Here is a 121896-nt window from a genome sequence, read left to right as displayed (position 1 = left end):
GCTGGGTTGAAAGAGGCAGATGTGCAAACAGGAAGTCAGTGTAATTTCAGTGTAAATCATGCATATTTATATTTATATTTAAATATATTCAATATTTAAACATATGCATTATGCACCCTAAAGACATTGTCAATACAGTTTAGATATTCACTCATTTAACACAAATGAAAGTATGTATTGCATAGTCATAAATTTATTTATAAATAAAAAAAAATCTTTCTGGATAAAGACATCGTTAAATTGTTTCAGAAGTAAGAGTTTTTACTGTAGTGAAAATGTTTAGCCTATTTCCCTTCTGTTCATCTGTTCCATCAGAACTTGGGCTCTCGCAAGGCCTCATCATTGCGGCAGGTGTAATGGCTGCCTCTCATGCTACTTTTTTATTGCAGTCTTATTAATAGCAGTAATGAGCTAAAGATGTTGAAATGAATATATATATATATATATATATATATATATATATATATATATATATATATATATATATATAGAAATAGATTTTCATTGGGAGTGACAAGGATGGACAGGATCAGAAATAAGTTTATTAGCAGACGATGCATGTAGGACGTTTTGAAGACAACGTGAGGGAGGACAGATTGAAATGGTTTGGACATGTGCAGAGGAGTTACATGGGGTATCTCAGTAGAAGAATGCTGAGGGTGAAGCCACCAGGAAGGAGAAAAAGAAGACCAAGGAGGAGGGTCATGGATGTGGTGAGGGAAGACATGCAGGTAGTTGATTGGAATAAAGCAGATATCTTTGTTTAGATATTGGTATGAAAACATATTTCACATTTCGTTATATTTATTGGAATATTGACATATAACAGAAGAGGCACTGCCTCACCTGCCTCTCATGTGATACAATGTAGGTCAAAGTGGAAGGTGATGTGGCTCACAGGTATTTTCAGTATAATAACAATTACATGTCAGCAGTGGCTCATTACACTGACATTACAGCTGCTTGTAGCTATATAGAAATAACATTTTATTTCTCTTTATCAGGGGAATTCCGATGTCAGAAATCGGACATGTTGCTCAATCTTCGACGTGAAATACACACAACAGACTAGCGCTCTTAGAAAGAGAAATACACACGCGCGCGCGCACACACCCAGGCAGACGTCATAAGTCCGGTTTTTCTGAGAGATTCCACAGCGCATGCTTGCTGTTGTGGACGTGGCAGTGACGTCACATGCCGGAAGGCGTCAGCACGGAAACGGCGAAACCCTACTGAAAGTGTCGGCGAATCCGGCGAGTGTGAAAACCTACAGATTCCCGAATTAACAGAAACTAAACGTATCCGGCTCGTTTGAGGTTTGTCATTGATGGCGTTTATAATAAGATTATCCGAATTCTTTTTACATTACCTTCCGTTTCGGTCGCACTTTCTGTCGATTATTTTCCACTAGCAACCAGAGCTAACCAGCTGACAAGCTAACGTAGCTACGTCGCTAGAAAGCTAGCGTTATTTCACTTTCTCTAGCGGCTTGGCTTAAACCGGACCGCACTCCATAAATATGTGCACTCCATAGGGTATGAGTTAACCCCCTTTTATACCTTATGTAGTACACTCTGTGGGCAGTGAGGAGTCATTTGGACTACACCCAAGGATATTTAACCGATTCCTCGCTACGAAATATTTTTGGTTCTTTTCTTTTTACGACGGATGTTTTTATTGGTAGTTTATCAAATATATATATATATATATATATATATATATATATATATATATATATATATATATATAAAATGTCCACGTGTCCAAATTCGAGTTATTATCGACATTTTTGTGTGGCGTACACCGTGTTAGATATCTTAATTCTCCATTTGTTTGCCCGAAGGTTCGAGGCGGTTCTGTATTTCACTGTTGATTTCCTAACGCCATTTGAGCATCACGTGAGACACTCGGCTTTTTGCGATCACATTGACACTGTCACTGTCAAACTGATTGATTGAGTGCGAAGTTCATATCCAAATATTCCCTCGATAAATATGTTTTGCTAAGAAATCTGTTCATCACATACTCATTAACCATGACCTCTTTTCCTTCCTCCGACAGATGAGGCACTGGATCATTCAGGAGCGTTCACCTCCAACAAGCGTCCAGTGACCCCATTGCCTGTTCAGTGCTCTCAAATCCATCGCCATAAACCACCGTGTTTAATTAGGACTTTTCCCTCTACTCCTTATTGTGATTTCCAGCATCATGACTTGCAGAGATCGCACTCTGGAGTTCCAGTCTGCCTGCAAATCTCTGCAGGGGAGACAGTTACAGGTAGGACAATAAACCCACACTCCGGTCTCAAACTCTTTGACATCTTTTACCCAAACTTAAGACTCCTTTGTGAAAAGACGTCTATATAACAAAGGTGTCAACATTTTAATTGAATTCTGCTTTTTACTGGTACTTTGTTAGAAATTCATCACCATTTCATCACAGAAATGCTGTACGACATAATGCTTTTGTTATAATGCCCTATTTAGGCTATTTGGTCATTAAACAACTCTGGATCAACTGGATTAATATTAATATTATTGTGAATTAGTGGTCACATTTAAGTTTTCTGTCCATTTATCTTTTGTATTTTTTTTTTTTAACTGTTGCTTGGTCGGTATTTGAGAACCATTAGTCATCATTTCTATTTATCCAATATAGTATGTATTTTCCCCGCTTATTTAGACATAATGTTGGCATCTGGATTAAGAGGCAAGTAGGATAGTACTTTGGTATTCATGTCATGTTAAATATGAATATGATAATTTGTCATGCTCTGGAGTCTGTTCCGCTATTGTTTTTGTTACAGGAGTTTCTTTTTTAAACTTCTGAACCTGTTTTAAAGCCGTGCCTTGTTCCTCAGTTGGAGCTTTTGTTTCTTGGTATTGAAGGACATGGAATGTTTTGTTGCATTTCAAGTTTTGAGGATACATTTTAGAGTTTATTCCTTGAATTTATCTGAGCAGAAACTCTGTGGTCTATTATTTTTGTTGCCAATCCAAATCTTACCTAATTTTATCCTTTTCTTCAGTTTAAGAGATGTATAATATGTTTAATCATTTATTACATCCTCATTCATTTTATTGTTTCTCTTCATTTAACAGAATGGTACATTGGCAAAACCGAACCACAATGCTCTTAAACAGCGGAGTGACTTCACACTCATGGCAAAGTAAGATTTGTAGTTATATTGTATAAATTGTATTCTGTTTAGTTTTATAAAAGCACATAGCATTTTCTCTACATTACATTCATTTCATTTTTGTGCCTCCAGGAGGATTGGAAAAGACTTGAGTAACACTTTTGCTAAACTGGAAAAGCTCACAATCTGTAAGTACCTGACTGACTGAAATAAGTTTATTGTGTTGTTACAAGGTTTTACAAATATTTGTAACACTCCCCTCATTTTCTTAGTGGCCAAAAGGAAATCTTTGTTTGACGACAAGGCTGTGGAGATCGAAGAGTTGACCTACATCATAAAACAGGTTAGTGGCTATTCATAATGCTTTATAGACAGGTGTATAAACATGTTGACATTGCAACATCTGCTACAGTGTATGAGTTAAAATGAAATAATGTGACTTGAGGCAAACAGTAAAACATTACAGTTCTTTCAATCTTTTATACAAGTAAGCAGATATAAAGTCTAGAGTTAGAAGTATAGAATTTAAATTTGAAGTCTGTTGTTGTTAACTCTCAATAGGAAGTCTAAAAAAGCTAGAAAATCAAAACAAACCCCACAAGGAAATAGGTAACAGCATTAGGTGGGGGGGTCAAATTATTTCATTTCAGCTTTGACAAGTGCACATAATTACATTTATAGTGCGTTAACATGGTAACAGAAAGCTGGTGTCTGTAAAAGGTTATCAGCCTTAAGCTGCATCAAAACCAACTCATTTTAATATGTAAAGCTGTTTGCAAGATCACAAGTCTTCGTTGTTTTAAAATGATAAATTTGTGTCTAATGGATTTTGGGGTGTGTATGTCTCTGTTTCAGGACCTCAACAGTTTAAATAAACAGATAGCACAGCTGCAGGACCTGGTTCGCTCCCGAAGTGGACAAAATAGACGCCACATTCAGACACATTCCAACACAATTGTTGTCTCTCTCCAGGTTAAAAGCCTTTACATCTCTAAGAAATATTGAAGAGATTATCATCTCTCTTATCTTCCATTTAGTGACTAGATGGAGTATGCAGCTGTAACATAAAAAAAACCAGGAGCTCTGATGTAAACTGTCTCGTGTTTCTGATGTTTTGCAGTCAAAGTTGGCATCGATGTCAAACGATTTCAAGTCTGTGTTGGAAGTGAGAACAGAGGTAAGGATTATGTATTCATTTATTATACAGTTGTATCTTACATGCATGGCATGCAGCATTTTTCATGGGGAGAATGGTATTGGTAATTTTTTGTACTTGTGCTTCTCTCTGCGTAGAATCTGAAACAGCAGCGCAGCAGAAGAGAACAGTTCTCCCAGGCGCCGGTGTCCTCCTCACCTCTTCTTGCCAACAACTTCAGTAAGTGACAAAGCAGCAGTCTTTAATAATCAGAAAGAAACTGACACTATCATACATACAGTATCTCACAAAAGTAAGTACATCCCTCAGATTTCAGCAACCATTTTAGTATATATTCTCAAAGGACAATACTATAGAAATGAACCTTGGCTATATTTTAGTCAATGTGCAGCTTGTAAAGCAGTAATTGTCCTCTGAAAATACCTCAACATGCATCCATTATTGTCAAAATAGCTGCCAACAAATGTGAGTACAAGTGAACATGTCAAAACTGTCTAAAATGTAAATTTTTTTGTGTGAGCACCATCGTTATCTAGCATCCCTTAATCCTCCTGGACATAAAATTCCCCAGAGCAGCACAGGTTGCTGCTGGGATCCTCTTCTACTCCTCTATAATGACATCACAGACCTGCTGTATATTAGACACTTTGCACTTCTCCACCTTCCACTTGAGGATGCCCCACAGCTGCTCAATAGAGTTTAGGTCTGGAGACATACTTGGCCACTCCATCACTATCACCTGCAGCTTCCTCAGCAAGGCACTTGTCATCTTGTGTGTTTGGGGTCGTATATTATACTATGCGGCCCAGTTTCTGAAGGGAGGGCATCATGTTTTGCTTCAGTATGTCACAATACATGTTGAAATCCATGTTTTCCTCAATTAACCGCAGCTTCCCAGTACCAGCAGCACTCATGCAGCCCCAGACCTTGATGTTACCACCACCATGTTTGACTGTAGGCAAGACACATTTTTCTTGGTACTCCTCACGTGACATGCTGGACACCATCTAAACCTTTTTTTTTTCTTTTTTTCTTTTTTTATATTCTTAAAAGACCACAGGACATGGTTCCTGTAATTCATGCTCTTGGACAGGTTGTCTTCAGCTAAATATTTGCAGGCTTTCTTCTGAGCCCGCTTCAATAGAAGGCTTCCTTCTAGGATGACGGCCATGCAAACCGAATTGTTGCAGTCTGTGGCTTGTGATCTGTGCACTGACAAGTGAACCTTTCGCTTCTGCAACCTCTAAAGTAATGCTAGCAGCATGAGGAGTACACTTCTTAGATTGACCTTTGCAGGGTCTGTTCTGAGTGAAACCCGTCTTGGAAAACGTTTGTATGACCCTGACCACTGCAATGTAACTCGCTTTCAGGGTGTTACTGGTCTTCCTATAAAGCCTAGGACATCACTGTGTAGAGCAACAATTCTAATTTTCAAATCCTCAGAGTTTTCTTTGCCATGAGGTTTCATGTTGAACATCCAGTGGTCAGTGTGAGAGAATTGTACTTAAAATACCAAGTTGTAACTGCTCTAATACAAGATAAACAAATTTGTATGGTCCTGTCAAGCAGACAGAAACGTGAGCATGATGAATAGATCATGTGGCTTTGCATGGTTACATGACACACAGCTGTTATCACTTAGGGTGTACTCATTTTTGTTGCCAGCTATTTTGACAATAATGGCTGTATTTTGTTATTTACAGAGGAGAGTAAATCTGTACTGCTATACAAGCTGCACATTGACTACTAAAACATATCCGAGTTCCATTTTTAAAGTATTGTCCATTGAGAAGATGTACTTAAATGGTTTCTGAAATGTGAAGGGTGTACCCACTTTTGTGAGATCCTGTATATGCATGTTAATTCAGAAAGACTTTTCTTTCCAGGTAGCTCGGTATTGATGCAGGATGAATCTAGAAGCCTTGGCAGCGATGTGGTCATTGACATGGATTCAAGAGCCAATCCTCTCCAACTGCAGCTTATTGATGAACAGGTGGGACTCAGTGTCAAGTGTTTTACTTCTAAAATGCTGTTTATTGCTGGCCTGAAAAATTTATTATTTTAGATGATTAAAATATTTTGTCCTTAATGTCACATGTAGGACTCATACATCCAAAGTCGAGCAGACACCATGCAGAACATTGAGAGCACAATTGTGGAGCTGGGCTCCATCTTCCAACAGCTGGCGCATATGGTGAAAGAGCAGGAGGAGACTGTACAGAGGTGAGGAGGCAAATTTTTGCAAAGTATTTGAGTTTAGATTTGTTATTGTATTGGTTAAGTAAAAGCTCTAGTGTTTTTGTGCATTCAGTTACATTTTACTACCAGAAAGTTTCCGGGCTAGAAAGTGTTGCTAATGGACAAGAAAATATTTCAGTATGTGATTATTTTCCTCTTCTTGATGGTGCACATTGCTTGTGCTTTTGGCATGTTTTTGGCCAACATTTTGGCTATGGGCTGTTTTTTTTTTTTTGTTTTTTTTCCCCTTTATTTGCATGTATTATCTGCAACTAACTGGCCTTTTCTATTATGATAAACCGTGAGGTGATATCTTGTGTTAGCAGGAGAGTTATATCATGGGTTAGTGTTACTAGTGTTGCTTTACCCTACAGTTTGATAGCTTTTGTATATACTTCCATTCATCTGCCTGTTTCTGGTTCAGTTTAATTCATATACCCAATATAACCCAGCTAGTTTTTCCAGCCAGACTCTTGTGAGATGCAGCAGGCTTTGGGATCATGGTTAAGTTCGAGCATTAAGTTTAATCCTGGTTTGATTTTTAATTGTGGAGCTATGAATAGAAAACTTATAGCCAAGATATGCAATCTGATTTACAGGTGACAGTGCTGCTTGGTTCACCTCTGAAGAAAAAAGTTGTTAAGTAGCATTATGGGATGATGATCATCAGTTGAAATAATCAATAGAAAACTTAAATGATCCTGTGATGCTTAAGCACCCCATTCAAAAATTACAAATTTTGTAATTGAGATTGAATAATGTTTTACATTTCAACAGCTACAAAAACTTGTCATCGGTTGTTGTGTGTGTGTGTAATGTATGAGGTGAGCGGAGAGAGCATGTTTAGTTTTAAGAGTAGTTTAACTGGATTTTTATTTGTTTTCTGTATTTGAACACTGTTCAAGTTTAACGTTCCTTGTCATTCTGTAGGATTGATTCCAACGTGGAGGACACTCAGCTGAACGTGGAAATGGCCCACACTGAGATCCTCAAATACTTTCAGTCTGTCTCCTCCAACCGCTGGCTCATGATTAAGATATTCCTTGTACTGGTGGTCTTCTTCATCATATTTGTGGTCTTCCTTGCCTGAGAGGAAAGCACCTTTAGAAATGATGAGATTGAGACGTGGACGGCATGAAGCAGCCATGGACTCTTATTGGGCGATGTGCAAAAACAAATAAAGTAGACTGGACTACATTAACTTTGCCACAAGAGCGGACAAGTTGTACCACTTACGTGTTGTATGCATTTACTGGGAATGGCAAATGTTAGTTAAATTATAGAAACTTGCGTGGTTAGTCTTGCTCGCTGCATAGATGATGATGAAGGCAGTTTTAAACATCCTGCCCTATTCAGGGAGTGGTGACTGAATTCATTCTCAACTTTTTTCTTTGTTACCTTAAGACATATACATTATCACAATTGAGCCTTCACTTAACATACTTATTTTAAGGAGAAGGCTAATTTTCTGAATGGTTTGATTCTGCAAACTGGTTGTTAGATTTTCTTTTCTGACAGTGTTATCAGCAATCAGTGATAACATGTATGAGGTATAAGACTCGCTTTTACGATAAATTAATATGATCACTTGTACAGGTCTCCCTATGATAAACATTTGAACATACATGTGCTTCATTGTATCTCCTGTTTGTATAAAGGAGAATTAGTCCTTTGATAAAAAAAACTAATAATGGCCTTGTAATGGCTTTTTACTGTAAATTGTTGAGAGTTCCTTATTTTCTTAATTTTTATTTTCCAAAGCATATAGCAAACTAGGTACTTGTGTCTCATGATTTTACACTAGTATAGTGTAAATGAAGACTGCTTTAGTGCGCTGTTATTAATTTGTGATTTAATCATAAAGTGAGCCAAAACAAAAGCATGACTTTTAAAACAGTAATGTGAAGTTAAACTATGGTGGATACAGAGTTTGCAAGAAAAAAAAGTTTTTATTAAGAGGAACAAACTCTGCGGTACACTTTTAAAAACTAATGGGCAAATGGATATTAAAATTCAGTACATGCAAAGTCTCAATACTCAAGTTCTCATTCAGTGCTTTCATTAGAATTCAAACTACATGCCCCAATGTATATTATTTAATGAGCACTTTTTTAAATCATATTTGTTTCCTCACTTTTTTCAGCTTAATGACTTGCCTCAAGTACAAACCAAACATAACTGATTTCTGGAAAAGGAAATGTATATTAAAAACAAATCTTCAAAACTGGATTATTTTTCTTTGTTTGTAGAGAATGTGTAGTTTAACATTAGAAACTTGCTGTGCATTCTGAAGACAACGTAAGTCAGAAAAAAACAGATTTCTGTGATGTAGCCTGAAGCTGGTTATTTTACGCCATTTGTTTATTTTTACAGGTTACATTAGCATAAATCTGTGATTTGTTTTTGCAGCACTTGCTACTTTCAGAGTTGCTGGTATAAAAAAATTAATCGACAGCATCCGACCAATCAGTTTTGAGAATTCTAAAGTACACTGATATAAGCAGTTTTATTCATGTGAAACTTTGAAAATGATGTATAGTACTTATAAACATATATTGAAAACATTTAAAAAGAAGTCACTAGACTGAGTGTTCAAACTTTGTATCTTTGGTAGACGTAGATGCATGAATAACATTATTTTACTTGGTTTGCACCATGGTGCTACTCTCTTGGATCTCCATCTCTCCCTCTTTTCTTCACACGACCCTGTTCCCTATACCCTTGCTCCACACTTTGCAGCTCTAAGCAGACCCCTCTGTAGGGATAATTTCTGGCATGCTGTGGCTCCTCCCTCTTCTTGATCGTGGGACCACTGCTGTTGCCTGCTCTGCAGCTTCTTCCTCTTCCTCTGACCATGAGCTTTCCTCCTGCAGGTTGCCGCGAGAACCGCTAAAACTGCCCATTCCACGGCTAAGTGCGCGGAACTTGGATCTGAAGGTGACAAATGAAAGACTCTTACTGCGTCGCTTTTCCCAACGGGCTGTACGCATCTGTAGATCTTCATCGGCCTGCTCCTCATCCAGAGAGGACCTCAGCACCGAACGAAAGAGCTGAGGGACTTCATGCACTTCTGGTTCAATTTCAGAGACAAGATTACGAAACCTGAGGATTGTACAACAGGAATAAGACTACAACACTAAACAATACAACCAAAACTAGTTGTAGTGCAGAAGACCCCAGAGCATATTTACATATTTTTTTATATAATTTAATTATAATTACATACATAACCATACATTTAACATATGAACTGTAAACAATTGAATACAATCAAACAAGATCGCATTATGATATTCAACGTCTAATCTGACTGAGATGCAAGCAATGCATAACCTACATTTCTGAGTATCTTATAAAGATAGACAGTCCAAACTGTGGACTACTAAACCCTCCTGGACTGGACAGCTTTCCTGGCTGTTTACACAACAACAGTGCTGCAGTACAGTTTTCTAATTCTGTTCTCTATTAGTGTCACTTTTCTATTTACAACCTACCAAATGATGTAAGGTTAATGATTCTCCTTACCTGACAATGACTGGTCCACACTGTGAAGGTGGGATCCGTCCACAGAGCTCCTGCAAGTCAAGCACGTCTCTAGGTGTAAGCTCATAGGGTACATGGGGTTGAGGCCCGGCCAGCCAGCTGTAATCTGGTGAGGATGAAGAGCTGCGCCGGCGACGCACCTCTGTGGCCCTCTCCAAACAGATACGTTCAGTACGCTTCACCATAGCACCCAGCTCCATCATCAGGGTGTTAGTGACCAGTTCTTCTGGAGTGCGCTGGCCAGGCACCTTTGGCTCCAGTGAGAACATAGCAGACCAGGGGAACATCTGAAAGAGAAGGAGAGAGAGGAAGAGCCTTTCCTTTCGTTCCAGTCATAAATACTAGTTATTGCATGTTAGTCCTTACTTTTCTGATGGTTGTTTTTCTACTCCACAATAGTAGATTGACTCCTGTCAGGGGCACATACACATTGTCAGGTAACATAAAAAAAGTGTTGCAGATTATGTAAATATTTATCCAAGTTTTATTGCACACCCATACGTTCCTGCAGCAACCCAGTCTCCCTAGTATATATGATAATCACTTTGCATAAGAGATTAATCCCGTAGAAATAGTGACTGACGTGTCTTACCAACCCGATAAGCCAATCTGGGTGTATGTGTGTACGTGTGTACGTGTTTGTATGATTGCAGATATAATAAACATAAAACCCTGATTAATAGGAGCATTTAAAATGTGTGAAATGTATTGTTCACATTGTATCATTATCACAATGGTGCCAAATTGTCTCATCTTGTATACATCTGTGGTGTGAAGTAAAATTTGAAATATTGTTTCATAAAAAACATTTTTGTTAAATAATTAAACAAATTTAGAGCCAAAGGGCCAGTGTGAATATTTTTATATGAAATAAAATAGTAACTGAAACATTTGTTACTTATGGAATACTCGGCACAATATTACATAAACTGAGCATACTTCTCTGTGCCCTGTTGTCTTTGCCTGGTATTCAGTTATATCTGACAGACTATGAAAGTACTATGAATACTACAAGGGTTTCCACTCAGCTCAGCATTAACACGGCTTTATTTTTAGTTTGTATTAACTAGGATTATGTGCCACACGTGTCAGGAAGCACATGTTTCTATTGCCAATATCAATTAAAGCCTAGTATGTAGCGCCTTTTTTTTTTCAAAATTCTAATACAGCCACATTTAGCTATCAAAGCTATGTAGCATATTTGGGTATATTTCTTTGTATAACAAAACTTCTTACAATATAGGATACACCATTTATTTTTATTTTAGTTCATGTCTAGTAAGAAAGGGAATGTCTTTATTTATCTGTAATTTACAAAAAGTACAAGTGCAAAGTATGTAAAAATTGTTCAAGTGCTTAAAAAAACTTAGAGGGTTAACTTATCATGTATGCTGAGGTGCTTTTCTGCTCATGGTTGATAGGAGTGATTATTTGAAATACAATAATCTTCTATTCTAATAATATAATCTAATCCTCTAATCTATGATTGTCAATTAGATGACTGCATGATAAATGTGAATATAAAAATGTTACTAACAAAGTGAAGTTATGTGATGTAGATATCAAGTTGTATTTTTACTGTCCTTTAAGCATTCCTCAATGTTTCTACTACTGCTAAATAAATGATTGTTTGGTTGACTTTCAACAAAAAATTTTGATTTGAGCTTCTAAAATAATTCCTAGCACTATGTGAATACAGTGGTCTTTCGGAACTTCTAAGTTCTAACGTTCTAAGAGTTCTGAAAATCCGTGAATTTTTGATGCAGACAATTATTGACACCCTTCACAAGAAGAAGCGGGCTGTATCCAAGCATGTTAACAGTAGGTTAAGTCGAAGGAAAAAGTGTGGAAGAAAAAGAGGCTTGTCAAGCAAAATCAATTCAATTCACTGAGGCTGGGGTCAAGGCATTACCCACACACAGACATGTCAAGGAATTTGGCTATAGTTGTTGTATACCTCTTGTTAAGCCACTCCTGATCCACAGACAATGTCAGAGGTGTCTTACATGGGCTAAAGAGAAGAAGAACTAGACTGTTGCCCAGTGGTCCAAAGTCCTCTTTTCAGATGAGAGAAAGTTTTGTATTTCATTTGGAAATCAATGTCCTAGAGTCTGGAGGAAGGGTGGGGAGCTCATAGACCAAGTTGCTTGAAGTCCAGTGTTAAATTTCCACAGTCTATGATCATTTGGGGTGCAAAGTCATCTGCTGGTGTTTGTTCACTGTGTTTTTTGAAAACCAAAGTCACTGCACCCATTTACCAAGAAAATTTTCCAGCAGGGTTTGGCACGTGCCCACACTGCCAAAAGCACCAAAAGTTGGTTAAATGACCATGGTGTTGGTGTGCTTGACTGGCCAGCAAACTCACCAGACCTGAACCCCAAAGAGAATCTATGGGGTATTGCCAAGAGAAAAATAAGAAACAAGAGACCAAAAAATGCAGATAAGCTGAAGGCCACTGTCAAAGAAACCTGGGCTTTCATACCACCTCAGCAGTGCCACAGACTGATCACCTCCATGCTACGCTAAATCGGGGCAGTAATTAAAGCAAAAGGAGCCCCTACCAAGTACATACTTTCCAGAAGGCTAACAATTCACTAAAATTTTTTTATTGGTCTTATGAAGTATTCTAATTTGTTTAAATATTGAATTGGTGGGTTTTTGTTAAATGTGAGCCAAAATCATCACAATTAATAAAGCCAAAAACCTAAACTACTTCAGTCTGTGTGCACTGATTTTATTTATTAAACAAGTTTCACAATTTGAGTTGAATTACTGAAATGAAAGAACTTTTTTACAATATTCTAATTTATTAAGCTGCACCTCTATCTATCTATCTATCTATCTATCTATCTATCTATCTATCTATCTATCTATCTATCTATCTATCTATCGATCGATCGATCGTTCGTTCGTTCGTTCATCTACCACTCAAATAATATCTAGTCAGCAATACAGTGTCTTTTTCTGAACTAAAAGGAAAGCCAACAAACCAAGTATATAGAAACAGGTGGACTATAGTTCTACAGTTCTCATAATAATTTTTCTCAGGAAAATACACACTCACACAATCCCATATGAGGTTTAGTTTACATCCTAACCATGACTCGGCTTCTCACAAACACAGTTGTACAAACCTTTAGTCTGCCAAAAGATGTTTAGAAACAAAAGCTAACTGTGTTCTTTTTTCCTAATTTGATCAAGTTTTTGATTGTAAGTCATCAATTTTGTTTGTCATCTACAATGCTCCTGAACCTTTATATCATCATAAAAACTGAGAAAAATGCTTACACACTCTGTCATCAAAATTTAGTTTTGATGATGAAAAATGGGTTAACCTAAAAGCTTACTGAGACAGAGATTCGGGTGGATGATGGATTTAGGGCAATGTTTTCAACTAAACCAGCTAGAGATCTAAAATGCAAGTCCACTGGAGTTATCAGAATTCAAAATGCCATTCAAATCTGGTTGAAATTCATAGAAAAAGGAAGTAATATTTAGCCCTTATTTTAGCTAGCAATTTTGGGACTACTGCCTAGTCTATATCTAGCAGACAATTTAAAGCTTTGACCAGGTGTGAAAGACCATTTCCTTCCCTCAGACTAGTTACATTCTGCCTCCTTGTGGTCAAAACCTAAGCTGCACACACAAACCCCCCCTCCACCCCACACCCCCCTTTCTGCTACGTCACGCACTCCACCTCGTGTGAAATTGACGGAGCGCGGCTCGAGCCCCGGATGAGCGCGCGTATTGTTCGGGTACAGTTCGTTTCTCTCTGTCGGTCTTGCGCCGGTTCTGACTCAAACCCAACACATACAGTCATATTCACTGTTCAGTACGAAGTCAGACGATGATTATGGGGACTGACAAGTCTTAGAGGCGGTAAGTGATGTCCAAATAATTTGGGCTAGCTTTGCTAACCAGCCAGTTCTTTCAAAAATCGAATGTAACGTCTATTCGGGCTTTGACTAGTTTACATCGGTCAGTTGGCAAGCCTTTAGCACCAGGTGCAGCTCCCAGGCGGATGTATTCAGACACTTTTTGTCTTGTTATTTGACACAATTGTTATAATATTTGTTATATTAAATCAGCTGGGACATGCTGCTGTTTTGTCGTTTGCTTTCTTCGTTAGCTGAAGTGTTTAGTTCACTGACGCGGGGAATAGAAATCACGTAAATACAGCTGCGTTTCTTTATAAAAAAAAACAAAAAAAACCAAAAAAAACCTCATGATTTCTTGATACACATGTTCCCGATGTTGCGACGCCAGTTTCAGGATGGTCCCTTGTGCTATTTGGGGGCATTGTGTTGATCTGAGCCATGTGTTCATCCTGGCTTTGTTTTGCTAATCACGACGATCAAATGTTGACCAGTGAGTCTGTTCATCTCTGTGTCTCAAATCAAGATGAATTTATGCACCAGATTTTCCACATTCCTACTTGTGTAACAACTTTCGGAAGCTGAATGGGAAATAATCTTCTTCCGACACCGGATTCAGATCAAATAAAACCATTTGGTGCCTTATTTTTCTAGTGATCTTTGTGCTGTTTATAGGCAGTTACACAAGGTGTGTCATGTTTGTGTCTCGGCAGCAGGATTCCCTTGAGTAGGTTTCCATGAGGACTTGAGCAAAAATACAAACACACTGAGACATGCAGCTCAACCAGCTTAAATTAATAAGACTGAGATCTAGTCAGTCACTCTCCAGGCCTGCTAGTGTAATTTGTAGCAAGTAGGGACAGAATTATTTCCCTGAGGCAGCATACAGGTTTTTCACTGCACTCCTGCTTGATTTATAGGCTTGGAGCTTTTCTTTGACGTGTCCTACACACTCACTTTCTTTCTGATCTTTTTTCCTTTTCAATTAAAGACCTGCGAATGACAGCCTGCATCTGAGTTGATCTCAGAAAGCAATTGCAGTCCTGCTGCATTTGCGTGTGCACATTGTAATGAGCTGGGCTGCAGAAGACTGGACCTCGGGGCTTCCCGGGCCGGTCTTAAAGAAAGTTCAGGAGCTTCAAGGACAAAATGAGAAGCTGATCCGGGAGAGACAGCAGAGACAGCTCCAGCTGGACAACTCGGATGCAGCGCTACACAAACAGAAGCAAAAGGTCTGTTTCCATGATTCAGGGCTATTGATATAAAGCATTTTTGCAATCATTTTTTCACTTTTTGGACTAACGATCAACATGCTGAAATGATTTTTCATCAAGTTCTAAAATGGTTTAATTGCCCTTCTACCATAGCGGTTTTAAGTTTGTATTTCTTAATGATCATCATGTTATTCTTTTTATGTTTAAAATAATGTTGTGGATCATCTGCAAGACCTATTATCACATTCTCCTATCACGTATGTTCTAGCAGGTATACTCCCATACAGCTGTTTTTCTTGAAATTATTTGCATGAAAAAATAAAAGCTGGCCAAGGTCAAACGAAAGCCTTATCCTGCAGTCTTGCTCTTGTTACAAAACTTTACTGAGCATTACAACACACTGATGTCTAAGAGTTGTTTAAAAAAATCGTAAGATTTCCGTTAGAAGAAACATTGTATTGTTTATGGCACATTTTGTAAGCTGTTTACTTTTTCTTTTTTTTAAGGTTAGTTGAAGCTTGCTGCTTTGAATTTCAAAAACCGAACAAATGCCGCCTCTCCCTTTAGTGTTTCCAGTAAGGTCACGCTCCACAAACACTTGCATGCACACTGTCTAGGTTGAATGCTGGTATTTTTGGAGGAAAGCTCTCAAATGGGATGGACAAACATGACTGACAGGCATGTACAGATGTCACCTTGTCCTGCTTGGTTTGGGTATCGGTGTACCACATTGTTAATGTTTCCTATTTACATAGCTTGGGTTTATAGCTGCCAGAATGTAATGAAACCTGCCTAAACATTACAAAATATATTTTGACCACACCTCTGAATGAGTTTGAGTCTTTCAGTAACACATAAGCAAGTGTTTGATTAGGTGCAATTATAGATGAAGCAAAATCTGTTGTGCTTCTTAATCCAGAGGTATTAACTTTTTTTTTTCTTTCAGTTGTGTAAGAAGACTGAAGAAGGCCTGTGATTTTTTTCATTATTTTTTTTTTATTTCACTATTATGCAAGAAATAAGAGTGACTTTGCAATGAGTCACATTGCAGCTGCTTGCTGGAACGCTGTCTTTAAACAGTATAAACGGCACCCTTATGTGACTATGTTGATAAATTATACTGTACAAATGGATATACTCTGAGTCTGTTGTTATGGGCCTGTCTCAGTATGAAGAGGTTCGTGTGGAGCTGGGAGCGGTTCAGAGGGAGCTGGTGGGAGTTCGAGAGCAGACGCAGGGAGAGGCACGGGTCAGGGATCGCCTGACCCAGGATCTACAGGCCAAAGTGGCTCAGGTGTGCACTCTAGAGGGCCAGCTGGACTCAACAAGGACACTTGTGCAGAACCTTACACAGGAGGTAAAACGGTGAGTAAATTAGCATAACCACACGCGAGTGGTGACCATGTAGATGACGCATACACCGCGTACTAGGCACAACACAAGCGTATACTTCAGTGTGGCAGCTGTGTCAACAGGCTAGGGGGTTGGCTGGAAACCTAAACAACTTATTTGTTATTTTAATTCCAGTGACATCGTGTCTGTGCTGTTGCAGGAAACCAGTGAACTGGCCCATGTTCCTACTATCTTAAAAAAAATTCAACAATTACATAATCAGATGTCAGATTCTAACCCAAAGTTAACTTATATAGCAGCTACTGTATATACAGCACAAGTACGCACGATAGCAAATAGACAAAAGATAAGAAATAGAGGTAGTTTTTGTTTGGCCTATTTTCTAGACTTTTGGTGTGTTTTGCTGTGTTTTGAGTTTTGTTCCTATTTATTTATTTATTTATTTATTTATTTTACAATATTTTGAAATACTTTGCACTGTTCACATTTTAAGGTGGTCATAAAAATGAATACTTTGCTCTTAGGGCAAAAAATGGCAATCTCCACCTCTAGTTTCCACAACAGCTTATGAGTATGCTTCATTGTGATGAAAAAGCATGGAATGTTTTGAGATTACACACTACTTTGGAACTAGCATAGCCATCCTTTTTTTTTTGGTTTGTTTATATGTTGTGAGCTAAAGGACTGGAATTGAAAATGATAAAATTAGATTTGGAAATTTGCTCATTAAAATTGAGTATATTCTTGTCGACCACTTTCTCTCCATATCTCAGGCTTGAGGCAGAACTGGAAAAGCTGCAAAAAGGAACTGTCCTAGCAGACTCCATGCTGTTTTCCACACCCTGCTGGAACATGAACTCACCCTGGGACCAAAGCGGTACGTTTCTCTTTCTCTCCTGTTTGTGCTCTTTTGTTGTTGTTCCCTGCGTTTCCTCTTGGCCCTTTATTTGTGGCTGTCTATTCTCTTTTTAGCCTTTATTATTTAGAAAGCCCCCACCACAAGTGAAAAAGAAAAACATTGCTCAGTAATTTCCCCACTGTACCATGTCCCCAATGTTTGCAAACCCTTCATGGTGTGGTATACAATGTTTTATATTTAAATATTTTTCAGGTAGGAGCAGTCTCAGAGGAGAGGATGTAGGCAAAGCCCGAGTGAGTTTCCTCAAACACCACCACATAATGATTACCCGCTGTTTTTTTGGTCACTTGAACTCTGTTTTGGATGATTTAATATTCTAACAGAGCATAGGTAATGAGTCCAAACATTTTTTTTGCTGTCCCTCTCTAGCAACAGCTACTGTTTGGAGATAGCACCAAGTCCTCAGCGGGTGCCGTTTCATCTCCGTTCCCTCAGCAACCACACAGATCGCCGCCTCTTAGGCGCAAAATCAACCAATCCGATACTCGTCCCCCATCCTCGATGTTTCCGTGGGAACGGGATGATGCAAGGTCCACTCCCAGGGGCAAAGCAGCATCCACCCACACCTCTTCCTTCAATATCAGTGATGTCATTACGGACGCTGGTGCACGTGATGATGGAATTGAGGAAGCACTGAGGAAGGAGATAGATGGTAAGGGTTTTCACCATAGTGAGAGATTGTTCATGAAATTGAATATGTTAAAAAACACTTAAGTATTTTCTAGCCACAAACATCAATACCTGGAGATATAAAATATACTGTATATATTTAATGTATGTATATGATTTTGTGCATGTGTGTACGACTGTGTTTTGTAAAACCTAGATGCATAGTGATACATTACAGATACATATTGACACTAATTGCCTGCTTTTTAGTTGGTTTATTTTTGAGTAGAAAAGCAGAGATGATTTGCATCTAGGTTATAGGTCAGAAGCTTAATGAAAGGTTGATTCAGCCAAAATTATTTGTTTTGGTTCGCCATTGTACTAACTCTAATAGTCAGTGATCCATGGCAGGGTGTGTTTGACTTCTGAGCCTTATTATTATTATTAAAGTTGGAGGTTCCTTCCACTGTCAAGGAAGCAGGAAGTAGATGCCTGATGAATCTTTTCTTTGAGCTATTTTTACATTCTGTCCTAAGATGCAGGATGTATGTGCTGTGTGAAAATAATCAGTATCGACGTACTGTATATACAAAGTCACTTAAGCACTGGTCATTGGCTAAACGTGTATACATGTTTCTCTCGCTCTCAGGGCTGCGTGTACGCATTTCTGGGTTGCAGCAGGAGTTGCAGCTGGAAAAAGAGTGCTGCAGGGAGTCCGAGTCTTGCCTCGCTCAAGTTAGGAAAGAGTTCAACTTGAACGAGCAAAATCTGACGCGCTCCAGAGATGAGTTGGCTCGTGCACAAACGCGCATCACACAGGAGGGGGACAGGGTGAGCAGCTTGGTTAGCTGGCTAACAGGATATGATTTGAAGTACCTTAAACAATATTAAGATACTTATACAATACCGAATAACTCGTTTCTTACAAACTTTTAATGATTTATATCACACAGCTTTGTCTGTGATATTCCAATGTCTTTATTTTAAGATTAGGCTTTATAATACTTCACTGAGGCATGCAGTGTTTTTTAACTTTACCAGTTTAATACATTGTAATGCATATATATTGTAACCCATAATTGCAAAACAAATTAAGAAACAACAACATTTGGAACATAACAGGAACTCCAAACAGCTTTTTGGTTGTTTTGGTTCCTTAATGTCTATTCCACACAGACCACCATACATATACTGTAAATATTACAATACTTAACAATAAAATTATATGTACATATACAGCATATAAAGAACTGTGTAAAAGTCTTAGGCCACCATTAGAGTTGTTTCAGCAATTGTATAATGACCATGCATAATTATTTCTCAGTCTCTTTGGTAGAACACAACCAGAAAATACAGTAATTAATTAATAACTGAATTATGTCATTGCTAACACCTGTATTCGTCCTACTGTTTCATATCAAAAGGACTGCTATGAGAAAGGTCTCTTATACCAGGTTTGTATAAAACACACAATTTGACAGACAAAAGAAAATCATAATTTTGGATCAGATCACTGACCTCTCTCAATGGGAAACTGGATACCCAAGATAGGATATGATATTCTGTTATGAAGCTGTTATGAAGCTGTTATGAAGAATCAAAGGAGGTAAGGAACAACAAAGAACCAAGACAACTTCAAAATATGATATGAATTTAAAATCTGAGTTTCTATTTGGAGAGACTGGAAGAAGTACATCAAGGACAGCTCATAGAGATAGCAAGTTGACCCTTCTAATGTCAGAAGGATATGTTCAATCTCGCAAAGAATGAAATGAAGATCACTGGGAAAGTGTGTTATGGGGTGACTTTCCCAAGTTAAAAATTTTTGGGTCAAAGTGTTATTAATATGTGAGAAGAACAGTTTGAGCCGGGTAACAGAATGAGTGCTTTTGGCTTTCAGTTAAACATGGTTTTTAGTGTGTCGTGGTTTGGAGCTGTGTTTTTGGCAGTGGAGTTGGTGATATTGTCTGAACTGATGGGATCATGGATGCTGAGAGCAGGATAACTACATGATAACAATGGCAAGCACACTGCTAATGCACTGAAATTATATTTGGAGGGGGGAAAAAAACCATCTGATAAAACATGGGCTTGCCTTCACAGAGGCCAGACCTGAAAATAAAAGAGGCAGTAGGGGACAACCTTTAATATTTCCCTCTGTTTTCTGTTTGTACCATAATAAAGAAATGACAAATAAATATGAATGATCAATTAACCTTTGCTAAAACAACAAATCTGGTGGTGTCCTATGACTTTTGCACACTACTATATGTTCCTTCTTGTTTTGTTTATATGATCGCATTTTTGTTGTAATACAGAATGTAGACAATAAAAGTGCATGTGTGCGCACGTAGGCTCAGGCAGCCGAACAGCGGGTGAAGCACTTACAGGAGGAGCTGAAGTGTCAGAGGCAGAATGCAGAAACTAGCCGCTGCAATGCCGAGCAGCGCAGGAAAGAGATGGAGAGAGAGCACCAGAGAGTAAGTACTCCTGTGGACGGGGCTTGATTAATCATTACCTTAAAGAGCTTGGGTGCAGAATGTAAAGCATGATAGCATGTGCCTTGTTTTACAAGTCTTAGGTGATTACCTGTTCGTTAACCTTTACCAGTTTTATACCCAGCGGTCAGTTCAACATAAAAGTTGGATATAAAAGTTAATGGCAGACAATGGCTTCACATACAGAAAATTACAGGCTCTAAGAAATAAAGGTTTTTATACTATGTATAATAAAAGCTAGCACCAAATACTAGCTACATCTGAGTGCTTTCAGGAACTACAGCTGTTCAAACTAATGATTAAATTATTTATTTTACCCCAACACATGGGCATACAATTTTTTTAATACCTTTTTTTAACTGAGCAGTAAATTCAATTAGTGCCATATGGAGAAGATCGGCCTAATTATTTTTGTGTCTAGAAAGGTAATAGTCTCAATATGAATGAGACTAGGAATGCTGAACACAATGCTACAATGATCTTATTTTATAAGTTTATGTGAAGAAAGTATCAGTTTGATTACCATAAGCATCTATCTCTCTCAATCTTTCTTACAAATAGAAACATACACAATATAGCTTTAACACACACATTTGAGTACGCAGAACCACGAAAAAGTGTTTTTTAATCTAGAAGTATTTGATAAAGATTAAATTAATTGTACAATTTGTTGAACAATTTCGAAAATAAATACCTTTAGAAAAATTTGAAGAAAAATTTCAGAAAATGTGCAGATGTTTGAATGGTGAACTTCTGTGTTTATGCAGGAGCTTTTAGAGCTGCAAAGGGAGAGGCAGTCTATGGAGAAGCAGCACCAGCAGGAGGCTACCAGACTCAACCAAGAGATCCAGCAAGCCAGGACACAACACAACACACTACAGTCACAATATGATAAAGTATGCATTTATATATATATATATATATATATATATATATATATATATATATATATATATATATATATATAATTACTTCCAATATCACAATTCTCTTTTTTTGTGTGTCTATTAGAATAGCTTTGAAAGTTGAATGTTCATTTGGTGTGTTAGTGTGTTACTTTTTTATTTTTTTTCTCCTGTCTTCATATCTTTCTTTCTCTTCTGGGAGTTACAGAATGTGTTCCACAGGTCAATGTACTTATGTCACCTCTTTGACTTCAGCTGCTATCTCACTTTCTCACGCTCTTCCCTCCCCCCCAACCTTTCGTTTTCTCCTTTTTCTTCTCTTCCTCTTGGCTTTTTGACAGAAGGCACTTGAGTCAAGGTCAGTGTTGTACTCTGTGTGGTTTCTCATTTAAATAAAATAAGGATGATAGTAGGCTTGTTGAAGGGGTCAGTAAGTGGAGCACAAGAGATATGCACACTGCATGCCCAGCTGTCTCTCACCTTGTAATGTCAGTAGCATCTTATTATGTGTCAAACTAAGAAGCTGTGTATAATGTGTGTGTTTAGTTGTTGCATTCATCTTTATTTGCTTAGCAGTAAAACAACACTCCCGGAAATCCTTGACTGACATGTAGCGAGTTAGTCTTTTCCGAACCTTATCCAATGCAAACATTCTGAATTTAATCTAATCTGTCGAACATGTGTACACATGTAAAAATTAGCCACTGTTTAGAGAACTGCATTTGTTAATATAATGTAATCCACGTTTATATCATCTGTTTATTAGTCATAGTCTATGGAAATGCTGGAACTTCCCTTTTTATTGCTTATGTCAGCTGTTCCAAATATAGTATATTACATAACTTGATATAGCTTTTTCAAAGTTCATTCTCCTTTTACAATTATACACAAGAGCTTTATTTTATAGCTGACTGCCAGTAGGTACACAGTACTTGATCTTGGGATACTATTTGCCCTTGTATGCTTAAGTGAGTGTCTGATATAATGACATTTCATATTCTGGTTGTTGATAAATTTTTGTATATCAGCACAACCCAGACTAGAGTGATTTGCTTACTAGTTCTAATATATTTCCTATTATAAGTAATTGGTTGGTGCTTTGAATAATTTGTGAAATGTAAAATATATTTACAAAAAACTAATTTTAACTTTGAAAGTGAAACCTTTTAACATTTTATGAGTCTCCAGTGCTTAGCTTTTTTTTTTCTTTGTTCTCTTGAGGACAGATGATGCTTCACTGTTAAATAAATAAAAATGTATATTCTTCGAAAGATGCTGTAGTATTAGAAAAAACAACATGCTTCAGGTTTCTTGTTATAGGAGGCTGAGCTTTACCCCATCTCACTGCGTTAATCTTTATTCCATTCAACTTAAATAATTTTAGTGTGTGTGGTCTGCACTAATAATCTGGGTATCATCACTGCTAATGCATGGTGTGACATGATCATTACTCATGCTGTACCATATTTGTTGTGGTTACAAGGTGAATTTGTTTATGTTGCAGAAAGGATAATGGATTCATGAATAATTGAAAAGTTGTTTTCCCCCTCCCTTTTGTCTCTCTGTGAATCCTATCTTTTCTTTCATCAGTTTTCTTTTCATTTTAATTCAAAGTACATTACTTGCACTTTTACCATAAGGAACTGTAATTTCAGGTAGAATACATGTTGTGCTCCTCCAAAAGTATAGCTCTCTTGTACAAGTGATAACACATGTAGGTATATATGAGTGTTGCATAGGTCAGACACAAAACTAAAGTAATTTGGATTACAAATGATTGTGTGTTTTAAATGTCTTGTTTTAAACTTACATTTTCTTGCTCTCTTTCTTTCTGTTTAGCTGGTTTTGCAGAAGCAGGCTGTAGAAAGGGATCTGGAGGGAGTGCAGGGCAACCTAAAAAGCACACAGAGTGATCTAACAGAGAGCCAAAAGCAGGAGGCTCAAACGCAAGGAAAACTCACGGTATGAAGATTATCATTTTATATTTATATATATATATATATATATATATATATATATATATATATATATATATATATATATATATATATATAAAATATAAAATGTATGTAATTTGTTGTATTTAGAGGTTGTATTTACCAAAGCAAGCCCACAGATTCTGTTTGTTATTCCACAGTGTAAAAGTTTATTAAATTATGATTCAGGTTTAAACATTTTTTCATCCTTTCAGTCATTTGACTGCTTTTTTTGCCAATGCCAGTCCTGACCTCTTTGCAAATATTATAGTACATATGTTGAATGCAGTCTGATTAAATATTAATTGCCCCCAGAGAATGCATGACAATAAACATTAACCATCTGTCAACAATGCTAAAACTGTCTTGTTGCTCTGCCCAAATTCACCTCACATTTTGGCCTGTAGGAGTCACTGAAGGAAAACGAGGGACTGCGTATATCACTGGAGCAGTTAAAGAAGAGAGAGAAAAGCCTAGAAGCAGAGGTCAAAAGACTTAATGAGGAGTTGGCTGAAGCACTGAAACTAATTAAAGAGCTGCAGGGTAAGGAGCAAGAGTGGAATTTTCCTGTTGGTGACAAATACAGGTGACAAATACACAGACCGAGGACCTTTTTAGAAACACTTCTACACCTTGTTTCCAGTAAATGATTTGCCATCCAAGAACAGAAAGCTGAGGCTGCAGTGGTCACAGGTTCATCAAACCTAGACAGATAAAAGCAGGGTCAGAATTTGACCACAAGAAAAAGAATACATGGACCCATCCTGCCTTGTGTTAACAAACAATCCAGGCTCGGATTCAGAAACTCTTTTTTGGGGTCTGTTCTGAAATTTTCACTTACCACTTGAATGCTACAGTATGTTTAAGTATTGTTGCTGACCCTGTGCCTCAGTCAGGGCCACAATTTACTCAGCAGGATATTGCACCATGTCACAAAAGTTATTCATAACCTTAACGAGTTCAGTGTTCTTCAGTGGCCTTGCCAATCACTGAATCTGAATTCAATAGGACACATTTTGGATGTGATAGAAAGGGTAATTCACAGCACGAACGTACACCTGAAAATTCCACAGGTTGCAATCATGTCGACATGGACTGGAATCTCAATGGTCCATGAATGCATGCAAAGAAAAAATAGTATTATTATTCGTGTTCCTACTGAAGTGTTTTATTGGTAACCATGAAATTAGTTGTGTGTGTGTGTGTGTGTGTGTGTGTGTGTGTGTGTGTGTGTGTGTGTGTGTGTGTGTGTGTGTGTGTGTGTGTGTGTGTGTGTGTGTGTGTGTGTGTGTGTGTGTGTAATATATATATTACATATACAGTAAACAATTGCATGCATATTAAGTTGATTTTATTTCTTGGTGTCTCTCCCATTTAGCCAAACTTGCAGCTCCACCAGTAGTCTCTTGTCCAGTTGCTGGAGATGGTTTTAGCCCTGTTCCATCCACTTATTCCAGTTACCCTCCACCTCACCAGCAGTTGTCCCAAAGAAAGAAAATGTTAAAAACTGAGAGACCAAAAATATCAGGCAGGCTGGGGCCCGTAGCCTACCCTTCAGAGAGAGAACCTGGTGAGGGGATTGACTCTGAGCAAATCGGCACCTTTGGTTCTGAAGACTCTCCACCATTAAGCATCAATGTACAAGAAGGGAATCTGTGTGGAGCAGAACGCTCTAGTGAGGCAGATATGGAGAGCTCTATTACTGAGCAAGACACAGGGATTGAAGATACAGACACAGACTCATGCATGTCTGATTCAATCAGTGAGCGTGTGTTTAAAGATGATGGCCGTTGTGATTCAGGAATTCAAAAGCCAAGCTCCTCAAATCAGGGACAAAAAAAAGACTCCTCTTCTATCATGGAGTTAAAGAAAGAGAATTCAGTTCTTCGGGATGAGCTCAGGGACATTAAGCGGGAGTTAGATCAACGCCTCGATGACCTTGAGGCTCAAAGACGAGCGGAAGCTGAGGCTAAGACCAAATTGAAGCAACTTAGCAAAAAGCACTCGAGCCAAGTAGAGCAGCATCGCACAAAGGCCCAGGAGCTTAAAGACAAAGGAAGCAAACTAGAAGCACAGCTGGAACAAGAGAGGAAAGAGAGTGCACAACTGAGGGAAGTGGTAACTAATTTAGAGACAGAGGCTGAAAAAAGAAAGGAGGAAATTAAGAGAGAAGAGGAAGAAACCAAAGAGGAGACCATCAAACTAAAAGAAGCCTTGGCACAGATGGAAAGAAGGGAGGAACATCTTAAAAAAGAGCAAGAGGAAATGCGCAAGGAACTTGATGTGCTTCAGTCTGAACTTTTGCAGGAACGTGAGGAGAGAGAGAGGGAGCGAGAGATGGAGAATAAACTACGTAAAACTTGTGAAGTGGAAGGACTAAAGATTGCAGAACTTCAAGCAGAGTTGGACCGGCTGCAAAGTTCTGCCACAGTGGAGGACAAGAATGTAAACACTAACATGCCTTTCACCTATCTGCAGCTTGGAAACCAACCAAACATCGCAAATGATGTTACAGCATTAGAAAATGAGTTTACATCTTCTCTAAATGCTAACATTTACTTCTGTGAATCAGTGAACCTTCAAAACACTATTTTTTCTAAGGAAACTTGGACAACAGAACAGGACACCACTTCCACAGGAAATCTGGAGGATCACACAAAGACCACTGAAGGTGGCAGCTTGGATGACACTACTGTTTTGGTCTTGGAGGTGGAACGTATGCGAGTACAAAGAGACAGAGAAACAGAAAGAGCAAAAAAATTCCAAAAAAAGTTGGAGGCTCTTCAGAACCAGGTAACTAGTCAGACCCAGCAACTAACACTAGCATTTGATAATCAGAGCAAACACATTGAGGGCCTTTTAAAGGAGCTACAACAAAGAGATGGTGCTCTCCAGAGGCAAGGAGAGGAACTACAGAGCTGTCAAATAGAGCTTGCCTCACTCAAGGCAGATAAACAAATGACTGAGTTGGTCACCAGCATGACCTCAAGTGCTGAGAATTCTGCTGAGGTTTCTGCAGAGCCATCTTGTGATTTAGCTAATAGCACCGATACTTTAAATACCTACGAAGTGGCTGAACAAGAATCTCTTGACACTGTGGAAAACAAACCACTACAGACCGATAAGCAGTCCTTTACAAATGTAGAAGTTGGAGATCGACCTGGATGGATGGAGAATGTTCCTTCAGATGCTCCTTTAGATAAGACAAATATAAGCCATGTGACCTTAACATCTACAGATGTTGAGGAAAGAGATTCTGAGCAGTATACTAAAAACACTACTGAAGAGAAATTATTAGAACTACAAACTACTGCTCAGCAGGACAATGGTCAAGTGACTGAAACTAATACAGAGAATGCACAGAGTTCTGTTTTATTTGGTTTCACTGAAAACATAGAATTACCAGAAAAGCTTCATTCCACAGACAAAACGGGCACACTGAAGATAGTAATAAACAAATTGCATGAAGCACAGAAGGAGCTGTATAAATTAAAGTCCAAACATTCCCAACTGACTTTGCAGCTGCAGGAAGTTTCTAGGCAGGATTTCTTGTCCCTCAAGGAAGAGCATGAACAACTGAAATTAAAACTGAATCTAATTGATCACGAACCATGTTGGACAGAAACATTTTTAAAACAAGACGAGTCAAATCATTTGACAAACACAGAAGAGTGTGTTACTGTGTCAAATCGGGAAGAGGACGATGTAATTGGTGGTAGTTTTGAAGACAGATGTCAAAAATGTGGACAAGAGACTGGAAATGAGACTTCAGCACAAGTTCACTCTCTTCATTGTCAGGTATTTATTTTAAATTTTTTGGTTGGTTTATTTTTTAACCCATTTATTTTTTCTCAAAAATGTGTTTTTTAATATATCACACTCGGGAGGCAGAGACCTGGCAGGTTTTTTAAAATCGCTTGTAGTTCAGCTGGTTTCTACTCAACTGTAGAAAAACTTTATAGAAAATGTACCTATGAAAAACAATAATAATAATAACTGTAATACACATATGCGTGCAGTTTAAGACTTTGCTGTGCACAGCTGGTTACACCGATGCTAATATTTTTAGACCAAGTTATCACACTATGAAAATTTCAATCCATATTTGATATAAAAATGTCAAAGAGCAATTGCAGTCATGTATTTTTTTTTTGTTTTTGTTTTTTAAATGGTCTTTTTTTTTTTAAACATTTTTCTCAGCTTCAGGTCCTGCAGAGTGAACTTCGGCACCTTTCTAAGAAGAACAGAGACCAAGCTGAACAGCTGCAGCTTTGGAGAGTGTCTGCCATGGCCTCTGAGGATTCACTGGATCAGAAAAACAGCGGGAGCCCCATAGTTGTAGTTCGTGAGGAACAGCTTGTCCTCTCATGCAACGCCACTAAACTACACTCCGACATGAAACTGAGCAGGTACTCATGGTTTGGACTGGCATTTGTTATACATATGCACACAGTAATAGTGAGACATATGGCATATTTATAAATACTTATACAATAAATGTATATAATACATAAGTGTAAGGGTACCTAAAACAACCTGTATGGTGCCTGTAAATCTTATGTTCTACTGTAGGTGCGCATAATGTATCTGACTCCACAATAATTTGAGCTTTTGTTCCAGTAGCATAGTTCAGCATGAAGGTCTTTCCCAGCCAATAAGCTATATTGAACCTAGCACTGCAGACCATCAAAAAGATCATGAGACTTCAGAAAAAAGCCCAGAGGACTTGCCATCAAAACTTAAAGCAATGGTAAATATGATAACAAAGGCTTATTTATCTTCTTATTATATTGATGTGTTCTAAATTGTCGCCGTAGTATGTAGATTAAAGTGTTCGTTTTTTCCAGAGTGGATTGTTGCTTTTGCATTATTTAGTTCATTTTCTGTCTCCACAGGTGCTAGTTGCTGATGATGACAGTGCAATAAATGATGTAACTAATCGCCTTAAAATGGAGATCAAACCTGTGAAATGCAAGAATGCATCTCCAGACGTGTCTTCTGAAATGGAAAAATCTGTTTCCCGGCATGATTTAGCTCATCAAATTGAACAAACGGGACCAGACGAGGATTGGCAACCTACAGGCTCGCCATATGAAATCGCTTTCACACCAGAAAGCCGAGAGGATGGTTTAATGGGAACTGGATTATTGACCGAAATAACAGATCTCAAGCTTAATATAGAAACGGTGGATGGGAAAGATTCTAATCTGAATTATGATGAGGTTGTAACTGCCATGCTAAGTGGGAAATTTCCTAGAAATGTGACCATGCGAGAAAATAAACACTCTTCGGCTCCAGAAAGTCAGACGTCAAATTCTGTCCGAAGAGAGGATAATGCTGTAGACCAGCAACAAATATCAGAATTCGCTTGGATCACGGGTGGTATTGACAATGCAGGTATTAAAGAAGTTAAGAGTGTGTGCACTCAGACAATAGAGTGCAACAGGGAAGATGTGAAGGACTTTGGAAGCCGCCATCAGAGCCTACTTGTCCTCCATGTCAGCACCCAGACTACGCAGAGTGAGAAACAGGAGGATAAGTGCACGGAATCGCAGGCTCTCTCTTCTGCCCTTGCATCAGAGACAGAAAAGCTCCTGTTTTCCGGCTCATTTCCAATTCCAGCTAATCCAGCTCACCTGGCCGAACGAATTAGGCGTGGCCGTGGCCGCATGTCTGCAGCATATGATGACACCGAGTATGAACCTTATGGCCTGCCTGAGGTTGTCATGAAAGGTGTGTGCTTGCTGTGTTCTGTTAATCATCTATTTTAGCACTATTAACTTTTAACAGTTTCTGCCATCCAGCCTATCTGGTATTTGACGATTTAGATGATGAGCACATTTCTATTTATTTCTTCAGGTTTTGCTGATATTCCCAGTGGTCCTGCTTGTCCATATGTCTTACGTAGGGGACTTTTGGGCACAGATGCTTTACCCATCTCACTCAGAGAGTCTTCACTAACAGAGGCTGAGGAAGAAATTGACCCATAGCTATTTCATAGGTAATCACACTGTATGCACTTTTCACAGCGTTGCAGGTCTGAAGTGAGATTACAGTTTAACATTAGCAAGCAGATAACTTTATATTTGTGAGTACATACAGTATTGTTCAAAATAATAGCAGTACAATGTGACTAACCAGAATAATCCAGGTTTTTAGTATATTTTTGTACAGTCAGCAGCATACACTGCTATTTTTTTGAACACACCCCTTTCAACTAATTGCCCAATTGCACAGCCTTACGAGCATGCATATCATGAATGCTGGGTCTTGTTTGTTTTCTGAGAATCTACTGCACCTACTGGTAACTTGTTTGCCACATAGCAATAAAAAAATTCTAAAAACCTGGATTATTCTGGTTAGTCACATTGTACTGCTATTATTTTCAACAATACTGTACATATGCATACTCTCTGGCAATCCATGCATCTGATCAAGCCACTCATGTGGCAGCAGTGTAATGCATAAGATCATGCAGATGCAGATCACAAGCTTTAGGCAACATGCACATCAAATGGGAAGAAATATGATCTCAGTAGTCATGGGCTCATCCAACTCACCTTTCAGTAAAAGAATGCTGATGATTAAGCCATCGGGCAGGAAAAAAAAAAGAAAGGCCAATGAGGGATGACATGCAGGTGGTTTGTTTTAAAGAAGCAGACGTAGAGCACAGGGTGGTATGGAGGCTGATGATCTGCTGTGGCGGTCCCTAATGGGAGCAGCCGAAAGAAGAAAAACATGATTGTCAATTTGAACCAGTCTGGCCATTCTCCTCTGACTTTTGTGCAGGCACCACTAACTTTGTGAAAAGTGTAGTTTCTGAAATACTCAAAACCACCAAACTGGCCACTTCATATCATTTGTCAGAGCCACTGAAATCAAATTTTTTTCCACTTTGATGTTTGATATGAGCATTAAGTGAAGTTCTTGGCATGGTGTCTGCATAAATTTATGTACTGCTTCTACATGATTGCTGCCCTGAGTAGTTAATGAACAGGCACTTACCCGTTTATATGAAAGGGATGTGAGTACATGTATAACAAAAGAGAGCCAGCGACCTCAACATGCACAGCCGAATGAGCCACTTTTCTGCTGGGAAATTAGAAATGACAAAAACATATCTGCTTGTCCTTGGTACCTGGCCTGTTTTAATTGTAGACCCCACCTATTTTTTGTGTATATGCTGCTCTATTGTATTTGCCTGCTCTTATTTGGTTTCATTTAATTTGCCTGATTTTTAAATGGATGTCTTCACCTTTGTTGTTCTTGTCTTTTTGCAGGATTGCATGAAAGATTTGAAGCTGCCATTAATGGCCTCTGCTCTTCAAAGGGATTTTCATAGTCATTTCTGCCGATTTCACAGTCTTTTAAAGGACAATCAAGTTCTCCTAGATTGTGTTTACATCCCTTATCTGAAAAGCATGTCCTTTGAAGCAGATATGTTTACAGATGAGCCTGCTAGCTTTCATTTTGAAACACTTGAATATTCTTTTTCATATTTTTCCCCCTTTTTTTTTTTTTTTTTTTTTTTTTTTTTTTTGCACTGTTATAGATTGATTATAATTGTGGTACGGTAGAGGTTGGAGCTGTGTGTGTGCGCACACTCGTGTTTGTGTACCAAGTATATGACTCAGAACAACCTGGGTCTGTTTCCGCTCCATGTATGGTGATCTGTGAAGTGTGTGTGCACACACTCACTATTCAGTGCTTGGTTGATCTTAGTTCAACTAGAGATTTAATTTCCTTTCGTATAAGAAAGATTTTCTGGCTTTTTTTCTCTTTTTTTTAATTAGATTAATATATTTAAATGATTTTCCTAAGTTTTTGTAATATCTATTTTGAGTTTTAGTTGTCATGTAAACAAGGAGCATTAGCAATGCTGAATGATATAAAATTTTATGTTGAGTTTACTTGGGATATTTTGAAGGATATGACTTTATGTGTAAACTTTGTCTTTGAAGGACTTGTTACTTGTATTGAGTTAGGGTTTCTCCCCCTGTTTGGTCAATCCTATTAAAAATGTGGCTTTAAAAGTGGAACTTGTTTTATGTATTTTCTTTATTCATGTTCCAATCACTTCTCATACTTCTTGTTTAAGTTAATTGTATTTGAAGAAAAAAAAAGTCACCTGATGGTAAAGAAAGGAATTAAATGGAACACTGCTTTTTTGGGATCTGGATTTAGATCCTTTGTGCTCACATCCCTTGTTCACATTGTAACTGTAAGATGTTTTTGGCATAAATAACTAGTTATTTCTGGATAAGGAATAAAGACCACGTTTGCATTATGAAACGGTCAGGTTACACTGACGCACAAGTCTGTTTCCCAGTGAAGCTTTAACAATTAGTCATTTTGTTTTAATCTGCAATTCTAAACTACTTGCAGAGAGTTAAAGTGCTGCCTTTGGCTGCAAATACTACTCTAAACAGACAGCAGTCGAGGCTTGGAGGTGTGACTTAAACTTTCTAAAAAATCTGATGGAGCATAGGCAAGTGTGTGTGTGTGTTTATGTGGGGGATCCAATCAACTGATGAAGTTAAAATTACTTTCTTTCCTCTGGCAAACATTCTTTTGAGATCAAGTTACCCCCAAATATATAGGCGAATATAAAGGTGCTCACCTGTAAAATTCTCGTCATCCATTACCATGAGCCACACTAATAAAGCAGATGGTTGTTGATTTTTATAGTAAGTCTGGTAATGGGGATATACTGTATATTGTGCGTGTACACACAAACTCAAAAATCGTTTCTTTAGGGATAATTATTATACTTCATTGTGACTACTTCATTCTGTAATAATATTTACATATCATTCCAAAATAAAAACTATTCTGCGTAATCCACATAATTAAGTTCAAAAGAATACTTCTGGCATGTTCCTGGCATTTTTATGGACTACATCAACTTGCTCATTTTCATTGTTGCCTGTTCTTAAGTTCTTTCTTTTAAGTTAAAGTTGAAATGTGTTTGTGGTATTTTATTTGCTACCATCTATGAGCCCATTTTCAAAGGGTGTGCATTTGTAAATAGATGACAATAGTTCAAACCTTTCTACAGAAGTCAAACATCACTTGAGAGGCTAATGGTTGGAATATGCCAATCTTGCAATGATTATGTATGCAGTATGGGACACTAAATGTCTGCAAAGATGAACAGGGTGAAGCTAGAAATGGAGCACCAACCATGGGTCATGAAAATGGTTTAGAAATGTGAGATGGATTTGGATAAACAGGCAGGACTTATTTATGCGCTATGTGTCCTTGATGCTATCCTTTTCCTATCTCCCTCCTGCAAACCCCCCCTTTCTTTCAGGAGCCCTCTGATCTCTGTCTTCGCTCTGTTTTCTCTCCAATGTCCTCTGTTCTTTCTCTTCTCCGGTGCTGGCAGTCTGATGTAAAGGCCTGGGAATGGGGAAACACCTGCTGACTGTTTGCACACAATTGTTCTCGTTTATTGCAGAGAGGGAACTCCTGACCGTCACTCCTTGGAATCTTACAGTTTTGTGTCTTTACTTTTTATTAAGGTAAGAAGAACATGTGCAATTTGAAATCTAAATTAGAGCAGTAGTTATTACTAGTTTCTATTTGTATTTTTTTATTACTATTATTTTTTTTACATAAGTGTAAATCTATAAATGGTTTGCTGCAGAATTTTAATCTCTGCCTACTGAACATGCTATGAATATGCTATTCATTAACACACTCCATACAAGTTGGTGGACCATAAATACTTGCCTATTTGTGTGTGTTTAGCAGAACTTTAGTAGTTTAATTAAGTTGTTTATTTACTTGTGCATGTGTTAGCTACTACCAGGATGGTTGAATGTGTCACATAGCACTGTTTACCGATAGCTGTGATTTTACACCTGTAAGCAACTTGGATTTATAATTGCTGAATTAAAAAATAAAATAAAATAAATACATTTGACTCTACACAAACACATTAAACACCACATAATGCTTATATACACTCACTTAATGCTGCTTTTGCACAATGCCATACTGCTAACAATCTTGAAAATCTGATCTATAGTTAATATTTTGCTCATTCTTGCAGCATAAACCAGACTGCACATTAACATAAAAAAAGACCTTATTACGGCACAAAAACGTGTGCACTTCTGCAATTTCCTGATGTGCAATGCTACACGTTGCTACAATGTGACATGTCTTGTTACATGTGCAATGACACTAAACCTATTCATATTTGTACTTTTTACCTGGTAGAGTACTTAGACTATGTCTTGTAGACATAATGCCTATGACAGAATGTCCTGTTGTAGATCAGGGGGCTGTCACCAATCTTTAGAGCACCATGTTTACACAGACCTCTGCCAGAGGCTCTGTTACTATGGCGTCATTTGTTGTGTTCTGATCTGTTATGCTTATGATACTCTGTCTCGTGTCTGGTTTGCACCAACACTTCTCAACTCAGTGCTGTATAACCTTTTTTTGCTGCTGCTGTGCTCCACAGTTTTCAGTAATCAAGGCTGAAAATGCAGAAGTAACTCATTAATGGATGAGGACAGGGCCACCATATGGGATGACAGGATTGTGTCATAGGTAAATGCTTTAGGTTTTTAGGCTTCATGGGCAAGACAGACACAACACTTAACCTTTCATTCCCCTGTTTCTGGTTTTGTCTTGACATTGTTAGGCGGAACAGACAGCTATTAGCAAGCACATTTCCGTTGCAGTTAGTAGATGTGGACCTGACGAAACATTGCTCCTGAATTAATACTCTGAGCCTCCTGGTTGTACCCCGGAGGAGGCTGGCGAACCATGCGCTGCTCAACGCTGGTTACAATCCTGGCAGCTGTGCTGTTGTATTTGGTCATAGGAGCGTTGGTGTTCGGCTGGTTGGAAGCTTCCAAAGAAAAAGAGGCTTATGAAAAGCTGCTTGACTCGCAAGTCGCATTCCTGAAAAATCACAACTGCGTTCATGAGAGGAGCCTCAGTGAGTTCACTCAGGTATATTTATATGCTCAGGTAAACATTCTACAGTATCAGAGAAATACAGCCATTATTGTGATTTCATATAAGTACAGTATCTCACAAAAGTATGTACACCCCTCACATTTTAGCAACCATTTGAGTATATTTTTTTTAAGGGACAAAACTATAGAAATCAAGCTTGGATATATTTTAGAGTGGTCAATGTGCAGCTTGGATAACAGTATAGATTTACTGTCCTATGAAAATAATAAAAAATACAGCCATTATTGTCTAAATATCTTGCAACAAAAGTAAATACACCCTAAGTGATAATAGTGTAACCATGCAATATTGTACAAAACACTGTGCAACCATGCAAAGCCACATGTCCTATTAATCATGTTCATGTTTTACTGCTTTACTGGACCATACAAATTTGTGTATCTTGTATTAAAGCAGTTAAAAGTACAATTCTCTCATACTGACCACTGGATGTTCAACATGGCACCTCATGGCAAAGAACTCTCTGAGTATTTAAGAATTAGAATTGTTTCTCTCCACAAAGATGGCCTGGGCTATAAGAAGATCCATAACACCCTGAAACTGAGTTACTGTGCAGTGGCCAGGGTCATACAGAGGTTTTCCAAGACGGGTTTTATTCGGAACAGACCCTGCAAAGGTCAATCAAAGTTGAGTCCTCATACTCTGCATCAGCGGCAGAATCTGGCTTTAAAAATCAAATGCATGCATTGCTAAAGCATCGCTTTAGAGGCGCTGCACATTGCAACAACTCTGATTTGCATGGTCGTCATCCCAAAAGGAAGCCTCTTCTGAAGCTGGCTCGGAAGAAAGCCTGCAAACAGTTTGCTGAAGACAACCTGTCCAAGAGCATGAATTACTTGAACCATGTCCTGTGGACTGATAAAACTAATACAAACTTGTTTTGCTCAGATGATGTCCAACATGTGTGGCAACACCTTCATGAGAAGTTCCCGAGAAATCATGTCTTGCCTACAGTCAAGCATGGTGGTGGTAGCATCATGGGCTGCATGAGTGCTGCTGTTACTGGGGTTCCATAGATTCCAACATGTACTGTGAGATTCTGTAGATCATAACCCTCTACCTTTAGAAACTGGGCAGAACGGCAGGTTTCCAACAAAATTACGACCCCAAACACACCGCCAAGATCACAACTGCCTTGCTGAGGTAGCTGAAGATGAAGGTGATTGAGTAGCCAAGTATGTCTCCAGACCTGAACCCTATTAAGCACCTGTGCGGCATCCTCAAGTGGAAGGTGGAAAAGCGCCACCTGTCTAACATCCAGCAGTCCAGGAGGATTAAGGAATGCTAGATAACAATGGAGCTCACACAAAATATTCACACTTTGTACAGTTTTGACATGTTTACTTAGGGTGTACTCACTTTTGTTGCCAGATATTTTGAACAGTAATGGCTGTATGTTGAGTTATTTTCAGAGGACAGTAAATCTTTACTGCTATACAAGCTGCACAGTCACTACTATAAAGTACAGATGCCTCCCCATTTTACGAACATTCACTTTACGAACTTTCACAGATACGAACAAACCTATCCTCAAAAAAATTCAGAAGGGAGGGAGTGAATTATTATAATTTTTTATTACATAATACAAAATATTGTATACAGTATTTATATTATTTTGATTGTTTTAGTATATTTTATTGTTTATTTGATAGTATTTATAGCTCTTACATCATTAGGAGATATGCGTAGTCAATAACGAACACAGTAACAACTTACGAACAAAATCATGGTACGAACGGTGGTTCGAAATGTAACTCGTTTGTAAGGTGGGAAGCGTCTGTATATCCAATTTTCATTTCTATAGTATTGTCCCTTAAGAACATATAATAAAATAATTTCTGAAATGTGAGGGGTGTACTCACCTTTGTGAGATACTTTAAATACACACAAACACACTTATAGGGTTACATATAAATATTAAATGACATACAGTACTAAATGTATTCCAGTGATTTTCAATTCCTCTCAGGCACATACCTGTTTTTTTTTTTATTTACACTCTTTCAAGACTTTATTAGGAAAAAAATATTTTGAGATTCTTGTTGATGTTTAAATAATTGCATCAAACAAGTCCTGCTGCACTTTCATGTTGTGAATCTCCCAGTCTACTACATACCAAATACTTTTGATTCAGATCCAATGGAGAAAATCAAACACCTCTCCATGAAACCATTTTGAGGTTCCAGATGATCAACAATAATACATAGGTTACAAAGTGATGTACAATATAATTGATTGATTAACGAACCAAGAATACATTCCCACACAATTACACCACCATCACCAGTTTGGACTGCGAACACAAAGCAGATTGGATCAATGGATTCATGCTACTGGTACCAAATTCTGACTTTACTGTCAGTAGAGTCTGTCAGAATAATATGTACAAACTATGTATGACAGTATCTATGAGGTTTTTATGGTTGGAGGATTAGATATGAAACAAATTACTGTGACTATCAGAGTTTTTAATGCATTTTTAACCCAATCGACTAGTAAAAGTTCAGAACTGTAGCAACGAGATATATAATTATCTCTGATGGTTAAAGTAAATAAGGCTGTCTTTCAATGGTAGGTGATGATTATGAGCTAGCATGCTTGCTGATGATGCATAGTAAGCTAATAAAGCATTTGTTCATAGCTAAATAAATACTTAGGTTGTATGCTTTTAAAAGTGTTTAGGGAATAAAAAGACCCACCTGCAATAATGTCAGGTACTTGTCATTCATAATAAAGAACAGGCACTTAAACTCCTGTATAGAGATCTATCATCAACATCACCAACAATATTACCACTGAGTACTAATCTCTGCAGGTAGTGATTAATGCTATCAATGCTGGTGTGGATGCCAGAAGTTTTTCTAATTTCACCAGCAGATGGGATGTAGGCAGTGCTTTCTTCTTCTGTGGAACCATCATTACCACCATCGGTATGAATGTCACAGTTTTCTTCTATGATGATCATTGCATGTCATTGGCTATATCAATCCTTTTTGTTTTTAAATGCATGCTACGTGGTGCATCACTGACAGGCTGTAAATATTGGATCCTTCCATCTGCAGGTTTTGGAAACCTCTCCCCGAAGACAGAGGGAGGCCAGCTGTTTTGTATATTTTATGCCCTGGTGGGGATCCCCATGTTTGGCATCCTGTTAGCTGGAGTTGGAGATCATTTGGGAACTATGCTAAGGAGGGCAGTTGCAAAGCTAGAAGCTCTGTTCCCAGTGGGTGCTTTGCACTGCAACTTGATTTTTTTATTTGTCACATTTTAGATGTTTCTTTTTATTAGATTAGCAGACAGGATATGTTACAAGGCAGGATATAAGGTTGTGCATGAAATTACTTACTAGAACCAGAGCCAGAAACCAGAAACCAGAAAGATTTTGCTAAAATTACTTTGATGATGCTCCAAGTGTAAGTAACTTTGAGTAACCACAGGTCAATGCAAATTGCTTCCTTGCAATGTTTTTAATTCAACACAATTTATGCTATATCATATAATAGTATTTAGACCTTTCTCTTAATTTTCCTCATAAATAGCAGAAGAAGGAGAGCCACAACAGTGTACGGATCATCTCTGCAGTGTTCTCTATTCTGATTGGCTGCTTGATCTTCATTGCCTTGCCCACCGTGGTGTTTCAGAAAGTGGAAGGCTGGACGTTTCTGGAGGCAGGATACTTTGTAGTAATCACGCTGACGACTGTGGGTTTTGGTGACTATGTAGCAGGTACACAGTTAGCTTCTTAACTCTTTTATAAGGCAGTAAATTACATTTACTTATGGGTTTATCCATGGTTTACAGGAGGTTGTGTGGTTATCTTCCTTTGCATTCTGTAATTTGTCTAATTCTACTGGTGATTTGTGCAAGAGGTTAATTACAGTGAAGCTTTAACAATCCAATTAAGCTGGCCTCAGTGTATAATGTTTATTTCCATGGATATACATCCGGCTTTTCAATTCTCTAGTGACTTATCTTTTATAAATATTTTGGCTAGAGCTGTCTAAACAATCACAGTTTTACTGGAAATGTGACTGCAGGACTAAGAGGGATTTTTAATCTGAAGGCCAGAACCAATCCAAGATTTATTTATCTGATCTTAGAGAACCGGAAAAAAGGCATTCCTTTGTACAAGCTCCTGGTGTGGTTGTGGATTGTGTTTGGGTTGGCCTACTTTGCCTCCATTCTCACTATGATAGGCAACTGGCTCCGAATGCTCTCCAAGAAAACCAGGGCAGAGGTACGCGTAAATGTTATAATTTTGCTAAGAACAGTTTAGTGTGTTTTTCCTCTAGCATCATTAAACTGCATTCACTATGCTTTTTCTTTCTGATCATTGATATGTCAAGCATTGCACGTATATCTGATGATTGTTTTTGTCTTTGCTATATTAGCTGGTGAGCTTTGAAATGTTTTATAATATGCTGTGAGTATATTGAAAGTTGCATGTTACACTAATCAGGCCACTGATTGGGCATAACATTATGACCACTTTCCTAATATTTAGTTGGGTCCCCTTTCGCAGCCAAAACAGTCCTGACCTGTCGGTCATTAAAAGCATCTTCTTCAGCAATTTGCGCTACAGTAGCTCGTCTGTTGGATCAGTCAGCCTTGGCCACCCATGACCCTGTTGCCGGTTCACCACTGTTCCTTCCTTTGACCACTTTTGCTAGGTACTGACCACTGCAGATTGGGAACAGCCCACAAGAGCTGCAGTTTTCAAGGAGCTGCAGGAGATGCAGGAGATGCTCTGATCTAGTCGTCTAGCCATTACAGTTTGTCCCTTGTTAAACTCACTCTAATTCTTACACTTGCCCATTTTTTAAATAACAGGTGCCATGATAATCAGTGTTATTAACTTTACTGGTCATAATGTTATAATGCCATAATGTTATGCCTGATTAGTGTATACTAAATAAATTCCTTAATTCCTCTGGAATGTATGCATTATATGCACTTATGTTTTTTTTAAGATGGAGGAGCTAAGAGCGCATGCTACAGATTGGACCCAGAATATCCAGAACATGTCTATGGATTTTCGAATCCCAGTCCCTTTGGACCTTAATGATCCCTTCCAGCTCCAGCGAAGGCGCAGAAGGAAACGGCGCCGTGGTGCCCATCATCGGCACCCAAGACTGGCTGTGGACAGACTTCCTCATGGAGTTTTTCCTGATGCTAATTCCATCAGGGAAAATGGCCATCTGTTTGTGAACTTGCCTGGTTCTCGATATAACAGTGCCTCAGACACAAGGTTAGCGGGAAGAGTTCAAATGTTCCTTGAAATATTTGCTTTGTTGTTCCCATTTTTGTTTAATCCTGGATAATTACAATAAAATATGTGATGTGCTGGCTTTGTCTAGATTATACTCGAGTCATGAGAAGAGACCTGGACAAGGTGCAAGGCCTATCTCTCACTCTGACTTGAGGTCTGATTCCAAGCCTGGATACTGCTCAGGATCTACATCCAGATCCGTTTCAGGATCAGACTCCAGATCCGAAACACCATTAGAATCCTGTTCCCAGTCAGACTGGAGCTCACAGGAGTCTGGGTCAGGACCTGATCCTGAGAGAATACAGGCAAGCGAAAATGATATCCCCGTTGTTTTGATCGGAAGCTGTGCAAGTCTTCCACCTCCTGCTCCGCCTTCTCCACCTGGCCCCTCTCTTCTGGACTTCTTTGGTGAGAACCTGGCCTACATTGATGAGTCCTCGGACACACTAAGTGACCGCATCAAAGTCTCTGGAGCTGGATCAAACCGGCCTCGCAGGCTCAAGAAAAGGAGCATGAGAAGGCAGCTTCCATCCATGAGTCCTTTAGGACTACAGAGAGCATGCAGCAGTGATTTTCATCCCCCATCATATCCACCAACACCTCCACCATCAAAAGACTAAAAGACACTGGTCCTCATTCTTGGCAGGAAAAGTAAAACTTGATGTTTTTTTTTTTTACTCTGAGCTTAGCATAGCATAGAGAAGACACGAAATAATAATAAAGTTAATTAAATAAAGTGGTAGCTTAGTGGTTAAGGCTCAGGATTACTCGGAAGTTGGGGGTTCATGCCCCAGCATTGCCAAGCTGCCACTCTGGCCCTAACCCTCTGAGCTCCAGGAGGCACTGTATCATGGCTGACCTGGTGCTCTGAGCCCAGCTTTCTAACATCACTGGGCTATGCAAAGAAAGAATTTCAATGTACTGTAAGGTACAGGTGATGAGTTTACCTTTACCTTAATCCACAAAGAAACAAGGTTCGGTCCCTGTGACTGGCCTAAAAATATTATGTTAACAAGCACACACGTGTTCAGTGTTTACTTATTACATAGATACTTAATACTTGCCAGTGGATTTGATAATATAAACATTATACACTGAGGCCAGCTTAATTGGATTGTTAAAGCTTCACTGTAATTAACCTCTTGCACAAATCACCAGTAGAATTAGACAAATTACAGAATGCAGAGGAAGATAACCACACAACCTCCTGTAAACCATGGATAAACCCATAAGTAAATGTAATTTACTGCCTTATAAAAGAGTTAAGAAGCTAACTGTGTACCTGCTACATAGTCACCAAAACCCACAGTCGTCAGCGTGATTACTACAAAGTATCCTGCCTCCAGAAAAGTCCATAAAAACCAGTTTGCTATTAATTTATTAGCCTTCAGTTGCATGAATAACCTCTTTGATTGTACAACATAGTCACATATCAAAATTACCTATACAGGATAATGTTGGTTATATATGTTTTTTTTTCCTTTATAATGACTTCTTCTTCTTCTTCTTTTGGCTTCTCCCATTAGAAATTGCCAGAGTGGATCATCGTTTCCATACCCCCCTGTCCTGTACATCTGCCTCTTTCACCACAACCACCTGCATGTCTTCCCTCACCACATCCATAAACCTCCTCTTTGGCCTTCCTCTTTTCCTCTCTCCTGGTGGCTCGATCCTCAGCATTCTCCTACCGATAGACCCCATGTCCCATGTCCCTTCTCTGCACATGTCCAAACCATTTCAATCGAGCCTCTCTCACCTTGTCTCCAAAACACAATGCGCTGTCCCTCATAATAAACTCATTTCTAATCCTGTCTATCCTCGTCTCTCCCAACGAAAACCTCAACATCTTCAGCTCTGCTACCTCCAGCTCCTTCTCCTGTCTTTTACTCAATGCCACTGTCTCTAAACCATACAACATCACAGGTCTCACCACAGTCCTATAAATTTTCCCTTTCACTCTTGCAGATACCCTTCTATCACAAATCACTCCTGTCACTCTTCTCCACCCACTCCACCCTGCCTGCACTATTTTCTTCACTTCTCTAACACACTCTTCATTACTTTGCACTGTTGAACCCAGGAACCTGAACTCCTCCACCTTCTCCACCTCTTCTTTCTGCAACCGCACCACTCCACTGCCCTCCCTCTTATTCACACACATGTACTCTGTCTTACATCTACTGACTTTCATTTCCTTCTCTCCAGAGCATATCTCCACCTCTCCAGGCTCTTCTCAACCTGCTCCCTACTCTTACCACAAATATCAAACCGCAAACATCATGGTCCACGGAGACTCTTGTCTGACCTCGTCCGTCAGCCTGTCCATTACCACTGCAAACAGGAAAGGGCTCAGAGCCGATCCTTGATGCAATCTAACCTCCACTGCACCTCTACTAATCTAACCTCTACTGCACACTTTACTGCTGTCACACTATCCTCATACATGTCCTGCACCACCCTCACATACTTCTCTGACACACCTGACTTGCTCATACAATACCACAACTCCTCTCTCTGCACTGTCATACGCTTTCTCTAAATCCACAAACACACAATGCAACTCCTTCTGACCTTCGATATACTTCTCCTTCAACATTTTCAAACCAATTAATCTGTATGTAATGTTCTTCCTCGGCATGAAACCATACTGCTGCTCACAGATATTCACCTCTTCCCTCAGCCTGGCTTCCACTACTCTTTCCCATAACTTTATGGTGTGACTGATCAACTTTATTCCCCTATAGTTACTGCAGGTCTGCACATCTCCTTTAATCTTAAAGATCGGTACCAGCACACTCATTTTCCACTCCTCAGGCATCCTCTCACCTTCCAAAATCCTGTTAAACAATCTTGTTAAAAACTCCACTGCCATCTCTCCTAAACTTCTCCATGCTTCTACCAGTATGTCATTGTGTAATACCGACTTTCCACTCTTCATCCTCTTAATCGCTGCTCTCACTTTCTCCTTACTAATCCTATCTACTTCCTGCTTCACCATCTCCACACTATCCAACCTTCTCTCTCTCTCATTTTTCTCATTCATCAGCTGCTCTTAACTTGCAGCACATCCTTCCCAGCTCGGTCCCTCGACCTGGCCAGTCATTACAAATCCTTTTCTCCTTCCTTAGTGTCCAACGTCTTATACAGCTCCTTATATGCTTTTTCCTTGGCTTTTGCCACATCCCTCTTTACCTGCTGCCGCATCTCCTTGTACTCCTGCTTACTTTTCTCATCACTCTGTCAATCCCAATTCTGTTTTTCCAGCACTTCCTCATTCCACCACCATGTCTCCTTGTCTTACTGTCTATTTCCAGATGTCACACCAAATACCTTTCTAGCTGTCTCCCTTATCACTTCTGCAGTAATTGCCAAATCATCCAGCACCTCATCACCACCACCGAGTTCCCTGTCTGACCTCTTTTCTGAATCTCACACCACAGTCTTCCTCCTTCAGTTTCCACCATCTTATACTTCTTTCAGGCCTCACTCTCCTCCTCTTCTTCTTCACCTCCAAAACCATCCTAAAGACCACCATCTGATGCTGTCTAGCTACACTGTCCCCTGCCAACACCTTACAGTCTCCAATCTCTTTTAGGTTGCATCTCCTGCATTGAACATAGTCCACCTGTGTGCCCCTTCCTCCACTCTTAAACGTCACCCTATGATCCTCCTTCTACTTAAAATGAGTATTCACCACTGCCATGTCCATTCTTTTAGCAAAATCTACCACCATCTGCCCTTCCACAATTCTCTATTTAAGGCCATACCTACCCATCACCACCTCTTCACCTACATGTCCATTGAAGTCCGTCGCAATCACTAATCGGTCATTCCTAGGCACACTTTCTACCACTCCATCTAACTCACTCTAGAATTTTTTTCTTCCTCGTTGGTAACCCGGGCCTCGACCGATCCGATATGAAATATTCTGATTCCTGATTCACATATTTGATTTGGCACATGTTTTACGCTGGATGCCCTTCCTAATGCAACCCTCCCCGTTTATCCGGGCTTGGGGCCGCGATTAAGAATGCACTGCTTGTGCAACTCTAATGGCTGGGTTTTTCCTTTATAAGGACTATTATTTAAAATAAATCAACAAGTGGAGGTGGTTGCTATACAAACACAAGATGCCATAGACATACCATGCTGACTGGACTGGTTGCTGTTCCTGGGCCCTTGAGCAAAGCCCTTACCCCTCAAATGCTTACTTCTTTAAATACGACAATTGTAAGTGATTCTGGATGAGGGCGTTTGCCGAATGCTTCATATGTAAATGCAAATGTAAATAAAAACCAGACCTCCTGTACATGTTCCAAATGATTTGTCTTGTCTAGGAATGCTACTCTAATTCAGAAGGAAACCATCAGTTTCCATGTATTTAACATGATGATTGAACAAGTGAATATGGTTGTAAAATCTAAATCCTAAAATGTCACCCCAGCAAACCAGAAATGGTTTAGATGTCTTAGATTGAAAAAACAGACACTGGAACCCAACAACATTAACGTAAATCTTATACACTCCACAGACTCTATTAACCATTCCAACAGCTTTAAACACCTTGCTTTATGTTGTACTAGTATTTCATTACATACAGGATTTCATGGTGTTTTTTCCATAAAATATTGCAGAAAATTTATCTTTGATATTTTTGCCTGATCTGCAGGTCTTAAAGAAAGAGCAGAAGTAATTACATACGTTTAAACCTTAACAAATGTTTATTTAATTGTTGATATGAATGTATTTGAATCTAATGCATTAACTATAGCTGCTGAATTTTTTTTGTGTTCTGAACAGAGTATCAAGTATGAAGTGAACCTCAGATAAAATGATGGCGCCCTCTTATGGCTGTCTTATGTCTGTATGACGGTTCATTTTGAACATTTCATATTTTTCTATGATTTTTTTATTAGATGTGGATTAAAAAAGTTGGCAAAAACGTATTACTGTTTAATCGATCCAGTTGCAAAAATGTGCATGTATATTTTTTAGCTTGGTACTGACTCTGAAGTCTCTCTCTCTCTCTCTCTCTCTCTCTCTCACTCTCTCACTCACTCACTCCTTCACTCACTCACTGACACACACACACACACACACACCAAAAAAACCCCATAAAGTTTACTTTCTCAAATCATATTGCTATATATCTAAACTTCTGTTTTAAAATATATACACACAAAACTGGGTCTAGATTGCAAAGACAAACATGTTTATAAGACAGTCCAAACAATTTGCATAGGCAGTTGCCTGGACAGGTTTAAATGCCCAGGGTGGCAGATGAGAATGAGAAAGAAAAGCGTTACAGTCCAGCAAGAGACAGCTCTTGGAATGACTTGTGTAAGGGCCCTGGCAAGCCAGGATGCAAGGATAAGTGCTGGGTGCGCATAGTGAAGGGGTATTTAGAGCCAAAAGGACAAACACATGATGGTAGTTTAGTGAGGAGTCTCACCACAGGGCCGGCAAAGCTTCCCTAATTTCTACCTCTGAGGGCCTGCAGCTCAGCCCCACCTAACACTGCCTTTCTACACCCACAGCACTGATGTCTGCATATGGACACTTTTTTGTTCTATTTTGTCCAGAGAATTAAACTTTCTACTTTTTTAATTTAAATATTGCTCCCTTGGATATTGTATAACACTGTAAATGTATAACCTTCATATCATTTAGAACAACTTAATTTAATTTAAACCAAATACTGTGTTGAAATAAATACCAAAATAAGACTATTGTTTGGCTTGAAAATTATTAAAACTTTAAAGAGACCTACTATACAACAGATTATGCATTTGTAAAATAAGTTGATATGATTTTTCATAAAACTATCCCAGAATTGCACAGGCAGGTCAAGAATTTGTACAACTGATATAAAGACTGTTTAATGAGTAATATGGTTGACTTACAAAGCGAACCAAAATATCTGATCTAATATACCTTATTGTAGCTAATCTACCAATTTAATATCAAGTTTTGTTTTCCTGAACTATTTAAATATTGTTGTCTTTGATATTTTGATTGGAAACAAATTCCCAAATTTCTCAAACTTCAAACTTGAGACAACCTGTAATTCCCAGACCAACTAAACAAATCTAAACTACGTTCCACAAGTCACCTCTTGATACTGGTCTGTAGGGGTTATAAAAGCTTAAATCTAAGGTATCTTACAGGTATCATTTGAAAATATTGTGCTTCACCACTATTGTTTCTTGATGTTACATTCTCAAGCTAAAAGTGAGCTCCTTTTTATATTAGTCAGCTTTTTATATTTTACCACAGATAAAAAATATATGCAGGAAAAGTCTAATGTCATATATTGTGTACCATATATAATTTTATTAAGATATAAAAAAAAATAATAATAACGTGCAGTTTGTGGTTTTTAAGGCAGTCCTGGTGCTCCTGTCCTGAGGATTAAAATAACAGCATTCAGGCACTTTAGCTCAACACTGAATTGTAGCTGAAGTCAAAATAAATATTTAGTTAATCATAATTAACTTTAAATGTATTCCTTGCTGTCCTTAGGCATATTCCTTAGTAATTTTTAACATGTCCAATCCAGCCCAATTTGACTACACTTTCATTAAGTGTCCACAAAAAGCCTATGAATATGACTTTCATTTGAACCATGCCTGCCCTGGTTTACTGTGTGGTTTGGAGAGCTTGTAGGAAGGAAGTAGGAAGAAGTGTAGGAAGGTTCTCTGTGGATTTGATGGACGGACTATGTCATCTGAGAATAAACCCCACCTAGCCTAAACCTCGAACACTCTCTGAAATCCAAGTCTCAAATTTAAAGAAATAATTTGGGCAAAAAAAAAATCGAACTCACAGGCATGTTCCACTAACCTCAGAAATAATCACAGAGTTTGGATGAATGGTGTTCAAATTTCACTGAAGATACACTCATGGGGAAAATGGGTCGATGAAAAACGTCACTAGGTTACGTATGTAAACCTAGTTCCCTGAGGGAACGAGAGCTGCGTCAAAATGCTTCTTGTGTTGTTCATGCTTTGAATCACATGTAAACCTGGCCAATAGGCAGTCGTGACGTCATTGGCGGGCGACGTCACACAAACCAGGAAGCTACAAAATAGGATTGCGATGGGAGCGACATCAGCTTCTGAAAATGGAGAAGGTAAGAAGGTAGAACCTGACAAAGGTCAGTGGGGTGGACCAGCCCGCAGCATTACAAATGTCCTGGAGCGACACTCCAGCGGACCAGGCCATAGAGGCTGCCATACCCCGGGTGTAATGAGCCTTAACTTCAAAAGAAGTGGAAAGACCAGAGGACTCATAACACAGACAAATGGCATCCACAATCCATCTACTGAGTGTCTGCTTATTAGCTGGGAAACCTTTCCTATGAGAGCCATAGCAGACGAACAGCTGCTCCGACTTGCTCGCACTGGACACAGTCAATTTTACTTTTCCTGGTTAGGGGCTAGAAAAGGAGGAGGGCAATGCCTGCAAAACAACAGGTTGTGAGAGAGCCACAGGCACATTAAGCACATACCCTGGTTTAGGGTAAAGGATAGCACTGGCCATGCCAGGGGCAAACTCCAGGAGAGACGGGGCCACTGAAAGAGCCTTTAGGTCCCCAACCCTGTTGAGGGAGGAAATTGCCAGAAGAAAAGTCTTAACCGACAGATACCTAAGGGCCACTTCGGCCGCGTAGGAAATATGTCACGAGGGGGTGTTTCCCCAGCGACTGCCCTACTAGCGGGGTACAATAAGCCATGATAGCGAACACGCAAACCTTCAGTGTTGACGGAGCCAAACCTGTGGCAAACTCTTCCTGCAGGAACTGCAGAACTGAACCAACCGGTTAACTGGGTCCAACTAATGGTGCTCACACCATGTTGTGAACAGATGCTATTTAGTGGCATACACCCTCCTCGTGGAGGGAGCTCTGAAACGGAGAATGGTCTCTACTACCTCAGTAGAGAGACCAGCTGCTAGGAACGGCACCCCCTCAGGAGCCACAGCCACAGCTTCCATAAATATGGGTGGGTGTGAACCAGGGTTTCCCCTGCCTGTGAGAAGAGATCCCTCCTGGTAGAAATTTCCCAAGGATGTCCCTCGAGGAGGGACAGCAGGTCCGTAAACCACGGTCTGCCCGGCCAACGAGGTGCCACCAAAAGGAGATGAGCTCATTCCTGTAGGATTCTTTCCAGAACTCCCGGGAGCAGCACAATAGGGGGAAAGGACTCATCCCTCTCCATGCCTTCTGCTAGGTCGGCCTGCGAGCCCCACGACCTTCGTCGCCGCTTCGCCTAAGCAAGCGTGGAGCCTGAGCCGTGAGGGAGATCACTCTCCTCGAAGAGTGATCTCTGGAAACAGCTACCGCACATACAATTGTCTCTCTCAAGAGCCTATTATACATGCTCCACTCCCAAGCAACAATGCAAAGCTCATGTGTGTCCCTCCGTAATAAAAAGGGGGCAAGGTGGGACACACATGTGAAAGTTTGTTTGCTTCTTAACCATGCTGCAGCGATTCACACACAAAGCGCTTACCTGAACAACAGAAGCTGATGTCGCTCCCATTTTGTAGCTTCCTGGTTTGCGCGACGTCGCCCGGCAATGAAGTCACGAGATTCAGAGCGTGAACAACACGTTTCGCAGCAGCTCAATTCCTGAAAGGGAACTATAATGCATGACTTATCCTCCTTTCCATGTAAAAAAAATCTAATAATCTGTAGTACTGTTTCTGAATGAAAAATAATCTCTAGGAGAATCCTTTTAGTAAGAGATTAACTGTTTACCTTGAAATAAATGCACAAGGATCCATTTTTCCAGAGCATGTGTTTTAATATAGTTAATAAATAATGAAAATTTAAGCATTTAGCTTCAATGAGCAAACCGCAAGCGAAAACCAGCATTTAACAAAACTGCATTTGCTTAAATAGTAACATCTGTGCACAAACAAAAAGTAAATCTTGCGAGTTTCCTTCCCCAAGTGATCTTCACACCCACAATGATTTTACTGGATTTCACATGTAACATCTTTCTAATGCTTAAATGATCTTACCTTTTACATTTCTTTTAATTCAGCTGTTATCTCTGAATTGAACTATCTTATGCTTATGTTCTTGGCACCTCTTGGTTTAAAATGTGAGTATTTTTTGAGTGCAAGAGTCAAAGTAGGTGGTCCAAATGTTCCAATACAATCTCAACTATATGTTGAATGTTTTTGTTCAATCCTTGCTTACTAATATACCTTCATACTGATGTACACATGGACTAATTGTGTATAATAAAAGAGAATTGCAATTAAAATTACACTGGGACACCTTAACGTTTTACTACCAAATAATAAAAAAAAAACCAATAGTCTTTTTTTTATTATTAGGACATTGAATGTATCCATTACCCAACCCACATGAAAACAGTATATTTGTTGACAAAGATTTGAGCCTGATTTTTGTTTACTTTGTGCATAGTCTGACTGGGGGCCCCAAGCAATTGCCTGGTTTGCTTGCTCTCAAGTGCTGCCTTTTGAGAGCAAGCAAATAAAAAGCAATATGTAGTTAAAAAGCTAAATATATCCAAATTATTCTGGGCTCCCTGCTGAAAAACAGCTAAGCTGGTTCATGCAGGTTCGTGCTGGTATAGTGCTGGTTTATCTGGTCCACCGGCATGGCCATGCTAGGAAATCTGTAAAAATCTCGCTGACAAAGCTGCCCTTTCAGTAGAGTTAAAAATTTATTTTTAATTTCTGAAAAGTACTTTTCATTTTTTATAGATAAAGGTTACAGCTAGCAGTTGCAGGGTCCTGGTTTTGATTTGTATGTTCTCTCCAGTGGTCATGTAAGTTTCCTGTGGGCTCTCCACCCTGTGTACAAAAAAGGCAGGTAGGCTGTTTCATTAAGTTTCAATGCCCCAGGTGTGAATGAATGTGAATGTGTGTTTGTGATTGGTGCCTTGTGATCCACAGCAAATCTTCCTGCCTGATGGAAAATTGCTGCTAGGAGAGTATTTAAATCCACCAGGACCTTGATTGGGATTGGTTACTGAAATGTAAGTGAGTGAACATAAGGTAGATTGGCCAAGTCAAATATCATTTACAATGCTGACTTCGGGTAGCATTGTGGTGGGCTGGTTAGTCTTGCTGCCTTACAGCACCAGGGTTTCTAGTTCATTCATAAACTTACAAATATTTATAGTTTATAAAGTGATATATATTAAGTGCACTCTTTATCCTGGTCACTGTCACAGAGGATCTAAAGTCCATTTGAGTACTGGATGCGAGGCAAAGATACACACACATATACACAAAAATATAGAATTGCTTGCCAGTCCGCTTACATGGCATGTTTTTGTAAGGTACAAGGAAAGAACTCATAAGTGTGAACATGCGATACAGAAGCCTGAACTCCAGCTCAAACTGAGGACCCTGAAACTGTGTAGGATGCTAATTGCTGTGCCACAATTCTCGTACAGTTAATACATACTTAAGTAAATATATTTTAACAACATTTAATCAATTACATTTAAATTGATACTGATTATTAGTAAACCATATACAAGATGAGCATTATAAGGTTATTATTATAATTTAATTATATATCTAAATATTTGGTGATTCGAGGAGATATTACATTTTTTCCATGAAACTTTCTTTTAATATATAGAATGCTGGAGCCCAAAAGAACTTCAGAACTGTGGCATTAGCTTTTGTTTACAAAGCCACAGAGAAATAAGCTGAGTGTCTCAGGATGACTTAGCTGCTTAGATGCAATATTTTGTTGATCCTATTTAGGAACCACTTATGTAACTGCATTTAACACCCACTTGACTCCCTCACTCTTTCTCGGCATCCCTTTTCATGGGTTGTAAAAAGTTGTTTTCATAGGGCCCGAAAGACGGAGGCATTTTGCCTGTTTTAACTCTGGCAGCCAGACAGAGAAAGCCTCTCATTTCCCAGAGCTCGCCCTCAGCAGCCGCAGAGCTACACAGATAAACATTAGAGTGGCACAAAAAACTTAATGTCTCCCCTAAAAAACAAACAGTGTCATGCAATGCCAAGTCTTATAGTTTAGGCTTTAAATGATAAACTGAGGCTTTGCAGGTAGAGAAGGTTGGAAGTAAATAAACCAAAGCAATATGTAGGCCAAATCGACAGAGTCTCCCACAGAGAAAATCACATGATTCAGCAATATAGATGAGCCTGAGGTTGGTGTATAAATAAACTTGTCGTAAAGATTGCTTGGCCTGTTATAGAGGGCGTGAAAAGCTTTCTATCAGCCTCTGGTTTCTCAAATGTCTTTTTTCCCCTACTGTGTCACCACAAACCCTGAAGACCAGGCGTTTAAATCTGGCGTTTCTTTGGCAATAGTTTTCATCCTGTTTATGCCGGAGCCCTGCAAGACCGCACTGGGCTGCTGAGCTCACGACACAAATGTGAGCTTTCAGTGCATCCAGCCACTCTAATATCATATATAACCTATAATATATGACATGCTTTTACTATTTACTTTGAGGGTTTTTTGCTTCCAATTGAGTGAATGAATCCAGCCCTTTACTTCCGTTCATTATACAGTGTCTCATTTTTTTTATAAACATCATAAACATAAACAACATACCTGATGAAAAGTGTCAAATCTGTGTCATGTAATCAGCTTTTATTTGGTGTATAAACATAAAACCCTTACCTGTCTGGAAAAATATGTACACTTTGTGAAATCAAAACAATTCAAAAACAACTGCTCTACAGTTCTACAATAAACTGCTTTTGCACAACTAGGTCATGTTCTAACTCCTCGTGGTTCTTTGACTACCGTCTTTTAAATATTTTCTTTAAACTGAAGCTGCATCAGACTAAAACACTATGATAGAAAAACAGTTTGAAACATGAAGGACAACAAGACTGAATGGCATTTATGTACCTGAAACAGTTTCATTTGAATGATTTACAATATCGATTAATGCTGTGCATCTCTCTGAATCGACTCGAAATGAGTGAAACCTGAGAAAAAGAAAATGTGCGCACCAACATCTGAGTTGTTTTCGCTCAATCTTCTGGCAGTCCCCAGATATTGTCCATGCTCTACTGCATCTCCTGCGTCCTCTCCTGTGCGCTCTATCTCTTCAGCGTGGCTACTTCCATACCTCCAGCAGTCAGCGGCATTTGCAGGATTTGACCACCATGTTTGAGAGCTGCTCCACCCGTGGAGTCCGACCAAGGAAATAAACGATAGTGAGAGGCTCCAGGTCCTGGGGCACACAGCAGGGGGATGCAGATGCCTCGGGATTCATTTTGTTATAAAGTGGCAAAATCTGGACAAGACAAAGTGAGACACAATGGATTGTTTTGTACATAGTTTCAGAAGACCAAAAAAAACTATAGGACAATACACTGGATTGAAAACACAACCCAGACACACACCATATTATAATGATTGTCTGCACTCCACAAATACGGGCAATTGCCAGCACAAAAATTAGCTTTGTATCCTTTCGGTTCATGGATCCATTTCCAGTTTAGGTCCCGACGGAAGTCAATGTACAGAGACCTTAAACAACAGCCTTGATCTGCATTCCTATGGGAGGATTCACAAAAAAAGTACAGTTAATGGCTAAATTCTTAAAAAGGAGTGCATCCTCTTTGCTTGCAGTATCTTACAGTAGTATATATTACATTGCTTTCCATCTCAAAATGCTAATACAGATTCAACAATTGTTAAACCTGAACAACAAAGTTATGCCTAGAAATTTGTCATTTGTGATCACTGAAGTCACACAAAAGCTTAAGGCATAATGGATATAAAATAGGTGCCTTAAAAGAGACTGAGCGAAGATACCTTACCAAGCAAATACATCCACTTCAAATTAAAGAATCAAGAAGCCTACTTCTACTTCTCTTAAAAATTTAATATTGCACACAAAATCACTCATCAAATTGATTTTCTCCACACTACTCAGTACACACTAAGCAGTCTAGTTAAATGTGTAAATGTTTAAACTATTCATGGTTTATTCAGCAATGAGAAGGTGAACAGAGACTAGGTTCATGCACATCTCTGTTATTTCTTTCCACACTTAGACACAAGGCACTCCCTAAGCAAGTCGCTGCACGCAAACACTAAGTATACTGTATGCCAGTATGTACGTTTACAGTACAGCTCAATACAGAGACTCTTTTATACATGCTATCTCTCTCTCTCTCTCTCACTCACTCACACACACACACACACACACACACACACACATTCAGATATCTGGAAGTTTTGCACATATATTTTTATGGATTTCCAATGCTACCTGGAGCATGTTGTAGCATCAGCGGCTGCCCTCTTCTTGCGGTTCTTTTTGTTGGGGTTCTCCAAACGATCTGTGGGCAGCAGGGTCAGTATGAGGTGTGGTGTTTTAGTACTGAACTCTATCTGGCCTTTAGTCAGACCTGGCCTGCGGTTAGGGCGATTCAGGTCATCATCTACACCTGTAAAATGGACATAGTTAGATGTAAAGTCAGTTATTACTGTTAAGTTGAGATCACTGATTCATTAAATGAATTAATTTTATTTCATAAATAATCACTAATTATTTATTATATGAGTTACATCAATCCAGAAGAAGCAGGTTATATTGGAGCAAGAAGAAATCAAAAGACCCTGACCTGCAAATCGAGCTTCCAACTCCTCACTCTTGTTGGGCATAATATTATTTGTGGATGGGACAAATGTGCAGCATGGACAATGAACACTAAGCATCAGGCCCAAGTTCTTCTCTAAGTGGGGGAATAATGAGAGAAAATGACTGATTCTCATCTAGCCCAAATGACTTTTACAGTTCACCATGCTGCAATATGCAAGTTAACATTCGAAAAATTATTTTTCATGCATGGTGCATCTTGACCAAGCTGAACCAATAAATCCAAATGAGCATTTCTGTGGGTGTTTTGATATATTGTGGCAAACATTACATAAATAATTTTGGTCAAACCAATCCAGGCCGGTCTTTATCCATGTTAGATTAAAAGCTCACCAGCATATTTCTAGCACAAATGCAATATGCACCAATATAATCCTGATATAGTGTTTTGTCTGTGTGGTGCAGCCCTACTTCCTGTGTGGTGTGACTACTTGAACTCTCTGACCTTTATAAGCCATCCACTCTTTCACAGTCTCTGTGACGTCAACCGACAGCCATGCCCCCTTGGCTCGTGGCTGTACGATTCTGGAATCTATATACCTATGAGTGGAACCTGTAATATCATCAGATTTCAGAATCTGGAGGAAAAGAGAACAATAGATGCAGTTATAGACTTGAAATGTTTTCAAATCAAACATATTTCAAATGAGACCTCTTTTGTTTGACATCACTATTAACTATTAACTCTATGTAACCTACTCTGCAGGTTAACAACACACATTGTTGATTGAATTCACCTGGTATATTTCGACTCGCTGATCCGTGGCTCGTGCATGCGTGTTCTGCACCCTGTATATGCGGAACTCTGCCTTGACAAGTGTGCTAGAATTTCTGTCTACATTGGTGACGTCAAACTTCACCACTCTGAAGTATGGACTCTGAGGCACCGTGTTTATGGCATCTGTGGAAATAACAGCATCATTCTTTTAAAGTCTGGAAGGTTTTTTAAAACGTTCACCTCAAGGTAGTTAAATACACCTACAGCTTCAAATCAACATCAGTCTCTTATGAGTCTCCCAAAAATAATCCATTGAAACTATTTGGGATTCAACGACCTGATTGTATCTGATTTGTTGAACAGGATCGGTATAAGTACGAGTACACTAAATGAGAACAGAAAGTGGCAGTATACATCGACTTTAAATCATATAAGGTATTTCACTGGGGTTAGTTTTATCCCCCTAGAGCATTTGTAGGAGGACATTTATAGACATAACTTGTTAAAATGACATGTTTAGGTCAGAACTTGTTTTGTGTGGGCACATACTTCTTTAGCATGAATGCAAATGTAATTATTCTTAAGGCAAGCTTATGGCAAGGTTTATAAATCAACCAATTGATCAATTAGTCAATCAATCACTGTTACAGTCTCTTATTGATGTGTGTTCAGACGTGTGATTTTTCACAATAGTCTCACAATTCGAAACAATTCACATGACTAGTTATTTAAACTATATTAAGGGTGAAGTTGGGCATAGGAGTGGGTTTGGACTTCATAGCCTATTTTCTTGTTAATTAATTAACATGAAATCCAACGCGATTCATTTGAATTCTGAAATGAAATACATTTTCTTTAAAACATACACCAACCTAAACTTTGCCTGGAGATATTTGTATTTAGGGGGTCAGACCCATCTTTCTTAAACCCCCTCATAGTGTGCAGCATGAGTGAACTGTGAATAGGAGTAGGTGATGTGCTAAATCACTAAATATATGCTACATTTTATTCCAACATTTTTTATTTAGACATGGACAGACGTGGAAAACAAACTTGTATATAAACCTCACAAAAATATAAATAATCGAACATGAAAATAAAAGGAAATGGAAAAGTTCAAGTCAGTTAGATGTGAGGTACTGCCGATACTTCAGTGTCATACGGTGTATCGTGACGCTGTTGATCGTGGTATCGATAGAATATGACCATATGGAGTCGACAGAGCATGGTGGTGTTTGAATTAGTGATTTTGCAGGGAAATGAGTGGGAGAGTGTATCACTCACTGGGGTCGGGGCGCTGAGGCAGCATGTCCACTCGCTGCACCTCTTTAGCGTAGTAATCTTCCTCGCTGCTCTCGCGCTCGCACTCGGCATGGCGCGCGCGCTCCTTCAGCAGGTCCTTGGTGCTGTTATAAAGCAGCATGACCTCGAAAGGCACCGATTCGGGCTGCGGGGGAGCTGCGGAATCTGGTGGAGATCGGATACGCAGTTTGCTCAGGATCTGTCCGCGCACTGCCTCTATCCTCTTGGACTTGTGATCGTCCAAGTCGTAAGACTGGCACGTCGAAAAGCCCTCAGCCGACACGGATAACTTTAGGATAAGCAGCGCGATATTGATGAACCACATGGTTGTTTAAGAAAAATCAAGTTAAGTAAAAACAAACAAACAAATAATAATAATAATCCGGTTCTGGACTCCGGTTTGTTTCGCTGCTCCGCTCTGTTGGAGCTGCGCTCTCAGTGTTGGCGCGTGCACCTGGTGACTGACTGACCCACGCCGCGCTCACGTGCAGGTTTTTATCTGTGTGGCATCACGTTGCTCCGCGTGCTCCAAACTTACACATAGTAGCCTTGCCTAATAAAAAATGATATCTATCTTACAAAATTATCTTGTGCATTATTTCTTTCACCCGCACACTCTAAATGTAAAGAAATTATTTGAGAAAAAAATTGCACGATTTATGCAGCACGTCATTATATAAAAAAAAAAGAATAAAAAAGTGAATCTCAGCAATATATCTTTGAATATATCCTTTAAACCTTTAGCTGCCGGTGAGGTAAAGAAGGAAGAAAGTGGAGACTCTCCTCTGAGTGTGTCTGAGGTCGAGTGTGGTGTTGAAGCAATGCTTTGGATTTTTGCGGTGCGACTCGGAGTTTTTGGAGAGAGGCTATTTTAGTGGGTCCACGTTCTTTTTAATGTTACTCGCCCATGAACCACTAGACTTTTCTTTCTTTTTCGCTGAACCCCCAATAAAATAAATAAATGTAAAAAAAATAACAGCCTAGTCTGTAGGTTTTACGTTTAAAACCTCAATTTATTATCCCACCACGGACAAATTGTTACGTAGCCTTAACAAAAGAGGCATGCCTTTATTTCTTTGTATATTAAGGGAAAGACGCTGAAGTCGTCTTTATATATTGAGCCTGCACTAAGCACTAGATCAAGCCCCGGTATCGCCAAGCTGCCATTATTGGGCCCCTGAGCAAGGCCCTTAACCCTCTGTGCTCTAGGGGCGCTGTATCATGGCCGACCCTGTGCTCTGACCCCAGTTTCTGAGCAAGCTGGGATATGCGAAAAGCAAATTTCACTTTTCTTTAATGTATATGTGACAAATAAAGGCTATTCTATTCTATTCTATTCTATTCTATTCTATTCTATTCTATAAAACACACATTTTGGCCAATTAAAAGTGCTCTGTTTGATTTTGCCATAATGGATAGACAGTCCTCATATAAATGGGATTATATGGTACATTTAACATTTAAATATTTATTCTTTATTCACGTGGGGGAATGTGGAGTTAAAAAAAATTTTGTTTTGGTTACTGAGGTTAGTCAGGTTTAGATTTAGCACATTTGCATTAAAAGGTCCTCAAAAGGATAGTGAGACAAGTGCATTGTGTTATTGCATAAAATACAGTCCGACTGTGTGTAAAGTGTATTTTTGGACCCACTGTGCCCACAAGGATGGTGATGAATGACAATTCTGACCTTTTTCTCAGGAGGAAAAACAGTAGAGCGTATATATGCTTAAAATCAGGCAAATACAGGTCAGGATCTTCAGGTACTTGCTTAAAACTTCAGAATTAAAAAAAAAAAGTGTAATGACTTTTTGGCATGGTTGTTATTAAAAATATGTAATATTAGATTGGCAGATTACAACTGCGGTGAGCAGAAAAGCATTTTAGAATGCACATGAGCTCTTGCAGTGGAGGGGCTTCATCAATAGGAAACCAAGCCATGCAATAACCAAGAACAGGAATCTGAAGCTATTATGTCAAGTGTCTTCAGCTTTTTAGTTTTGGTGATTCTCGGCCACAGCAACTATAGAGGAGAGGTGAAACCACAGACTTAAAATTAAAACAAAAGTTCAGTGTAAAAAAATAATTTAATAAACAGCTATAGCTGCTGTGTCTGGGTGTATTATTACTCGGAATCATTTCATTCTCTAATGGAAATGATTAATACCTACCCCATATCTCAGTCTTTTCATTTGGACTCCACTCCTTTTTTCCCCTCTCAGTGTTCTTGTTAATTACAGTGCGTGAACTACTCGATCGTTAATCTTTCAAAAACAGCTTTACTGCACCTCCTCCATTATAAGCTTATTACAGCCTCAGCCAAAGAGCTATAATTGCACTTGAAGTGGTTAAAAAACATTAATCTTGAGATGAGGAAATGTGCTCCGAGGAATTTATAATCAGGGAGGTTGATAGGACTGATGAACAAAAAGATTTTCCTGTTCAAACATGACTAGAATCTGAAAATTTCTTCAAAAGCAGTAGAATGAAAAAAAAAGTCTACGTGGATGGTTTGGCGACATCTAGCGCCAAGGGAAGGGCGATGATTTCCCCCTAGAGGTTAGTGGAGATATTGCAGCAAGCTAAGGCTTAAAAGAAGCGGACCATAAAAAAAATGCCATTTCCCACCTCCGACCTCCTCTTTTCCCAAATATAGGCTTTAAAAAGCCACGTCATTCCTCCCTCACTGCTCTCAGTGTAAACATCAGTTCAAGCCCTAAGAAACAGGCAGCAGCCAAAACCGTTTAAGACTAGAAAAAAAAATCTTTGGGGAAAAATCATTTTGGATAATTATTAGCCTGCTGCATTCCCATGCTGAAAAAAGAGACAAGGGTGAAAAAAGAGACACTAGTTAACAAAAAAAACCCAGTAATCAAATAAATTTATATTTTAATTTCAAAACATTCAAAATTCTACTAGACATCTTTCATGATTCATTTACTAGATTCATTCAAGATATAGTGAAAAGGCAATTCTGTAACACAGTTTTATTGAAAAGTATATTACAAAACACACTGAACATAATCCAAACAAGAGCTGAGAAAATAAAGACCATGACCAGTGAAACTGTCTATTAAAATTAATTTCTTCGATATTGAGCCAGGTTTGGATGATTACAACTGTTTTAAGGGAACAGCATTTGTTTTTGATTGACATCTCAACTCATTACAGTTCAATTGAACTCTCCTGCAATCCCATATTACAGTTATATGGTGTGCTGTCTGTTAGTTACATTTGAATAAAATGGGATTTGGGACGTCTATTACGACTCGTCTTCATTAAGGAGCATGTTTGGGACTCCTCTTGAGATGGGAAATTCTCGGCCAGACTCAGGGCATTGCAGAGTCCCCTCTATCACCTCCACCTATTTACAGAGGATATCAGACCAGTTTATACACGTAGTGACATATTCAGACTGAATATCTATTATTGATAAAGAATAGTAAAAACAAGACACTTCGTCACAGTTACCTCCAGTAGGACTTTGTGCACTTTGCGTAAAAAGTCTTCATCTTTCTCATAGTTTGATACAAGTGTGCTGGGTAAGTCCTGCAGGTATCCCAACTGTGGAAAGAACCTAGTTAGTCCATGCTCTTATAGGGACCATGTTGAATTATAAGGTGAACCATCCTCACCCCTTCTGCTGCACTGACTAAAGCACTCCACTCCAGCTTTGGTATCATTCGGCTCACAAACTGAGGGTTGAACTCAACTTCATTTACTTTGACCTCTGTCGCCTTTAGAGTGGAAAAGAAACAGACAATTAATGAACATCCATGCTGATGCCTTACTTCTGATTGGGGTTCTTATTAATGGAAAACAAAATTGCTGCTGCTGTGGCACCACATAGACAGACTAAGTAGAAGCTTAGAAACTAAGAAAATGGCTTTGTGAATTGATGTGAACAGGTTTTCACTCAAGTCTAAATTAAAAAACTTTCTTTTGGCTTCTCCTGTTAGGGGTCGCCACAGCGGATCCTCCGCATGTTTGATTTGGCACATGTTTTTACGCTGGATGCCCTTCCTAACGCAACCCTCCCCAATTTATCCGGGCTTGGGACCGGCACTGAAAGTGGCTGGGGTTGGTTCCCTGACCGGGGGATTGAACCCGCCGCATCCTAACCACTAGACCACCAGGGAACCTTAAAGTCTGAATTAAAGAACAGTTTAACAAAATCATGTTTATGTTAAAACTACAATGATATTTTTGACTGTATAACACACTGTTCTAGAAATGAGGATAGCTGATCAAATAAACATCCAGAGTTTGTTTATATATATATACCAGAGGCGATTTCTTTAAGACTGCAAGGGAAGCTCGGCTTCCCTTATAATGTCACAAAATTAATGGTCAAATATGTACTATTGTATTAACATTTTATTGACTAAAAATGCGTTAGAAAACGTTCATCTCAAAGACGAGTTCGTTCAGAATCAGTTACATATAGCAGGTCGGCTGACTCGATTTCCTTCTCATACATTCCCGCAGCGTCACAGTGCATTTCCCTATTGAAGCCCAGCGTCCATTGACTTCAATGGGGCTGCTTTGAACGGTTTTTTTCAGCGCTTCGAAACTAGACGGTCATTGGATAAACGCTGCGATTATGTCCCGCCCACGGACGCTCAGCGTCTCTGGGGTGAATGGGAGTGGGCTGGCCCGGACTCCGAGCTTCTGCGTGATGATTGGAGGGTCTGTCGAAAGACTGCATCTCCTTTTGACTGACAGCGATTCTGTACTATAAGGAATCACTGAAGCTATTCGCGCTCAGTCCCATCGCGGATTTCTCAAGTTCAGTCGAAATAAAACTGCTGCAACCTATTTCTTTGATATTTGCTTGGCGAAATTGCTTGATTTTCATCATACATTTCACACAATTATACACCACATTCCTTGTTTCAGTTTTACAGAGTTTAATATTTTTTTAGATCGTTCATTCATTCATTCATTCCTTCATTCATGGCCATCACTTTGATTCAGGAAGACTGAGGTCAGAACTTCAAGTCCTGTATTCAGATCAGGACTTGCAGGGTAACAGGGGAAAGCTGTGTGATTACTTGGTGTTCCTTAAAGACATGGAGTTGGACAGTGCAATGCCTCAGCTTTACAAACTGTTCTCATTAGTGGCAACAATTGGAGCTACATCTGCAGGTGTAGAAAGGAGCTTCTCCTGTTTAAAGCGACTCAAGTCCTACACCCGAAACACAATGGGCCAAGGCCGTTTAAGCAGCCTAGCTCTGCTGGCCATTGAGAGGACACTGGTCAAGTCACTTGAAAAGACTCCTAGTTGGTACGACAGGGTCACAGACCATTTTCTTGAAAAGGAACGTAGGGCAGAATTTACTTTTAAATAAATAGACAATTTTATGATGTAGGCCGAAAATGAGCTTCCCCTCTCTGACAGACCAGTAGCCGCCACTGATATATACACACACACACACACACACACACACACAAAGCAGCTTGGAAGACAATGTCCATCGTTAAAAGAAATTAAATGAAATTTGAAAACCTACAGGAATTTACAAGCATCACATTTGATTTTGAAACAGTGTGAAATAGTGGGAACAGTGGGAACATAATAATAATTATAATAAACAATTATCAATATTGACATTACAGTAGTAATAGTAGTAGACCACCACCTTAAGAAAGATATTCCTTTGTAAGTTATAACTAACTGTCAGGCAAATCAATCAGTAACTAAATAAAAATATAAATCTCAACCTGTGTGCTTCAAGTTTAATTATAATAATAAAAAAAGGAAATGTGCTGTTAATATAGTACAAATGTGTCAAAGTAAAAAAAAAAAACTAATAAAATTTGGGGTTTTACAGGTTGTAATAAATGTTTTGTCAAATGTGCCATGGAAGTTGTAAGACGCGATAAACAATGATAAATAAGACAAAATAAAACTGAAACACTGACTATAATTCAATACCAGTATCAATCCCCATTTAGGAAATACGTTAATTTAATTGACAACAAATGTGGAGACTTCCCCATGTGTTATTATAGACTTAACAAAAATTATATTTTGGGAATAATACAAAATTTAGACTTCTGCTCACCCCTTAAGTGTTTTATGGTCGAGATATTGACATTACATCTGAACACTAATCTATCTAATCTAGCAGACTACACATGAACTAGCATGTTTACCTTGATCAGAAGCGGATATCCATTAGTTACTCCTTTCACATGCGACGTCAACATGTTATGCGTTAACAATTTCATTGTCTCTGTGAGGTTATAACAAAAAAATACAAATATCACGAAAATTAGGTATATTAGATATAAGCTAACTCTGCTTTGCTTTCACGTGTTCTTCTTCTTCTGTGCTGTAGAAATGAGCGTTTAGGCTAAACTAAGGCACTCCAATGCCACCTGCAGGTCACGAAAAGGATCTACAACTCCTTCTTTATCTGTAGAAACTTCCTTTGTCCCCTAAACCTAGGGCACAAAATGACTGGGGTTTTTTTGTCGGAAGTGCGCCCTCTTGTGATTATTGTGCGCTCTAACACCCATATATTAAATTTGTATTACCCAAATTGGGTCTAATTTTTCCTTCTTATTCTTTCGGCTGCTTTCGGCTGCTCCCATTAGGGGTCGCCACAGCGGATCTTCCGTCTCCATACACCCTTTGCTCTACATCTGCCTTTTTCAAACCAACTACCTGCATATCTTCACTCACCACATGCATAAACCTCCTTCCTACACTTTCCTGAAAAGTGTAACCTCAGCATTCTTCTACTGATGGGGTCTAATAGGTGTCAATTATTTAATTCAGTTTTTCTATTTATTTAATTTTATGAAATTAATTTAATCAACACAATTTAATTAATATATTTGACCAATAAAGTGTATGTATTTCAAGAGAATCACTAGAAAAGAACTACTTCCGGCACAGACTGAATAGCCACAGTGTCAGCAATATTACATATACCCGAAATTGCAGAAAATTGGTTTACAATAGTTCTGACAGGAAGTAGACACATTTGCACACGTGAGCAGTTCAAATCGTGTTTCTGGTACAGATGAAGTAGCCACAGTGCACCCACACAGCCTGGGCCAGCCCTGCCATACGTATTTCACAAAATATTCATTATTAGGCTCATTATTTGTTGGCGTACATTAATATTCTTACTATTTTCTGGACAAAAATAGATCTCTGAACCTGCAACTGAGATCACTTTTTTTTTTTTTTTTTTATCATTTTGATGTTAAATACTTGCCATTTGTATAACTGCATAAATGACAGGTATCAGGAGTACCTATTAAAGTGGCCAGGGAGAGCATCACATTAGCAGAGATTGAGGCAATGAGTCTTTATACATTTACCAATCATATTCTGAACCATTTTTAACGTACAGGTTTATTCTTTTTTTTTTTTGTAATAATTGTGTTTACAATCACAATCTTGGTATTATACAGATTAATCTTACAGCTTATGATATAATAATTACAGAAAAAAACAGTAAAAGCTATGAATTTTTTAATAGCCTGCTGATCAACTCCATTAAAACAATCAATCCACAAACATGCACATCCTCACTCATCCACTCATAAGACACTGTGTACATGTACATATGCACTTCCCTTAAACTGCATAAACAAAAAAAGTGTAACATAATAAGCCCAATCTTACTGAATCCTACTTTCAGTCACTGAAAGCCCTTTACAACACACACACACACACACACACATCACTGCATGAATATGATAAGCAGTTTTGTTGAGCATAATGACAAACGAAAATAAAATAAAAAATAATGTCAACTAAACAAGACAAAAGAAGGTGAACAGATGTTTCAGTCTGTGGAACTTAAAATGTTCATGTAAGGACATTAAAAGCATCAGGACTTGAATATGAAAATGCAACAAAACCATGTATACAGACGTTTGGGGAAGAAACATTCAATTTGATTTATTATGGCACGATTACACTAGAGGGATTGTTTAAAGTGGTCAAAAGTAATTTCACAGGATGCAAAAGAATCACATTAGTACACTTTATATAGTATTATGCAAAGGCCATATTGGATTCCAAATTGGACATTCTGATCAATGCTATAATGATTGAAAAAAAATTATACTAAACAAAACTAAATAACAATACAGAATAATAATAAAACAGCCTAGATACCCAGTGTGTAAGTCCAAGAGCATAGAAGAAATGAAAGCTTTTTTTATTGTAATGGGAAACAGTGTTCAGAATTGATATGATTGCATATTTTTTGGATCAGGTGGATGGCAGCAAGTTACACTTGGCTACCTACAAAGAGCTCTAAAACTCTGCTTGTGCACTGTAGACGTGCATGAAAGTGAACATGTGAAACTAACACGTGGAAGCCATTTAAAACATGTGGGGTTGTGCTGTTGAATGGCAGATCTTTTTCCTTCATCTTTGCAGTAATACTCATTAAAGACACACACACACACACACACACACACACACACACACACACACACACACACACACCTCGGTGCTACCATTCACTCTAGCAAAAAGCAGGCATTCACTCTTGGCTGTCTTCTGTGCGCCATTTTAAAAAGTCCTCTTTCCGTGCATCCGGTTTGATTTGGTTCCGCATGCCTCCAAGCAGATTGGAGGTGGCTTCAGAGGCTACTATTAAGGGACGCACCACAGTGGGAGGGATCTGACGCAGAACCCCGCCCACTGCTCCTGGAAGACCTTTCTGCTCGTGTCCACGGGAGGCCACATCACACAGGGTCTGAGCAGTGTCTATTACTCCCTGCATCATAAAAACACAAGGCACCATTGAATCATTGGTTGGTAAAGGTTCAGGAATAGTTTGCTACATGTATGAGAAAAAAAATCGATAGAGAATATGGATGACTTTAGTTTGTGGCTATAACTCAATAAAATGTTCAGCAAAGTGAAAAAAGTTTTTATCTGGAAAGGGGCTGATACCTTTATATAGAAGCATTTTTACTAATATATTTATAATATATTTATTTAATGAATAAATAAAAAACAGCAGAACGCTACCTCTCTGACTGTGTCATAGGCCTTAGCCACACCTTCTCTGAGATCAGCTGGTTGTGGGGTGCGTCTAGGCCGAGTGGCAGGGCGCCCTTCTGCGATGCAGCGAGTTAGGGGTGGAGTTGGGGACAGGATGTCATACACTGTTTCTGCTGTGGCCTGCAAGACAGTCATGACATATATAAATCTTGAATAATATATATACACAATATAAAGGAGATTACTGGGCTTGGTGCTAAACACCAAACCCTTCTTATATCAGTTGTGATGTTTATACAAAATTACACTGATGTAAAATTCCAGCTCTAATGTATGTTTCTAGAATGTGCTTCCTTTTGTAACTGGAAGCATGAGGTAATAAGCATGCAATAAAATAATGTTCAAATGTATCACCAGGACAGGATAGTTCTTGCACTGTCACTGAAAATGGGTTATCACTCTTAGAAATCAAGGACATTTTGCAGTGTATGTGTACCTGTATGTACACATTTACATGTACACATACTTGCAGGTGTGTGTGTGTGTGTGCGCAGGCAATTATGTACATACCTGTATGGCTTGCACCAGTCTGTTGCTTAGCTCCAGAGCAGCCGAAGCTGTAGAAGTGCCAAAGGACGCTGCCCCTCTCTGGAGACCACGAATAATACGTCCATCTTTCCTGTACTGCTCAATTGGCATCCAGAACAGATCCCGTACCCCATGAACTACAATAAGAAGCAGAAATTAAGCTAACCAGAATAAACAGTTTAGAGTTATGTATAAAGACTGTCAAGTGAATGAAAAATATTTTATGATCTTTCTCCTAAATGTTTAAGGGTCAGAAATTGAAATCTGAAATATGACTGTAAGCCTGCAAATCACAGATATGGAGCTTATTCTGTTCAAAAACAAAATTATGTGATCGTATAATGAACATTTTTTAAAAACAAAAACCATAGTACCAAAATTTTCCTGCCTGCTAAAATCTTTCTATGTTGAGCACAACGCCAAACACCTTATCACTTTTTTCTCCTGCTTTTTATTTTAGGTTTGTGTAAGGCAAAGAAAACGCCACCAAATAGGAATACATTTTATGTCAGTAATGTCCGAAACACCTAGTCTTTTATTGTCTTTGAGACACATTCATGTTTCTTTTGTTTATATACAACAAACTAGGTAAAAGTCAAGAATTGACATAAGAATTGGTCAGTGAGTGATTGAAATAAAGTTTTGTGGACAGATGAGTCCAAATATGATATTTTAGGCTCTAAGGGAAGAACTTATATAAAACAGAGAAGAGGAGAGAAGATGTTAGCAGACTGCCTCACACCCACAGTCAAACATGGAAGCTTAATGGTTTGTGGTTGTTTTAGAGAAGGGAAGGTAGGAGACATAATCCAGGTGAAAGGAAAACTGATCCAACATGGCTACCACTCGTCAACATCATTTAATTCTGGAATGCAGCTAATTGGAACCGACTTCACCATACAACAAGACAATGATCCAATGCATATGTCCAAGCTCTGTAAGCCGTATTTAAACAGCAAACATTTGGTTATGGAATGGCCTGCCCAGTAACTGCACCCAAATGCTACCGAACTGCTCTGGGATGAACTAGATCACAAGGTCTGAAGAAAATAAACAACAAGCGAAGAGCACAGTTGACAAAGTATTTTGTAGAAGTATGTTTGGAGAAACTGACTCTCTGAATGGCAGGAGTGTGTAAAGCTGTTATTTATGCAATAGAAATATTTTCCATGAAAATAAAACAACATCTGTAAATGTATATATTTCTGTGTTCAGAGTAAATCTTTGTTAAATACCTAGTTTGTTAAATACCTCTGATTTGTTTGTATGTCTGAACATTAAAAAAGTGTCTAACATTGTATATTTAAATATAGAAAAAAAGAACGGTAAGTAATGATACTCACACAGCTGAACCACAGAGTGCATTGGACCAACACCTCCCAGTATGCCTGGTAACTGGTTCTTCCTGATGTCAGTGAGCCACTCGTTCACAGCATATTGAATGACTTTATCAACACCCAGCAGTCTGGCAAAGAAAGGCAAATGGTAAAATAATAAAAACAGTACTTGGTATCAATTAGCCAATGTTAATTTAAAATTTCCAGTTTTCTATAATGACTCTAGATAAAATGTGGCACTTAAATATAAATTTAAAAAAAGGAGAGAGAAAGAGGGCAAAATGGCTTTCCAGAGATCTGTACAAATGAGGCAGAGTTGAATGTCAGTGAAAGGGAGATAATCACCCGTGTCTACAGCACAGCCTCTTCAGCTTCAGCTCTGAGCAGTTCAGTTGAGCCAGGCCAATAAGAATCCCTGCAAATGTTCCCTATAAATACAACCAAATAACTGGGTTTAACAATAATAATAATAATAATACATTTTATTTATAGGCGCCTTACAAGACACCCAAGGACTTACATACAATAAAACCAAAACAATTAAGAACAACAGTTTAAAATAATAAAACACTATGCAAAATGCATACCAATACAATTTCAATAATATGCCTGCCTGAAAAGATGTGTTTTTTGAACAAGATTTGAAAATAGAGACAGCGTTGCTGTTACGGATATCAAGATGATGCGAATTCCACAGGTTTGGGTAGCGTAGCTAAATGCTCAAGTTCCTATAGTTGCCGAAGGCATACAATGAAAGACTAAGTTGGTTGAGGACATTGTTATAAGAGTTTCAGAAGGAGTATATAGAAACTGGCATACATTAAAATTCAGTGATAATTGTTATTTTAGCTAGTGGATGTTAAGGCAACAAAGATGAAAATGCATGCACAAACTCAATATGGACTCAGATAAGCAGGTAAACAGTAAAGCTTCTCCACACCAAAATATTCAACTCCATTTTTTAAATATACAAAATTTATTTTGAATACCATTGGTCTAGGGCTATAACTATAAATCGATTATTTTAGCTATTTTTAACTATTCCATTGATTAATCGTAAAAAAACCTACTTTTTCTTCATTAAAGAGCAATACTACAAATACAAGAGAAATAAGACGGGTTTCCTAAAATAAACAAGTAATTTGTTTGCTTTGCCTTTTTTTTTTTTTTTTTTTTTAGAAAAATCTACATAATTATTGCTGAATTTGCATATAAGAATATCTGTGAAGACTAAACCCATTTAGTGCATTTAATTGCCATATTACATTTAAATGCAAATACAAATATATAAATACAATTATAAAAATGAATTTCAAATTACTCTAAAAAAGTTAAACGCACTGAACAGTGTTTTCTTTATGTTTTAGTTTGAAATTATCCCAAACTTTAGAAACTCTTTTGTTTTCTTTGGCCTGAATCTGCCCTCGCTGTTTTCTCCCGTTCATTTTTCATTCTGCAGTGTCTTCTGTGTTACCCGTCCAAAGCGCTCCAGTATTTACACAATTAACCGTGTAAAGTTAAATGGACTAAACGAAGCATCGAGGCAAATAATATGATATGATTTTTTTGTATCCGAATTACTTGAGTTACTCAAGGAATCGTTTCAGCCCTACCTTGGACTAGAACAGTGTCCGATTCATTCCCAGTAATATTGAAGATGCTTATCACCTAGAGCATGAACCCTCACCTGTTCGATGGCCACATGCTTCCCTTGGTAGTCCAGCCATATGGGAACTTCTGAGGTGAAACGGAACTCTCTAACAGGTGTGAAAAGTCAAAAGTTTATATTCCTTACCCAATGACATTGGCTACAAAGAAACCAGATAGTATTGTTACGATAACACTTTTTTATATACCGGAAATAAATTGGCTGGTCAGAGGAAGAGGAGGAGCCAGCAGAGGAAGAGCTCTGCTCACTATACGTCGTCTCTACAGAAGTGGTGAGATCAGGACCCAGACCAGTACCAAACTCTGCTTCCTCTGATGGTTTCTGAGTAGTGTCTGCTTTCACTATCAAATAAAGATAAAAGGATACATTTTATATGTAAGCATATGATAAAGAAAAAAATATATATAAAAGCTAAAAAAAATATAAATAAATAAATAAAAAAATTATATATATATATATATATATATATATATATATATATATATATATATATATATATAAAAATCATTTTTTTTTTTTTTTTTTTTTTTTTTTTTCCAAGCTTACCCTCTGCAGCTGGATCAACAGGTAAATACGGATTAATCCCAGCAGTCATGCTACTGAAGAAGTCTTTCAGAAAGAAAAGGGCATCCTATGGGAACAGAATATAACAATATCAAATGTAATATCTATTATAGTAGCTAATGTAGAGATAAACACATGGCATATACAAATGAGTTTTTGCTAAACAATAGCTATTTTCTTTTAGTCAGGCTGGATTATGCTGGAGGTTTCATCACAAATTATTTAATTCTCAATCATTTCACGTTAATAAGGGCACTCAGTATTAGCTGCCAAAATTAGACTTGTGTGTGTCTAAAAACCTTGCATGGTTTTACTATAATTCAAGCTCTGACTTGAATTACCAATAAACAAAACAAAACCTCTGAACAAGCACCTTGAGTAAGCCATGACTAATGAAGCATCATTCCATGCCCAAAGGTCAGTTTGACTCCATGACTGACTGACATGTCATAGATAAAATAAACATGATCCACTAATGACACAGCTACCGTATTTTCCGGACTATAAGCCGCAATTTTTTTCCCACGCTTTGAACTCTGCAGCTTAAACAATGAAACGGATTTTTCCCGGTTACACAAGCTTCATGCAAAAAAAACCCTGAGCCCCATAACATTAGACCATTAAAATTGCCGAACAGGTTAATGTGAACCAATGAAACTCTTTATATTAAATCATGCTCCCACTGAATCAGGCCGCACCACATCATAAATATGGATGAGGTTCCTCTGACGTTTGACCTGCCTTTCACTTGGACTGTCAACAGGAAATGCGAATCATTCATCACACTGAAAACAACCGGGCATAAAAAAAACACACTTCACATGTTTTCTGAGCTGAACGGCATCGGGAGAAAAGATTCACCGATGGTGATTTTTAAACGCATGACGATGCCAAAAGATAAACTCTCGAGAGAAATTGTTGTGAAAGGAAGGAGGAAGACAGTGAACAATGACTTTCTTGGTAGGCTACTGTTTAGATACAAGCCGTGTTACAGGCACTGTCTTTCATTAAAGCCTGTGTGAAGTTCATTAGTTTCAGTGTAACTGAAGCGGCTTATAGACAGGTGCGGCTTATTTATGTTCAAAATAAAAATCTTTGTAAAATTCAGTGGGTGCAGCTTATATTTGGGTGCGCTTAATAGTCCGGAAATTACGGTAAATCTCCTAAACATTCTTTTTTTTTTTTTTTATACTGACAGTTATTCCATGCCAGTCTTGATCATCACATAACTGTAGAAAAATCTATTCGATTCTAATCTATCAAACTGACATACATTATTAGCAATGATTCACTAAAGGTATATGTTCAGTAAAGCTAATTGCCATTTTACTTGGTCAATGTTGAGTCGAAGGGGCAGCAGGCTGATTCTTAGGCAGCACTCTGGTCCTCCTAACCCAGATTCGGGAAGTACCTGCAGAGCCTTTACTGTTAACTACAGAACACAAACACATAATAGTTAATTTACATATACAACAGTTAAAGATCATCATTAAGATTAAGACACTTTCCCTAGCTGGGGATGATTATGTTTAACGGTAGATTTAAAAGTGGAATCCAGGTTCTCCGATGAGACTTTTACAGATTTCCAAGGCTTAACGGTTTATTTTGTATTTTGGATACTTGAATGTCAATAACTAGTAGGTCTACAATAATGTTAGCTTGGACATAATATGTTATAATAATATGTAATATGTCAATGGAAAGTTAAGGCTAAAATGACTAATATATAACCTGATTATCACTGTAAGCATAATTAGACTAATAATCAAATAATCTGATTATCAAAATAATGATGTATTAAGGGGTTCTATGAAACTTATTTTACAGTTAAAGGAATTCATAACTACTAAATGTCTGAGAACCCATGAGGTACAGGACCTTTCTCCACTCCTTCTCCCCACTCACCATGTTGGAGTGGGCTCTCCGCGGCATGCTTTCGCTGGTATACAGGTAGAGGAATTTGTTCATCTGGGAGGAGGCTAGCCTGTCACGCACCTCTAGTTCTTGCACAATGAACACCTGCCGTGAGAGAGGCTGCTCTCCCAAGCCTGCCGCGTCCACATCCTGCCCTGAGCCTGCAGTAGGCACAACCACAGGGTAGGACTCGTGTTGAAAACTGACCTGAAATAATAAACAGGGGTGATTCATTTTATCTTGAGAGCACCAATTTTTGTTGGTCTAAAACACAATTTCAACTGAATTTTAAATAATTAACATAATTAAATTATTAGCTGTAACTCAATATATGACATATAAATTGTGATAAGAGTCAAACTGCTTCACGACTAATCCTGACAGCTGTGTTACTATCCATTATACAATAGTCACAGTTACATTTTATAATTTCAGTTTCTCAAAATTAATGTATCAAATAGTTTCCTTAGATATAATTACTCTGGCCAAAATGAAAATAACAAAAATGTTATTGTTATTAATCATGCTAGTGAAGAGCGATATGCTGTATGTATGCCTCTGTCACACAACCTTTGTCAGTTGTATTTCCATGAGCAGTGAGTGCTGTCTGCCACTGCCTCCCACCCAGCGCCATGAGTTCTGTGGTCTAGAAGAACCAGAAGAGCGTGAAGGAGAACCATGGGCTCCTACAGGTGCTGCCCGGCCCCTGAAATAAAATGAAACAAAGATACATACAAATGAGATTTGTTAGTGCTCATTTTAGAACCTGCTATAACTTGGAGTTAGTTTGATCACACATGAAAAAATAAATATTATATACATAAAATTTGCAAAACAGTATATATACACAATGAAGTCTATCATTAATGGTTATATATATGTTAGACAACCAACCAAACTTCTTTACCTGTGACTGTGTTGAGTGTGAACAGAGGTTGGTTTTCCTCCAAAGTCTTTGCCTCCATAGAGATGCCAGACTACTGATACCTCTCGGAGTACTACCCTGCTCTGAGGCATAGCAAAGTGAGCAGGAGCACGTAGCAAATCCGAGCTGCCCCGTGGCCGAGAGAAATAGCCATCACGCACCTTTATAGGACTCTCACACAACACTTTAACCACCGGTTCTCCATCTTTAGGCTGGAGGAGAAAAAGGTGAAAAGAAACAAAGACAGAAGGTTGTGGATTAAGCCTTATTAGACATACATAGAGAGTTTTAAATTACAAAGTGAAAAGCAAAAAGAGAAAGAAAAAACACACAGGAATGCCTATTCCAGGAGCCTCTAAAATACAGAAGTCATCATTGTCCGTGGAACATTCAGAACATTCCTCCAACATCATATCAGCATGAACTTCAGTAGCTGTAACCACCAGTTGATCAAGATCAGACTCATCCCCGTCTAATGCAGAGGAGCTGGATTTTGGGCCTTCCCCGGGAAATAAATACACTGAGATAGGTGAGCCTCGCTTTACTGAGGAAGGAGAGCCTGCAAATTTAAACAAAAGTTACAGACAATAAGCAATCAGTAATCACTCTTAGTATTAAGTGACAGCATGACTTCTACTTTAAGAAAATTGAGAGCAAAAAACTGATTCGGAAAAGGATTGTGAAACATATAAAGTTTTAATAATGATTGATTATTAACTGCCATAAATATCGTATTTAATCTTACCAAATTCCCTATCTGCTTCTGGCAGCGTTCGTTCTGTGTCAATCAGAGCATCAGTAAGATCACACTGGTTAATTTCAGCTGTCTCTGCTGGTGGACATGGTGGTAAAGTTGTAGGAGCTTCTGAGAGCTGAGGAAAACAAATATACTCATTAAAACTAGATGTGTAAACTGTGTGCAAAATTTACCATACGATGTTTCATACCCTTTTATATTCAAAGAAGAGAGAAGGGATTGTGTGATGGTGAGTGACATAAATTACTATATCATAATTTTGAGATATTTGTCCGACAGTGAGTGGACTCTTATTTGCTTATTCATTACTAAATAAGTCCAGTTACCAGACCTGGCACACTGAAAACATTTACTGAAGACATTCTTACCGGGAGCTTCTGTCCAGCAATCTCAGTTGGAGAAGTATGACGAGGAGGTGGGTGAAGGTCACCTTGGGAGATCAGGTACTGTAACATATTCACTAAAGCAGCACAGGAGTCTGCACAAGAGTGCACGTGAACCACATTATTTGAACAGCGTAGCTCGAACAGTGGCTGAGTCTAAAAATGGAAGAAGAAGACAAAACTGTAATATAAAGTACACGATGATAAAAATAATCTGTATTATAAAACATACCAGTTTGCCAGTGTTGTTGCCTTTCCAGGTAGTTATGGCCAGCTCTAACAGGTCAATGTCTAACACACACACATAATCTGTAGAAAAAAAAAAAAACGCTATTAATTCTTTGGGATAAAAAAAATTCACACTCAGAAGATACAGCTGATAAATAATCAATACCTCTTTTCAAATCCACTGTCTCACTTTCACACTTATCAGTGAGATACAATGCAGAGTCATCCAGGATGAACCTAAAGAGGGGGTTTCAAAGGCATAAAGTTTAAAAAATAAAACACACCTATATACATTTATAGAGATCAACAGTGACAGTACCTCAAGTGAAAAGTGGCAGTGTCCACAATGATATTACTGGACAGAGAAAACGATTCTGCTGTAAACAACACTCGCAATGGAAGATAGAGGGGCCTAAATGGGACAAAAAGAAAATGAAAAATGGATTCAAAAGACACAAGAAAAAACACTAACAACTGGTTAATGTTACAACAGCTGCATTTAAAATGTAAAACGTATAGATTTAAGTACAATTGCTGCTGTGTCATATCTAAGTCACACTTGCACATTCCCAAGGTTTTGCTGGAGAAAATATTATTTCCTTAATTTCCTTACCTGTAGTCAACAGCACAAGTAACCAGGTGCGTATGTAACACTGTGATGATGGCAGGAGGTGTGTATCCTAAAATATCATCATCAATGACATCCAGGAAATCGACCAACTGAGGGCAGAAAATGTATAAATTCTTCAATTATATATACACACACACATAGACCCTTCACAAATGTTTATCCACATGTCAATTCTTCATTCCATGTGTAAGTTCAATGCATCTGTGTATTATACAAATGTATATCTGTCCAACATGTTGGACATCTTGGTACCTGCTCATGCCAACTGTAATTTGTTAATGCCATGCGATGTCTTAAAGTAGCCCCCTGGAGCCGTAATGCAACCAGGAACTCCTGATAGGGGAAAAGAGAAATGAGTTAAAGTGTAAAAAAAATCTCAGACAATACATTTTAAGAAGAAGTACTCTTAAATACTAGCAGAACCTTGACATTGCGTTGGAGGTCTAGTGTAATTTTGATAGCAGTAGACAACATCTGACCACCTGCTTCTCTGCGCCCCACACTGCTCACCCCCACTTCTGTGGGATAAATGGTCAGGTCCAGATGGTTTGGGGGTGTAAACTTGGGCATTTCTAGTCGTGCTGGGATAGGGGAGTCTGGGACTTCAGCTTCGTAGAAAAAGGAACACAAAAACAGTTTTTGTTTTTTTATAGTGTCTTATTAAAACATTTCAAATAACAGTAATATATATTATACATGTATGTAGCAATCTTTAAAAAAAAGCATTCACATTGTGCGATTTAATAATCACCACTCTTGTGAAAAGGCTTTAAACTAGATTTTAAAGCATGTCTATGGGAATTTGCCCACTCAAACACAAGAGCATCAATGAGGTTGGGGACTGAGGTTAAGGAAAGAGGAGTAATGTTTTTAGTTCCTACCTAAAGTGTTCATTAGGGTTGAGTTCAAAACCTTTCATACCAGCCTTCAGAAAATCATGGAGATCTCTTTGTGAACATGGGCTGTACTGTACTTGGCCCTTAGTTCCAGTGTTATGATTCTCTAGTGCCACAGGATACAAAGAATCTAGATAATTCTGTTCTTGTAATTTTGTGCAAACGGGTTGGAGAAGGCCCTTATATTTTGCTGTGGTCAGGTGTCTGTGTTTAATCACATTAAATTTGTTTCTGGAGGAAACCACTGCTTTATCTTACCTTTATGATAGAGTTCAACTTTTTTGCTCTCTATAGTCAAAAAGTTTAGATTTGGATCATTCTGGTGCTGGGTAACACTAAAAATCTTCCCGTCTTCAAAGTCTAGCAGCAATTCTCCATGGAACTGTTCCACCCTGCGTCCTGCTTCATTCTGTCGAAGACAATATAAGTGAACAAGAGTCAAAGAAAAATTCTCTATTAAACTAGATTCTGATAGTATGTAATTTGCGTACCTTACTGTCGGTGAGAGTTTGCAGACGACCCTTGCCAACCAGTACAGTTAAGCAGAGAAAACTAAGCTCATGATTTGGTTGGGGCTCAGGCTGCCCTCTTTTCCTTTGTTCACTGGCTAAACAGACCTGTGGTTCATCCTCTTCCGAGTCAGAATCTTTAACCAGATAAAAGATTTTAGGAAAAATGATGTATAATTGTCAAAAGCTTGCAAGCCACCACCACAACCAGCATATATTTCCTTACAACTTTATTCCTTATATGTCAGGAAGTTATGCCCCAAACAACAATGAAATGGAGAAATATTCCTCTTTTGGTCATATTTACTATTTATTTACTATATTCTGCAAGGCTACCATCATAAAATCAAATGTAATATTAAAATGAACATCATACATTATAAGAGGTATCTAATCATATAGTTTCTATAAATAGTTACTGCTGAGGGTCTCTTATTATTACACTAATGTCCAATATATAAAATCAGTTGACTGATGCACTTTCAACTCATCTGAGAAATTCAAAAGGTCTGCACCAAATTCGGCCTGGCAACTTCCAAGAACCTCACAGATCGATTTGAGCCTACTGCATGTTTAGTGGCTCAGCTCTTTCACAATTTAGCATATTGCCATTCTAAAAATCCTGTGTGTATTAATGTTTTTAACAGACTGACCAAGTCTGAAGGCTGATTTGCAGAGCTGAAATTCATCGTCCTCAGATCTGCGCTGCTGTAAGGGGCTGTGAGACATCTTAGGAGGGGGCTGATGGGGAAGTGGGGGCTCCCACATTAACAAATCATTGTTGATCCTAAGGATTGAAGTATATAAGAAATGTAGCAGTAAGAAAATTAAATCTTTTTAATATGCAGAATGTATAAAATAATGGCACACAATATATCCATTAATAGTAACCTAATTGAACAGATGCATATCATAATCAAGAAACATACAAGAATGAGAAAACAAGAAATGAGGTAAATCAGAAAAAGAAAATTCACACACTAAGAAAAAGATGAAGCAAGGGCATGAGTATAAGGTCAAAATCATAAACAAATCAAGTGCAAGAACAGACCAGATATAAGAGAAAGGTGAGATAATGACACCTGCTCATCTGGATCAAAGTTTGCAATTATTATATACAAGCTTGCATTCACATTTGAGAAAATATCAGGCTAAAACAATAGACAGAAAAACTAAAATACTATCTTTTTTGCTCTCTTTAATAAAGGGTGCTAATAATTGATAAAATCTATTAAAAAAAACAAAAGCTCATGCCTGTTGTAGATGCTTTGAAAGGCTTCTTTACTGGGCAAAAGGATGTAGGCCAAAGGGAGTGTAATATCCACCACATACTGACTCTGAGCCACACACTGCGCCTGAAATTCGTTCATTTCCTCTGGATCTGCGGGGATTACCATCTAAACAAGAAAGGTTGGTGAGAATGAGAGACATGGACAGATAAATGTTAGGAGTTTAGAAGGTCAAAATAACAAGAAAAAGAAATTACACTAAAATGAGATTGGCAAGCTGTGATGAATGAGAAAAAGTGTACCTCTTCTGTCTCAAACATGGTACGGTTAGAGGAGAAGGGGGAGCTGTTTTTCTCTCGTAGCTCACAGGGATTTTCCATAGACACAAAGCCAAGTCCCAAATCCCTGTTTAAACCCACACCTACAGTGCCTCTACCATCTGAGTCTGCTGCCCCACTTACATGCACCACAATTCTACAAGCAATCCAAAAAGGCAACAAAAACAATCATGGTTTTAGGCATAATTTAATAACAATCAGTTCCTTCTGTGATATAGCTGTAGTTTAATATTTCTGCAAAGACTAAAATATATACAATCAGTGTCCACACAGACTCACTTGGGTGTGCTGTCTGGGTTCTCTGCATTGGAGCCCTTTTGTACTCGGATACAAGGGAAAGATACGCCCTCCCAGCCCTCATACACTCCTTACAAAGAAAGGAAAAACCAAACAAAATTCATTAACAACAGACACTACATGGGGTCAAATTTTATGCATATGTCTTACTCATTAGAGAAAAAAGGAAAGACATGATGACTAAATAAAATGGTTTAGTGTGTAGGATCTTCTTACCATGCAGATCACTGAAGCTAGCTTCCAAAACCTTGGTGAGTTTAGCTGTTGAGGTGTATGGCCCCTGCTGCTGTAGATCTGACCCCTGATGAGACTTCAGCTCTAGATTGCACATCTCCAGACTCAGGACCTCTTTACGCACTGCTTGCTCTCTAATGGGTCTTCTCTGGTCTGAAGGTCGAAGGTCAGGGATGGGGAAGCGAAGCTTCATTACAGCATAGGGGGAGAGGAGAACAAGGGACGATTGCAGCTCTGACAAATGAGGCTATTGGGAAACAGATTTAAATTAGTTAAAAGACATATTTCAAAATAGTGAAATAATCAGTAACAGCCAGCATGCATTCAGTGATGACACAGATTATAACTTATGCAGAATTTCAGGGCAGCACCTTAGTGTTTGCTGGCTTATTTGGCTGTGTGGGACAGTGGCTCAGGGCATGTATGATGTTGTCCAGTCTGCCCAGTATGTCCAGGTCTATCTCAGTGGTAAGCTCACCCAGCTCTACACGTAGTGAGCTCTCCCTACGCATTACTCGCTGCTTTGATCCACTCTGCAGAATAAAACAAACAGGAAAAGTATTTGAAACTAAAGAACATAAGCATTGAACTAAAAATAAATATATATAAATGTTCCATATATTTTTACATTTACAAATAAATGTCAAATATATAACAATTTGTGGAAACTCCCCCAGCCAACTTAATGTTTTTGCCTTGTAGCCTCTCTCTTTCTGATTAGCTGCCATCATCTAAATAATTTCTGTAACTACATGTGACTGGACAAATGACGGCAGAGAATTTGCTATAGAAGCTGAGCTGGTTCTTAAAAAAAAAAATATATATATATATATATATATATATATATATATATATATATATATATATATATATATATATATATATATATATATATATATATATATATATATACACACACACATATATATATATATATATATATATATATATATATATATATATATATATATATATATATATATATAGTTGTCTAAAACATGAAACAATACATGCAACAATACAATACAACAATACTCTGCCAAAACACTTTGCTGGACAACAAAGTGAAAACTCCTGCTATATACTATAGTCATTCAGTCTCACTTTCAGTCCACTTGCATAGATTTATACAAATTTTAGTTAGTTAAAATTAAAAAAAAAAAAAAAAAAAAAAGGGGCAACCTTGCGTTGCTGCTTTTCTGTCAGGGAGTGGTGAATTTGGGCACATGGTCTGGCAGTTGCTCCCACAGTGAAGTGACCAGCATTCTTGAACTGCAGTAGCTGAAAACGCATGTACACGCACACACAACACACACAACACACACACATACGCAAAAAAATATGGCTAGTACCTACTCCGGCAGTGAACGATGAACTGGGTGTGTACTAACCACTAATGGAGTGGTTGCTGGGTGTAAACAGCATTTTGAGGAATGGAAGTAGTCAAATTTTGTAGTATACCCATATTTATAAATTACCACCATAAACCTTTTTTTTTTTTTTTTTTTTATATAAATATATTACTAGTTTTAATTATTAAAAAAATATATCATTTTACAAATAGTAAAAAAAAAAAAAAAGAATAATCCAGCATCTCAATCCACCACATCTGAGAATTATGATAAATTTCTCTATACTATAAATGTTTAATAATGTTTAATTAATAATTTCATTAATATATTAACTTCCTTAAATCCTGTTAAAATCTTATTGCTGTCATTTCTTGTCAAAGTACTAAAACACGTTAAAATGATCACAGCAGACAAATATTGAAAACAAACAGAACTATTACTTAAAATAAAAACTTTTTGCAGAATATTGTATTGTATTTAGCAACAATGACGTTTACCAACCTCCTGGTAATTTTGGTAGTTTATATTTGGTAATCTGCTTGGACTGAAGGTGTTTACTAAAGTTTCTCATTCTGTAAGTCACACCTAGATGAAATATAATTAAGACCTGAGGTCTTAATTATATTTCACACATGAAACAAAAAGCTCCAAGAATAAAATCTAGAGAACAATTAGATAATCTGCATCTAATGGAAGGTGTAAATATTTACCTGTCCCTTGCATTAGGACGTGTAGCCTCACTTAAGCATACATTTGCTAGTTGCTACAAGTTAAATGCTGGCATTGTAGCTATTTTTGACTGATTTAAACCGTGATCTGTTTGAACTTCAAGTCATACCTTGGAAATAAATTAAGTCAAAGCTATTTCTGGTTACTATACAGAAAATGAGAGCTAGAGTACCTCAGTGTACTCTATCTTGCCTGGCTCCCACAGACACTCCAGCAGTTCCAGCCTGCTGAAGGACAGGTCAGAGGTCATGGAATGGGCATGCCGCCCAGAGCTACGCATCTCACATGCTACCTGTACAGCTGCTCCTGTTAGCCTAAAAAAAAAAAAAAAAAACAAGAGAATGCATTAACAAAAAAAACAATATGCTGACAAAAACTGCTGTGTGTTATTTAATGCATACCTGAGATGTGAGTGAGGGCACGCTTTAGCAAAGCTACCCCTCAAGTTCTCAAAGTCTCTCTCACTGAACATGCTGTCTTTGAAGAAAGCAAGCTCATGGAAGAACAGCTGTGACACCTTAGCCATTGTGGACAGATCTCCAGGATCTTGAGCTGGCTCCTGTTCCAGAAGAGTGAGAGTCAACCCACCCAGAGTGAGCCGAAGCAAGCAGTCAGGCTTCATGGGTTCTGACTGGCCAGTGTGTGTTGAATGCCCTTATTTGAAGTGAAGAAACAGAAAGTTTATACTAATATAATTATCTTTTAAAAATCAAACTCGAAGAATAAATGTAAATTTTGACAAGGAAAGGGGATGACATACGTGGTGGCCTGCTACATTGAGGCAAACTAGATAAGGTTCCTGGTACAGGATAACGTCTGGGGCAATTAAGTATTCCCTGAAAAATAAAAAAGAAACACAACAATCATGACATTAAAGAAATGTAATCACCATGCTCTATATAACTCTATGCTCTATAAGTCTATATAAATATTAGCTAAAAATGTGTGTACTAAAGTGAGTACTACCCTCACATTTCAGCAACCATTTTAGTATATCTTCTCAAAGGAAATACTATAGATTGGATCTATTTTAGAGTAGTCAGTGAGTACATGTCAAAATTACTCAAAAGTGTCAATAATTTGTGTGAGAACCATTGTTAACTAGCACTGCCTTAATCCTCCTGGGCATGGAATTCACCAGAGCTGCACAGGTTGTTGCTGGGATCCTCTTGCACTCCTCCATAATGACAACACAAAGCTACTGGATGTTAGACACATGTCGCTTCTCCACCTTCCGCATGAGGATGCCCCACAGAGGTTCAATAGGGTTCATGTCTGGAGACATACATGGCCACTCCAACACCTTCACTTTCACCCCCCGACAAGGCAGTAAAATCATCTTTGCGTGTGTTTGGGGTCGTCATCATGTTGAAAAGGTGCTGTTCTGCCCAATTTCTGAAGGATGGGCATCATGTTTTGCGTCAGAATGTCACAGTTCATGTTGGAATCCATGTTTCCCTCAATGAACCGCAGCTCCCCAGTACCAGCCGCACTCATGCAGCCCCAGATTATGATGCTACCACCATGGTGGTTGACTGTAGGCAAGACACAATTTTCTTGGTATTCCTCACCAGGGGGTCACCACACATGCTGGACACCATATGGGACAAGAACAAGTTTATCTTAGTCTCATCAGACCACAGGACATGGTCCCAGAAAAAAATGCTTTTGGACAGGTTGTCTATATCAAACGGTTTGCAGGCTTTCTTGTGAGCCAGCTTTAGAAGAGGCTTCCTTAGGGGACTAGTTGCAGTGTGCAGAGTGTGGTCTGGGGATTGACAAGCGGACATCTAAAGCAATGCTGGCAGCACTCATGCGTCTGCTTCTGCACCTGATGCACAGCACGAGGACTCGTAGAACCAACTTGTAGAACCTCTTTATGACCCTGTTCACTGCACCATGTTTCAGAGTGTTTCCGATCTTCTTATAGCTGAGGCAATCTTTGTGGAGAGCAACAATTCTAATTCTCAAAGTTCTTTGACATGAGGTGCCATTTCAAACATTCAGTGGTCAGTGTGAGAGAATTGTACTCAAATTGTAACTTCTCTAATAAAAGATAAACACATTTGCATGGTCCTGTCAAGCAGGCAAAAACATGAACATGATAAATAGGACATGTGGCTTTGCAAGATTTCGGGTGTACTCACTTTTGGTGCCAGCTATTTTGACAATAAGGGCTGTATTTTGAGTAATTTTCAGGAGAGTACATCTGTAGTGCCTTACAAGCTGCACATTGACTACTCTTAAATATATCCACTCACTCACTCACTCACTTATGAGATACTGTATACCTGGAAAGTCTGGTGTCCCAATACTTTTGCCTAAACAGTGTATTCTATTAAGTTAGCTGCCACTAACACGAGATAAAACCTGGAATGGAACAGACACTGCAGTGTTTAATTCCTCTATGGTTAGGTAAAATTTGAAAATTTGTCTGTTGCATGTTTTTTCCTACACAGACCTGTGGAGACAGAGGGTTTGTTGAAGCCAGGCTGCTTTGGCTGTGTACTGAAGACTCCATGTCACTGTCTGAGAGCTCGCTTCCTGAGCGGTTAGACATCATACTGCTAGTCATACAACCAGGCACCATAGAGTAAAACATCTCTGAGGTAGGAAAACACCATAAGACAGATATAAGAATAAATATTAACAAAATGAAAGTTTTATTTTTTTGGTCAATGAGAATGCTATGGTGTGCTACAACTACAATGCATTACAACTACAAAAAATTATTTCAATCGACAAAATATACATTGCCACCACACCTCCATTCTCCAAAGTGCTGACGTAAGTCTCTGTGTTTAGCTTCAGATCTTGGTCTACTGTATCCACACTGATTTGCTTACTGAGGTCCTCCTCTATCAACCTCAGATCATCTGAACCCAGTGGCCTACTGTGAGAACTACCACCACCCCCACCATGCATGTTACTGCTGCCCTCTGAGAAAGGGGGAGACAAAATGAATGAACACATAAAAAACAATGACCCAAACTATAGAGGCAACTGATACAGCTGACATGTAAAATAATCAAAAATCAGAAATTTAAGCTACAATATACAAATTATATATATTTTTTTTTTTCAATAAATTGCTCAAGATTTTTATCAATATTGTTTTATCTTCCCATAACTTACCCTGCTTATGAACTGCAGAATATGTTTCACAATTAAATAATGCATGCATTGAAACAAACACTGGAAAAAAAATTTATGTTAGGAAAAGTTTGCAAGCTTATAAGCGCTATGTGCAGACCTGGGGACTTTATTCCAAAAGGTAGGTCAATATTTACACTGGAAAATGTTTTCAGAGATGGACTAGGCACCAGCTTAAGTAATTTTTTTTTAAACTCTCTATTTAGATTATGTTAATCAACTACATATAGCTAAATCCTCAGCTCCCTGTGTGTGTCAAAAAAGCTGTCAAATAACTTTTGAACTGTGCTTAAGCCTGGAGTTAAACCAGCACCATGACATTCTGAAAATTATCAAATAGGCTGTGTTTAGATGAGACATGTTATATTTGACATCTTATATTTTAATGACGTGTTAATGCTTCTATATTGTCATAGTATCGAATTTTCTTTAAGATGGTCATATATGAAGAAAATCTAAGAAGAACATTTTCTTTTAGGGCTGAAACAATTCCTCAAGTAATTTGAATACAAAAATGTTTATGTTAATGCTTCGTTTAGTCTATTTTACTACACATGGAGCACTGTGTTTCCTCACGGACCATTATTACTGACACACCACCCGCTAAACTATGGACCGCTCTGGACTCTCATTTATAAACGTGGCGTACGCACACATCCTGGACAGTTAAAGACAGAAGATGCTTAAGAATGAAAAATGAAGGAACGGAGAGAAAACAGCGAGAGGTGAGGAGAAAATTCAGGCCAAAGAACACAACAAAAAGTTTTCAAAGTTTTGGATCATTTCAAAATAAAAAAAAATAAAATAAAATAAAAAAAACACTGTACAGCACATTTACCATTTTTTAAAGTAATTCAAAATGGTGATGTAATATGGCAATTAAGTGCACTAAATGGGTTTAGTTTTCACATATTGCAATTTCAGCAATAAAATTATTAAAAAGGAAACAATTATTTAATACGAAAAAATAAGACCTGTCTTATATTGTATATTTAGTATTTAATGAAGAAAAAGTCATTCTTATCCAATTACTTAATTATTCGATGTACTAATCGGTAGAATAGTCGATTACTAAAATAATTAACAGCTTCAGCCCTATTTTGTTTTGCATTTCAAATGCACATTATTGAAAATGTAAATCTTTTTTCCGCCCACTATATTAATGAAATGATGCAAAAATTCACATTATGAAATCTCTCTTAAATGTTTATAGAAGTCACATTTAAAAACAATATAAGGCATAAACTGCATTTTATAATGTTTGGCCATTTTACTTGCATTTAAACCACACAGGGTAAGCATATTACCTGTCTCAATGCAGAGTGCAGTCAGAAGGTCCATTAGGTTAGTAATCTGACTGGGAGAGAGTAAAAGGTGTAGACAGCCCACCTTACCATCTAGCTCCAGCTAAAAGCGTGGACAACAAAAAACAGGATTAAAAAGCATTAATTCATAATGTCGGCTGCAAAGGGAAGAAGTCAAATCTGCTCAGTAAGAGATTGAAAAAATCCTGAAGAAAGCAGCAAACCTTGGGCCCTGGGAGCATGTCATTCTGCTTGATTTTAACAGTGGTCTCCATGAAACCAGAGCAGCTTCCAATGAGTAGAGGCCCAGGATGAGGCCGTAAGGGCTTTGGTGCGTAGTCTCTCTCTTCATCCTCACTGACCACAGTATGTTCAGGAATAAGACTCTAAAAATAAAAAAGACTTTGAAAAACTCTAAAACACTAATATAATTCATATAAAAAAGCTTATGGTCTATAGTCTAAAAAGGAATGTAGTCAGGGAATCCAGCTTTATTGAGGTGTGTAGAATGGGGTGGTTTATAGTTATACTATATTATTTAGTGTTTCTTTAAATACCTTTTAATACATCCTCCAACAAACTTTGAATGGGTTATGCAGGCTCTCACCTGTGGCTCTCCAAGAGTCTCATAAAACAGCTGTACAGAGTTGAGCTGGAGAATTTTATGCAGAAAGGCTGGAGGCTGGTGGATATCTACAGGCACTGTTTGACTGGAGTCCCTCACAGCTTCATCACAGTAATCCAGCCTGCATGATAAGACAGAAGCATAATACCGCTCGGTTACAGATACAGGTTTACATTTCAAGCAAAAAGGTTTATGTGCAGCTGACAACTAAGATCTAACTTGTGCTTCTGTAGCTTTATATGACACGATATATTATATAATGTATAACCTTAGATTTAACCCTTAAATGCATAAACCACCCAAAGCGTCACCAACTGACCTAGTTTCCTTCTTCTACCTTATCCACATTTTTGAAGATATGACTCAAGTATAATGTTTGTGTTTTTGGAAGAAAAAAAAAGAATTACTTACACAAAAATCTCTGCTGTAGAAAACTAAACAACTTGTGAAAAATCACATTTGAGAACTGCCAGTCGTGAAAGGCCAAAAAGAAAACAAATACAATGTCCGGACTGGTTGCTGGAAAATCAGTGTCACGGGTTTCACAAAGGTCCTACATTCTTACCGTTTAATTTGCATCTCTAAGGCGATCCCATCCTTAGAGTCAAGAGGATGGTGCTCAATTCTTACTATAGTGTCCAAAAAAGTGACTTTTATCCGCCGCAGAACTGTAAAGAAACAGGACAGCTTGTTAGACTTTATATATACACACACACACACACACACACACACACACACACACACACACACACACACACACACACACACACACACACACTTTACCAGTACTTACACTATATACACAATAGTATTGGGGCACCTGACTGTTCCATACATATGTGGTTCTTTCCCAAACTGTTACCACAACCTTAGAGACACAATTATATAGGATGACTTTGGATGGAATAGCATTACCTTTGCCATTCATTTGAACTAGGAGACACAAAACTGTTCCAGTCTGACAAAGCCTCTGTGCACAAAGCGATCTTCATGAAAATATGGGTTACACAGGTTGGAGTGGAAGCTTTTGGGTGACCTGATATAGAGCTCTGACCTTAAACCTACTGAATGCCTTTTGATTAACTGGAACTCTGCAACCCAGGCCTCCTCACCCTACATCAGTACCTGACTTTACTAACACATTTGTGGCTGAATGAACTCTCCATACTCCTAAAGTTAGCAGACAATCTTCCTTTAAAAACAATAGTTATTATAACAGCAAATGGGGACTAATAGGAATTGAATCTTGATCATGAATCTTATGGTTAGGTGTCCATAAACTTTTGTCTATTTAGTCTTTAGCAATTTCTATGAATATTAGCTGAATGTCTTAACATTATCCAAATGTTAATTTGCATAGTCTACATTACTGCATGTGTTTTTGTGCATCGTCCCCAAAAAAATAAAATAAAATAATTTATACACTGGCGATCAAAATTAGAGAACAATGTATAAACAATTCTGAAATAATGTCATCTTCACTGCTCAACAGTTAAAGGAGTTTTTGTCCTGTCTATACCATGCTACCAGAACACCTTTTCCACAAATTAACTAAGGCATTTAAAAAAAAAACCATTATTTTGCAGAAAACACACTGATCAAAATTAGAGAACACTTTCAGATACCTCCCAGTTATTGGTGTTAATCTATTACCTGGTGCTAATTTCCGTGATTATCTGTCAACCCCTATTTAACTGGCAGCATAACTTCCAGTTTCACTGACTCTGCAAGATGGTGGGCCGTTCTAAAGTGACTGAAAGCCGCCGGCAGCAGGTTCAGATGAAGGCCAAAGGGATGACCCTATCAGCCATAGCAAGACAAGTTGGTCGTTCTAAATCGGTGATTTCAAGAATATTGAATCTTTACAATATCACAAACTCATTCAAGTCCACCAAGAAGGCTGGTCGTCTACGGAAGACAAATACAAGAGTGGACAGGATACTGCGGAGGATCTCAATGGGCAATCTTTTCCACACTGCAGCTGGAATTGCTCACCTGCTCAGCGCTGAACAGGGTAAGGATCTGTCTCGTCATACAGTGTCTCAACGTTTAAGAGCATTTGGACTGAAAGCCCACCCACCTAAGCTTTGCTGAGGAGCATGTTGTGTGGACAGAGGAGAACTGGTCCAAAGTTCACTTCAGTGATGAAAGCAAGTTTAATTTATTTGGGTCCGATGGGAAACATTATGTTCGGCGACAAACTGGAGAAAGACTGAACCCAAAGTGTGTAAAGAAGTCAGTGAAAAGTGGAAAAGGAAGTGTCATGGTTTGGGGCATGTTTTCTGCAGCAGGAGTTGGGCCTCTTATACAGCTACATGGCAGAGTGAATGCAAATGTTTATCAGAACCTTCTTCAACAACATATGGTTCCTTCCATGCGTTCATCACCCAATCAGCCCGCAGTGTTCATGCAGGACAACGCTCCATGTCACACAGCAAAACGGGTAAAGCAGTTCCTTGAAACTGAAAACATTGAAATAATGACATGGCCTGCCCAGAGTCCTGATCTCAACCCAATAGAGAAAATCTTTGGTGACAAAGTTATGGCCAAGAAACCCACTACAGTCACTGAACTGTAGAGGAGACTGGAAGAAGAGTGGACCAAAATCACACCAGAGCAGTGTGAGAGACTAGTGCTGTCCTGTGGCCACAGATGTGCTGAAGTCATTCAGAGCAGAGGCCTGTACACTTCCTACTGATTGCTGACTGTTGTAACCTTCAGAAAATTTTGCTGTAATCTTTTTCCATGATACAGTCATTGTTGTTCTCTAATTTTGATCAGTGTGTTTTCTGCAAAATAATGTTTTTTTTTTTTTAAATGCCTTAGTTATTTTGTGGAAAAGGTGTTCTGGTAGCATGGTATAGACAGGACAAAAACTCCTTTGACATGACATTATTTCAGAATTGTTCAATTGTTTATACATTGTTCTCTAATTTTGTGCACCAGTGTATATTTTAGGGCCAACATGCAAGACGAACGCAAATTAACTTGTTGGGGCAGTAGAGCAGTTGAGTTTCAACTAATCTTCCATAAAACCACTGATGCAGGTCACAGAATGTAATATGTGGCACAGCTTATAGTAATAACCATGACAGATTGAGAAATGGTTTTACAATTAGTCTCATTTTACAAAGTCTACAAATGCCAACACCAATTGATTGACTCTGTTATTGTCCCCAAATGGATAATGTTTTTTTTCTTGCATTACAGATTGTCTAGTGGCTGTAGGAACTAGGGATGCAAACTGTGGTCAAATAACACAAACCTTCAAAGGCATGGTGAATAGAGTTCACATGGTGAAAATCAGTAGTTTTTGTCCTGAAAGACTATAACTGTCAAAATAACACAAAGAGCTTATTAAATATGAAAATACAGTGGCGTGCAATAAACAAAGCTGTGCCTGACATGAAGTAGATTTTCTCCTACCACCCCAAATGTTCTATTTCCTTTTATACCATAGGGGCATGCCAATTTTCTTGTATTGCTGGATGTAACCATGAGCATTTTTACTGTTTCCCCTTCACTTTCTTTGCCTTTTATGTGAAACTAGAAAGTGCATAATCATCTGTCCTGAAGACTCTTATGTGTTGGAAAGCTTATTAACTCTTACAAAACCTAGGCATGGCAGATTCCTTTCATAAATATTCAATACGCATCTTCTTATGGAGGCTTCCACATTAATAACTATTTTTTTCCTTTCTTTTCATTTTTAGTTACAGAAAATTCATTAAAACTTTCTGACCAATCAGGCCTGAGAATTTAACAGATCTAAGAGGCTTTACAGTTACATCACTCATCACTGTGTACGGCTGGTCACCTTTTATGATCCCTTTGAGCTTGAATAACACACCAGCAATACACACCTGTCTCAATAGTCTGTGCAAACATTTCCAGCCCCTCTAAAGGAGCGGGCGGTTCTTCTGATGCCTCAGGTGGGTCCTTCAGACACTCCTTGGCCAGCTGCATGCTGGAAGTCATACATGAAGACCAGCCTTGGGAGTCCCAGGCACCACCTACATACACATCATAAAAGGAAGTAGAATAATTAAAAGCATTTATCATGATCAGAAAAGTAAAGGGAAGAACAATTAACAAGAATATGTCAGCCAGGTTGTGAAGGTGCTGTCAACTTACTGGTTCTGTCCTTGGGTCTGCATGTTATCTGTAGCCCAGTGACTTCAAGTGTGCAGTGGTCAGTAACAAGTGCTGCCCATGGGATTGTCACTTTTATACTCTGCACAAAACCTTCTACAATCTCCAGAGGGGCTGCAAGGGACTCCAGGAGCTCATTAACTGCCTGTAAGAAAAGATGAAGTAGATCATCATAGTTACCGTGATGAGGTTTAGTGAAAGCTAAAACTTTGAAAAATCTGAAGGCTATTCACCCAGTATTTTCACTCCTAGATTCTGGAGCGTTTAAAAAGCATTACCTCTAGGCCCTTAACAGGGTGTTTAGGAAACATCTTTGTTCCTCTAAGAACACTGTATGAGGCACATGATGAGGCTCAGATCCTTTATGCTTAGCCTGGCCAGAATATTACGAAACACTTCTGAGATGTATTTCATGTTTTCTCAGAAGGGCCAGGGTGCTAAACTAGCTAACTCACTCACTCACCCACACGTCGAGGTTGATTTCTTTAATGACACCGCTGCCATTGTACAAGTCCAAACTCAGCTGGTCCAAACTCAAACGTTCCTCCAAGAAGTGGCCGAGGTAATGCTGTAAAAGGTAGCGACAGGCCCGCTTCTTTATCGAGCCCGACCAAGGGAAGAGCCACCGAGACATAGGGCCAGGGAGACTATAGTGAGGGACTGAAGAGGTGGCGAAGGAAAAAGAACACGAGACAGACAACAGTCCTCCGGGAACTGCATAACAATCAGCCCTGACTGAGGAGACACAGGCAGATGGTAAATAGACGACTAGCTTCAGCTTGAAGGGGTTAGCTGAATAGTCCTGGCTAGCTAACTTCCCTCTCCTTGACACAAAAATTCTGAATTTTTCCCAGACAGGACACTTTTCTGTCCGCTGCAGTTTTTAAAAGAGCCACGATCTCATTAAAAATGTTGCTCCGCAAAAACAGTTTTTACTCTTACATAGATGATATTTTTGACATCAGCGACAGGTTCTCTTGCGTTTCTACTGATAGGGCTGTTTATTGTTTTCATACTGAAGACTGCGCGAGCGTGCGACATCATTGACTCGTCACGCAAGACGTCTTACGTCACAGGTATCGGAAAGGGCGGGACGCCATTTTGAGAAGGTCAACAAAACAATTACACTGTACAATTTGACCCACTCTCAATCGATTCCTTCTGCTGCCACTGATGCAGAACTCATTTCAGGATGAACACTGTTTTGAACTCATAAAGCTCAGAAGCAAGCACTCGTTCTCTACTTTTTATTACTCAATTTCTCTTTATTTTTCATTCTTTTATCTAGTCCCCCCTTTCTGCTTTTCAGAACATGTTTTCTCTCATTCTTTTTCCTCTACTATTTTCTACCATATTTTTTCGCTCTTTAAATTTGTTTTTCAGATTCATTGCCTACTTATCTTCTTGTCACATTTCCTCACTTATCACTCTCCTCCTTCCAACCCAGCCATTGGGGTTGCACAAGCCAGTGCACTCTTAGTGCTGCTCCCAAGCCGGGATAAATTGGAAGGGTTGCATTAGGAAGGGCATCCAGCGTAAAACGTGCCAAATCAAATATGTGGATCATGAATCGAAAATTCATACCGGATCGGTCGAGGCCCGGGTTACCAACGACCACCACAAGTATTGTTAGTCAACAGGGTACCGGTGAAAATTGGGCTACTGTTGGCCGAAGGAGGAGAAGGAGAGGAGGAAGACGTCTACAGAGACAGCAGAAAAAGAAGTGTAGGAGAGTGGAGGTTACAGTGGGCACTTTAAATGTTGCCACTATAAATGGTAAAGGGAGAGAGTTAGCAGATATGATGGAGAGGAGAAAGGTAAATATGTTGTGTGTTCAGGAGACCAAGTAAAAAGGGAGTAAGGCAAGAAACATTGGAGGTGGGTTTAAACAGTTATTTTATGGTGTAAATGGAAAGAGAAATGGCGTAGGGGTGATTCTGAAGAAAGAGTTTAGTAAGAGTGTAGTGGAGGTGAAGAAAGTTTCTGATAGGGTGATGAACGTGAAGCTGGAAGTTGAAGGAAGGATGATAAATGTCATCAGTGCCTATGCTTCACAAATGGGTTGTGAGATGGAGGAGAAGGAAAAATTCTGGAGTGAGTTAGATGAAGTGGTAGAAAGTGTACCTAAGAAAGAACGATTGGTGATTGGGGCAGACTTTAATAGACATGTTGGTGAAGGGAACAGAGGTGACGAGGAGGTAATGGGTAGGTATGGGAGGAGAGGAATGTGGAAGTGCAGATGGTGGTAGATTTTGCTGAAAGGATGGAAATAACAGTGGTGAATACATATTTTAAGAAGAAGGAGGAGTCTAGGGTGACGTATAAGAGTGGAGGAAGGTGCACACAGGACTATGTTTTATGCAGGAGATGAAGGAGCAACCTGAAGGAGATTGGAGATTGTAAGGTGTTGGCAGGGGACAGTGTAGCTAGACAGCATCGGATGGTGGTCTTTAGGATGGTTTTAAAGGTAAAGAAGAAGAGGAGGAGAGTGAGGACTGAAAGAAGAATAAGACGGTGGAAAGTGAAGGAGGAAGACTGCAGTGATTCAGGGAAGAGGTCCGACAGGGACTTGGTGTTGCTGAAGAGGTGCTGGATGACTGGGCAACTACTGTAGAAGTGATAACGGAGACAGCTAGGAAGGTACTTGGTGTGACTATTGGAATTAGAAAGAAAGACAAAGAGACGTGGTGGTGGAATGAGGTAGTGCAGGAGAGCATGAGGAGAAAGAGGTTGGCAAAACAGAATTGGGATCAACAGAGTGATGTGAAAAGTAGGCAGGAGTACAAGGAGATGCGGCAGCAGGTAAAGAGGAATGTGGCGAAAGCCAGGGAAAAGGCTTATGAGGAGCTGTATGTGAATTTGGATACTAAAGAAAGGGGAAAATAATTTGTAGCGATTGGCCAGGCAGAGGGACCGAGCTGGAAAGGATGTGCTACAAGTTATAGCAATAAAGGATGGAGATGGAAATGTGTTAAATAGTGAGGAGACTGTGTTGAGAAGATGGAGAGAGTATTTTTAGCAGCTGATAAACAGGGAAAATAAGAGAAAGAGAAGGTTGGATGGTGTGGAGATGGTAGAGCAGGACGAGTTTAGGATTAGTAAGGAGAAAGTGAGAGCAGCGATTAAGAGGATGAAGATTAAAAAGTCGGTATTACCCAATGACATACCAATAGAAGCATGGAGATGTTTAGGAGAGATGGCAGTGGAGTTTTTAACAAGATTGTTTAACAGGATTTTGGAAGGTGAGAGGATGCCTGAGGAATGGAGGAGTGTGCTGGTACTGGTTTTTAAGAAAAAGCGAGATGTGCAGACCTGCAGTAACTACAGGGGAATAAAGTTGATATGTCAAACCATGAAGTTATAGGAAAGAGTAGTGGAAACCAGGCTGAGAGAAGAGGTGACCATCTGTGAGTAGCAGTATGGTTTCATGCCGAGGAAGATCACCACAAAACAGAGGTGGGAAGTAATGAAGTACAAAAACTTTGTTACTTTACTTAAGTAGATTTGTCTGGTATCAGTACTTTACCCCACTTTTTATTTTTTGGACAACTTTTTACTTTCACTCAATACATTTTTACACAAATATCTTTACTTTCTACTTCTTACATTTTCAAACCAACCTTGTTACGTTTAGTATTATTTCTTCCCATTGAGTGCTGTTTTCAGCCTATCAACCCTTCATTGCACAGCTTTTTCACCATATCACTGGTGTTGTTATAACTTTCGCATGTAGGATGTTTTAGAAACAATGTGAGGGAGGTGCAATTGAGATGGTTTGGACATGTGCAGAGGAGGGACATGGGGTATATCAGTAGAAGAATGCTGAGGATGGAGCTGCCAGGAAGGAGGAAAAGAGGAAGGCCAAAGAGGAGGTTTATGGATGGGGTGAGGGAGGACATGCAGGTGGTTGAAAGAGGCAGATGTAGAGGACAGAGTAGTATGGAGACAGATGATCTGCTGTGGCGACCCCTAATGGGAGCAGCTAAAAGACGATGATAATCACCCTTTTCTTTCCCATTCTTTCTGCTCCATGTTTCTTCATTAATTAAAATGCAAATACAATTATAGATATTTGATTTAATCAGCCTATATAAATAGCTTACATTAGACAAATTATTTAATAAAGATGTTTTATTCATTTTTACTTTATGCTTTTTCAGCATATGTTCTCATTAAAAAATATTTCAGATAATGCTTCAGATGCCAACTTTACTTATAAATGTCAAGTGTGAAACATTCTGTTCAATTCAGATCTTTAATTATGTCGAGATGTCTGGGTGGTGCAGCAGATAATGTTACTTTTCAACTTCAGCATCCTTGGATTGATCCTAAACTAAAAAAAAAAAAAGATTATATATAGGCAACATTGGTACGCAATGATTTATATATTTTTTCTAATGACAGAGAGTCTGTTTGTTGTTGACATAAAGCAAAACTGAGCAATCGCCAGTAATGCAGTCCTTTGGTACACCCAGAACAAAAAGAGAATACAATAAGCAAAGAATTTATTGCTTTTTTTAATGCACCTAGCAAGGGCTGATCTGCACACAAATAACATTATTAAAAAACACAATGGTAACAAATAACCAACAAGTGCTGTTAGTGTTTAGATATCAATCCAGCCTGAGCTTTAATAACAGCAAGAAAATATGAAACCAACAAACAATAAAAAATTAAACAAATAAATAATAATAAAACTTTCCGCTTCATTTAAATTTTTCACAGCAAACTTATTAAATAAACTGTTCTGATCCATTTTCACGATGTGACAGCCACTGATATGGAACCCTTAGCCTGTTACAAAACAGAAACACATTGTGAACATATTAACTAAAGATAACACTATTATAATTTGAAGCACATTATTGTATTACATTGTCACTGAATTCATTATTATCCTCTGGTGTGCCTGAAACTTTGAGTCTCACCTTGAGCTCTAAGAAGAGCTGAACAGCTCGGTTGAAATTCCATTCATTCTGTTGAAGCCACCTGAGACAGAACACAAGGCAGAAAAAAATATGATTTAAATATGTGAATCAGATTCTAAAGTCAATCCCCCTCCCCAGACAATGTCCTGTACGTGCTTTTGACATCTCAAGGTTATGAGCATGGGACAGTTTACACACACGTGCAAACACACAAAACGGTACCATTTTACACAGTAAAATATACGTTTCCATCAAGATCTCTACTTACTTTTGGGACCACTCGAGATTCATCTGATATTTCTGAGAAAAGTTAAAGATCATCTCCTGCTGGGTGGGAGAGGGGGTGGACACGGGGCTGCAGGATGGGGTCGGTGCAAGTGGGGCAAATGCACGGCGGACCTCTTCAATGGTGGCGTGCCTCACAAATAGCGTATCATTGACTAAACATAGCCTACAAGAACAAAATAAAAACACCCAAAAATATTTATTACAACAACTCCTGAAAGCTTGAAAAAAAGAGAAAATATATCAAAAGTAGACAAATCACCACAAATGAATGTAATCACAATAAGGGATAGGGGCTGCAGAATCTTGAGTGTGTGTGTAAAGTGGGAGAAACACCCTGGAAGTCCCATGAGTGATTTTCAGAAACTCATTTACCCTTTGGGTCAATTTAACTTTGCCAATTTTACTGAAGTGGTTTTGGGAAAAGGGAGAAAACTGTATGGAAACAGGATGGAACCTGGGACATGGGAGGTGGAAATGTAACCTGCTGTACTATCATGCTACAGAGAGTTAATTTAGTTTTAGTTCATATATGGGAGCGGGCAGCATAATGGGGCAAACACTGCACAGTGGGCAAGCTTGAATTTTTTAATTGTCCAACGCTTTGACACAAAAGATCAGTTAAAAAAAAAAAGTTTTTTCTTACGCATTGTTCATGGCTGGGACTCCAACGAAGACCCGGGAGAAGGCACGGATATTTTCTTTTGATTTGACATCAACTAATGGAACAGGAAAAAAATAAAATAAGAAAAATTATCATCTAAATCTATCAATAATCTAGAACACACACACACACACACACACACACTCCATCTTGAAGAGCATTCCAGCTGACTGTGTGCTCTCTAATTAAAGTTTACAGTAGACCTGCATGAGATGAATTTTTCAGTCCCTCTCCCGCCCCCTTTAGGTTCAAATCCCAAAAAAATGTATTTTCTCCCACCCGCAATATTTAAGTTTTGTTCTGCTTCCGCCCTCAAAAGCCTGCGTGTAAAATGTATAAGTAGTTTTATTTTTAATGCACTGAATGCTTCGTCTAGCTCCTTTACACTTCATTTTTTTCATTTGCTTCCCTTTTGAATATAAAAGAAGAAACAGAAAATAACCAAACATTGTTTTCTTTGAGTTTGACTTTTTTGTGTAAATGATGAATATAGACATGGAAAGTTTCAAAACATAGAACATCAATTGAAACGATATAAATAAAAAAAAAGGCCAAGGTTTTGTTGTGTTGTATGTTCCTTTCTTCAATAATGAAGTAATATCTGTACCTCTCTGCGATTCACTGTCCATTCACCTGTAGCTAATTGCGATTTTCTGAACATTCACCTTAGACCATTTTGTGGGAGTCCCATTAATGATGTTATTGTCCCACAACCCGCACACACACACACACACACACACACACACACACACACACACACACACACACACACACACACACACACAACTACGTGTTTCCAAATATTTTGACAGGTGCTGTATATACTGTACATATGAAAGAAAGATAAACATATATAAAGAGCACAGTGGTTCACTATGTGACATCTTTTGCAAACAATACTTACAGTCCTTGAACATCCCAGTGACTGTAAACACCAGTAGCATTTCCTGAGGAGACAGAGTCAATAAACCGTACTAAGAATTTAGTCGTGACAAGTAATAAAAAAAAAAAAAAAAAATACAAACTGTAAAACTCACAGTGCATGTGTTCACATCAACACTAAAAGAGGCCAAGTCATGCTTGGTTTTGGGCAGTTCATTCAGGAAGGCGACTATGCTCAGTCGAGTGTGCTTCAATGCACGAAACCTCATCGCTATGGGGAAGGTAAAAAGGCAGAGAAGTTTCAGATTATCAACATAATATAAATCAGTTACCAGGTACTGCAAGAAACATAAGTACGATGATATGTTCACTAAATATACAGTGTAATAATAAGGCACTTAACAGAACTTATTCAACATAAATTATGAAAAACATGCCAAATCTATCGTATCAAAATCACCACCATTATATGCCTGCATTAATTCTGCTTTAGACAAATGCCCATAAATTAGAATTAATTAATTAACCTATTATTTTGTTACTAAACAGTGTTGCTAACAAACATACATGGGACACCTGGAGGTGTACATGGTTTTTGAAAATGTAGCTCAATTGAGAGTTCCCACTTCTGAGTTCAGTAGAATGCAGTGTACGGCATTACTGAATTTATTATTAAGGCAAACACAAACCCTACTTCACTTCTGTCTCTCGTTTAACACGCCCTTTTATTTGCAAATACTTACAAGGGTCTTTGATTCTCTTTATGTTGCGATTGTGACTTTTATATTCCTCTGAGGTATACCTATAATTACAGAAGAGCTGAGTTAGTGAAAGAAAATTTAAATATATTTGACTTCCTGCATATAATACAAAATAATTAAACAGAAAGCAAATAACCCATTATAGGGCTCCAGACAGTCGCATTTGCGCCAAAAATGATAATTAGCGAGTAATATTTTTGCCTCGATCACCACCTGTGACCATATAAATTTGCACGTTTTGACTGAATAATCTGCATGTTATGACTTTTTATGTGCGTGTTCTGTGAGGAATGGCCTATCACATCATTTGTTGACGTAATAAACAGAGACGCATGCACCGCCTATGCTTAAGTTAAAGCGCCAAAATAACGGGATAGTTTCACCTTTCTGCATCAGAAAAAAACATGTTGAAACTAAAAATATCAGACTTTTTTCCAAAACAGTCTCCATCTCTGTCCAACTCTTCCGCTAATGACACACCTGTTAATAAAAACGCAGGCTGCAGTTGTGCCAGCATAGGAGAGAGGCAGAACGACAAAAACACTGAGGACCATCTTTCTATGTCAGTCAGTGAAAACATAAATAAAAGTGCCAAAAGACTTCTTGGATTCAAGAGTTTTCATGACTGAGGTATGATCACGAGACGCAGAAAATGTTCTGCGACTTCTGCTCTAAAGCGGGCAGAGAAATTGCGGGAACAAATCATTGAAAAAAAAAAAAAGAGACGGTAAGAAAACACTGCGATAGCCAAAAGCATAAAAATGCTCGTGATCACATAACGGTGAAGAGCGCGCCACAGTGTCTAAGCACTGTTAGCTCTCGCAGTGTCTCGTGCATGTGATGTGGACTGCCTGCCGAAAAATAATGGAAAGAGCGAAAAATTTAATTCAACACCGCCTATATGATCGCTTCAGTTCCCAGGCCATGCTGTAAAAAATGGCAGATGTACACATGAAAGGATGACTGGAAGTAAGTGTTTTTTAAAGTTCATTCTTGTGTGGCACTTAAAAATATCATTTGGAGCCTGTTGTTTTTTTCATAGGAGCTAATGGCTCCTAAATAGATTTTTTTTTTGTCTGGAGCCCTGCATTAACTTTCAGCTGATAAACACTATAGAGTCATTTTTATATGTCTGTCTCTGTAATTTGATATCATGCATATCTTTTTTTTTTTTTTGTTTTTTGTTACAAATACTCAATAGTAGAAATAATATTTCGAAAAAAAAAAAAAGGATTTACTTGGAGACATTGTAAATGGCATTTTGAAGGCTGAGGGAGAAGCAGGCCTCATCATGATATGCATCCAGCAAAGGCTGCCTGTTTCCTGAGTCATACACACTGTAATATCTATTGCAATACACAGACAGGGATTCTGTTAGAATGTACAGAATGAACAAATGTGTAATAAAGAAGAAATGGTTAATTCAAGCAAACAATCATTTATTCATCTTTAGCAAACACATTATCCTGGTCAAGAGACCCTCTAGAGCATACGTCAAACTCATGACCCCCGGACCACTTTTGGCCCGCCGAGCCATTATATCTGGCATGCGAGGTAATAGCACATTTATATTATAACTAAGAATGTATGCTGTCTGTTTTGTTTTTCATTAAATGACAGCGTTTGGCCCTCTACATAGACCTGGTATTTAATTTGAGCCCATTCTATTATTGGGTTTGACACCACTACTCTAGAGGATTCAGGAACACTGCATTAAACAAGGGAACACACCAGTCAATTGCACCATGCACTCACACAATCACACTCGTTTAGTAACAGTCACCAATCAACCAACTGGCATGTTTTTTGGGTGGCTGGATGATATCGGAGGAAACCCACACAGAGAACAAGAGAAACTCCACACAGATTCACAGGATCCTGGAGCTGCAAAATGGCAACACTATCCTTCATGCCACTATGCTACTAGTGACCATGTTAACTATGCTTATATTTGACAGGTGGTGGACTTACTGGTGCAGAAATCGCAGAATAAACTCCTTGACGTCACTTGAAACAAAGTAGCTGTCCTGAAACAGACACATGCATGGCATTAAAACAGTGAATCGTTTATATATTGAGAGACAATTCAATAAGCCTACGACGCACCTTACTCGGAGGAATTGCGGTGCAGGTTTCCACATCAAAACCAATCGGTGTCGGAAGATTGTGGCCATCCTACATAGAAATAAGAATACAAGCATTAGGTTTTTGTAATTTGGTAACTATTTTATTAATTTGTAAAGAATGTTGCTTGTTTTTTGACTACTTATTATAAAGACGTTATTGGAGCCAAACTAATTTATTCACACACGGTTAAAGGTAGGAGACATGATTTACTTTCAGTCTTATCACAGTAATTAAGTCAACTGTCTTCTCAGGGTCATGTAAACAGACAAATTAATGAATCATACATAGCAAATAAATGAACCTAAGTAAAATGCTCTTCTCTTAGAATCACTGACTAACAGATATTACACATTAAGACAGAGTAACACTAAATAAAGAAAAGAATAACTAAGCCTGTGGAAGGGGGAAACTAAGTGACAGCTGTAAGCAATAAAGAAAAGGTTCTTACCAGTTTGAGGAGCTTGGGAAATCGGTCACGCACAGCACTGTCAAAACAACAAAGCATAAGGGTTTTGGTTCAAATGTGGCTTTTACTACCGTGCTCACATTAACACTCACACACTAAAATACAATAAGGGTTTAAAAAGAAATCCTGACCCGTGTAGCTCCACTATGGTGTTAGCAATTTAATTGTCTAAATCCAACACAATATTTGCTTAGCAAACACTTTAGTGTTTCAGCTTCATCTTTGTTTCAAAGACAGCTGAAAAATATTAGAAGCTTTAACCCTCATTTTTTATTTTTTTAACCACCAGTTTTCTCCATGCAGAACCTGCTGTGAAATGTTTGGGACACTTATTGCACAAAATATTGGTATGTACTAATCTGATCTAAAAAGACAGAAATGACTCACTGAGGTAAAAATAAAAAAATAGGACACTGTGATGTGATATTCAAAACACAAATTCGGTCCAGTCCTAAGGTAGCCTTGAATATTTTAACATTACAAGCAGAATGACTGACACTGTGTAGGGTCCATGAATCTCTTTCATTTAAAGTATGATCAATGATTGTCTATTTTTTTCTACATCATAAACAGGACTGTCTTTTTTCTGAATAATAACAGTTTTTATTATTAGCTTGCTATGAGTTGAATTTATTACATGAGAAATTTGACTACATGATTCAGTGTTGCTTCAATGAATACCCTTAATTGCATAGTCAGGCCTCACCTGCTTCCTGAAATGTTTACATACAATTTGAAAGATGTTTTTATTTGTAAATGCTGCAGCAGTATTAGTACTGAAATTAAAGTTTTCCTGGGGAGAACTGGGAAGTGGTTCTCATAAGCAAAGAAAAAACAATTATTGCTGGTGTTTATGGGCCATTATTGTAAGAGCTAGCCAAAAAAGTTGTTTAGATTTCTACAGTAACATACAATTACTTCTAGATTTTCAGCAGAATGAAAGTCACTGTGACCAATTTAAAGCAAATGTCACGTTTAATCTCTTTTTGTGTGCCTGTAATGTTATCTTATGATATTAGTATATTAAAGCACGAAATATATTCAGAGAACTAAATTAGCATACATTTTTTTTTTAAGAATCATAAACTTCTTTACTATATAAACATTAATACCTCCTAAGTACAGGAGGTCCATTGTGTTACTTGAATGTTTTTTTTTTTAATATTCAGCTACATTTCTTGTATATTTCTTCCTCTCAGTTTTTGGCCCTTATCTAGTGTCGATGAATACAACTATGTGGTCATAACCACTTACCCGATATATGATGATTGGTCTGTAAAGTGATCACACAGAGGATTGTGATCCAGCCACAACTCTGTCAGCTTCAAGCCTTTCAGTTTGTCCAGCTCCCGCTCAGACTTCAACTATGGTGGAAGAACAGAAAGAGAAACCAGTTCAAATGAGTACACATGGCTAAATTCACATTATATCAAAGTACATTATGAAATGAGAATTAATGTGTATAATATAAATAAAATGCATGATTTAACGAACAGTTAGAAGATGGTAAATAATGATGTCACCTCATTATGGGACAGGTTGAGAGTGCTTAGGTTGGGAGTTATGTTCACCATCTCTGCAAGGTCATCCAGCTTGTAGAGCTTGTTATTACTTAGGTTAAGAGCAGTCAGCTATAGACAACATAATAGTGAGAAATTTAATGTTAAATCATTTAGTGTGGATACTGTTAACTAGGGCTGAAACAACTAATTCGATAAAATCAATAATAATCGATAAAGAAATTTGTTGTCCACAAATGCCGTTATTGATTAGTTTGGCTGCTTATGTTACAGGCTAGCATGACAGCAAGATAGCACAGCCACCTGCAGAAATGTCGGAGAGTACAGGATCAACCCTTAGCAGGAAAAAGTGTGTCCCAAAGCATCCAAGCATTTTATAATCGTTTATAAAATCGAAATATTTGCTATAGTAGTTGGTAAGCAGACTATCCTGATGAAATACCCCTGCTATAAATACTGTGAGACAAACTGCACATGCGCTTACCATTAATGTATCAGATAGCCACTGACAGCAGAATCAGATTCTGCTAGAGCTGAGTAAGGCTTTACAAACCCACAGATCTCTTAAGTAAGTACTTTAAATGCCATGACTATCACACGTTTTATTAGAAAGCACAAGAGAAAAAAATAAAACATCATAATTTAGATGTCTGTATTTGTAAAACGAAATCTTACTTGTGGAACATTCTCTTTAATAATCTTCAGCACGGCCTCCATGCAGCTCTTCCGGCTCAGAATCACATCGATATTCTGAGAGATCAAATCTGAAAAGACATGTCAACAATTCTCAATTTCACACATATGCGTTTCACCAAAAAAATTGCTTTTCAGCAATGTCTGGTTAGTTCTTTTGCTATCTAGAAACTTAAAGAATGACATGATCAGTATAAATATGAATTAATAGTCAAGTCAAACTACCTTGATCACTGCGAATGCTGTTCAAGTCAAGAAATTGCTCGGAGACATCAAATCGCTTGGACATGCATTGCTGTTAAAAGATTTGAGCTTCCATCAGTATCAGTTTTTTATTTTTATTTTTCCCCCAATCACTTTTTTCAGAATGAGTGCATAAAGCCCTTTACCTTTAAGTGTTCAAGATCCTCGTCTTTCAAGTCATTCTGAAGGAAGTATGGTGGAGGACAGGGGTTCATGATCACAACAACCTAAATAAAAGAACAAAAACAATTTATCAAATCATCTATAGTTAACTGCAGAAGGATTCATAAAATTTACCTAATACAATAAATACTATTCAAAGAGTATCAGAGATATCAAAAACCAAGCATCATGCCTTATATCCTTCGATATCCACGATCTTGCGAGAGATACTACGCAATGCATTGGCAGTGTCATCATCATCTACGAAGAACTGCACTTTCTGTCCCTCCACGGAATACTTTGAATACATAGAGGAAAAGAAAAAAAACACAACGGTTCACTGTTTACACATCTGCTATATATTCAATAACAGGTTATTATTATCTGGACTATTAAGCCTGCTGGTGTTTACTCACATGTACTGGAGTAAAAGGAATGGGGCAGAGATTCTGAAGAGCAGTCAAAAGCCACTTCTTATCATGTTTCTTGCCATAAGGGATCTGTTAAAAAACAACCATTGTTCAAATCTACTGACTTTATAAAATAGAGTAAAAGCAACAATAAACTTTTTTTTAATATATTTTTTTTTATTATAAACACAATTTTGCCATTTTTTCGTACCGTTATTTTGTACCATGTCTTGGATTTTCCTGAGATTGACAGGCCTCCTGGTTTTTTTTCATTGCCTGATAAGTGACTTCCTCCCCGTAGCCTGCACCGTTCTGGTGTTTCTCTTCGGTCTTCAGCAATTCGATTATCCCATCGTCGGCTGCCCCGGCCATATGGGTTGCTACATTAAAGAACCCAGATCAGTCCACTTAATTTGCAGCAATCTTACATCATGCCACTATATTCCCAAAAGTACACCAATCACTCCCTTATGTGCTTTTTGATTGCCCTATTTCAGATTTAGTTCATATAGTCCCTTTGCTGTTATATTAACCTTTACTGTCTGGCAAAGCTTTCCACTAATTCTGAGGTATGAATGTGGAGACTACAAGCTTTAGAAACACCAGGTAATGACCTCTGGGTGATGTTCGGGTGTGTTCTGTGTTCCAATTCATCGAAAGGTGTTCAGTAGGGTTGAGCTCAGGGCTCTGTTCTGGACACTCATGTTTTTATAAGTCCCCTTTGTGCACAGGAGCATTATCATGCCAATAAGATCCAGTGAAGGGAAACTGCAATGCTACAACATTGTGGTAACAGAACCACATATGTGTGTGATGCTCAAGTGTCCACAAAGTCCACATAGACCCCTTCAAACTTCTAATCTTCCTAACTCTATTTATTCAAACATTTAAGTTAAAGCATTCACACAAAAACACATACACTTATATACTCACAATTTCCTCTGAAAACTCCTATCATGGCCATTGCTCATGTTCACATCTCCATCTTCATCCACAGACCTGCCTGGAAAATTACTGCCGGAGCCCCTTTTGGGATGGCATCCTAGTCTCTGATGAACTGGTGCATTGTTTTGGCGTCTCCTGGGTGGCCCATGACTTCTGCGATTATGAAACTGAGAACCACTCACTCGGTCATCATGCTCTGATCCAAAAGAAATACATAAAATAAACGATCATAAACATTTCTGTTTATACACTGGATTAATCCATAACAAATTGCACATCGCAGTGCACCAATTTTAGTTACACACTTCTTATTTGTAAGTGATGGGACTTTGGGATTGGTTACCATGAAAACAGCAGTAACAAAGACTGTTGTTAAGCAACCTGTTATTGCAATGTAAGAAACCCAAAAATTACAATTGCATTAGATATATATACCAAAAAAATGAATAATAATATAAATAATGATGACAAATTTCATTTTAAATTTAATAATCAGAATATGTCAGACGTTCTCACAGTGGTGTCTGCGCACTTCCTGGGGACTGTGAAGCAAAGCTTCAGGTTTATGATTATTAAATTGTTACAACAGGGCAATCACAACCCACAGTTTTTGGGTATTATATTAATTATTAATTGTTATGGTTATTAGCTACAATATATGATTGCACACATTTCAAAATGTGCCCAAAATTTGAAGAAGTTTGGTATGTTCTTAAAAGAAAAATCACCACTGCTGATGGTGAAGGATCCCCTGACTGTAAGAAGTCTGAAAAGTTGTGTATATACAGGTAGTCCAAGCAAACCCAAGCTTTTAAAATCCAATCTGAATAATACATTCCCAGAACAGCATTTATAATTTGGTATAAAATCGCCATGTAAACCGGAGTAGTAGACGTGATCCACGGCGTAAAAACCCGGACACCATGCAGTGTACAGCTGTACACTATTCATGAATTTAGTATGCTAAACAAAGCCAAGACACGTCTAAATGTAGTAAACATGCTAAATATATGATATTTTTTACCCGAATAGCTGCCACTGATCCAGACTTTTCGTACAGCTGGGTCTTCGTCCAAACCTAAACAAAAATAAACCCAAACATCAACCGAGTCACAAGATGTTTGCACACTTACCACTGTAGCAGCGGTCAAAGTCCGCCATTATCCAGACCTGAAAACACCGCCAGCTTGGTAAGGTGGCGTTTTTTTTCCGCTCAAATATTAAATACGCAGCGATTTGACCCAAATACGAACTGTTCACATCTCGCTGTTAAAGTATCATCTGACAGCGCAGGCGACTCCAAACACAGGAGAGCATTTCCAGGGGAACTTCATTAACCGTCACTCCCAGTGGGCGGTAACATCCGGGTCTCCTCTACTATGTGCGCTGTGTTTTAAATTCAGCATTGCTAAGAGTAATTTTCATCATCAGAATTATTTTTTTTTTGCTTGACATAGCTTTGTACTTTAAAATGTCAAAATGCTGTCTTATCATCAACAAGAATGCCATATAGATACATTAATCATAACTGGGGAAAAAAAAATATTTCCGAGGCTGCACAGCACGTGCTCCGGCTTTTACATACTGCTGTAATATAACTCGAACTTTTTAGTGATATTACATATAACTTGCCAATATTTCCGGATGGATTGTTTATTAATGTAAATAGTAAAAAAAAAAAAGTGCTTCAACAAAGTCTGATTCCTTGCTCACCTTCAGATCGCACATTTCTGCATACGGACAAACGACGACACCCGCGTTTAGAAAACATCTCGATCAGAAGACGATAAATTGTTTAGGAGTCGGACTCTAATATGACCCCACCACCTCACTGTGACGTCACATGCAACGCTGTACTGGAAAATGGCACCTTACTAAAAAAATGCCCTGCAGCAATAATATTAATAAAATAACCAACAAAAAAAAAGTCACTAGAAAAACCAACAATAAATGTATTATCATAAATGATTTACTCTTATTTTTATCTTTTATTTTTCATCTTCTCTCTCTCTCTCTCTCTCTCTCTATATATATATATATATATATCTTTATCTCTCTCTCTCATACATACACACATGAACAGCCATATTTCAGTTCGTCTACATCAGGGGTCACCACCTTTTTGACACCGGGAGCTACTTCTTGGGTACCGACTAATCTGAAGGGATACACACTTCTAAAATACATTTTTTTCTCAATTTACCTTTAATTATATGTTATTATTAATAATTAATGATATTCATCTATATCAGGGTGTCAAACTCAATTGCACAGGGGCCAAAACAAAGCACACTTTAGGTTGTGGGCCGAACAGGATAAACATTTATTGAACACACTAAAACAATGTTTTTTAAACATAAATATGAATAAAAACAGACAGGAATATTATTCCAGAATAAATCAACTTAAACTTTAAATAACTTCAAATATTTTGCTCTCCATTCAAATATCTCCAGTGAAACACCAGACGTCTCACAGCTTCATCATGCAGCTCTTCAGAAACTCTCCCTCAGTAAATAACCGGCTGATGTGCCTCTGATTTCTCCTCTGCTTTCACACCAGCTTCACTTTGTGATTTTGCTGTGGTGAAACACGTCTGCTGAAATGTCCGATTCTTCTTTAACTCTTCTACTTTCTGTATCTTCTGCTCTGCATTCAGGTTTTTCAGCTTCTCCTGATGTTTTGTCTCGTAGTTCCGTCTTAGATTCAATTCCTTAATTACAGCCACATTCGCTCCACAAATAAGACACACGTGTTTACCGGCAGTGTCAGTAAACATCTACTCAGAATCCAATCGGTTTTGAAAGGGTCTGTTTTCAGAATCCACTTTTCTCTTCACCACTGTGAGGCGCTGTTTCACAATAACTTTACAATAGGGTTAAATACATCAACAGAAGCTCGACTTGATTGACGCTGGAATGTTCCCAGGTCGCCTCGCGTTCGGTAAGACAGCTGACGCGCTGCATTATGGGATCTGTAGTTTGTGTTTATCAGCGCTTCATATCGCCAGGACATTAATAACAATATTAATAGATCTATATAAAATCATCTTTCGCGGGCCGGATATAATTGTACGTCGGGCCGGATTTGACACCGAGTTTGACACCCCTGATCTATGTGAAGACAATGATCATGTTAATGATTTCTCACAATAATTATCAACAATGATTTAACAAGGTAGGAAACAGCTGATTTTCAGAAAAGGCTCGCGGGCGACCCATGTGGTCCTTGCGGGCACCACGTTGGTGACCCCTGGTCTACATTTTTATTCCTGCTGTTATATACAGAGACTCCCTTATCCTTATCCGACTTACAATTACCCAATACTGTATATACAATTGATCCACCTAGTCAAGTGTTGTTATGGGCCTTACTCAAGCGCCCCCAGTGGCAGGTGGGTAGTATTGGGATTTGATATAACAACAACACAATTCAACACAAATGGGGTGTTGAACTATGCCTTGATATTTCCTTGATACTAATCTGTGTAATGGTTTAACTGTTGTTCTGTGAACCCCTGGATACATTTCTGTGGGAATTTTGGAGCAGAAATATTTAAACATAAGATCACTTTAGAGTGATCCTCAATGTTTGCAAAAGAGGCTAATGACCAAAACATTCAGCTCTCCTAGTTATATTGTAAAAAAAATATAGCTATCAAAAAGGCAGTTTTTCAGAGCGAGCCAATTCAGAAGGATAAACCACATCTCTTGTTAGTATTTTAAAGAATAGTGGCAGGTGCCTCACCCCTTTCCAAAATGTTTCTGAACCTGCTGCAATAATTATTCTAGGCTTCTTATGATGGCTGTTGTCAAACATGGACATTTGCATATAGCTGTGGGCAAAACTTATAGCTGTTTTCTAGAACTAGTTTTCTAGAACTAGATTTCCCCACTGAATCTACAAAGAGTACAGTTTTATGTTTTACACCTATGAATGAAATGTTCTCCATTATTATGCCAGAAAAACTTTTGTTACAATGGTTTTCATATATGGGTTTGTGATGGCTGGCATTAATAATTTCTAAAAAATGTTTTATTTTTATTAATGTCAATAATATAAATGACTGAGTTTCATTTTTGGTTCTTTTAGTCTGCAAATTATATTATTTGAAGTCAAACAAGGCAAAGTTTACATTAGTCTTTTTTATGTAAGCAATAATTTGAACTATTTATGACTAATTCCATTTTTATACAGTTTGTTAAATGAGGCCTAATGTGTTTGGGCTGCAGGCAGTGTTTGAGTAAGATTAGACTCTGAATCAGCCCAAATCTGATTAGCAATTACACCATGTCTGAGTTAGACCCTGCCTTCTCAAGATATTCTATGCTGAGGGAGTGAGCATGTAGCTAGTGCTTGTCTTTAGAGTTCAAGGAGATTAGAAACAGGCTGCAAATTTGCAGGTCAAGCTGCATTGCTTCTTAATACAATACAGTTTCCAGGTAGAAATGAAAGGTGAAAAGAGAAGGGAGAAAGAGAATCTAAACTCAAACTCTGACCATAGTCATAAGCTCCTAAGTCAATAGCTCTGTATGGGGTACATGTGTACTAAAGAAGAAGAATGAAAATTATGGTTTTGTGACAGCAGTATTTATTTTCAGATCAATTAAGAAGTTCTACAAAAAAGTTTTTTTATAATTTAATTGCTATAATTTAACATTTTGTTTGGTGTGTGGCAATAACATATCTACAGTATATACAGCAAATGCAATAAATATGCAATATATTGTATATACGCATATACAGGATTTGTAGTGACTCTCCATGAATAGTCCATATTAACTAGCTATAGTTCCTTTTGAAAAGTCTGTTGTTACTTCAATTATTTCCAACTGGGTGTTGGTTAATTATGTGCTCTGTCTGTGAATGGTGAGTCTCTATGTCCTGTCCTCTAACTTCCATGATTGCAACATGGAACAAAGAAATGAGGGATACCAATCCAAGTAGGTAGCCATCTTCTCGGTTTCCCTCAACCCATGGAACATCATGCTTTAAATGCATATTGTCGGGCACTGGAGTGGTCTTTCCAAAATCAATCATCCATATATTGGCTTTGTTAGTAAGACAATCATGGACGAAAAGGAGAGAGCCACCTATTACCTAAGCAGAAGAATGGACAAAATATTGTTAAGGGTGTCAATTAAGCAGAAGAAACGTCTGATATTCAGAATAATAAAAGGCTTGTTTAAAGAAGGAAACAAACATTTATTCTACTTAACCTCATGACTTTTGAAAAAGGCAGACTCCTTTAATGTTTCTTTTAGCGCACCCAGTCTGGATAGATAGGCTTCCTAAAATACAAGAGATACAAGAATTTTTTAATTAAGAATGTGATTAATGGATCTGGTCAGCAAGGCATTCATGCATGCTGAAAGTTTTCCACAAGGGGGAGCTTTTACAATGCAAAAGGTTTAAAATTACAAACTATTTCTGAGAAAACATTTCAAATCCTAATAGCTGACAAATGTTTATAAATTCATCATAAAATATAATGCAAAAAGCAGGATATGACCAAACACACACCCACACACACACACACACACACACACACACAAATGTGCCTGTTGAATATCCAAATCCAAATCCATGGGCAGTATTCAATTTATTTATCCTTTGCTGTTTTAACAGCCGCTATGCTTTTAAGAAAGATGTCCACTAGATTCTGAAAGATAGTTGTGAGGATATGTGTTCATGCTTCTACAAGAACATTAGCAAGGCCAGGCACTAAGTTTACTTGAGAAGGCCTGGTGCAAAGTCACGGTTCCAGTTTATCCCTAAGGTGCTCAGTAAGGTTGAGGTAAGGGATCTGTGTTTAGGCCATTTAAGTTATTTTGCACTAGTCATAACATAATCTTTAGTCTTTATGGAGCTTATTTGGTACACAGGGGAATTTAGCTTCATGCTAAAACAGGATTTGAGTGGGACTGTTAATTTCAGTGAAAAGATTTGAGGTGAATTTGCAACTTGGTGATCCCACCAACAATCAGTAAAAGCCACTGAAAATCTAAAATCTAAAATTTCAACTTGTTAACTTGTTAATAACTATAGCAAAGTCAAATCAACGTGGCCACTCACCATGTAAACTGTCTCTCTTCTCTACATTTTAAAGCAGTGCTGATTTCAGATCAGGTAATAAACAGACAACAACCTTGATCAAATCTCTAACATTAACCAGCTGGCTTATTGGCAAGCTACTCGCCGTTGTCTGTTGTTGTTGTTGCTGTTGTACTGCATACTCAGTTAAGAATTTTGCATAAATGTTTAAAGGTCATTAAAGTAGAAATGTATAGCTTCTCAGTCCTGTACATGTAAAAACTCTGACAGCACAAATACAAGGCACACTTTCAAAAAGATGTTCTTTTTTTTTTTGTTTTGTTTTGTTACAACTTGTATATTTACAGATTAAGCATTAAGGCTACAGAATACAAAGGCATTTCTATCTATGTATATGGGTATTATGGTTAGGTGTCAGCAAATGTATGGTCCCATAGTGTATTAGATCTATGTGTGGCGTTATTGGAAATAAGAGTAAATAAAAGATTTGATGTTAATAACTTACTAGAATGTGTGCTTGTCTCTTGGTAAATAGTAGCAGGGCCTCTGTAACTTGTTCTTTGCTCCGAGTTTTATTAAAATCACGTCGTACAATCCCATTCTCTGTCTGAAAAGCACAAAAAGCAGAGTGGACCATAAGAGGCTGTGATGATTGTTTAATTTATGTAATTCCAATAGTGCACTACAGTTGTACCATTATGCCTTCTATGCGGAATCCTAGTGTTGAGGTACTACTTGTGTTGTCTCTCCACTGCATGTAGCGCAGCTTTGTCACACCTCTTTGAGCATTTTCCTCTTCTGTAGGAGCTGTAGGATCTACTTTCACCATCTTTTGGTACATATCGGTTCGAATAGTAGCTTTGGTTCTTGCTTTCACAATCTCCCCCTCCTGGTAGGTGCTAAGAGAAATGCACCACAGTAATTAGGGCAACACTTAACGATGTACACATGTACAAAAACAGTCAAACACACAAGAATATTAATATAATGAACAAAATTATACATGCAACACTTTTGTTTTTGCCCCTATTTTTCATGAGCTGAACTCAAAAAATCTAAGACTTTTTTTATGTACACAAAATGCCTATTTCTCTCAAACATTGTTCACAAATCTGTCTAAATATGTGTTAGTAAGCACTTCTCCTTTGCAGAGATAATCCATCCACCTCACAGGTGTGGCATATCAAAATGCTGATTAGACATCATGATTATTGCACAGGTGTGCTTTAGGCTGGCCACAATAAAAGGCTACTCTAAAATGTGCAGTTTTATCAACAGCACAATGCCACAGATGTCGCAGGTTTTGAGGGAGCATGTAATTGGCATGCTGACTGCAGGAAACTCCACCAGAGCTGTTGCCCATGAATTTAATTGAATGTTCATTTCTTTACCATAAGCCGTCTCCAAAGGCATTTTAGAGAATTTGGCAGTACATTCAACCGGCCTGACAACCGCAGACCACGTGTAACCATACCAGCCAAGGACCTCCACATCTAACATCTTCACCTCCAAAATTGTCTGAGATCGGCCACCCAGACAGCTGCTGCAACAATAGTTTTGCAAAACCAAAGAATTTCTGCTCAAACTGTCCGAAACCGTATCAGGGAAGATCATCTGCATGCTTGTCGTCCTAATCGGTGAATACGACAGCATGTTCCAGTTTCTGACAATATCCTGCAACTTCGCACAGCCATTGAAGAGGAGTGGACCAACATTCTACAGACCACAATCAACAACCTGATCAACTCTATGCGAAGGAGATGTGTTGCACCCCGTCAGGCAAATGGTGGTCACACCGGATACTGACTGGTTTTCAGACCAGGGCGAAAATCAATATTGGATGCCTGTGATATTCAGGCCCTCAGGCGGCATTACATTTATGATGATGATTTTGTAATGGAACTCACTGCATGGAGTCCAATTTGCCATGCTATCCACAAATGCAAGTTAAATCTTAATCAGGCAAAGAAGAAGGTATGTGTGAACATGATCCAGAAACGCCGCCATCCTCTCTGGCCTAAAGCTTATTTAAAATGTGGGAAGCGGAAAGTGGATAAACAATTTTGTGCTCGGACAAATCTCAATTATTGTTTATTTGTGGAAACCATGAACAACACGCACTCCAGACTAAAGAGGAGCGTGACTATCTGATTTGTTATCAGTGCTCAATTCAAAAAGCAGCATCTCTGATGGTATGGGAGTGCAGTAGTGCCGTAGAATGGGCAGCTTAAACATTTGGAAAGGTTTTGGTAAATCTGAATGGGATATACAGCAACGAATGCTTCCATTCAGAAAAACATCTTTTCCAGGGAAAGCCTTGCATATTTGAGCAAGACAATGCTAACCGCATACTGCAACTATTACAATAGCATGATTTCATAGTATAAGAGTCTGGGTGGTGAACTGGCCTGCCTGCAGTCTAGACCTTTCACCATTTGACAATATTTGGTGTATCATAAAGCGAAAAATATGACAAAGGACACCCAGAACTGTTGAGTATCTAGAATCCTGTATCAGACACATGTGGGACAACATTTCTCTCCCAAAACACCAGCAACTGGTCTCCTCAGTCCCCAGATGTATATTTTTATGTATATTTTTATTTATTAATTTTTATTTATTTATTTTTGTAACAGATTGGGTCTTACTATTTGGTGCTTTCCTTCTCCACATTCAACATATTAGTCTTAAAAGAATGATCAAACAGCCTTTTGTTTTTGTTTGTTTGTAGATCTGGAAAAAACTCAGGCATTATTTATTATTTTAATATATATATTTTATTTCAAGTGAAACAAATGGCTTTTACTTTAACTGCCACATTTCTTTTATATATATTTTTTATTATTTAATTATTTTTATTTAATTATATTTCCTATATTTTCACTCACTTTTTATTACATATTTTAATATTATATAATTGTTATTTTCAACATCAGTCTTTCTGCCACTGATATAATTGATAGCCTCTTTTATTATTTTCCTTTTTTTATTGTTTGGGATATTAATAAAGTATATAAATATCTAGCATACCGGATGCCCATTTTGCAGTCCATGATGATAGGCTGCTTGAGGCCACTCAGCAGGTCCTCGAGACGGATGTAGTTCTCTCCATTCCTGCTGATGTGCCCGTAATAGCGAGGCACAAATTGATGGAGTGTATCAGACATAAGTGCCTGCAGGCAGGTATCCTCCACCTCGTTGAATCTCTTCAGCACCTCTCCACCTTCACCCAGCTGGATGTTACCTGATTATACACAGGCAAACGTCTGCATATTATTTCATCTGTGCTGCGTATAAAAAGTCTCTAAACAGATTTGTAATATGGTGGGTACCACATGTAACATATTGTGCACAGTAAACAACAATGTAAGCACAGGTCACGTGCCTTGGTGTCCAGCCAGCTGTATCCAGGAGCTCTGTCTGCGCCTTGACCACTGCATCATGGTCAGGAATGTCCTCCAAGATCGACACTGAAAAATAAAATAATCTGTAATTTTCTGCAGTATGTGCTCCAAGATACCGGATGAATTTTTTATTCAGATATGAATATGATTGTGATCAGTTGGCTGCACAAAGATACAATCATGAGAATGATAAATCTTTTAAACTGAACAATATTGCTTTAAACCTTTCTCTCAACCACCTACAGGAAACACAAAATACTGTTTAAATGGGTATACAATAGAAGAATTCCCTGAGTTTTACATGCTTTATGTACATAGTTATTATTACTATTATTATTAAATAATATCGCTATTAAGCCAATACAGCCTTCCTCATCAGCTGAACCCTTTAAACACATTTAGTATATTGGCAAAAAAACATTTGAAATGTGACAGTAACAGACTGCTATAATACTATCTTTCTACTGGTCTATGCAAATTACTTATTCAAATTCTTCATGTCAAGGTTCTCTTTCAGAAACTATGCAAATTTCCTGTGGGACAGTAAGAGTAAACCTCAGCAAAATTATTTTTCTTCTAAAAAGCAGAAGTATTATGGAAGTCCAATATTCTTATGCAGAATTGGGATTATTTCAGTCAAACTGGACATGATTAAAAAAGAGTATTAAAAATCCATGCTATGTAAATATCCTTGATCAATTTAGCTATAGTCGTAATATGTCATGTTGGAATGAGTTATGTTTTCTTGACTTATGTTGTCTGGGTGACTCCACTCACCCTTTTCACATCCTTCCTCTTGGCCATCTCCTCTCCCTCACTGAAGACCTCGTCACTTTCCGCTGATGAATAGTTGAAGGATGATGAGGAGGAGGAGGATGAGGAGGCAAAAGAGTTAGCAAAAACCTTTGAAAATATGTGATGGGGAACCGCTCCTCTCATCTCTGCGTCTCCATCAATATTTCCTTGCGCTGCTCCGCTCAGCTCTGTCACATCCTTTTTTGACACTTCATCTTGCACCTCCTTAGATCCCCACAGCCTTTGTGTGTGTCTCAATCTATTTCCTCGGTTCATTTCTTTCTCAGTAGAGATGTCCTCCTCCTCTATGCTCTCTACTCTTGCTTCCAGCCTCTCTCTCCTCTTCCCTCTCCATCTTTCCCTCTGTCCCACTCTCCACAAATTCATTCTAGACACTTCACCAGAACATAAGCCTCCCTCATCAGCGATATGTTTTGTATTTAAATCTTTTCTACCATTATCTTCTTTTTGTCCATTGTTAGGTTTAGAGTAGTTCATCACACTGTTAGGTTCCCAGTCCTCTGGAATTTTTGATGGAGTCACAAACAGTTCCTCTTGAATGGTCTCTGGTTCTAGTCTGGATGAGAGCACAGCCTGAGCAGACACAAGTTTGGGCTTTGACCTTCGGCTAGCGAGCAGAGCATCCTTCATACAGTTAATATCAAATTCATCTACTTTCTCTCCTACTCCTTTCAACTGGCTTCTATTAATTTTCACATTTTCTGCTTTGCTGGATCTTCTCGATTCGTCCTCGTCAGACATATCTATCGATGTGCTCATATTTCTTGAAGTAAACACCAGTCCTTTCATCGAGCTAGGCAACCCGATAAAATCCTCATAACGACAAACAGTGCAGTAATCCAAAAATTGGTGCAGAGTGATAAATTAAAAACAAGAAGATACATTCATCTTAACATTACAAAAAATATTAAGTAAAAACATACAAAGTTAACTGCAAGTATTCTTTTAAAAGATTAATGATTGCACTTAATGTTAAACAAGAGCAAATAATGAATCATTGTATCTAATGTGGTGGTATCTGTAATCTAATCTAATAAAAATTAGAACTCACTCTTATACAGTCGTTCACATTTAGACGCTTGTGTATGTAAGTCAGAATCCTAGCAGAGAGTCTGCTCTTTAGTTCAGCTCGAAGGCTTTACTACTGACATCCACACATTTGCATTTGCATACCCATGACATCATGACATTTCCACATGACAGTGACTACTAGATAAACTAACCTGAAGGTAATGAATACATTTCCAGCTTTAAAAAATGTTGGCCTATAGACTAATATAAACCAATCTGACAATATAATACATTACTTTGCTCTACACTTTATCTTATATCGTTATCTTATGTTGCCAGTGTAGACTGTATAAAATCAGGCACAGAATTGGTACAGAATCCATAGATTACAAATACAGAGGTCAGACGGTTCCTGTAGATCTTGACCAGGTTTGCACACACTGCTGCAGGGATTTTGGCCCACTCCTCCATACAGGATCTACTCCAGATCTTTCAGGTTTTGGGGCTGTCACTAGGCAAAACACAGAGTTTCAGCTCCCTCCATAGATTTTCTATTGGGTTCGGGTCTGGAGACTGGCTAGGCCACTCAGGATCTGGCTAGGCCACTCAGGATATTAATAGGCTTCTTACAGAGCCACTCCTTTGTTGCCCTGGCTGTGTGTTTGGGGTCATTGTCATGCTGGAAGACCCAGCCATGACCCATCTTAAATGCTCTTACTGAGCGAAGGAGGTTGTTGCCTAAAATCTTGCGATACATTGCCTCCATCCATCCTTCCCTCAATACGGTGCAGTCGTCCTGTCCCCTTTGCAGAAAAGCACCCCCAAAACATGATGTTTCCACCTCCATGCTTCATGGTTGGGATGGTGTTCTTGGGATTGCACTCATCCTTCCTCTTCCTCCAAACACACCAAATGGGGTTTATACCAAAAAGTTTTATTTTGGTCTCATCTGCCTACATGACCTTCTCTCATGCCTCCTTTGGATCATCCAGATGGTCTTTGGCGAACTTCAGATGGGCCTGGACCAGTGCTGGCTTGAGCAGGCGGACCTTGCGCGATTATCCATGATCCATGATCCTTAATCCATGATGATAAAGTGTGTTATTAATGATAACCATTTAGACTATGGTCCCAGCTCTCTTCAGGTCATTGACCAGGTCCTTCCATGTAGTTTTAGGCTGATCCCTCATAATAACTGTCCAACGCATTTTAAAACTGGAAGGATAGTGGGGAACCATCAATTTCGCTGAAAAAATGGTGGTTGGAAAAAAATCTTGAATGATCGTCAGTACAAGATCTTGGCGAAAAATTACTGAAACTCTGGACGGGACTTAATGTTGTGTCATTACAGAAGCCTATCGAAACGATGCCATGGCGAATGCATGCCGTAATCAAAGCTAAAGGCGCCTGAAAACATTAAAGCATGAAATCTCTTTTCTTATGTATTCTGTGGCTGAGCAGGAAACATTGTGGTTCAAAATATGCAAAGCTGGACATCCATTCCAGTATTCATTGCACATATAAAGGGTGTTTCTTTTAACAGGAATTGCTAAAGATTGCATGAATAATTAATGATCGAATGAATTAAATAAATGCAAAAAATGAATTTATCAACGAGCAAATTAATCAAGTGATAATAAAATAATAGTTATGACACCATATATCATATTCTTCTATTATTTATTATAGTTGTTTATGGCTTGTTTTTGAGTATTTGTTCATTAAAGGGAACAAAAATCACTGTGTATTTTCACTAAAGAAAATGTAATCAATAAAATTAAAACGAAAAATGATTGGTTTAGTTATTTAAATCTATCATATATTCATTTTCAAATTTCTGTGTTTTTTCAGCACAAAGAAAGGACATGTAAATGCATGCAAATATTATTATGCACACTACAAACAAAATTTCCTGGTTAAGGTTTTTTCTTTTCCATTGTTACAATGATTTGGAAAAATTTCTCAGAGGCTGATTTTATTTATATCTACATCATGACAATTGTGATTTATTGCAATTAAATATTTTAAATGACTGACAGCCTTTATATATATATATATATATATATATATATATATATATATATATATATATATATATATACACCACCAATTGTGCAAGTTCTCCCACTTAAAAAAGATGAGAGAGGCCTGTGATTTTCATCAAAGGTACACTTCAACTATGAGATACAAAATGAGAAAATAATTTCTGAAAATCCACTTTGTCTGATTTTTAAAGAATTTATTTACAAAATATGGTGGAAAATAAGTATTTGATCACCTACAAAAAAGATCTCACCCCGTGGGGTCAAAATGATCACAAGAATGGCGAGCAAAAATCCCAGAACCACACAGGGGGACCTAGTGAATGACCTGCAGAGAGCTGGGACCAAAGTAACAAAGGCTACCATCAGTAACACACTACGCCGCCAGGGACTTAAATCCTGCAGTGCCAGACGTGTTCCCTACTTAAACCAGTATATGTCTGGGCCTGTTTGAAGTTTGCTAGAGAGCATTTGGATGATCCAGAAGAGGATTGGGAGAATGTCATATGGTCAGATGAAACCAAAATATAACCTTTTGGTAAAAATTCAACTTCTTGTTTGGAGTCGAAAGAATGATAAGTTGCATCCAAAGAACACCATACCTACTGTGAAGCATGGGTCTTTCAGCATGACAATGATCCCAAACACACCGCCTGGGCAACAAAGGAGTGGCTTCGTAAGAAGCATTTCAAGGTCCTGGAGTGGCCTAGCCAGTCTCCAGATCTCAACCCCATAGAAAATCTTTGGAGGGAGTTGAAAATCTGTGTTGCCCAGCGACAGCCCCAAAACATCACGGCTCTAGAGGAGATCTGCATGGAGGAATGGGCCAAACTACCAGCAACATTGTGTGAAAACCTTGAAAAGACTTACAGAATCCGTTTGATCTTTGTCATTGCTAACAAAGGGTATATAACAAAGTATTGAGATGAACTTTTGTTATTGACCAAATACTTATTTTTCACCATAATACACTTTATATACACATATACATTTTATATATATATATATATATATATATATATATATATATATATATATATATATATATATATATAATGTGTGTGTGTGTGTATATATACAGTGGATACACAAACTCAACTAATGTATGTACACAAATTTAGGAGTTCTCTTTTAAACTAATAGGATTTTTATTCCTAATACATTTCTTCTATAACTGCTCTTACAAACACTTTACACATAATCCACTCATATCCAGATTGATAAATAAGGCCCAGTGTCCACGCTTTTGCATGACTCAAGCTCTCACAATAAAACAAACAGCTTGCTTTTTCTATTTCAACCTTTACCTATATTAATGAAATCTCTCAATGTGTTTGGTTAAATCTGTTTCAGATCAATCTGTCCATCATCTGCCCTAAACCTGTTAATCATAAAAGGGAATTTGTCTTAACCGTCTCCATCACTTCTGTGTCTTCCATCTTATCTGAACTGTTATTCATGATTTCACTTGATCTTACTACAGATGGATCCAACAAATTTGTCTTCATGCCTATGGAAAGGAGTTTTTAGAATTATACAAAACCATAGAAGTTTTGGAGTTCTACAAGGTGTGACTGATTAAATAGATGTGTATATTAATAGATACATATGTGTATTCATTACCTGTGCAATTTTCCTCAGAGTGTGGGTTTCTCTCATACTGATTCATATCTTCCAGTATATCTGCTTTCCACTTTCTCACCATGTTCCATTTTCCAAACTGTTATTAACACAAATGAGAAAAATGATGGATTGCATGCTTGAAATGACACAAATGTAGAGAAATTATGTCAGGTTGATCATATAGTCATAGTACGTACATATAGATCTGGCCACATGCTGCTGTCCTGCACAAAACCAATGAAGATGATCCCACTTAGGAACAGAAAGTTACTCATCACTCCCACTACAGCGGATATAAAGGGATAGTGATAGAGGGCACACCTGTACTGAGAAACTTTAGTCACATTGTGTTTAAAGATCCCCCCCCCCCCTTCTTTTTTTTTTTTTCTTACACACACCAAACACAAACCTGATGCCACTGAAGTGAGCATAAATATAGAGCTGGGCTTTGTAAAACTGAACATGCTGGGACTGGATTTCTATAACAGCTCCAATGGAAGGTTTATACTGCAGAAAGAAAGGCAGAGAGAGGATCATGGAACATTTATGTGCAAATTTTTAAACACTTATTTTACATGTGAAGTATATTCCTATGTGAAGTTCATTAACCAAGTTGGAATTAAAAGGTTTAAGTCCCCCTGCCTCCAAAAACACTTAGATATTAAGGCTATGTTAGGATGCTAAGGCAGAAGCCTCAGCTAAACTAATTAACTTGGGGCTTACAGTTTGTTCTATGCTTATGGATCGTGAAGTAATTTTTTTTTTCAACCTGCATTACGGATTATACCGACTCTCTGGTTAGTGCCTTTCCTCAGGCCCCTCTGCCTTGTGTATTCGAACCAATAAAGTGTATAACCATACTCCGGTTTCCGACTCCTGGTCCAGGGAACCACCAGCCACGCCTCCCTCCAAGGCTCTAACTCTTACTCAGCCTTGTCCTCCTACTAATTACCTTTACCTGTCTCCAATCCTCTCTCCCCTTTATAAGGAGCCCAGTTCCACTCACTCACGGTCCGATTAACGGTTCACACTGCAGATCATTCCTGGACTACCCAAACTAGGGATTCTACCCGCCTTACGGACTCTACCCGCCTTACGGACTCTACCCGCCTTACGGATTCTACCGACTCTATGGTTAGTGCCTTTCCTCAGGCCGCTCTGCCTTGTGCATTCGAAACAATAAAGTGTATAACCATACTCCGGCTTCCGACTCTTGGTGTACGCGAGACACCTCGGTGTTGTCCTTTCAAGCTTGAGTTCTTAAATGTTGTCATACACAAAAACACTTTTTAAAATCTTACCCTAACCTACGGTCTGTACACAGAAAAAATATTCTAGGCTCTGGCAATTACCTTTCTTTTCACAATATATGCTCTGTAAAGAGGTTTTCATTAACACAGGGATTGCAGATTGATTTATAATCGAGAGTAGATTTGTATTTCTCCAAAGGCTAATACTGGCACTTTAAAAAAATAAAATTACGGTAGCAGGTTTAAAATGAATGGAGCAACTAATATTTTCCCACAGTATATGCATGAAGTTAACATTGAATTGTGTGTGTTCAGCACAGAAGTGGGGTAACTTTGTTCAAAAAACTGGAGTAACTAATCTGTCACATTGTTTGCCTTCAGCACATACAATACACTATTCCTACATCCCATGTGATAGGAACCTGTTTAATTATAAAGCATCTTTAGTCTAAATCTGTGAATTGTGCTGTTTGGAAGGTAGTGTAAAAAAAAAAAAGTAAAACAGTTTAAAATGTAAATGGCCATACTAGCGTTGTACTTTATTTTTATATATTCATTTAGGCATATCACAGACTGTGAAAAAGGCTTAGGCAGTTATCATGATGTGAAATTATCATATGAACACTCCCAGTGGCAAGACATTTAATCTGGGTATTGGATGGAAAGTGCAGAAATTTGTGGCTTGTGAAATATGAAATGGTCATAACACACTCTGGCAAAATGAGAGAATTCCTCATGCCTTTTAATATACCGTAGTTTAACAAAATATAGTCATTTAATAGTGCTCATGTATTATATGGCTTTGTATTTTTCCACAGCCATCTAGCTGTGTCTAAATGCAGGCCTACTCACTGAGCTGTCTATGTAAGCAGAGTGAAGCTCAACTAGGACATGCTGCTTCTGCTCAATTACTCCCATTAGCATCAAAGGCAGCAAGATCACAGTCTCCAGAGTCTGCAGCAGGTTTGAGCGATAGTGAAGCATTGTCTAAAATCAAAACAAAATATAGGTTTCAGTAAAAGATAATCTTGGTAAGCAGTGAATTGTTGTGATACTGTACTGGCAATGTAAAACAGCAATGGAGGGGGTTTAAATGGTTCTGCTGGTGTGTTTTAGTATGTATGCACACATACAGTTTGCATTAATGTATCGACAGTCTGTCCATCATGGGAGTAGCATGACATCTTCACTAGGAACATCCCCAGTTTCATATTTGTTGGAGATTCTGGCATTTCCAAGTCCAGTGTGATCTGATAGGACTGACCAGGAGTCATTACCTACATTTAGAACAAGAAATTAAAACAGCCAACAACCAAAAAAAAAAAAGGTGCGACAACAATTAAAATATAACTTTTAGAAGCATATACTGTATATGTCAAATATATATAAAGAAGAGGTATTAGACAGTAAAATATAAGGTCACCTGTTTCTTGTTGGTGCTTAGCAGTGAGAAGTTGGCCACAGGTAAAGAGCAAACAGAGTCTGAGAGCATTCTGCTGGACAATCAGTCTCATTAGTCTGATTAATGACCAAACAATGCTTGTACTACTGTACTTGTATATACACAACAAAAATCATATGGCAAGTCTCTGGTGTCACTGCTTTTGGCATTCAGAGTTATAGCTGTAACTTTAAATAAATAAGAGCGTTAATGATAGAATATAGCTGCAAAACCATACTTATAACTGTACCTAACTTGTTTTGCAAATGTTCTGCTACATTAAATAAACAACATTCTTTGTTAACCAAAATAATTATATAATTGGCCCAGTGTAATATAATTATTGGCCCATTGCGATTGACCTGTTCGCAGCATTTGACACGGTCAACCACATGGCTCTCTTGTCCATGCTCAGTGCACAGCTTGGCAATGGTTGGCACCCTACTAGGAAGGTAGGTTATATCAGGTGAAATGGAGAGGATACACATCTGCTCCATGCTGTTGTCCCACAAGGTAATTTCCTGTTCTCGGTTTATATGCAGTCTCTTGACAAGTCATGTCCTCACATTGAGCTTTCATACCATTGCTTTGCAGATGACACTCAACTAACACTCTCCTTTCAATCTACATAGTCTCTTGTTTCCCCTTGGATTGCAGCATGTCTGGCAAATATCTCATCGTGGATAGCAGCTCATAAAATGAAACTTAATCCCAGCAAAACTGAAAACATTTAAGCTCAGAAACTGATTCATAATGCAGACGCACAACTTGTTATAAAAGTAAAAAAGTTTAAAGAAGTAGATGCCGTCCGTGCAAACACCCCAAACCATCTAGAGACGTACCAGCACCATTTGGAGTCCACTTTATGTAGAGTTTGAACATTGGACCTCTATGAGTGTTTAAAGGAGAAGCTGGTGTTGGCTCTATGATGATCGCAAATGTTGAGCTATTTTATGAGTTGCTCAGTAGCTCCTGGTTCTATAACCACAAATGACTGTAAAAGACTATAGAAATAACATTACTCATAATGTTACATTCCAGTGCTCATGTTAGATCTCACTCTCCAGTGTTCTGTATTGTTTAAAGACTATAATCACACTCTTGATGTCACCCAAATGAGGATGTGTTTCCCTTTTGAGTCTGGTTCCTCTCAAGGTTTCTTCCTCATAACATCTAAGGGAGTTTTTCCTCACCACACTGCTCATCAGGGATAAATTCACACCATTCACCTTAACTCTTAAAATTCTGTAAATCTGCCTTGAGACAATGTCTATTGTGAAAATAGAAATAAACTTGACTTAAAATATATTTATTGATCGAGATTTCAAAGAACTTTGTAAGTTGCTATGGATTATGCATCTGCCAAATGCCATAAGTGTAAATGTAAATATAAATATAAAAGAAATACACTTCAAATTGTGTTGTTATTTAAAAATGGTCAACTTTGATATGGTAGTAGTACAAGTAAGTAAGTATACATATATTAGATGTTTTAATAGCGACACTTCTCGAAGATGAGTAGGAACACAAAGCTGATTTTTATAATGTTTAACTTTTAAAAAACTATCTGTGCTTCATTTGAGTATTTGGAGTGTATGGTATATATTAAAAACTCTCACCTGTAATGGAAGTGCACAGGAGTGACGAAGCTTGCGGTGGGCATGAAAATATAATAGAAGCTGATATAAAGAAAAATGGCCGCAAATATCAGCAGATAAAGCATACATAAGACATTGGCAGTCTGCACAACTTTCTGTTTGATCCGTGCACCCAGTCCAGTTATCACTTTGTGGATTTCAAACAGGAGGTCTCCAATCTCTGTATTCAGCTCATGTATGCTATGACCCTCAGTATTCAAGTCCTCCATCTCTGAGCCGTGAATCCCAACTGTCTGTCTGGAAGCAAGGTGTGACAGTGTTTTTTTTTCTTCTCTCTTAGGTATTACTCAGCTCTTTCCTGTGTATTTCAGTGCCCTTACACCAGTACACTCTTGACATAAAACCTTGACACAT

The 121896-nt window shown here is 38.2% G+C and overlaps 10 protein-coding genes across 20 annotated transcripts; 3 read left to right on the top strand and 7 right to left on the bottom strand.

Moving 5' to 3' along the window:
- Window positions 1-1159: 1159 nt before the first annotated feature.
- stx5a (syntaxin 5A) lies at window positions 1160-7739 on the top strand. Its single transcript, XM_046850280.1, has 11 exons — window positions 1160-1316; window positions 2062-2277; window positions 3102-3169; window positions 3272-3327; window positions 3412-3482; window positions 3995-4111; window positions 4260-4316; window positions 4433-4514; window positions 6182-6288; window positions 6397-6518; window positions 7464-7739. The coding sequence occupies exons 2-11, from the start codon at window positions 2209-2211 to the stop codon at window positions 7621-7623; spliced, it is 909 nt and encodes a 302-aa protein (XP_046706236.1). The 5' UTR covers window positions 1160-1316; window positions 2062-2208; the 3' UTR covers window positions 7624-7739.
- Window positions 7740-8876: 1137 nt separating this feature from the next.
- On the bottom strand, window positions 8877-10836 carry zgc:162144 (RD3 domain-containing protein). 2 transcript variants are annotated; one of them, XM_046850282.1, is made up of 4 exons: window positions 10572-10836; window positions 10443-10486; window positions 10059-10363; window positions 8877-9635 (listed from the first exon to the last, which is right to left on the bottom strand). In XM_046850282.1, exons 1-4 carry the CDS (start codon window positions 10573-10575, stop codon window positions 9275-9277), a joined length of 714 nt encoding a protein of 237 aa, XP_046706238.1. In that variant the 5' UTR covers window positions 10576-10836; the 3' UTR covers window positions 8877-9274. The 2 variants fall into 2 exon arrangements, with proteins under 2 accessions (XP_046706238.1, XP_046706237.1); XM_046850281.1 differs by having other exon boundaries at window positions 10443-10827.
- Window positions 10837-13784: 2948 nt separating this feature from the next.
- On the top strand, window positions 13785-31461 carry si:dkeyp-115e12.6 (centromere protein F). Of its 2 annotated transcripts, none has more exons than XM_046849557.1 (17): window positions 13785-13955; window positions 14943-15183; window positions 16334-16530; window positions 17292-17395; window positions 17630-17670; window positions 17807-18089; window positions 18696-18877; window positions 20401-20526; window positions 21312-21440; window positions 23289-23411; window positions 23833-23968; window positions 24804-27223; window positions 27626-27834; window positions 28049-28175; window positions 28321-29158; window positions 29285-29426; window positions 30706-31461. In XM_046849557.1, exons 2-16 carry the CDS (start codon window positions 15022-15024, stop codon window positions 29413-29415), a joined length of 5208 nt encoding a protein of 1735 aa, XP_046705513.1. In that variant the 5' UTR covers window positions 13785-13955; window positions 14943-15021; the 3' UTR covers window positions 29416-29426; window positions 30706-31461. The 2 variants fall into 2 exon arrangements, with proteins under 2 accessions (XP_046705513.1, XP_046705512.1); XM_046849556.1 differs by having other exon boundaries at window positions 28046-28175.
- Window positions 31462-32463: 1002 nt separating this feature from the next.
- kcnk4a (potassium channel, subfamily K, member 4a) lies at window positions 32464-41367 on the top strand. Of its 6 annotated transcripts, XM_046848786.1 has the most exons (10): window positions 32468-32949; window positions 33900-33988; window positions 34083-34414; window positions 37239-37353; window positions 37486-37646; window positions 37963-38149; window positions 38524-38660; window positions 39394-39671; window positions 39781-40343; window positions 41219-41367. In XM_046848786.1, the coding sequence occupies exons 3-9, from the start codon at window positions 34208-34210 to the stop codon at window positions 40310-40312; spliced, it is 1617 nt and encodes a 538-aa protein (XP_046704742.1). In that variant the 5' UTR covers window positions 32468-32949; window positions 33900-33988; window positions 34083-34207; the 3' UTR covers window positions 40313-40343; window positions 41219-41367. The 6 variants fall into 6 exon arrangements, with proteins under 6 accessions (XP_046704744.1, XP_046704742.1, XP_046704741.1 ...); XM_046848788.1 differs by having other exon boundaries at window positions 32464-32949; window positions 37966-38149; window positions 39781-41367; XM_046848785.1 differs by having other exon boundaries at window positions 32469-32949; window positions 39781-41367.
- A 9928-nt stretch (window positions 41368-51295) lies between these two features.
- On the bottom strand, window positions 51296-56157 carry tgfb5 (transforming growth factor, beta 5). Its single transcript, XM_046849187.1, has 7 exons — window positions 55344-56157; window positions 54079-54242; window positions 53787-53919; window positions 53307-53417; window positions 52952-53129; window positions 52077-52230; window positions 51296-51967 (listed from the first exon to the last, which is right to left on the bottom strand). Exons 1-7 carry the CDS (start codon window positions 55684-55686, stop codon window positions 51809-51811), a joined length of 1242 nt encoding a protein of 413 aa, XP_046705143.1. The 5' UTR covers window positions 55687-56157; the 3' UTR covers window positions 51296-51808.
- Window positions 56158-58332: 2175 nt separating this feature from the next.
- Window positions 58333-61739, bottom strand: trmt112 (tRNA methyltransferase activator subunit 11-2). The gene is made up of 4 exons (XM_046849188.1): window positions 61520-61739; window positions 58996-59097; window positions 58832-58924; window positions 58333-58724 (listed from the first exon to the last, which is right to left on the bottom strand). Exons 1-4 carry the CDS (start codon window positions 61592-61594, stop codon window positions 58623-58625), a joined length of 372 nt encoding a protein of 123 aa, XP_046705144.1. The 5' UTR covers window positions 61595-61739; the 3' UTR covers window positions 58333-58622.
- Window positions 61740-62837: 1098 nt separating this feature from the next.
- Window positions 62838-89178, bottom strand: atg2a (autophagy related 2A). Its single transcript, XM_046849185.1, has 42 exons — window positions 88621-89178; window positions 88140-88302; window positions 87869-88018; window positions 84571-84673; window positions 83988-84126; window positions 83605-83766; window positions 83384-83483; window positions 81689-81862; window positions 81385-81527; window positions 79684-79759; window positions 79325-79577; window positions 79096-79237; window positions 78025-78123; window positions 77214-77375; window positions 76825-77089; window positions 76591-76678; window positions 76276-76447; window positions 75999-76141; window positions 75398-75531; window positions 74727-74881; window positions 74494-74644; window positions 73763-73947; window positions 73592-73672; window positions 73322-73428; window positions 73028-73120; window positions 72875-72945; window positions 72713-72789; window positions 72466-72636; window positions 72086-72212; window positions 71673-71899; window positions 71323-71552; window positions 70986-71121; window positions 70407-70622; window positions 69832-69933; window positions 68484-68568; window positions 68125-68278; window positions 67956-68025; window positions 66614-66696; window positions 66275-66396; window positions 64914-65068; window positions 64371-64523; window positions 62838-64113 (listed from the first exon to the last, which is right to left on the bottom strand). The coding sequence occupies exons 1-42, from the start codon at window positions 88789-88791 to the stop codon at window positions 63877-63879; spliced, it is 6027 nt and encodes a 2008-aa protein (XP_046705141.1). The 5' UTR covers window positions 88792-89178; the 3' UTR covers window positions 62838-63876.
- Window positions 89179-92645: 3467 nt separating this feature from the next.
- Window positions 92646-104108, bottom strand: nxf1a (nuclear RNA export factor 1a). 3 transcript variants are annotated; one of them, XM_046850158.1, is made up of 22 exons: window positions 103957-104108; window positions 103268-103321; window positions 102232-102439; window positions 101510-101678; window positions 101305-101388; window positions 101082-101186; window positions 100873-100953; window positions 100709-100778; window positions 100466-100554; window positions 99794-99901; window positions 99525-99634; window positions 98253-98289; window positions 97784-97852; window positions 97649-97704; window positions 96916-97023; window positions 95660-95718; window positions 95072-95187; window positions 94939-94981; window positions 94017-94089; window positions 93354-93536; window positions 93086-93146; window positions 92646-92951 (listed from the first exon to the last, which is right to left on the bottom strand). In XM_046850158.1, the coding sequence occupies exons 1-22, from the start codon at window positions 104012-104014 to the stop codon at window positions 92916-92918; spliced, it is 1977 nt and encodes a 658-aa protein (XP_046706114.1). In that variant the 5' UTR covers window positions 104015-104108; the 3' UTR covers window positions 92646-92915. The 3 variants fall into 3 exon arrangements, with proteins under 3 accessions (XP_046706114.1, XP_046706116.1, XP_046706115.1); XM_046850160.1 differs by lacking the exon at window positions 103957-104108 and adding an exon at window positions 103414-103584; XM_046850159.1 differs by lacking the exons at window positions 103268-103321; window positions 103957-104108 and adding an exon at window positions 103377-103585.
- Window positions 104109-106829: 2721 nt separating this feature from the next.
- si:ch73-22a13.3 (inositol-trisphosphate 3-kinase A) lies at window positions 106830-113607 on the bottom strand. Of its 2 annotated transcripts, XM_046850163.1 has the most exons (8): window positions 113569-113607; window positions 112479-113330; window positions 111683-111767; window positions 111328-111541; window positions 108992-109196; window positions 108803-108904; window positions 107463-107534; window positions 106830-107343 (listed from the first exon to the last, which is right to left on the bottom strand). In XM_046850163.1, the coding sequence occupies exons 2-8, from the start codon at window positions 113304-113306 to the stop codon at window positions 107062-107064; spliced, it is 1788 nt and encodes a 595-aa protein (XP_046706119.1). In that variant the 5' UTR covers window positions 113307-113330; window positions 113569-113607; the 3' UTR covers window positions 106830-107061. The 2 variants fall into 2 exon arrangements, with proteins under 2 accessions (XP_046706119.1, XP_046706117.1); XM_046850161.1 differs by lacking the exon at window positions 113569-113607 and having other exon boundaries at window positions 112479-113562.
- Window positions 113608-116753: 3146 nt separating this feature from the next.
- bscl2l (BSCL2 lipid droplet biogenesis associated, seipin, like) lies at window positions 116754-119935 on the bottom strand. The gene is made up of 7 exons (XM_046848883.1): window positions 119867-119935; window positions 119571-119720; window positions 119296-119430; window positions 117603-117700; window positions 117391-117514; window positions 117194-117290; window positions 116754-117080 (listed from the first exon to the last, which is right to left on the bottom strand). The coding sequence occupies exons 1-7, from the start codon at window positions 119933-119935 to the stop codon at window positions 116959-116961; spliced, it is 795 nt and encodes a 264-aa protein (XP_046704839.1). The 3' UTR covers window positions 116754-116958.
- Between the last annotated feature and the right edge of the window lie 1961 nt (window positions 119936-121896).

The sequence above is a fragment of the Silurus meridionalis genome, chromosome 5, assembly GCF_014805685.1.
Source record: "Silurus meridionalis isolate SWU-2019-XX chromosome 5, ASM1480568v1, whole genome shotgun sequence".
Classification (NCBI taxonomy): Eukaryota; Metazoa; Chordata; class Actinopteri; order Siluriformes; family Siluridae; genus Silurus; species Silurus meridionalis.
The sequence above is the reverse complement of the archived record's forward strand: the minus strand, read 5'-3'. Positions and strand labels throughout refer to the sequence as shown.

What these genes read in the sequence shown, in the direction of transcription:
- stx5a (XM_046850280.1), top strand. Translation starts at nt 2,209, where the DNA reads ATGACTTGCAGAGATCGCACTCTGGAGTTCCAGTCTGCCTGCAAATCT. An exon ending in GACTTCACACTCATGGCAAA is followed by an intron (nt 3,170 to 3,271) that starts GTAAGATTTGTA and finishes TTGTGCCTCCAG; the next exon opens with GAGGATTGGAAAAGACTTGA. An exon ending in TGTTGGAAGTGAGAACAGAG is followed by an intron (nt 4,317 to 4,432) that starts GTAAGGATTATG and finishes CTCTCTGCGTAG; the next exon opens with AATCTGAAACAGCAGCGCAG.
- zgc:162144 (XM_046850281.1), bottom strand. Translation starts at nt 10,520, where the DNA reads ATGTTACCTGACAATGTGTATGTGCCCCTGACAGGAGTCAATCTACTA. An exon ending in GAAAAACAACCATCAGAAAA is followed by an intron (nt 10,364 to 10,442) that starts GTAAGGACTAAC and finishes CTTCTCTTTCAG; the next exon opens with ATGTTCCCCTGGTCTGCTAT. An exon ending in TGTGGACCAGTCATTGTCAG is followed by an intron (nt 9,636 to 10,058) that starts GTAAGGAGAATC and finishes TACAATCCTCAG; the next exon opens with GTTTCGTAATCTTGTCTCTG.
- si:dkeyp-115e12.6 (XM_046849556.1), top strand. Translation starts at nt 15,022, where the DNA reads ATGAGCTGGGCTGCAGAAGACTGGACCTCGGGGCTTCCCGGGCCGGTC. An exon ending in TACAGTCACAATATGATAAA is followed by an intron (nt 21,441 to 23,288) that starts GTATGCATTTAT and finishes CTTTCTGTTTAG; the next exon opens with CTGGTTTTGCAGAAGCAGGC. An exon ending in TTCACTCTCTTCATTGTCAG is followed by an intron (nt 27,224 to 27,625) that starts GTATTTATTTTA and finishes CATTTTTCTCAG; the next exon opens with CTTCAGGTCCTGCAGAGTGA.
- kcnk4a (XM_046848786.1), top strand. Translation starts at nt 34,208, where the DNA reads ATGCGCTGCTCAACGCTGGTTACAATCCTGGCAGCTGTGCTGTTGTAT. An exon ending in TTTTGGTGACTATGTAGCAG is followed by an intron (nt 38,150 to 38,523) that starts GTACACAGTTAG and finishes ATCTGATCTTAG; the next exon opens with AGAACCGGAAAAAAGGCATT. An exon ending in CCAAGAAAACCAGGGCAGAG is followed by an intron (nt 38,661 to 39,393) that starts GTACGCGTAAAT and finishes GTTTTTTTTAAG; the next exon opens with ATGGAGGAGCTAAGAGCGCA.
- tgfb5 (XM_046849187.1), bottom strand. Translation starts at nt 55,686, where the DNA reads ATGTGGTTCATCAATATCGCGCTGCTTATCCTAAAGTTATCCGTGTCG. An exon ending in AGAGTGGATGGCTTATAAAG is followed by an intron (nt 53,418 to 53,786) that starts GTCAGAGAGTTC and finishes TCCCCCACTTAG; the next exon opens with AGAAGAACTTGGGCCTGATG. An exon ending in CAGACAATCATTATAATATG is followed by an intron (nt 51,968 to 52,076) that starts GTGTGTGTCTGG and finishes TGTCTTGTCCAG; the next exon opens with ATTTTGCCACTTTATAACAA.
- trmt112 (XM_046849188.1), bottom strand. Translation starts at nt 61,594, where the DNA reads ATGAAATTGTTAACGCATAACATGTTGACGTCGCATGTGAAAGGAGTA. An exon ending in GATATCCGCTTCTGATCAAG is followed by an intron (nt 59,098 to 61,519) that starts GTAAACATGCTA and finishes TCCACTCTAAAG; the next exon opens with GCGACAGAGGTCAAAGTAAA. An exon ending in TAGTCAGTGCAGCAGAAGGG is followed by an intron (nt 58,925 to 58,995) that starts GTGAGGATGGTT and finishes TTCTTTCCACAG; the next exon opens with TTGGGATACCTGCAGGACTT.
- atg2a (XM_046849185.1), bottom strand. Translation starts at nt 88,791, where the DNA reads ATGTCTCGGTGGCTCTTCCCTTGGTCGGGCTCGATAAAGAAGCGGGCC. An exon ending in TTAGAGATGCAAATTAAACG is followed by an intron (nt 84,127 to 84,570) that starts GTAAGAATGTAG and finishes CTTATCATGCAG; the next exon opens with GCTGGATTACTGTGATGAAG. An exon ending in CAGAAAAGCAGCAACGCAAG is followed by an intron (nt 77,376 to 78,024) that starts GTTGCCCCTTTT and finishes TTTATTCTGCAG; the next exon opens with AGTGGATCAAAGCAGCGAGT.
- nxf1a (XM_046850158.1), bottom strand. Translation starts at nt 104,014, where the DNA reads ATGTTTTCTAAACGCGGGTGTCGTCGTTTGTCCGTATGCAGAAATGTG. An exon ending in CAGCATTCGCAGTGATCAAG is followed by an intron (nt 100,555 to 100,708) that starts GTAGTTTGACTT and finishes ATGTCTTTTCAG; the next exon opens with ATTTGATCTCTCAGAATATC. An exon ending in AATCTCGAGTGGTCCCAAAA is followed by an intron (nt 93,147 to 93,353) that starts GTAAGTAGAGAT and finishes GTTCTGTCTCAG; the next exon opens with GTGGCTTCAACAGAATGAAT.
- si:ch73-22a13.3 (XM_046850163.1), bottom strand. Translation starts at nt 113,306, where the DNA reads ATGAAAGGACTGGTGTTTACTTCAAGAAATATGAGCACATCGATAGAT. An exon ending in GACTGCAAAATGGGCATCCG is followed by an intron (nt 109,197 to 111,327) that starts GTATGCTAGATA and finishes CATTTCTCTTAG; the next exon opens with CACCTACCAGGAGGGGGAGA. An exon ending in AGAGACAAGCACACATTCTA is followed by an intron (nt 107,535 to 108,802) that starts GTAAGTTATTAA and finishes CTTGTATTTTAG; the next exon opens with GAAGCCTATCTATCCAGACT.
- bscl2l (XM_046848883.1), bottom strand. Translation starts at nt 119,935, where the DNA reads ATGCTCTCAGACTCTGTTTGCTCTTTACCTGTGGCCAACTTCTCACTG. An exon ending in TAAGCACCAACAAGAAACAG is followed by an intron (nt 119,721 to 119,866) that starts GTGACCTTATAT and finishes TTCTAAATGTAG; the next exon opens with GTAATGACTCCTGGTCAGTC. An exon ending in CTCTGAGGAAAATTGCACAG is followed by an intron (nt 117,081 to 117,193) that starts GTAATGAATACA and finishes TCCTTTCCATAG; the next exon opens with GCATGAAGACAAATTTGTTG.